This window comes from Ischnura elegans, chromosome 2, assembly GCF_921293095.1.
Source record: "Ischnura elegans chromosome 2, ioIscEleg1.1, whole genome shotgun sequence".
Classification (NCBI taxonomy): Eukaryota; Metazoa; Arthropoda; class Insecta; order Odonata; family Coenagrionidae; genus Ischnura; species Ischnura elegans.
In genome coordinates, this window is record NC_060247.1 from 9,050,272 (window position 1) to 9,176,986 (window position 126,715).

The window sequence follows — 126,715 nt, forward strand, 5'->3', positions numbered from 1 at the left end:
CTTAGACGCCTTGGGTCAGACTTCTTTCCGTGGGTTCAAAGTCTAAGCACTCTTCATTGAAATCCAGTGATGGATAGCATGAACTCAGATGATTAGCCATCAATCACTCGAGCTTTCATGAAAATTCGTGACCAGTAGATGAAAGGTGGCGAGCATGCTAATATCGTGAGGAACATTTCGAATCAATTTCTCAAGCTCGGGGCAATTCACAAAAGTTACTAAAATCTGTCATCACTCACGGTGAAGCAACCACCTTGATCATGACCATTAAAGAATGGGGAGAATATTTCCTAACGTGACGACGCTGTCAAATAATAGAGTGCGTATCGAAGGACTCGAAAACTGGTTGTGTACATCTAATATACTCTCAGGCATCTAATATACTCTCAGGATAGGGAATCATGCCACTGCTTCAATAAAAATCGTTGTCTCACCAATGAGTTCCAATATAGTATAAAAGAAACAAAATATTCAGAAATATAATTCCGAAGCTCATTTTTGACTTCGGAATATCAATGGACAATAAAATTCCTAAATGCACAAATTGACTCATTACCTTGTTCTTATGCAAATAATGTGCCCATATATATCGAATCGATTTAGTTTCACGAGTCGTATTTTTACACTTTCACAGCGCATAGTCACTACGAAAGTTAGTACGCCGAGTACATTCCCATCAATTGAAATCAATCCCTAAGGTTTTGAGATTATTAGGAGGTTGGCAAGTTTACATAATAGAGAATGTTGCGTAAGATCCCTTCTGCTCATGATTCGGAGGGGAGGAGGACGAAACTTAGAAAGAGTGAGTGGTTGGGAAAGATTCGTCGCTCATATTGCTGCGTGAGAAGGAGATAAGAGCGTGGGAGGACGGGGTGAGGAGGGGAAGGAGTAGGGAAGGGGAAGGGAGGGAGCAAACGCTTCAAATTGTCCCCATTTCGCCTCTCCTAAGCCTTCTTCTTCTCCTTCAATCTTGACTGCGATGTTGACTGGATACACGAGGCAACTGCAGACAGCAGGAGTAAAATACCACTCACTCCCGCAAAGATGCAGCCCAAGTGGAAATAGCAGCCTAGCATGAGTGGGATTCGCCCGTTTTACGCCAATTCCCTCAAGACGGGAGCATGCACGGAATGGAGTAGCCGCATCGATCACGCGCGCAGCGAAAAACGCTTGAGCTGCTGCTTGCATGATGTTTCCATCGCTCTCACAATCCTCCTGAAGACGACACCTCCGAGCGAAGCCACCGCGAAGATGGAGGGCGTGCTATTTGAGGGCCCCCATCGAGAGGCGTGACTCTCCAGATATTTACCACCCAGCAGAGAGGACGGAATCGCGTTTGACTTTTTTTTTGGATTTCGCCTCCTTCTGGTTTCAATCGAGTCATGTATTTGGTAGCATGAAACTCCAAATAAATTAGTGAAGAGGAAAAAATATTGAGCATCCTTCCTCAGTAACGCATAGTAAAGCGATAATCACCAAATGAAAGTTTCAAACACGTAGAAACTGTTGTGAAAAACACATGTTTGTGATGAAATTTCATTGAAAAACATATACAATGAACACTATCTACTTTAAATGTGAATACAACCTTATCTAAAACAGCTCCGATTAGAAGATATTCTCCTAAGTTAGCCCATTCTAATTTTTCTCTATCACACGAATGGTAAAAAAAATATATATAATACATGAGGAAAAAAATACTGAATTTCCTAGCCTTAGATACATGCACATTTTGCTGAATCCACTACTGCCGCTGTATGTCATAAATTTGAAGTCGTGTCCCTATCCGGTTGTCATGCCACCCTGTACGGAGATCTTCGATGGAGGCTGTAGTGCGCGTGGTATACCCGTGCAGAAAGCTTATTGCTCCTACATGATGCCATTCGAAAGAAAGGGCCCACGGCGCCTTCTAAAATGGAAGCCTGGCGTTGAATAGCACCTCCCGTACGCAACGTCCAGTGTCGCTTGAATGATAATACGGGATCTGAGAGAGTTATACAATCAAGTTGACTGAGCTTTGACCCCAAATGTGAAAGGTGTCAAAGAATATTGCGTGCGCCTCTTTCTTCGCCGCACAGCCGTGCGTGCCATCAAACGCCACTGAACACGGGGATATCCACGTGGAGAAACACCGCGAGAGTCCGATTCTTGCAGTTTAAAAACCCATTCTCAGTGAGAATTGGCGCAAATAACATTTCCTGCGTGTACTCATCTCCAAAAACAACTTTACTCATCAATGTTATTATATACTTTATTAACGTGTGCGTTGTAAATAAAAACACAGTTCGGCTGTCTCTGTCTTATTGTGTGTAAGAGATTATTTCATAATCGTAGTTTAATGAGTTACTATCATTGCTGTCCTCAGATCTAAGATTTCGGTTGTGATACGCATATGTGAACCATGAATACTAATTTTCTGGCTCCAAAAATCTCTTAAGTACTCCTTGTAAAAACTCGCAGCTGGAATTATATTGGAAGACTTCTTCCGTTAAGCCGCTTATCTTACATTCATTGATGAATTCTACTGCACAGGAATAAATCTTCTAACGATTATTTTCATTTTCTGATATTCCCTTTCGATTTTGATTTTTGTGCACGATCTCTCCAGTGACATTTAATGAGAAATCTACTATGCAGTGTTAAGTAAAAAAAAATTATCATACTATCTCACTAGTTTTTCCTTGCATTTAGTACACATAAATTCTATATAGCGAACAAAACTGATTTCGGATTCAATAAAAGTTTATTGAAGACACTTGAAGACACAAAAGCAATTTCAGCCTTTTGTGTAAACAATCTATCAGAAATCGCTCAAAAAGGAGTAACTCTATATAACTGTAACGCGTCTCATGAAGAACCAGCAGTATATAGTATTAATTTAGTATCAGAACTATTTCCTCAATCTTCCTGAAAGAAGGGAGCGTTTTCTGCTGATCCCAGCCGGGGTTGGAACGGATAGCAGAGATATATAATCTACTGAACAGCCACCTCATATGACCCTTTGAAGTTCTTTTCAAAAATTTTCATCCGATTTAAATAACCTATGGACATGACGGCAATAGAAACTATGAAACTGCATTAATTTGTTATCCATTTAACGGGAGTCATATTTCATTTTTTTCAGTCCATTAATGATACCTACCCTTTTCCATCTTGATTTATATATAATAACTAAAAAGAGATAATACCCTTTTTACTGCCAAGCAACTTACTGTAGATTCGAAATGCGTTATAATAGAGTCTTGGCGACCGCGACCAGAGTATAATCGCCGACCAGATCAATGAAGAACTTAAGCTAGTCCAAAGAATTTATGAATGTCTCCTCTTAATCGCCCTTCCAATTGCGGCAATTCCGAATCCTTGAGCATCGCAAACTCACTCGTACCTGAAAAAACCTTGCGGGCCTGAGTAATTGCGGGGGAAGATGGAGGCAATTCTCCTGCAGACGTCAAGGGGAAGACGGACGTGCCCTGTACTCCTCCAACAAATCACCCAAGCATCAGACAAGGATTAACTAATAAAAAAAGACAACAGACAACACGCGACATTATTGACGGTCGGTAAATCTTCCGGAACATCCATCCCCATGACTACCGGCGGAAGCAGTTGGAGACGAGGTAAACTGCATCAATCAGGAAGCCATAAATGTGGGAAAACTATAATCTGAATATTAATTGCATCATTTGCGATTAGCAGCGCAAGGCTCGGATGAAGTAATGTACTAAAAATGTTAGAGGGAGTAAAATGCATTAAAAATAAAAATTAGAAACATCATACATTTTAGTTAAAAATACTATCAGGATTTATAAATATCTGAGATCTGAGGTTTAACAGGCTAGGATGCTAAGGCAGGCAAGACTAAGGCTAGGATGAATTAATGCCATAAAAACGACAAAAGGGATAAAGGAAATGAAGACTAGGAATTAGAGGATTCGCAACTTTTAGCTAAAAATCATTATCACGATTCATCATAGAATTTCTGAGGAAATTAAACAGCAAGGGTAATCGGGATTGATATTTTTAAGTTATGAAATTTATTCAAAGAATCAAAGTAAATATCACTCACCAAATGAAGTAGATTCCGATAGAACATAGAGGCTGAATAAATAAAAACCATATGCGGATCTAATCACCTGTATCGAAAGACGAAAGAATGACCAAATCATTTTCAGTAATGTGTTAATGGAATCAATGAACGAATGCGCACATTAAATTATGTTATTAATACGTAACTATTTTAGTGCTCTAAGACACAGAGGGATGCAACGGTAGTCCTGAATACCATTTATGTCCTATCGAGTATTTTTTAAAGTTTGAATTTCTAAAAGATCAACTTTATCTATGGAGCTAAGTAGACATACATGGCGGTTAAGAATGCCCATGACTACGTGTCTATGAAGGTTCTGTTTGAGTATAAGGTCTATGCTATGCATGCCTTCTCTGCAAATTTCACTGAACTGTATATTGGTATGGTATTTGAAGGAGGCGACCGACAGCTGAGGTCATTTGCGCCATGAGAGATGGGTATGGAAGGAAGGGTGGAGAGAGACCCAGCGTCGGCATGAGCCTACTTGTAACGAAAGGCGCCAAGGGGACCACGGCTTAACGTCCCATCCGACGGATGGAGTATTGCGCTTGAAATGTCCTTCTCACAACATTCAAGCAGGGATCGGGCAGTCTCTGAAAATTCTCTGCAAACGCTGAGATTTAAACCCGAGCCCACGGGGCGGGAAGCCAACACTGAAGCCACCACACCAACCCGAACCCTTGCTGTATATTAATGGTCACTGAGGCCTAGCCTAGACGATAAGGATACCCGAGATATTTGGTACAAAAAATTGCTTAAAATCTTTCCTTTTCCATAAAGCAATGGTGGAAAGCAACCGAAGTTATTATTAAAATTTATCCAATTGTATTGGGTTCTCCTCAACGATAAAATGTGGTGGACGTTGCAACAGTTAATCAAATATCGAGGAGATACGCGTAAATGACCCTTGGTAAAATTTGCTTAGTACTTGAATAACGATGATTTGTGATATTCAAATTAAACTCTGTGTCGATTTAATAATTAAACTGAACCCACAATAAAAAAGCCCTCTTCCAACGGAAATACTGATCAATCACAATTAAACTTTACCTTCTCAACTTCAGATGCCCCGAAAAAAACTATGTATTACGATTAAATTTCCTCATTTAAGCGTGAATAAGGTAATAGAAATTGAAAGTGGCACTGACGTTCTATTTTGAGATGAAAACAAGAGACAACAAACATTTCGTGAAAAAAATCAACTGCGTGTTTACTATTCCTTTCCAGCAGGTTCAATTTGATTGGCGCTGCGGCGGGCGAAGCAAAAACAGGCACCCACTCACTTATCCGATTAAGGAGGCTCAATTGAGTTCCCCCCATTCTCTCTCTGAGCCCCCACCCCCTCCGTTCTACACCATTCTCTAACCCCTTTCATCCTCGCATCGGCCTTCGAGCGCCTTTGCTATGAAGAGCCGACGTCCACAATGATTGCCGAATGAGGAAATCTTTCCCCAATGTCGAATAGCGATGCAATTCACATCACGTACGAAAACTTGGAAGAAACTGAGAGAAACCCAGATGATGCATTTCCTATCCTTCAAGAACAATCCCACCCCATCCGAACAGCTTCCATGACGTATTTTTCAAGACTCGTTCTGCTCCTATCACGCTGTTAGTTGTTGCGTTTATCCAAACGCAGTGATTCCACATAAATATGAAAATTCACTGCTTAACCTCGAGGACCCAACTCAATACGATTATTCAATTTCCACTTGATGAATAATAATTTATGACTCTACGCTTTTTTACATTATTTTCAATCAAAATGACCAAATATCACCATATGGTATCACCCCAACATATCGCTCAGAAATAGCCAATTTTTGGGAGGTAGCTCGAGATATTAACACTTTGGAGAGTCTAATGAAAATATAGAATGCTGCAGTTCAAATTCGACAGTTGTAATCAGAATGAGAAGAGTGAGACCGAGTAAAAGAATAAAGAGTCCATAGTTTCTGTTGTAAGTGAGTGATAGTAGTAGAGTGATAGTAAGTAGAGTGTTAGAGAGTATCTCTGAAGACTTTCTATGAAGAGCCACAGTCTACGAGCGGGTGGCGGTATTTTCAATTTTTTTACAACTTATGAGTGGCTTAGACATGTGATTTTTATAGAGAATCAACAATTTGACTGATTCCATCTTCTTTGGACAAAGCCGGTATCCTCGGGCAAAGACCGTTGCCAGCCAAATGGAAATTTTATTAGGTTTTCAGAACAACTATAGAAATTTTTATCGCCAGTGGAGGGGTCTTATGTAACAGTAAAATATGGAAGACACTTCGGCGAAAGGAAATGACTTCACATTTTCCTTGGTCAAGTAATTGAAAGAGCAGAAAATGAGATGAACTTCAAACGTCAACTATATGCACTTCAGTATTTCAACTCCCAGTTTCCATGGATACAAGTGATGTTTGAAACATCCCACGCCGCTTGCACGTGCAATTGATCCTGGGATTGAATAAAGAAAACTTTTCCGCTAACTGGCTGCATCAAATGAGTTCAGACAATCTGCTCTAGACGACGGGCGCGATCATTACAAATCAAGACACACTTATCAAGTATTCACCGATAGCATGGACGGAACTAGGAGTTTTTTCAGGAGGGGAAATGTTCAGTTTGCCGCCCCCATCCCCTCCTCCCTTCCTCTTCCCCCCTTCAACTAAAATATAATACATTCGAAAGACATTTTTTTAAGGTGCGGCAGTTAAAATTACACACCGTCTGTTTGCAATTAAGAAGTTTTATTCACATAATTGCTTAACAATTTTTAAATTAATTGTTATTGTTAAATCATTCAATGAGAAAAATTTAATACATTTTTTAAAATAAACTTTTCAAAATTTTCCTCCTCATTGAAACCTACCTCTGCACACGTCAAGGATTTTCGACCAGCCGCGCGAGTGGCGGTGAAATTCAGGTCAACTGAAATAAGAAATATATCTCCGCGTCCGGGAAGAGAACCACGGACCGATGGCTTTCCTGGTCACTGCCCATACAAGTTCCTTAATTCCAGGCGGATACAAATGGGGGGCGCAGGGGCCGCCCCCCCCCCTTGAGGGGCCGTCCGCATTGCCGGACAATGCAGAACCACAATTTTAACGTTTTTATATCGTAAGATGACATTGTCATGAATATGTGTATAGTATCAAGTGTAGTATGTAGCTAAATAAGAAATTTCTTACACTTTGCATGCGACTAGATTATTTTTTTATTACGGTTAAGGTAAAGAATTGTTTATCGCCCCCCTTGAATTTTTTTTCTGTATCCGCTACTGTTTAATTCCCACGACAATTCCATTCCCATAGACCGGAAAGTCAAAGGTCCGAGGTAACATTCCCAGTCCAGCGGATTTCCTCCCATGGCATGGCGTAGTGAATACCCGAAAGCATTACTTTTGTCTCATGAAATGGCGTACCATGCGCGTTCTACGACGGTTTACGGCAGTTGCGCAGCGAGGGGGACGGGAGGTTTTGGGGGACAGTGGCGCCGACTCCATGGGCCCTGAGGGGGCCTGAGCCCCCTCAAAAATTCGTTATAGGTGTGAGGAAAAAATATGTCAGGCTTGTTGATTTTCCCCGGAGTGTCCAGATATCGAGATTCGAGTTATCAGGGTTCTAATGTTGATCATATGACTCTTCTAAAATGCTTAAAAAGCTTAAAACTCACTACTTATAAAATTTCTCGGGGCAAGATCCCGGTTTGGGCCCCCCCAATATTTTTTGTAAGTCGGCGTCCCTGTTGGGGGATAAACTCATAGCTCAGAGAAATTTTAAAATTTAATCCATTTCACTTATTTGGATAATTATTACTTATAGAATAGTGTAAGGATTAATAAAATATCCCTGAGAAAGCCATATAACTCACCATTTTGAACCATGTATCTTAAAAATTTTCTGGAGGGGGGCACCCGCACCTCCTGTACACCATACCCCCAGTATTAGTTGCTCCTAACCCCCCCTCCCAGCCTTAATTCCTAGCTACGTGCTTGGTTTACGGTGCTCCACAATACCCTAGCCCCTCCTACTCCTCTTTATATTTCTCGATGTATATCTACCTCTTGTTAGCCAGAACTGAAGTGAACAAAAAGCATCAAAATTAATTCCCACGGCAATTACATTCTCGTGGACCGGAAAGTCAAAGGTCCGAGATCAGAGTCAATCTTTTTAAGATCAAAACTGGCTCGAACATTTTCCACGACAGGAGCCAGCATTTGAACAATATGCCTAATGTGGACGCGTGTGCTAGATAGGCTGTATCGCCTCCCAGGCCGCAAAAATAGACGCGTCGCGAGAAGTATCAGGGTGAAGGTATGGGGGGAGACACAATCGAGCAAGGGAGGAGATCGGGGGGGGGGGTGATCACATGGGGAGGGGGGGGGGGTCAAGCACCGCCACCCGCTGCCCACGCGACAATGGGAACAAAAAAATCGGGGTGCATATATCGAAGTGAGCGCGGGAAAAGGACGGAAGCGTTTGGAGTGGGCGGAGGAGTGAGGGGCAAGGAGGGGGGGGGGGGAGAATGATAAGAACGAAAGTCGAAGAGAAGTGTAAAACGGCGTCTTATTTATCGGGCAATGAGGTTAAAATGTTTGCCGAGGCATTAAGAGGGACACTGACGCAACTGCGGCAGGTAGGGGGCGCTGGCCGAGTGACGAACGAGCTTTTTCACGGCTGCCGTGATTCACGCCCTCCCATCCGAAATTGAGAGTGAGAGAAAGCTAAGATCGTTATCGGAGTTATATGTACAAGTTCTTATCTTCGTTATCCCTGGGACATACGATATTGGGATTGGACAATTAAATTAACAATCGATTTTCGATTAATCGACTGTCGATTTTGGTTAATTAAATCGATAATCTAGCATTTCAATTATGTAACATTTTATATTTATGTTTTGATTAACGTCATTGATTAGATGTGTAGTTAATTTGAGGTGGTGTTTTATGAATACTGATGGAATGTTGCCAAGGAATTGTTGACAGAAGGGGGGGAATTGTTGAGGGGGAGGCCATTGAAAAAGGAGATGGAAAGAGGAGAAAAGAAAGTTGTAATTTGAAAGGAATTAAGAGGTCTTCGGAAGAAACAAATGTCTGATGTTACCAGTATTTCCCTGAATTAATTTAAAAAAATCTATATTTTTAAATAGTAAATATATTGCCAGCTGAAATACAGATGTGCTGTTATGACAAAATGGGTCAGTGGAGGCACTAAGGATAAAAAATTAATACATATATATGTATTAATACCGAAAATATTTTAATTAATACATATTTAAAGCAGTGCAGACCCTGTATCGCGATTGCACGTGCAGACAGGGAACCGACCACTGCGAAATAAAATTTAACACTCACATGCTTCTTCCTTTTACGGACTTAAACTTATTAGGGGCTCAAAAATTGTGGATTAGAAGAGCGATTCAGAGTGAAATAGTTCGGCGCGGATCAAAGCGAGAATTCCAAATATTGTTATAAGCTAAAAATCAAAAATCTCTTGGCTGGAATAGTATATGATCGATTTTTCTAAACAATAAATGGACTTCGATTAAATCATAAATAGGAGTGAGATAATAGATTGTAGAATAAAAACGAAATCTATTTTACAATCCCTAATCCGATTGGTGCGCTCGTCCGGACATCTCGGCCGCCGCGATATCTCTCATCGGAAGAGAAAATATCCACCTTGCCGTTACTCCGGCGCGGATGAATTGATAAGAAGAATTCGGCCACCATGTGTTTTCCCGGCGAATTAAACTGCTCTCACATGAAAATCATAGCTACTGATGGATGATTGCAAGGGGTCTAATTGATATGAATACGACACAAAAAATTTTACTAAAATAGTATAAAACACTTCATACGCTAAAATTCGCTCAACTAGTTTTCATTATGAACTGCCAAAATCGTGCATTGGCGGTTTATTTGGGTAGATGAAGAAGACGTATTTTGTAAAAATCCTTCCGAGGATGTGATGAAGTAGCAAGAATAATTTTCTTTATCCACCTCTAGTGTCAAGGCATAATCCATGTATAGTTTTGTATGATGCTGAAACTATGGTATAATGCGACTCTTAAACGGAAAATACGTGTGTAGTAGATGTTATGAAGCACGATATCGCCGCATTAGAATCTTCGAAGATATATGAACGCCACATCTATGTGACCTTTCTCGGTCACGCAATGCCATTACGCATAAAAACGATTTCGCCTGAAATAATCAATTACTTACACCAATGAAAGGATGCTGAAATATTTACACGGGAAGTACTCAACGAAACTCGATTTCTTTTGATTAAGAGAAGTGGAGAAGTCTCTAACTCGCACTCTTACCCATGTATGCAATTTCCTTGTGATTTTTCCCTCATTACCAGACAGGTAAGAAACCGATTTGAATGCTGGATTTTTTAAAAAATTTGTGGCGAGAAAAATATCCCCCAACCAATTCTATTTTGTTCATAATTGCTACTAAGAGAATGTGCCAAGTTTCAGCAACAGTTTTGTCTCCATCACTTTGCCTCCTTCACCGCAACAAATAACCATTCATCGTCATAATTCAACAGTCCTAAGATTGGTTTGACGCAGCTCTCCATTCCTCTTTCCTATCCGCTAACCTTTTCATAGCGACGTATACCTCTTTTATATCCTTTACAAACTGTCCTATGCAACTCATTCGGGGCCGTCCCGTACCCTTCCCTTCTTCCCTTCCACTGTCCTTCTAGGATTGTTTTCATCAGGCCGCATTCATGCCTCATAATGTGGCCAACTAAGTTGTCCATAGGGATTTTAGAAGACTTCTATTTTCTCCCACCCTTCTTTGAAAAGCATTGCTATTCGTATTTACTCAAATTATTTCACGTCGCAATACCCCTGACTACTAACTTATCTTTTAGGTTTTTTAAATCACGAAATATCTAAGTGAGAAATAATTATCCCAAGCCTGCCTGCAAGTACATGGCAGCATGCTAATGCCACAAGGGAGAAAGAGCCAATCCTGCTCAGGATTCGAACTTGAATCACCGAAATTACTGCCGAATACTTCCAACTAGGAATCCCCACATAGAGATGCCAAGGATTAGGAGGAGGTATGGTATTCTATTTAGGAGTGGCGTCCGACAAATGAGGTCATTTGTGCCAGGAAAGGAGAGAAACCCGGCGTCGGCATTAGCCTGCTCTTAAACAAAAGGGAACTTCTTAAACGAGGATGAGGGTTACATGTGTTGGCATGAACAACGATTCCCCTGGACCGGGAATCGAACTAAGGACTTTTGGCTTTCCGGGCCACTACGCAGACCACTGCACACTCCAGGTTCATGGGTTTTCATGGCAACCGAGGCTCATGGTACTAGATGTTTGACACGATGATGAGGGGCTTAAAGTGCCATCCGACAGACGGAGTTCTGTGCTCTACGTGCCCTCCACAAAGCACTCAAGCAGGGATCGGGAATCTCTGAAAAGTCTCTGCCACCGTCGGGATTCGAACCCGGATCCACATGGTGGGAAATCAACATTCTTACTTCGACACCAACCCGATGCCCTCTCAGGACGACACCTCACAGGCTAAGCAATTGCTTGCAATGCTTTCCATTGTCAATAAAAGGCAATCATTCTATCTAAGTTTGTTTAAACTACAATACTATCAAGGAAAAAAAAATTATCAATTCCACGTGTACTTCGACTGTTTTCTCCCTCTGCTCCTCACACCCACCCTCCTGCCGCTAATTGCGTCCAATGAAAGGCAGATAAACAAGTTCAGACGTTTCTGCCACTGTCAACTTTCCACGCTTAGATAATCTCGCTGTGGACGGGGCGACACTCCGTGCAAATATTGACATTACGAACTTAATGAATCGTCTGATCAGCGCAACGTGGCGAAAGATAAAATAAAAGTTTCGAGATCCTAGGAAACTTTTATAATGATGAAATTTGGAGAACGATAAGGAGAGGAGATTTTAAGGTAATTTTGATCACGTAATCTATTTGAACAAATACAAGTGTTGCAGTGCATTAGTGGCTAAATCATATTGCCCACTTTCCACGTATCGATCCCGATAAAATGATAATCTCCACGATAATATTTCTCCATCAAGACGGAAAAACGCGAAGGAATACGTGGTTCTTCACTTACTGCTAATTACATTGAGGGGTTTTCAAACGATGAAGATTTTTCGAAAGGTATAATGTCAAAAATCCAACTAAATGACTCTCAAAATTTATATTTCCATAAACTTCATAATGAAGTGGGGAATCACTAAATACTTGCACTAGAACTCGTGTCCAATCTTTTCCCTAATCAATCATGTTCTCTTGACCATACTAGATGTTAAAGACAAATAATGTAGGCGCCATAACAAGGACTTTTTTCAGAAATTCCACGAAATCATCGCAATATTATGGTACATGTTAATTAGTGTAGTGAGGCATGAGCTCGAAAAACGTTTAAAAAAATACAATATTGGTTTTCAGAGGAAGCGACCGAGAGCTAAAGACAATTGAGGCGAATGGGAAAGATAAGGGAATCCCATATCATTGAAGTCACTGCGGCTATTGCTATCACATTCAATGCAGAAAAGAATACGTTCAAGGGTACCAAAACGCGGGTAGATTAATTAACAATAAGAGAATCCTTGGAGGATAAAAGAGAGAACGCGTCAAAGATCAGAGTAAATATTCTGAAAGAGTTTAAAAAAAACTGAAAAGACGGCTAGATGCAGTGTATAGACGCTATCGGAGCACAAAGCACTGTGGAAAGCGAAAGGCCACGAAAAGACAGAATGAAGCGCCTTGAATTCAATCCAGGCTGTATTGACAGACAATGTACCAGTAGAACGAATGCCACCACAAGAACATCAGTTAAGAGTCCCGTCACACGAAAGAAGTTTCTTAGGATTAAAAATTGGACCAGCACTCCACTTGTGTAAAATAATGGCAAGCTAAATAAATCCGCGCACAGCCTCGGAACAAGGACAGATAGAAAACTGACGAAAGCAACATAAATGGCCGATATATATCGGAATTCGGAATGCAAAAGTAATTAGGAATAAAACAGTAGGAGGTCATCAACGAAATGATCAGTAAAAACATTGACATTGCAATATTATAAGAAACGAAAAAGGAAGGTAATGGAACTGAAACCATTGAAGGAATCATACACTGCTACGGTGGAATTCATAAGAGTGAAATGGCTGCAGATGGTGTATCCTTATTGGAACAGAAGTAAATAAAAAATTAAGTTATATCATGAAAATCGATAAACAAATATACATTAACGATGATCATAAATAACAGAGGCCACCTAGTAACCATAATAGGGAATGTGCACCAACATAAGGGAACTTGCGTACGAAAACAGAACTGGCACAAAAAAAGTCCACGAGAAAATGTAGAAATAATTCCAGATAGATATGAGCAAGGTACCTGATAAGTGGGGTGGGTAAACGAAATAATAGCCAAATTGTAGGTTCACATGGGGAAAAAGCAGTGAAAAATTAATAGATATATGTACGGATTATAAGTTGCAAATAGTTAATACATATTTTGCTCACCAGAATATCCATACTTAAATATACGTAGCTCGAAGAAGCAAGAAACAGAAAGACTAAGATCATGGATAACGGCATATTCAGGAAAATTCTAAGTTAAAATTCCATGATGAAAGAGTAGAAGGAGGTACGGTATGTGGCAGCAACCACCACCTAGTACAACCCAAGATATATGTCCCATACATACATGAAACCGATCAAAACGCAAAGACAGACCACAGTGCGAATGTGTTGATTAAGAAAAAATTGAATACAAGTAGCGTGGAAAATTATGGGACAATTATTCTCTATGATATGATATTATATCAATAATTGATGATTGAATACATAAGAAAGACATCGGTTTAGCGAGAATAGTGTTGAAGAAACTGCTGAGGAAGCATTAGGTGTGTGCAAGAATGAATGGAAACCATACTGGTGGAACGAGGTCAAAAATGCGAAGAAAGAAAACCGGCATTTGAAATACCCGCAAAATAAAGACAATGAGAGTAAGAGAGAGTACAGCGCTATTGTCAAACAAATCAAGGATGAGGTCGCATTCAATAAATATGAATCATGAAGCAGGCGATGTCAATATGTAGAACAATACAATGGAGAAAGTAAAGCTCAGTAGCGAATTATGAAATAAGGGGTTTAAGAGAAAATTCCAATAAAAGGGTAAATATAAAAAACATAAAATCTAAAGATGGGGTTTAACATTTAAAAATAGCTTTTGGAAGAAAAAGGACCTCAGTATTTGGAAAAAAACTAGCCTCAAAAATACAAAGGGGAGAAATATGCAGATGGAAGTAAAACAAGTAGTAAATACCATAGGATAAACAAAAAACAGAATATCACCTGGGGCAGGGCATATAAATTTAGTCAAATATGGCGAAATTTCCAGGTTCGACATAAGCGAAAAAAGTATACAATGGATGATTTGTCAAACGTTGATTAGGTCTAAGAAATCGTTTTACCCTCGAAATTAAGAAATTTATGAAAGGATAGGTCATGGTGGGCATTGCAATCTTTCACGAGTTTAACCAAAATGTTTAGTTGCACTTGTGAATGGCTGGTGTCCTAGCAACTCACGCCTAATGGCGCCGAATGCGGGGTGGTATGATAGTGAAGATGCTTTCACATCGATATATTGAAAAAATATCAAGTAGTAATAGATCAATAAATACATATAGAGTGTTTATAAATGAATATCGGGGTTTTAACGCTTTATAATATTTATTACATTATACTTACAGTTATAAATTATATGTCAAATGGAAGAACAACTCAAACAGTTTTGTTTTTTTAGCAACAATGCACATGTGCGTGAAATGTTTCCACTGCGATCCGCTAGAAAGCGGTAGTAGCAAAGATGGCGACTAGTGAACAGAAAGGGTTTTGCATTTTACAGTTTGCAAAGACTGATTCTGTAGTTACTATGCAACGACGTTGCATTGCAACGTGTGTTCCCCAGATCCACACATTATAAGTGTTTACATGACCACTGAGGTGAAAGGTCGATTCATCACTGAAGACAACATGATCCAGAAAAATCATCATCGTCATGAAACAACATTTCCATGGTGTGGTTGGCAGGTAATCTGTGGTCTGTAGGCTTTAGAGCCTGTAATAACTGTAACCGGTAAGGACGTTATGACCACGCTGCGGAGAGATAGGATCAATCGAATCGTCAAATGCTCCCTGAAAGGGGCGACACACTTCACCACAGCACAGTGCGCATTCAAACCTATTTCCATTTCCTCTAATTGCGGGACAATTCCTCCTCTTCCCCGAACCTCTCTTGTTCCCACTTTAAAACGGAGCAATCTTGTCTCTCCGCCCTTCGCAGTGGGCTGAGGACGCGCGTGCTTCCAGATAAGCATTAAAAGACTCCTTGCCTTTTCGGAAGACACCCAAACTCAAGAAAGAACTCTCTCCTTGCGAGCCCACAGAGAGATAGCGACACTCATACGTATGAATGTGTGGGGACGGATAAAGAGGAGGGATGAGGAGGAAGGGAAGGCGAGATGGGAGGAGGAGGGTGGGAAGTCGAGTGTTGTGTAACACAATCAAACGGTATCAAGGTCCTAGCGTGGATGTCGCTCGCACGACTACTAAGGGCTGCATGCAAACACCCACCACCCCCATCCTTTCGCTCGCTCGCTACACGACAAGGAATGGAGGACGAACAAGTCAACCGCACCATTCTCCCTCACATTCGTGTGATCGCTAAATTAAAAAAGCCGACCGACTCATTCTCATAAACTTATAAAGAAGTTTATTTGACTGTTTAATAAGTTTATAAATGTCTTCCTCTTCCTTCGAGGATTAGGCTACTAAGCCTGTTCCGGCTCCACATTACCCTCTTTTCCTTGGTCTTCCTGTACCTCTCTTGCCAAATGGTTGATATTCCATTGCTTATTTTGGAATTCTTTCATTTGGCACTCGAAGTATATGTATGTTCCTTCCATCTATGTTTGTACTTTTGCCTAGTCTTCGTCTATTGAATCCTAACCTATTCCGAGGCTTTCTATGAAGCTAATGAATTAAAGAAGGTTTTACATGGGCAGGTTACCGGCCTGTCGCACAACCCCCAACCTGGAGGACCAGCGGGCTACACTTACAAGTCTAGTCCCCTTTGTTAGTTTGTCCCCTACCCTTTGACCTGTCTGGCTTGGGTGGCCCTACCAGGAGCATGCGCTCCCGCCAGCGTAGCTCTCCGGGACATTGGGGCACTCAAACCTCTCCACTACGATAAGGTGGTAGCCCATGGAGAGGCGTTTATATAAGCCTTTATATATAGACATAAGCCTTATAAATAAATTTTCAATAAGAATTTATTAGGTTTTGTAAACTTTTTGTAAACTTTGTAAAGTTTATAAATTCTTATAATGCTTATAAACTTTTGTAATCCCTCTCAAAAAGTCGCGCGCCAACTTGAAAGTGAAATGGGCATTCACGGTAAAATACTCAAAACGACTGCCTTCACGATTTCCTATCGTTTAGAATTAGTTTCATAAGACCCCTTTATGCTCTAAGTGAGTACGAAAAGTAAACATTGGCGAGAGAGCTCGAATATAAAGAAATATCAACATAAAAAAGTGAGTAAATGTAACAGACGAAATTACATCACCGACAAAGAAGAAACAAGAAAACAAGCAAATAAATCAGACATTTTTATGCTATAGCATGTAGAGCAAGTATAGAATTAGTAAGTATAAGCTATACTTACTCTAAGCTATACTTAAGTAATAGCATAAGCTGTACTTACTCTATAATCTCACTAAAAATTTCAGGGTATTACTACAGTAGATTCCGGAGTACTTTCCGTTTTTTCTTTTGCCCCAAAAACTGAAAAAGATTTGTTGAAGTGGTAGTCAAGTTCGATGGTGTGTGGCGATGAAATATTTCGGTTATTTTTGGGTTGTGGTTTATCTGTTTCCCCCCTTGGGCTGAGGAAATGACAACGTCTTTTTGAATGAATAAAAAGGGAAGCATTTAGTCCTTCCTAGTTTAAACTTGAAGCCAATTTTTATGCATGTGACATGCTAATCGCATATATCAGCCGGATACAATAGCAAAAATGAATAAGAATTGTTTGATGGATTGACGATGATTAGCGGCAATATGGCGCCATACCATTCCCATCGTTACTTCCTTTGACACCAGTATTTCATGAAAATTAGGATTCCTACTTGTTTACGAATGCAAAATTAATAATCACTCATTACGAAATTCCGCCGGTCTGATAAATATTATAACAATGAATTGAAATTTTAGTAAGGTGTTTTCTGACATCCCAAAAATATCAAAATAACAGAGCTAAAGGAGCGAAAGAAACATCGAAATGCTAAGTTCAATTTAAAATGAGCATCACGCAGTCAATAGCTATCAAGGGCCTTCGTTGAACAGGGAATGACAGAATTTATAATCTCAAAGCAGTGAACGTTCACACGTGCAACCAAAATCATTTAAATAACCTCCAGTTCCTCTTCAATCCACGAAATAAATAATTACTTATTTCATCAAGGCAATTTTTTTTCGTTTTTCTTGCATACTCCACTTGAAAATCCCCGCTAGTCAATGATGTCCTGTAAATGATCGATACCTTTTTAATGTACACTCACAATAGCTGAAAAAAGTAAGTGATAGGAAGTTTGATTGAAACCAGGAAAAGGTTCATATATACAAGTCAAGAGATAAAGTGTGTTACTATCGAAAATGCAAACAAAAGATAAACACATATGATTGAAAGCGCTTCCAGTTGACTCAAGATTATCGGGAATCCAACGCAAGAAATGTAAACTTAGAAGGTTCGCGTAAAGATCTTTTCAGGTGACGACATGTTAATTTATGATATCTACGTCGGGATATAATCAAGAGTTCACCACAACCTAATTCGGCCATTGCTACATTTCAGGCACATGAAAGTATTTTAACGAGTCCCCAGCAACTACGCATATCAATGATACCTATACTATATCATTATGCTTTTAAATTTCACACTTTAAATAATGACTTAGTAACGCGGATTTCAAGGAAGTGAAAACATATCAATTCTTATTGGGAGAGACTCTAACTCAGGAATCACTGCCCTGATTCAGTGAGGAGTGCTATATTCTTATATACTTATAAACTGTTTAGAGAAAAAACAAGTGTGGATGAAAAACAGAGATGCACTCTGATATCGTGAATGAAAGACCTAAGTTTAAGACAAATGAAAAATGATACACTCAATTGTGATACTCTAATTACATAAATCATCACAAAATTCCTTATATCCGACTAACAGATTGCTGTTAAATTGTATCAAAAGGCGAAAAGGCTTACAGAATAACATGCCATGCCAAGCATCCGAAGTGATGAGTTCACCCTCGACTTAACGACTAATTAGGGGTACTGATATGAAGGGTCACATGAAGCAATTTCCGTCACACCTTTTCTTCTAATTATTTCTCGATTCTAAAAAGAGTGAGGCAAACTTTTTCACTTTATTTATTTGTAGGATTCCTACATTAGGTTATAATTCTAGAAGCATCAAAAGGTAACATGGTAAAACTTCAGAATGCATTTTTTGCTTGTGCTATGCCAGATATCAGTAGTCCAAAAAAATGACACCTAAGGATCTTTTATTTGTAGCATATCGTCTCAACTCTCCAAAAATTAAGCAGGCAGTCACAATGGCTATACAGCATAAAAGAGATAATCTATCCTAGTATTCAACTAAGTAAGTGTTTCCACGAGGAGTCTCATGTTCATCTATTCAACCGCCAAACTTAAAATTTAAATTTCCCGCAGTGATATTTCATAACATTGTAAAATTCGATTTCTCGCGATAAAATTAAACTTTAGATAAATATGAACGAATCTATCCATAAGCGGGTATCTTCTGCAAACGATAACGAATTCCATGCTAGAGCAATCTGTCCGAGAGATGGATCTTTCCTAAATATCACCCGAGCAATTGTTTCCTAATTGTATCAACTTACCGGATAAGTGAGAAAAACTATTTTTTTTTTCAATCTTTCGAATGCCAGTTCATGAAATTTTGATAAGAAATTTGAAACCTTCTGTGTAATAATTAACCGATCAGGTGATTATAATATTATTCAACATATATTCTTACCCTCAAAATGCTTTTACAATTTTTAATATGAGCAAAATTTTTCGAATATAATAATAAAATGTCTCATTACATTACGAAAATATTATTGTCTCGGCTACGTACTAATAAATAAGTTATTTTTCGTTAGATTTTGATCCGCAATTGATAACCCGCCTTTCTTAATAACTTTATTATGGTGTTAAATTTGTATCGGTATATTCTACGTACATAGGCTTAGAAAATATTAAGGCCTACTTGAATGGGGACATAAATTTACTCCAGTTACAAAGAACAATGAAAACACTGGTAGAAAACATTTGACGCTTTATGGCCGGAGCAATGAAGTCAAGAAACCCGCAGACAACTGCTTCGTTACTCATGATATATCGAGTGGGACAGCGATGATTACTCGCTATAAACCCGGAAGCGTAATTTCCTCGCAATGAGGGATCGCCTTCAATATAATGCGATTGAGGAAAATCTATTTACGCGCACTGAGTGAGTAAGAGAAGCAGTGATGCATACAAATATAGTGCAATCGAAGACAAAAATATTTGAAAACAATGATGACAGTATGATGTGTTTATTTCCATTCGATAGATTAAAAATAATATCTGAATATATACATTACATATGAGCAGTAGTTTGCCAGCCTTCTAAGCACTATAGAAGCATTCATAATTAAAAGTAGCTGACTGGATATCATATGATTATAGACCCACAACGCCATTCTAATCAGAGAAAAGTGATAATTAACAAATCGCGGGGACTGGAGACATCTAATGCCATTCTAATTCAATTTCAATTAATGGATTCTTAGCATCCATAATGCCAGCTGGGTATTTAAGAAATACGTAAAATGAATTGGGTAAAGAAGGATGTGAAAGATCAGAAGTACGGAGGTGTGAAAAGATTAGTTTATTGGGGAATTGAGTGGAGAGGTGCGTCAAATCAATCTTAAGGTTTTTGACTAGTTATGATGAAAGCAATCTTGATCACCTTCCCACGAAACACTCGTGTAATTTTCCAGAAGCACTAAGCAGTGCGATAGACTTGCTGAAATTCCTTTTCGTTGACGAGTGAGTCAGCTACACTTATGTCTTTTCTTCTGAAGGACTTAAAACTGATCGGGAGCTTGCGAAGAGATGCAAACTGGTTGGGTCGAATCCTCGGTCGATTGCTTCCAACAATGTGTTTTCGATGGGCGCTGTCCGATTGGTCGTCCGGGGAAAGCATTTCAGTAGCACATTCACATTACGATTGTTCCAGCAATCGTTGGAACTATCGTGCATTCACACGACGGTGGTTAAAACCTGTGCTGTCCTTTAGTGCTGACATCTAAAGTGAACGAGGAATTTACGTTTAGCAAAGCTGTTGAGGTAGGCAGGGTCAAGATATTACTGTGTTCAACGTGCATTTTCCGAATAATTTTTCATCCGCCCATATTCTTCCTTCCTAGGACAAATCCATGAAAAAAATGAAGCGAAGAGAGCTTCACGAGCCTTTCGTCTTTCTCTTGTCGCTTCCTTTTTCGGTCTCCCAGCCACTAACCATCGTAAAGTGGAACTACGTGAACTATTGTCAGGACATGCATTCACACGGCTAGTTCGGCCAACTATCGTCAGGACGATCGCTCGGACAATCGTAATGTGAATGAGGCATGAAAGACAGAAAAGGAGCGATCGCCGAGTAAAGCGAAGCGGCCGAGTTGTTATAGGCGTGGAATATATCCCGATGCGGACGGCCATGGGTGGGAGGGGAGGCGAGAGAGAGAGAGAGATGGGAGGAGATGAAGAGTGGGAGGGATGATGGAGGGGTGATGGAGAGAGAGAGAGAGAGAGAGAGGAAAGTCCGTGAGAATAAGGGGCCTCCAACACCCCACCCCCATCCAGTGGAGAGACGAGAACTTTGTCCACTCTCCTTCCACGATTCCATCTCCAAGCAGCGATGAATATTACACCGAGTGCCCCTCACAACTCGCTGGAGAAAAGAGAGCTGAGAAAATTCGCGGGAGCAGTTCGCGCCCAAATCTGAATCAAAAGGTCATTTTTTACTCACAAAGTTCGTCAGGATGATAGGTAGGTATCCATAAAACTTTTTCCATCATTTCGAAAACGTATTATCACAAGAATATCTATATGGTTGCTTAAGTATGTTCTATCATATACGTTTAATCGCATGCCAATGGCTGTTTAATCTATGATCCTTAGCAGAATTTAGAGAAAATTCGAAACAATGGTTAATTAGCGAATCTGTGGACTGTAACACCTTTAAATAACCTGACATCTTATAGTAATATTAAATTCTCCTATTTCGGTGTCAATATTCCTTAAAATGTTTATATCATAATTTTGTTATTGAATTTAGTTATGAAATTAAAATGTTGAATATACATGTTATGCCTGCAATATGCCACGATGCATTATAAAGGAACCTTCTCACAAGCCTTGTGTCTTAGAGTTGTATATGCAAAGTTGCATATGCAAATAAGGCCAATTTTTATTTACTAATTCGTGGCCGCCGCATTTACCAATCATGGTCGGATTGCCATTCCTCCAGTATTTTTCGGTGGATCCTGTGTTCGTAAATTTATTTTCCTTAAGTATCAAAGATTTAACCACCTTTCAGGCTATCAATTTAAACGTTGGTAAGTTATCGGTTGGCATAAATTCGTGCAGAATCATATATATGATCCCTTGTCTACCCTGAAATGGCAAAGTATTTTCTAATGATGTTCCGTCGAACAGATAATCTTTCGATTTTATTTGCTAAAAGAAGCTGGGATTCCTCATCCATAATCATACACGTACGTCAAATTCCTGAATGCCAAGCCGAGAAGACAGCACTGATTTCAACCTATTTAAAAAATTAAGAAAGTTATTCAGAAAATGAGATGTTGGGTGTAGTACAGATTCAGAGGCTTCGTCAAGATCTTTACTAGGGGACAGGGAGCCCTTCGCTTAAGTCTTAAGGATGACACCCAACACGCTAAGACTCCACGCTGCTAACATTACCTACTGCGAAAACAGATTCATAAAATATATGGAATGAAATAAGCATCATTCGTGTTAATGCAATAATTAATCCTGCTGTGATAATTATAACTCCCCAGTATGTTTCATCAAACAACTTTCCTTCAATGCTGTGCCAATAAGACATGAAAAATTAGGGACAATACGTTCGGCTCCTGCAAAATGTAAATGCACGCTGCTCAACAGTCATTTCTTTGAATACTTCAATTTTCAATCCCTCAACAACCTTTCTCACGATTTACATTTGAGACAGCAGCTACTTGCGTGTGCGCTTTCCTTTAATATCACACGCCTTCACAATCCTGCACAATCATCTACGGCTCGCAATAAATCGAACTGCTATCGCTAGTATCTGAGTCTAGCCTTCCGGTTGAAACCAAGTGGTGCAAATTTCTGGGACAACAAGATCTCCATGGAGCAGAAGATGGATCGAATCTCCCTCCCCCGTGAATGTGAATATCATTCCACACCCCATCGAGTGAGGCACTGGGCGAACTTTACCTCTAACCGACACAATAGGGTGGTTTCCAATATTTTTTATTGCCTAAATTGAAAGATTATTACTCCTGGAGTACGAATTTCACACTTTTAGATTTTTAAATGACGATATCTATTTTTCGCGATTAAATGAAAAGTGAAAGTTTTCAAGCGCGCGAAAACGCCACTGCTAAGTATGAATACCGGGGAAAGCCCGTGTGACGTCATTCTGGTTCCCTCTGCCGAAAAGTGAGGTGAACTTGGGACGAGGATGTGTGCGCCGCTGAGATGCAGGTTGCTAGCAGGTAGCAGAGAACCCTGCTAGCAGGTAGCGCTTGGCTTAAATAAGGACTATTAATACCTTTTCAAACGATGGAAACTTTCCGACCATAGGCAGTTTTAATAGGTGATTATTAAGACATGTTTCTCTGAGCTATGTGCCTCATGCATGCATTGGTAATATCAGGCGATGTAAAACTCCTATCTACTCGTATAGAAACCATTTCCCTGTGACGTCACGTGTAATGGCTTCGCATGGGCGCCAATCTGGCCTTTTTCAAATGCGGTTAAAATTGATCATTGCCATTCGTCTAAACTGGAATTTCTAAAACCATATAATTTGTATATTATGAATACTTTAATGGTGGGTAGCGAATCGCAATCAATGCCTTTCGTTTTCTTTGATGAAGGTAAATACCCTCTTGACCTTCGAATAGAAAACCCGTGGTTTGTTGCAAGCGACGGCTGCGCTGAGGGATCAATTCTTTCACTCCGGCCTCTAAGATTTCTCCTGCATTCCCCGCGATTTCTGCGGGAATTCATATTTCGGTGTGTATCTCCTTCCACTAAAAGCACGATAAAACTCTGCTCATCTTGTCATATTTCTTTGCGAATCCGCATCAACGCATTATTCGATCGATCCTTACAACTCTCTTGAAAAAACTCATCAGAAAGGTAAGGCGATTGATGAATAAATAAAATTCAAACATGACAATTAAACTTTTTCTCCGCATGGAACCTGGAGTACAATAAGGGAAACAAACTGAATCCTGAGAGGGAGGACATGTGATCCGAATTCTTTCATATCCTTCAGCATTTATACATGAAAGGTTTTATCGATGAAAATTATTCCTAGCATGGAGCGAATCCTTCATCGCCTGATGATGAGCCCTGTAACGGACGCGAAAGCTTGCACGACAAGGCGCAACACGTAGCTGTTTCCGAAAGCCGTTAGAAAAAAATTATTCCTAATTCTTGAAAAATATGATGCAGCACTCAATGGCTCTAATGAGGTAAATCACAAAGTATATCAAAATATCAAACGATCATTGTTTTCTTCATTTTTCAATAACCAAAAAAGAATGAACTAAGTGGCCGGAGTCGATAAAATATTACAAGAAGATTACATCATATTGCATGGATTTCCAATACCAATTATTAAGGGAGGAAAAAACAAAATTACCAGAACAAAGTAACCTGTCACCAACACAACATGCTACTCTTTCCGAGGACATTTTTAAGTAGCTCATGCACCATCAGGGAATTCCAGCGTACATTTCGTTCAAACTTAAAAATGCATTTGCAGCATTCAAAAATAACTGAATTCAGAAAATGAGAAGCATTAAAAGACTGTGTACGTGGTTAAAGGTATATTTAACAGAAATATACACTGTTGATACAGGCGTGTAATAATTTTTTCGAGAAGGAAATCAAAGGAAAAGTATCAGCAGATTTAGTCCCAATGGCGAATGTAGGAAGGGTTAATGAGGGCTTAGCCAAACGAGCCTCATAGAAAAATGCTTCCAATAAAAACCCAGTTTTCGTGATTGACATGCAATAGAGTATTTGCACCCGGGAGATTTGCCATTCACACGCAGTTGATCCGATACAGCGTACCAAAAATAACATTACTTTCGATTAAAAGCATTAATTGTTGCTTAGTTTTTGCAAATATTTGATATGCATTGTTTTCGCATCAACATTGTGCATACTAAAACGCTCAGCTTTTGCTCCTCGGTATGTGACGTCATTTCGTACTATCTCATCAGCGTGCAAGGAGATTCATTTGCGGTGACATTCGTGCGCATATTGAAAAGGTCGGTGGATCAGAGCTGAGTAAAGGAAAATACGTTTAAGCGCATATCATGTGAATCTTGAAAGCATTATTTTTAATCGAGAGCGCTATAAAAGACCGCGCTAGTAAGAATTACGCCTGATTCATACATCACATCACTAGTTGTTTACTTAGGACACCTAAAAACTTAACATCCTCGGGTCGTTGGAATGGAACGTTATGAAGCCTCGCGACGACTCTTTTCTTACTGAGGGAGTCAGTATTCGCGAAACCGAAAGTGAGCGAGGTTTAAATTTCTCGCTGAATTTGAATGGAGGAGAGGGGATGGTTACGCGGACGAGTTTCGGATGAGGTTGTAAGGGAAGGTGGAGAGGTAATCACGTGGGCGAAGAAGGTGGAAGGGGGGGATCAGGCAGAAGGAAGGGGAGGATGGGAAGCGATGAATGAAAAACAAAGGTGCTCGCCCCTCCCTTCCCCTCTGGCGCCATCTTTCTCCCCTCGCGAAATACTCTCCTCCCCCAGCAAACTGTTTACTCACGAAACCTCATCCATTTACTTCCCTCTAGATCTGTTGGTGGCGCTAGCGTACGGCCGGCCGAGCGGGCGGCTCAAATTGAAAAGATGATCGCGCCGATGCGGCATGCTTTACAACCACGTTCCTCACGTGAAACACCAGCGCCAGAACGTAAAATGCGTTGCCAACGCCACCTCTGCGGAGAAAACGCGAACCAGCTGTAGAATTTGAGTAACTTTCCCACCTAAATATTCACTTTCACTTTTCGACGGGTTCAGGAAAAAAAACTTTTCCTTTCGTGATGCACGTCGATTTTGTAATACCGATTTGAGAAACGGTGTACATTTTCACGTCATAAATAGTTGGCGTAACTTCAATCATCCTCCGCAGTGGATACCGAAAATTTTACTTTGAAAGTGGGGCAATAAACTTTCGCGCTCAGAGAAAAGATATCAAGGCGCACCTGAAATTATTTCAATAGCAAAAAGAAACAAAGGACTTGAATCTTTCAAGATCTTTGATCTGCTTATTCTTGAAAAATATTTCCCCGCTAATAAAAATATTTGATTATTTACTAATTACAATTCAATTTGCGCTATATTTTACGGCTTAAATCGAATTTGTTTACCTTTTTTCGCTGAATTTCTCAAAAAAACTTTCATAAAGGGAGAGACCATGGATAATAAGTAATGTTCGGATAATTTCTTATATGAAAAATTAAAGGCTAGGAAGGATCCAGTTATTCTTGTCTCACTATTAAATGATAATATTTATGATTAAATAATTCTTGAAAAGAACCTGCACTCTTTCTATAAGCCTATATATTAATAAAGAATATAAATGATAACTTCAGACTTTCCTTTGTGAAACCTCTCCATATTGGAAATAAAGAAATAAAACTTTGTCCGGTTTTTAATTAATTAAGAGTTTGATTAATAAAGAGTATGAAAATTAATTAAGAGTATGAAAATATGATAGTTAGGGATGGACGATGGATGTATCCGATGAAGGGCAATATCCACGGATATTTGGATCCGATCCGACCATCCCTAATGATAATCTCTTCGCATTTATCCTCAACTAAGTCCTGATATCACATTTTTGCACTGCGGTCTCAACTCGGTTTCTACATTTTACCGGAAAAAAATCAAGTGGGCAAAATACAGTAGTTTCATTTGGAGGGAAATGCATTTTATGAATCCCCCAGGAAAGAGCATTAATTTACAATCACAAATGCATGCGACCAATAAATAGCACGCATATAAAATGTTCACCGCCTTAAAACCGGGGGAACGGTATTTCTTTTCTACCTTATGTTTTTCTTCCTAAGAAAAGGATTAATTCCTGACCATACTATTCTACAGTTTACAATATAACAATGTAACTATAACATTCTTACTTGAATTACTACCAGTCTCATCTTCTCCATTCCTATATTTATATTTTGGGTCATCCACTTCAAATCATGCAGAAATTTTTGAAAATAACTGCCAACAAATCGAATTTTTATGATTTTTTTTACCTCGTACAGTTTGGCTGCATATTGTTGCACCTTTTCTTTGTGGTTTCATTCTTTTTTGATAAGCACGCATTATGACCTTTCAACTGATCAACATATTGTTGACCTGTAGCATTTTCCAGTACCCTACGCCGGCATAGTATTTTTGTATTAGGGCTTTTTTCCCAGTATTTCTACCGTTGATGTTTTTGTTTTGACTTATGGAATGTTGGTAGTATTCTTTTTTTATCATTTTTTTGTAAACTTATAGTTCACGAGAACTCTCATAACAGTACACAATAGGGTAGTTTCCTTCATCAAAGAAAACGAAAGGCATTGACTGCGATTCGTTACCCACCATTAGTGTATTCATAATATACAAATTATTTGGTTTTAGAAATCCCAGTTTAAACGAATGGTAATTGTCAATTTTAACCGCATTTGAAAAAGGCCAGATTGGCGCCCATGCGATGCCACTCCACGTGACGTCACTGGGACCTAGTTTCCATACGAGTAGATAGGAGTTTTACATCGTCTGAGATTACCAATGCATGCATGAGGCACAGAGCTCAGGGAAACATCTCTTAATAATCACCTATTAAAACTGTCTATGGTCGGAAAGTTTCCATCGTTTGATAAGGTATTAATAATCCTCATTTAAGCCTAGCGCAACCTGCTGGCAGGGTACTCTGCTACCTGCTAGCAGCCTGCATCTCAGCGGCGCACACATCCTTCCCCCAAGGTCACCTCACTTTGCGGCAGCGGGAAACACAATGACGTCACACGGGCTTTTCCCGGCATTATACTTAGCCGTCGCGTTTTCGCGCGCTTGAAAATTTTCACTTTTCGTTTAATCGCGAAAAATAGATATCGTCATTTAAAAATCTAAAACCGTGAAATGCGTACTCCAGGAGTAATAATCTTTCGATTTAGGCAATAAAAAATAATAGGAAACCACCCTATTATTCATGAATCTACACCACTTCCTATATCACCAAACTGTTGTCTCTTGAGATCAGGTCGACTCTCCGTACTTCATGAGACAAAACCATATTACCTCATCGAGCCCGATTTACCATACCCGAATTCAACTCCTACGTTATGATGTGTCTCTCTTGAAATACTTATCAAAGAGAGACCCTATGTAACCTTCATACCTCGGTATATACCATGCTCATGAGCTTGTATTTCGATGAACTTAGTGGGGAAAACACAATATTTTCTTAAATAACTCGATTATGTGAAGAAAAAAACTTTGTAATGGGCAGCGTCCGGCACATCACGGCAAAGTGCCAAACCCCCGTTTGATAGGAGACCCATCTGCCACAAGCACGCCTTCCTTAGTACTAGAAATATCTTTCATATCCTTCATTGAGTCAGCATTCCTAATGTTTCATGTTACAACTCAATTTTTTTTACTCCTGATAAACAATTTTCTTCGTTTACCCTGGAACGTATGAAAATAAAAATTGTATTCCAATTTTGAAGTATTTTTATCTTTATTTATTTAAAAAATTCAATGACTTTAGAAATTCATCACTACACTTAAGTTTTATGTCAAATTTTTAATTCCATTTCATGGTAGTACGTTCTATGTAAATTTGTTATGAATAACTTTTTACGTGAACTCGGAATTTCAATTTAAAAGATCGATTTCTGTAATGCAACGAATAATGGAAAAAGTCAGCAAAATTAAGGACGAGTTCAACTTCCCATAAATTTTTCATCTGCTTGCTCGCTGTCATTCAATTTTCAAATCCTTTAATGGCGAATGGCACTAAAACATTAATAACACAAGTTTTTTCTCGCCAGATGCAAAATATTTACCCGGCAAAATTAGGTTATTGCTATGGCTTCTAAAAAAATGATACTACCGTACTAAGTACTGGTAAGTAATTTACCACTCGCCAATATTATTAATCTTTCCATTGAAAAATAATTAATGAGAGGAACGTGCATACCGTATTAAATAACATTTTCAACCGACGTCATGGTTAAATGGTGTCACATATAAGATATCAGAGGTGAAAAATAAATAGTGAATTAATAGTGAGTCGATTAATGCTATCACAAAAGGGTAGATTTGTGGTTGTATCATGTCGCCTTGCTCCTCCGTACTGATGATGTCACGCAGTAAGTTATTTCCAAAAATTTTTTTTCCTTTATTAATGGAAAGTTAAACTCGAAGAGATTGTACACAGGCTGACCTGACGATACTCTTTCTCGTATAAAGTTGGCAAGAGGAAAAAAACTTGATTTGCTGAGAATCCTTTGATTGATTTTTTCACGTGTGCCATGCTTCAAGTAAAATTAACGAAATTTCAAGTGTAGAGTGGAGGCATTCGAAATGTAGTGCAACGTAAAAATGATGAAGATACAATTTTTTGACCTGATAAATAACTAGGAAGTGTTCTGAAGAGTTGGAGAGAAGTCTTCCAGAAACCTAACAGGTCTAAAATTATTTCATCACTTCTCTAAAAGTTGGTAACATCGATTTGTTTAACGCCGACGAGGCGCCAAATAAGGGACAAGTCGTCTCACTACGCATCGTTTTTTACCGTCTACCATCTTCTGATTTATATTATGAAAGATAAACGACCTCCTAGCAGCATGCGCGGGATGAATTTTGCTGTGTTAGAGGCGTGGGAGGGGGAGAAGCGAGCGTGGAGGGGAAGGGATCGGCCTGCGGCTCTGGTATCCGCGACGCTGCGTGGGCGTTGGAATATTTTCTTCGCGGACGCGGATCCAAATTAGGCATTTTGTGGCTAAACGGTGGCAGATACGTCAAAATGCACGAAATATTTGCCCTATAAGGGCAGTAACTTGGCAAAATCTATAGGGAATGACCATAAAATATTATATTTTTCGAATTTTGACCCTCCCCCCCTAAATTGCATTTGAGCGAGGGTCAGGGGTTCACGTACAGGTCTCAAATTTTTCAGGCCTTATTTTTGATCGGTCCCACAACTTTTTTTCATCGGGCCAGATGGATTTGAAAAAAATCGATTTTTGCGATCCGCCCTAGCGTATAAGCCACGGCTTGGCTCCCGGCCCCGGTGCGTTGTATCCTCGAAGGGCTCCCCTGAGCCCACATCCGCTGATGAAAGCACTTTAAGACGCAAAAACAATTCACTCAACAGTCAACTGCCCGAATGGTTATGCGAGGTAGGATTTGAATTTCAACAAATAGCTATGCGCTTAAGAAATCAGTAGTCATGCGACATCCTCCATGCCTCATACCAGTTTCTGCAAAGTTTTTGAGATTCGAAACTGTCCGCACCGCATTGTGTGTGCAATAACCAATCATTTGTCACCAAGATTTTTCATCCTTGGAACCTTTGGTCCATATAGAATCTTACTTAACCAACTACACCAATGGAACCATTGTGCTCTGTGGCAGTTTCAATGTCTATGACCTCGACTTAGTTCACAGATCTCCCAATAAGAATAGGTAAACCTCATTCCAGGCGAGAGGTGGGTGAAAGAATAAGCAGGAAAATATTAGGAAGAATTCACAGTCGGGTACAAGGGCGTACCCAGGATCAAAACTAGGGGGGGGGGGCAGGCCATGGTTGTTCAAGTTGTAGGTAAGATTTAAGCACGGAAAAGGTGAACGAAATCAACATTTTAAGGAAGCTGTAACTGCTCTTTATTAGTTTTTTAAAAAATGATTTGCTTGAAAAAAAATATTATTGCTTCTAGGAGGGGGGCGGCTGTCCCTCCTGCCCCTCGCTCGGTACGCCTATGGTCGGGTCTGTTAAGCTTTGTCTTACTGCGGCGAAAGTAATATTTACCCAGAGAAAGGGGAATTTAGTTTCTTTGACGTCCAAGGTAGGATATCGTTAACCACGAAAATGTTTCAGTAAAAGAAAAGTCTATGAGTTAATTTCAGCTTTCATGATATTTTAGTGGGACCCCCAAAGGCTCCAGGTATACGAGAGCCGAACCAGGGCTAATTTGAACGGTATTACCAGCATTATAGTGCTGATGCTGGGAAGAAATTCCTGAAGAGTGTTCTGTGGAGTGCGCTGACACATGAAGTTAGAATGGACACAAAGGAAGAGAGAAATAACCAAATCCAAAGGGCCATAAATGTGGTTTAGAGCGAGAGTTACAAGAACTAATTGGGCCGACAAAAAACTTATTGAGCAAATACCACATCCCAGTGAGAAATGGATCATCAAATCTACCTCGAATCTACGTCGATTCGACGCCTATAGACCGTTATCTGGTCGACGTCGATTTTATTTGTTCAATCGACGATTTTTCGACGTGTTATTCTGATACGTCAGGGTGTTGATTGGAGGATGGGGGAATGGTGAAGTAGCGTTGAAGTCTTAAAATTAACTGAGAGACGCTATTAAGACATATCTGACAGAAATAAGAAAGCTAAAATTAAATAATTGTTTTTTTAATTTTCGTACATTAGCTTCAATCTCGGAGAACAATTGTTGATTCCTTTTCATCCAGTAGGTACCTAACTTGACAGGAAGCGCGTGGCGTGCAAGCTTGAAGGCAGTTGCTGTAGAAAGAAAGAGTCGAAAAGCCGGTCAAAACATGTCTCGGTCGTTGTTGGTGCTGTGTTCGCAATTTCTGCTGAGCAGATTTCCATGTTCACACATTTGCCTCGGATACACCGGACCATCTACTTGTATCACAGTTCTTAGAATTTCCGGCTTGATGTGTGACATTATGCTAAAGCTTGGCGTTGTTGCGTCTAATTCATTTTTATACCTTTGCACTCGCGCCACGGATGTCAACATGATCCCTCTTTTTTTCTTAAGGGTGTCTGCTTATTATTCAAGATAAATATTCAGGACTTATGGTTACTATTCGCTAACATAAAATTGAAACCGCCTAAATATTTCAGCCTTCATTTGTTTACACATTGCGTGCTCGATTGAAATCCGTCGTTGTGGCCGCAATAGATGGTCATTATTAGTTGAAAAGATTGCTATTTCCGAAATTGTTATTAAACCTTATTTTCTAGTGCATCATAATCAACCAAAATTCGCTGTGTAAAAAATCGCAGGTAAGTAGTCGATATCACGTCGATGCCGTCGACATCGAAAAGGCATCGATCGATGTGTTACCATCGACGTTTTATCGAAGACTACTTCGACGTCGAATCGACGACGATTCGATAACTCATTTCTCACTGGGCATGATGTCAAATGTGGAAAAAAATCAAAATGAGATAGAAAAATGCATCGGTCACTTACTCTGGCAACAAATTTTCATGCAGAATAATACAGAAGAAAAAAATCCCAGGAAAAGACATATGACGATAGAGTAGTTCATACGAAACAGTGTTGGCGAAGGAAATGAGATGATTTTGCTCGGCAATTGCGTGAAGAAGAAAAGTGGTTGAAAATTCAGTCATGGCTGCGGCAGCAAGGTACACCTTTAAAAGAAGAAGGACTTAAACTAACCAGTCTTTGGAACCGACAAAGCTTTGCGAAAGACTAAAATTCATGTCAATTGCTCTGAAGGTCAACTTTTCTCTTTTGCACAGGTAAAAGCATCCATCGTATTTTCAACCGTATTTTGCTGAACATTATGTTTTCTTTTCTTATTACGGAGGCAATTACATTAAATCTGAAAGTATGTGATTCAAGAATTCCCGTTTGAATAACTTTGGAAAATGATAAAGTGACGATAGCTGTGTCCTCGAGGGTAAATGAAAACGGCTAAATAGGTTATTTAAGCGTAACACGCGCATATTTAAAGCAAGTATCTCGGAATGAAAAAGAATCGTTCACTAATTTGATAACTAAATGCATTCGGCAGAAGTGAGCGATTAAGTTTTGTGCCTTTGCCGCACGTTTAACCATACTGCATATACCAAAGCAAGATCATATCAGAAGTTGTTGACATTGCGGGAAACGGGAATTCTTTGAAGATTTTCAGTAAATATCTGGAAGACTCGACTGTTAACATTACTTTATCATGTCAAAATATTAAAGAATAAAAGCAGGAGAATCAATTATAGGTAGCATTGAGACATAAACGTGTTAATGTTAAAAAAGATAAACCTACTGGCCCCGAAAAAAAACAGCAGCGAAATGAATAAGTTGCACCATTCAACAAGTGTCAAATATAACGAGAAGACCACCCGTCCAGCGTACTCATAAGACGCTAATATTTATGGCGAATTACGAAGGGTCTGAACAACGCCACCTGTTGATTACAACCTCTGAGCAATGATTGGCTTCTGTTTTCCTGTAATTATGTCCATTGTCCTTGTCTTAAGTAAAAAGTTAGGCAGTTTTGGTGCCTGGGCGCTTTTGGCTCTCCAACGGTTACAATGCTCTATTCGACCTAGTGTCAACGGTGCAATTCCTCCCCCACCTCAGCCTAACGGTCATATTAACCTTCACCTAACTTGGAATCGTTCTCTTGAGTCATTTCAAGCTACTTCCACACTGGTAGCGTAACAGTGTCTACACCAACGGACCATAGACCGTGCACGGTCTTTAACTTCATCAACATCGGTGTGACGCCAAATGATACATAGCTATGGGACGTGACTTTTCGGTGCATACGGGGCGCGCTGGAGTAATTTGAAAGGAGTGAATAAATGTGTGAATTTGTAGTTAGAGTTAGAAGATAAGAAGAAGGCGGAAAAAAAAGCGAATTAAGCTGTCATGCAGAGCCGGTTTAAGCGGTAAGCAAAGTACGCGGCCACGTAAGGCGCCAAGCAAAAGGGTGTCTTTAAGCTCTAAAGATATCGCATTCGATACATAAGTGTAAGCATGTTGTAAGTTCACGCTGATACTTAATCCAACGAAATGATCGATGGTTTTTTCTCCTCATAGAAAAATCTGCCAAGTTCGTTGGTAAATCAAGTCATGGTTTCGCTAGTAGTGGACCCCGTTGTCCCCATGGCAACGCGGGTAATCCCTATCCTCTACCTTCCCTCCTTTCCGCGGCGGCTCACAGTGGGCTGAAATCGAAAAAAGCTGGACAAATCTCAAAATCGATTTTTTTTTTGGCAGAAATTGAAACTTTGAGGTAAATTTTGTTAACAAATTACTTGGCCTCAAAGTTGAACAAATTTCGCAAAAATTGCCCTCATTTAATTTTTTCGAAAGTTAGCAGGTTAAAACTAATGCCACACCTTCTGTGGAGATTCAAAAGAAAAAAAAATGCAGTATAATTATGTGGTTTGTTATTGTTAATTCTTGGCGACTTTCACGACTAATTTGCATTATTTGAGGCCGATACGATACAAAATGGCGGACCCTGTTTTTCGTCGAAATTTTGTATTCGTGTAGGATTATAAAAAAAAAGGATCACCGAGTTACCTCGAGATAATACCACCACATATACAACAAAACCTATAGAGTATGATACCAAAAGGAGAATTGCGACCACCTGCGACGCCGAAATTAAGATCGATTTTTAGAACGTGCGGCACAGTTCGGAGCTTGCTGCAGGCCACGGGGATTACCGTGCTCGACGGACGTTGGAAAGTGAATCTTTTAGCAAGTGAATTGTGTATAAGATATAATTTATTTAGTGCCACATTTATTTTACATTTCTTAAAACCTAATTTCTTCGCTGTCTTGCGATATTTGTCGTCGATACGATACGAATTGGAGGACTCGGTTTTTCGTCGAAATTTTGTGTTTATGTACGATGATAAAAAAATGATCACCGAGTTACCTCGAGATATTAACGTTAAATTACATCAAACGTTTTAGATTGTCCATCCAAAAAAATTAACTACGACCGTTAGCATCAAGCAAAATAAAAATCGATGTTTTGCCCCGCGCGCAGAGCGCGGCAGCTCCCCGATGGTATGGAATGCCGTAACACGGCGTACTTTACAGTGTGCTCACACGTACAATCACGTACTTTTACAGCCCTCATCGCTTTCATATCTTGGAGAGCATCACTTGCCATCATATGTCAAGCAAAGAGAAACACTTAGCTCTTCAGAGGCCCATAAAACTATGGCAACGAAGAAAGCCTGCCTTGATAGCCATTCCTGCTACAATACAACACACTCATTATTTAAGTCTCGACCCTCATTCCGGAATTATTTGTTTTTTTTTTCAAAATGTATCCAGAGAAAATCCCAAAGACCTCTTAGGTTATTTTTAGTAGGGGGGGCGGAATATTGCTGGATTACGCAAGAAAATTCTCTACAACGCTAGCCCAGCTATCACGTGCTTACGAGTAAAATGCCGTCACGTGATTGTGTTTGAGTGAAATTCACGGGATTGATCTTGGAGTGAGTTAAACATTATTAGCTTAAATTTTTATTTCCATATACTACCGTAAGTACTTTGTGCCCCGGTTTTGGCAAATTTCCATCACAAATACAACAATGTGGTGGATTGTAGGCATTTTCTGATGCAATTTCATTAGTAAGTAGTAATCTCCTTAAGAAGTGATATAGGAAAAAACTTATATTCCTTCAACCTTAGGGATCCTTCTATTTTTTCTCAGTAATGCCACAAAATAACTTCTTAGAGTCCGTTACTTTAGCGCATTTTTCAGCCAACTTCTTCGTTGTAGTTTTTCTGGGCAATGGTCGTGGGGTACATTGGGTCTGCTTTACTGACTACAGAGAACATGAGTACGGAGTGAGAGGAAGATCTGGTGAAGGTGCTGAGCAGGAATCCACGGGAATGATTGTGATTACCTATACGTGCAATGGCGGCGCCAGGGGTGGGCCCGGGCCCACCTAAATTTAAAAAAAATAAATTGTATACAAGAGGGTAGTTTCCTTCAACAAGTAAAACGAAAGGCATCGATTGCTATTCGTTACCCACCTTTACTGTATTCATAATATACAAATTATTTGGTTTTAGAAATCCCGGTTTAGACGAATGGCAATGGTCAATTTTATCCTCATTTGAAAAACGCAAGATTGGCGCCCATGCGATGCCACTCCACGTGACGTCACAGGGACTAGTTTCTATACGAGTAAATAGGATTTTTACATCGTCTGAGATTACCAATGCATGCATGAGTCGCAGAGCTCAGGGAAGCATCTCTTAATAATCACCCATTAAAATTACCTAGGTTCGGAAAGTTTCCTTTGTTTGATAGGGTAATAATAATCCTTATTTAAGCCACTGGGACCTAGTAGATAGGAGTTTTACATCGTCTGAGATTACCAATGCATGAATGAGGGACAGAGCTCCGGGAAACATGTCTTAATAATCACTTATTAAAACTACCCAAGGTCGGAAAGTTTCCTTTGTTTGATAAGGTATTAATAATCCTTATTTAAGCCAAGCGCTACCAGCTGGCATGGTACTCTGCTACCTGCTAGCATCCTGCGTCGTATCAGCGCTCCGAGCCTCGCCCCAAGGTCACCTCACTTGCGGCAGCGGGAGCCAGAACGACGTCACACGGGAGTTTTCCCGGCATTCATACTTACCCATCGCGTTTACGCGCGCTTGAAAATTTTCACTTTTCATTTAATCGTGATAAATACATATCGTCATTTTAAAATCTAAGTGCGTGAAATACGTACTCCAGGAGTAATAATCTTTCGATTTAGGCAATAAAAAAAATAATAGGAAACCACCCTATTACAGGTATATACCTATGGAAACCTATATATATATATATGGAAAATCACTCTCTTAATTCGCTAAACAATTTTGTATTGTCCATATTAACTACGTAAAATAAAACAAACACACTCGAAGTGGATTTTATGGCATATTTATCCATGTTAACTCGAGGTTAGGCCCTTCCATTTTATATTCTGGCCCACCCATGTGACACATACTAAAGCTACTGCTACCTACGTCAGTAACGTATCCAGGAAAAGGAGACCGGGGGTTCCGGACTCCCCCCCAGGGCCGGATTTACCGTAAGGAAAAATAGGCTCGTGCCTAGGGGCGTCGCAGTCAAAGGTGCGCCTTCTGTCACCTCATGCGAGTGGCTATGCCTTATCGTAAAAATAGGGGAAGGGGGGGGGGCTCAAGTGAGGAGGAGGGGCGCTCAATGGAGAGGTGACTATAGCGTAACTTTGGGTAAATCCGGCCCTGGATCCCACCCCCCACCCCTCGAAATATAAGAACAAAATTATTTTCCTTTGTATAAGAAAGCAAAATATTTAAAAACCATGAATTTTTGAAAATATTTCTTTAGAAAAAGAAGTTTTTTCGATTATGAAAAGTGTTAAAATTAGTTAACAACCCCCTTCTTAGTACCCTGTTTTTCAAAAATTTTCCCCCCTGGTTTTTGACCCCTCCCTGAACAAAATTCCTAGCCCACGTGAGTGTTGAAGCACAAATCTAAAGTCACAGTCACCTAGAGAGAAGGCCCGTTCACAGGCGTGTGACGTCACTGAATGTAGTGCTATCGCCAGAGCATGGCAGAACTGAAGTAGTCGTGGTACTGTCTGCGATGCTGGTTTAGCCGCCGCAGTGAAAAGATAATTGGTACCTAATTCACTTAGTCAATAAGAAAATAGTCAGCGGGTTCCGAGAAAATAATGACACGCATAAACAAAAATATTTTTCAGCCTGAAGTTATTCGTTAATATTGCGTCTAATCCACGTACCATATAACTTCGCCGTTCTCCAGAAAACTATTTATAAAAAACTATTTATAACTGATTCATAAATTGTCGTTGTGAACTAGAAGTACTACATTACAAGATTAAAATCTGAAATAACTATCTAGAAAAGGCTCTTTGCATCCAAAGAGAATTTATTCTTCGACACTAAAGCGTTTCGAAGTTCGATAGCATTAAGTAGTGATGCCAAATATTTATTAAACCTGATTGCATTCCATATACTTTCCTTGGATAAATAATTTCTTTCTGGCAGAGTAAAAGGTGTTCACACAAGGTCCCAAATGGATCTATTAATTAAGACTGAATTCTTTATTTTGACACTGAATTAGATATGCCCATGGGCTATGAAAATCTTATCCTAGAGCCTGACGAAATAAGATTTTCAATGATGTTATTTGTGAAATTTAAGATCGTTGACACATCTGCTATTATTATGCTCGAATACATCAAAATGCAAGCCAAAATTTACGTAGTCCAGCCTCGGCTAATAAAACATACCCGTCCCAGGCGCTTAAGTATTTGAAATATTATTTTGGATGAGCAAAAGTTTCAATGTCACTTCAGTAGATGTATCAGTCTAATTAAAAATCTGAAAGTCCTGCCAAATCACCAACTTAAACATTTGTATAAAGAACACGACATATCTTAAATCACACCTCAGATCTTACTTAACATGCATGAAGTAATCAACACAAGGAATTTTGGTGGCAGGAAAGATAAAAACACAGAAATAAAATACAAATATTTTGTATTTTCATTTGTCAATCACAACAATACCTGCAATTTTCTCTTATTACCATGAACTGATTTGGTGAAAAAAATACTGGTATTCTCTTTTGAACAAAAATTATTTAAAAGAGCACTGGCGGAAGCCACAATAACTACCTTCAATAGTTTTTCCGACGAATGCCCATTTTCACATCATCCACTTATAAAAAACAAATCCACCATATGTCACTTCAACCACTATGTCATTCTGTCTTCTAGATGATAGTTTGGTGACTATGAAGAAATGGCACCTTCCTTGAATCTATTTATTATCGACCATAGTCATTTGATTGAGGAACTCCTTGGATCAATATGTGCCAAATAAATTGCTAAATGTGATTTCAAACATACAATTTTTGTGGCTCTCCACAATTAATTAACCAACGTTTATTGCTGAAGCCACCCATCCAGTTCCTTTTCAATCTTATTTCTTGTGCATATCATGAAGATAAGAAGAGGCTTTAATAAGAAGCAATCAGATACTAAGCACATGCAACTACAACAAAAGCAGGGCCAAAGAGGGAAGGTATGGACTTAAACCCCATGGATCATTGGTCAGACACCATCTTAAATGCACCCCATCCAAATTAATCCTTTTCACAATGGAACCCCACTCCTAATGCCCAGCGAAATTCTCTTTCTGACCACAGTCTTAAATAAAAGGTATTTGTCTGGTACAAATAGGCTTAACTGCAAGAAATCTGAGGTTCATTCATTTCATTGGTGAAAGAGATGGAGGTCCCTCTGAGGGACTCTGTCAACTTCCAGTAATTGCCAGAGCCTTAGAGAATTGATGACCAGCTGACTTGGCCACACAATAGCAAATTGTCTGTGCCCAGAACTAGGGTGGGGTAGAGGGGGCACTTGCTCCTGGCAGCAGATTTTATAGGGCAGCAAATTTTTAAAAAATATTTAATTTTTCTTATTAACCCATTCAACAATAATTATTAATTTATAAAGTATTAACAAATAATATTAATAAAATTTCTAATTATCAAACATACAGTATGTTATTTCAACTACCGTACCTCAAAAAAAAATAGCTTAAGGATATACTATTTTATTTTAGTGGTAAAGGGGAAGGGAGGCGGCAAACCGATCTTTGCCCCCCCCCCACCCGTGACAAAGCTTCTAGTTCTGGCCATGCCTAGATAACTTCCAAGGAAACGTTAATAACCAACAAGTGTTACAACAATAAAATATGAAACAAATCCCATCATACTCACCAGGAATGCATTTGGACGTGAAGGCAAGAATCAAATCGATTGCATCCTGATAGCAAAAGCCAACAGTAATAAAAACGAACTTTACTATTTTGGCAATGCAAAGTTCTGCATCTTACGCTTACGGCCTTTTGAGATTAAAATTTAATATTAAAAAAATACATAAATACTGGCAATGAGGGGTGGGTCCAGGATTTTATTCTGGGGGAGCACAAGGGTCTGATAGGCAAACAATCCTCTCATATGTAAGATTTTACGCTTTTCTGGTGAACAGAATGTATAAGTTTTTAAAACTTTAAGAATGCATAAACTTTTAAATACTCATTGCATTTTGTGGGGATCTTGGAAAAGCTTACTTTGGAGAAGACGGATATCATGGTCAGCTTGGATGTTGTTTCTTTGTTCATACAGGTTCCTCTCGCTGATACATTCAAACTACTGGAGGAGAAATTTGACAGTGGGGCAGTAATGCTATTCTATCATACGCTTACATCCACCTATTTTAAATACAACAGGAGCTTCTACGAAATGGAAGATGGAGTTGCAATGGGATCCCCTTTGTCACCAGCCACTGTCATCTTTTATAAGCAGGATTTTGAAGAGAGAGCCCTTTCATCTGCTCCATTACGCCCTGGATGCTTCCTGAGATATGTTGATGATACCTTCATAATATGGCCTCATGGACTAGACGCTCTTCACACTTTTTTGGACCATATGAACGACCAACACCCGAACATCATTTTCACTATGGAGATAGAGTGGAATATGTAATAAGATTGCCTTTCTTGATGTCCTCGTCCATTTGCAGAAAATGACAAACTATGTCATAGTGTCTTTCATAAACCCACACATACAGATCTGCACCACAATGGTCGTAGTCACCACCATCCTTCTCAATGTGGAGTTTTTCTTTCCACTATGATACATTGTGTGAGAGCAATTTCTGATGCAGAGTGTCATCCTGCGGAACTGGACTATCTCAAGAATACCTTCCGCCAAAATGGGTACAGAGAGCGGCAGATCTCTTTGGCCTTCAGAAAATCCTCTGAAACTGCAAAGAGCTCGGTTATGAAGGAGGACCAACCAAAACCAACAGCCAGTGCCTTTTTACCCTATGTTTCTACAATATCAGGCAAAATTTCTAGGATTTTGAGGAGGTGTAACATCAAAACCATCCATCGACCCATGTCAAGTTTAAGAGAGCGCCTCTTTGTGTAAAAGATCAGATTGGCCTTATGACTCCTGGAGTTAATGAAAGCTCTTGAGTGTGGTGATGTTTACGTGAGGGAGACTGGGCAACCAATATCAACTCGTCTCAAAGAGCACCAAAAGTATTTCCAACTTCGTCAACCAGAAAAATAAGCCATAGTCGAGCATAGCCTGGATGAGGACCATAAAATAAGGTGGGATGATACCAGAGTTTTACAGCGATCAATACATTTTGGGACCATTAAACTAAAGAGACCATAGAAATAAGGCTGGAAAATAAAAATGTAAACTGAGACTCTGGATATTCGATCAGCAGCTCTTGGAATAGAACTCTTGAAAAAATTATGATACCCAAAGCTAAGTCTACGCTGGTCCACGGTCCTCCGTGACAACAATCGGGACTCGACCAATCCCGCTCCTCCTAATGCTGAGCTTCAGCGGTCACTTCAAATATTCATTCAGTACAGTGGCGAATTCATATGGGGGGCACCCCCCCCCCCCCCCCCTTGTGGGTCCGCCCGTATTGCCGAACATTGCAAAACCACAATTGTAACTTTTTTATATCATAAGATGACATTGTCTTTTACATGTGTATAACCACTTTAAATAAATTTTTCTTATGCTCTGCCTGTGGCTTGATCATTTTTTATTACGATAAAAGTATAGATGACTCTAGATATATTTTGCACCCCCCGCCCCCTTGAGTTTTTTATGTATCTGCTACTGATTCAGTGGCCATGAGAATGGGTAATGAGTCTGTACCAGAAACGTAGCCACTCTTACAAAATCTTACCCACGTGGAATCCCGAGAAAAGTTTATACAATCTTCTCATACTTGAGATTGAAAGCAAGATACAACAATTACAGAGTGAATTATTCTCCTTATTTAAACATGAAAGTTATTATTATGAAATTAAATGATTGAGGCTCCATAATATGCAAAACAGGACCAACGTAAGGATAACTGTAAAAAAAATTTTGTCTATTTATTTAACGTCTGGGGGGGGGGAGGTTAAGGTGTACTTAAGTGTGCTATAAGCAGTACTCCACCCTATGGTTGCTTGTTGGAATGTTAATGATTAATGTTGGTGAGTGGAGGTGAGGGGGGAGATTTTTTGGGAGAGAAAGCCGTATCTCTTCCTTTGGCCAATTCTGCAGAGATCAAAGAAAGAGGGAGAATAGTTGATATTATTTCCAACACCGTTAGGGAGAGATATCAACCCATGGGTGAATCAGAAGATAAAAATAAATTACTTAAGGGCCTGTCATGATATATGCTCAGAGTGGTCAGGAGAGAGGGTTGCAGCAAAGGAAAATGATTGGAAGGCCTTGAGGAGAATTGAGAGAGGGAGGGATGAGAGTTTAACAAACGCTCAGAGTGACATTGGAAGACAAAGGAAAATTCACAAAAATGGACTCACCCAGCTCGAAAAAGGACATCTGCACAAATGTCGTAGGCATTCAAAACTAACTCTAGATATTGATTCTATCATTGCTCTTTCACAGAATTTTAATATCCTCACAGATCTTGGCCTGTGTTTTGGTGCATTTCAATGCAATATTTAAATTACAAGTATGTATTAAAAAAAATATTTAGCTTGTAAATTCGCTACTCTGTGGTTTTGATGACTATCTACAAGTCATATCCAATTGTTATAAAAAACATTTCTCATTCCAGACACCTTTACCACAGATTTTGTGCAACTGCTTATTTTTTAAAACAGGACTAGACAACCAGATTTCAAAGAAACAAGTCACTGATATCATGCAATCAAGAGAAGATTTAGATTAAATTTAAAAAATTGGTGAGTAAAGTACATATGACTTGGACAGGTGGAACAAAACCCTTAGGACGGGCTCGCAGGGTACACTCCTGGGGCAGGGACTGTAAGCGTTAGCTTTTCTCCTCTACCACCAGAAGGGGAAGGACGGGAAGGATCCAGGAAAGTAGGCGCCGCCGCGATGAGAGCCCGACGACGCCTCCAGGGGAAGGACAGGGAGAGGACGAGGAATCCTGCACCATCACAAGGTGGGCAGGTCCTACCATCAGCGAAACCAAGCATACGCAATTAATATACTAACGATCTTGGAGGAGTATTCTATGAGGAAGAATAATCCAACGATCAAATCGTTAGATATATGACTTGGACAGCACAATACAAAATGAAATTTCCATCATTCAAGTACAAGGCTTGATAATGTATACAAAATAACAAAGAAGAAAAACTAGACCTTTGCCAAAGGTGGCCATAAATGTTTTGGACAAGAGCAGGCCGTCTTAGTACCACGGGGGAGGAGGGAGAGAGGGGTTACCAGTGAAAATCCTGAAACATGTAGCCTTATTGTAAGGAAATGGGGTTGTGAAATCAAAACAAAGATAATTTTGTAATTATTAGGTGAGCAGCGCAGCGGTGGGGACAGGATCCAAAAAAGGGGAAGGGGTGGAGCGCTGCTACCATTGCTGGCATGCCAATAGAGGTGACCAGGCCAAGCTGACGGGCTGCTATTTGATTATTGGGCATTGAAGTCGCAAAGCTACTGTTTATTCGAAACTCTTATTGATATATTTTGTTATGCTACTATAAATTATGATTATAAAAACATAATTCCCATAATTTTAGCACAAAATCAGGACACTGTGGAGAATTTTTGGAATGGTCTTACTTTTCTGTTTGGCCACTTTACCTTGGCCTTACGATTTACCAATGAAGAGAAAAATATTTACCCTGTTTAAAGAATTTTTATTTAATTTTATAATTTTGCTGTAAACATATGTACAGAACCTCAACACTTTTCATAAAACAGAAAAACGAACTATTTGTACAAAATCCTCAAAAACAGAGGAAAGATAGAATATGTATGTAAAGTAAACCCAACACAATTATAATGGTTTAATTACAAGTTCATTCACTTTCAGTACAAAAACATACACCATCCATTTCCTTGAAGCATCATCACAAATGACATTCAAGCCCACATACATATCTTCCAACTCACACCACTTTCATGCAACATTTACACTCTTACCAGCTAATCTCAATAATAGCAGAGATAAATTAAATACAGTGAGTATCTTATGGTCTGACTCAATGGGATCATTCAACTGCTCTCAGATCCTCAATTTGGAATCATAAGTAGCATAAGGACAAAGCACTAAAATGTGCTTATTTGACGTTCAATGAAGAGTATTAGAAAGTATTCTTTTGAAATTGCATCCGCTTAGAATCTCTTGAGTCAACAATTAAAAGATTGCAGAGAGAAGGTGTTCATAACTCTGAACTCAGCATAATAAATATATCATGAAATGAAATTCCGAATTTGAAAGTTTTTGAATGGTACAGTTTAAAATTTCAATTCAGATAGGAACCAATCTTGTCAAAATATGTATTTACAAAGTCAGACTAAGTTTGATTTCCCATCTTAATTTGACCTTCTCCACTCAAAAAAAGATCCTCACGTGTTAAGATCTTCCACAATAAAAATCACTCGTAATATGTCTTATGTCATGCTTTAACAGCATGGTTATTTTGAGGCAAACCATTCTTATCAGCAAAGCCATTCTCTTTGATTATCAACGACCCACTGCAAAGAGGTTTGGGATTATACTTGTAAAGGGTTTTGTAATTGGACGAGTAATCCCGTGGAAGGTCATATTTAATAGCCTTTGCTCCGAGGTACGTGGCACCAGTGGCCAAAGTAGCTGTAGGCCTCAGAAGTCGGAGTCTTGGAGTTGCCTTCACAGCATTCAACTCTTCAAGGAACCCTTCTTTAAGGTAATCCCAACTGTTCCAAACAGATCCCACACAAACAATTGGAATTCCTTCAGGGATGAGCATCAGATTCTGAAAAGAGCACCATTAAGAGGTCATTAAAGAGAGTTAAACAATTGTGTACATCCCCAAACAAGTACTATGTATTCACGACACTACACAAGGTGTCACATGAGGCCATACTCACAGGGTGAACTCTTGGAAGAAGAGCCAGGACGTATTTGGCAAGGGCTTTCCCAGCTTCCGCTAGTATCCACTGGCTCATCCTGTCACCCATTTGTGCATTTTCATAAATTTTGGTGCAAAGAGCAGCAAATTTGGGCTTTTGAAAATCACTGTAGCAGTGTGATAGAAGCTCCAAGCTGTGCAAAGAAAATAAAGACGACATAATATACAATAACGACGACGTAATATATTGACGCAGATATGTAAACATTTCACGATGAGTCAAAATGAAACCACACTTCCGAATGATGATTAATGAAACAGATTTTCATGGAAAAAATACTTCTTTGATGTATTTGATAGTGTTATTAACCTTATAAAGATCATATTGAGAGTCACAAGTATGCAAGTCTCAGTTGAATCATTAAATCCAATCAGACCCCACATCAAATTAATTTTACCGCATCACATTAACATAATGGACATGATTAAAGAGACTTAAATTGATACAGTGTTAAACCTACTATTGTGTGACTGAAAATTCTCCACAAAGTTCAGAAACAAAATATTCCAAAACCGTCCTTTAATCCACAGAATGCATTTTTAAGCTAATCCCGAGAATATGTCAATAAAAAAGCCATTTTTGTGTAACTATTAGATGAGTAGCATTAAATATTTTCAAATATCTAATTGATCTTGGATAGCTGAAATGTCGGATATATATGTTTCTTCCCTCGCGGAAATGACAGGGAAGTGGGAATTTGCTTCATTTCATGATTTACCATGGAGGCGACCTTTTTGTAGGAAATCACTTGTCTGCTAGATTAATTGCTTTGACGAAAAGCATGATGAACTAAAATGATTGAACTGTTTCAGTTTCATTTTGTGGGAAAATGCATTATAAAAATGGAGTGAAATATCGTTCTCATTCTCATTCCTCACAAATAACTTTAACTGCTAATTTTTTACTGCTTACAGCAATTTTTTGTTTATTATTCGGGTAGATACGGTGTTAGTGGCTAATGATAAAAGGGTCTCAGATTCAAATCTTGGATCAAGCCTTTGGACACCTTGAAATAAAAAAAACATTGAAGTAGAAACACAGTGGCCAAGGAGAAAGAACTGCCCCCTACACTGAATACGTGAAATTCAAGCACTGTGCCTTGGTGCTGTGCAGCTGTACCCTCAATTATCAAAAATAGCCACAGGGTTGAAGCATTGACCGATTGCATCCATTAGGATTTTCATGGACGCCGAGGGTTTTGTTTAAGCTCCTGTGAAAACTAGCTCCAAATTCAACTTTGTTTTCATATTCGAAGTCCTTTTGAGATTTACCAACAAATACTCTTATTTCACTCGGCTTTGTCTGTTGATGAAATTACGAGGCATTCAACCAATGAAATCATTGCAAGCGTCGTGAGGTTACTGATACACCAAGACCTCGACACAGGATATTAGTCTTAACCCTTTCCTGCCGGTGCCGGTACTTTTTCCGTGCTACGAGTAGTATGAGAATATTTTAAACCTCTCTGTACGAAACTCGTTTTTGGGTTGGAGTTACCCTAGTATTAGTACCCTCAGATTTGGGACCCAGCCCGTCCCTTACCCCAGCCACTGGACTACACCCTCTAACCCTATCATAGCACAAACCCACTGTCAACTTATTGAGTTAACATTGTTTTTTTCAACCAAACATTGTCATTGATTTCCAATAATTTACTCTTCTAAAAGAATTACTAACATTTTTCTAAGCATTTAGGAATTTTAAACAGATTTCTATCATAAATAATGACAAAGAAAATAAAAGGTAATAAGGCTTTAAGTCCGGAAGTGCATTATTTTTAACGCTAAAATTTTGTTTCAAAATTGCGTACGCACCGAACAAAACGTAGAATTCATTCAAAGTAGAGAAAAATTGTAGGATGCAATAAAATATATCATTGAAAAAACTTGAATATCAATATAACCACTTCGCAACGGATTCCTGCATTGAGGATCATAAATCATGAATGAGAGGGAGGGTAGGGCTTTATTGCATGGCCCTAAGGACTTGCTAAGCTGGGCCCCAGGCTGGGCCTGAATGCATCAGACAGTTGCTACCTCAGCGGTCCCTTCCTTGCCTCATGCCAGCTAGAGCTAACGTCCACTCGTTTGCCTTGAAAAATCTGTGACAGCTATACCCGACATCAGGTGCTATGCATATGAAAATGCCCGTTGGCTCCACCCAACATCCGGTACGAAAAGGTTAACTCATGAATTCCTCTGGTAGCTATCTCATCATGATGTATTAAACTAGGCTCAAGGCTGCCTCAAACATTATTACCTAGTCCAAAAAATGGAATGACTAGCATAATTGTCTTAACTAAAAGTTTTAAATTGCAGAAAAACTACATGCCTCCCAAGAGAGGCATATAGGTAGTTTTCCTGCAATCCATAAATTATGAATGAATGGTCGATGGAAAGACTTGGCAAGATTTAACATCTCATTTTCACTGAAGAAAATTGGGCATAGCATTGATTGAGCAACCCAGTCCCCAGAAAATATTATATTAGCATGCCACAACCTTTTCTCCTGCCCAGCTCCTTTGCCATTTAGGATTGAATGGGTTTTGTTTGACTGATGAGCAGAGAGGAGGGGATGGGAGGTTTGCCATCTTGTCCTTGGGCATCACGTCATAAAAATTGTGAGTCAAAACATCTTCCTCATTGGCTTCAAAACTCCTTTGGACTGGCACGGACGAAGATCATTCCTTGATGCTCAGAGCTTTGCAATGGAGGCTTGGCTCTGTGACATTACCACTTAGCCACTTAGCTTAGAATTCAGGGATTGGAAAATATTCAGTTCCTTGGAGGTAAGACTTTTCTGTCCATGACTGTACAGAAAGATTAAAGCATCAAACAAATAAAATCACATTCTCAAAGATTTCTCTAATCCCTGGAATTTATTTCTACCCTCTCATCAAACTGTCTCTGGGCTGCAGAGAATCACTTTTACGACCAAATAATGAAGCCAATGCATAACTGTTTATAACAGTTTTGCATCGCGAAAGCAACAATGAAATTGGGAAGTCTGGAGCTGCAGAGCAGTCAGCTCTGTAAAAATAGAAGAGATCTAATCCTCTATTCACTCAAGATAAAAATGAAAGAACTTATGAACACACTCTTAAAAACATACGAAGGCCACTGATGTATTTACCGAGGAGAATATTGAGCACACATAGGACATAAGGGTTTCGCCCCAATAAATCATCAAGGACTAATAAATTAAGATAAGGAAGAGTGATAAATGGGATGAGATGAGTTAAAGAACCTTGACACACTCCAATCTATTTATGACCTTAAATAATCCACCGGCATATAAACATCACAAGGCCTTTCTCACTACAAAACATTTGGCAGTTGATTACACCATCCTTGAAGCCTCTTTTGGGGATTCCAATGGCTCAGGAGAATCAAAGCTTAAATTGGTGGTAGATATACAAGACAGTGTAGGGATGAAGGGCGAAAGGTCCTGATCTCAAAACAAAGAGAAAAAGTTTTCTGATGATATTAGTTTCTAAACTCTTTCAGAGTTATATACTTATGGATGAAACACTGGACTGTGTTAAGGCCATAAAGAAGTAAAATTGCATAAAATTAATGAAAATTTTATGCACATCAAAACATACCAATCCATATGATTATACTTGTATAAAGTGCTGAAACTAGGAACATGCTTTGGGGGGATAGAGGGGCAACTCTGAGGCACTCCCAGACAACGATGGTTCCGAGAAAATCTTTAAACTAAGACATGCCTGGAAATACATTTCACATCATTTTGGCATTTAAAATTCAACTATAAGCAGATGCAGTTATTACAAGTCAAAAATAAATTAAATATTTTTTTTTGTTGTCTGAGGCTCTGGGGGGGGGGGGGAATCCTGATCTCTCCCCCTATAGTTATGCCACCTCTTGTAGAGAGTGGAAAACAATCATTACAAGTGGAAACTCTTCAAAATACCCAAATTCCAGGAGCTAACTTGACAACATAACAAGCACATCCCTAAGGTCTTTGGAATACTCAGAAGGATTTACAGAGGCTATAAAATACTCAATGCATATGAATGCACACAATGGAGTGTTAGCACTATTGAATGCAAACACTATGTACGCATAAGATTCGAGAATCTTACCTTTCTTTTATATCAAAGTGTTCTTTAATAGTCCTCCACATTGTGTCAGTAGCAAATGGAGGCTTCTTGTAGTTATCTTGCTCATCAATGCAGATTTTTATCGCTCTGTGAGACACCCACCAACCTGGAAGAATTGGGAACAATTGAATATTCTCTAAGGCCTTCTGACAATAAGATTTATTGCAACCAAATGACCAGTATCACAAAATGCATTCAAAACTTGCAAGAGAGAAGGTTGAATTTGGTTCCAAATGTGGAAAAGAAGTTTCTTCAGAAAATCAAGGACTGCATTAAGGAATGCATATAAAGTTTATACTCCCAGAAAATTATTATTATATGTAATACATACACTAAAAACCATAAAAAATAGTCATTAATGATTATAAGCACAAAAAATATGCTTGAAATATGAAAATTGAAACATTAAGTATGAAAATTATCAACTCGAAGATGAATAAACTCTAGTTTGCACATCAGTACGTTGTACACCTTTAGTTTTTAAAAATATTTTTCACACCTTGCTCAGACATTGAGCTAATATTTTAACTAGTAGAAATAGGCTGATAAGTGTACACTGGCCATGCAATATTATATACTATACTCTTGGTGAAGCTAATATAATTAAAATGGGTTTTATAGCTCATTGGCCCTTTAACAATAACTGTATATTTGACTTGTGCATGCCTAAAATAATAACTGCATTATTATGAAATTATGCTGTTTTACTCATTGATCAGTTAACCATGAACAATACTTTTATATCCTTGTTCCATCTGGGTATTTACACTGAGAATTAGAATTATTTAAGAGATTAGTCTTAGATTACTTGATAGCTTCACCACTAATTGAAAGACAACTCAAATTGGAGTTCCAATCATTGCAGAGAATGAAATGAGCGAAAAAATATAGACTATTAATACAATCAACAAGGCTACAACAGCTAAATGACTGACATAAACTATAAATATTGCAGATATGCAATTAAAAATTGATAAATATGTAATATACATTAAAGCATTAAGAAAGCAATGGCAGGGAGATAGGCATTCCAATGCCTATGTAAACTATTTAATAAATGATGAGATCTCAATTACCACTTCCTTCATCACCCAAGGCATGACCCCAGCCTCCTGAGCGATGATTGGTCCCATCAGGATTGATCAGCAGAGCGTTTGATCCCGTCCCAGATATAATCACCATTCCACCTGCAGAGTAAAAATACCGCCTTCATGTAAATGCGTCCACCAAATGAGTGAAGAAGCTGACAGGGAAGTTTCAGAACTGAATCCACCAAGTGAGCCCGGAATGAATTCTTGTGACTGTGATATTGGTGACAGGTTCCTCAGAGCCAGTGCTCTCGGCATGCACTCGTTATATGTATAGAGTTGGTATGAAACTGCTGACACAAGCTAACTTGACTAGAATCAATGACGCCTAGTCACAGATCCTTCTTTATTTGACACATTAAACCTTTTCAACCACCATCATAGTCAACCAATAACTTTCATTCTTCTCTTCAGACTCCTCTCTAATCCTTTTAACATTTCCTTCCCCAATAAATCAGCTACATGCAAAAGCATGACCTTTTCTTCATGTTTCTGGGAGCCCATTCCCCGCACCCACCATCCCTTTCACCCCCAAGTCGACAGTTGGCTGCCCCTCCCTCCCTGAAAATTTTTTCCATTCTCTTTATCTTACAGACTTTATTTTGATTCACTCTCAATTTTTCAACATTAGTTTCCAGGTTTTAACGAAAAAATACCTCAATTGAACATACCGCACATAATTTACTAGACATCTTTACCACTTATGCTATAGAGAGTGGAGATATTGTACCATGAAATTTTACCCCTGGATAGCTGATGCCAGTAGGAACCAAAATTACTAATCATCTTGAGGTCAAAAACACACTTTTTTTAAACTACAGAAACTTTGAGCAAAGCGCTCTGATTGGCCGCGAGTTTGCCCTGTCACTGGATGCTATGGACAACTCAAGACTTTGAATGCTTTCCTGCCAGAGATTGCAATGCATCCAAGGCATCTGGCAAACTCGTGGTCTATCGGAGCGCTTGGCTCAAAGTTTCTGTAGTCTGTAAATGGGACTTCATTGATCGAAACATCATTGGTAAATTTGGTCCCTCCTGGCCAAACTCCGTGTCCTGGCCATCCACGGCCAAAATTTCGAGTGACAATTTTTCTCCACCCTGTATTCAATTGATGCCCACCCTCCAGAAAACATGTTCTTCTTTTGTTCCCAACATCACCCTTAATGCCAGAATTGATTCAAGTCTAAATTTGGTAGTTGGAAGAAATTACAGGGAGTGTTGGCAATGTGTAATACACATATAGACAACACACAATAAACAATGTAGATACTACGATATTTGCACATGGTAAATATTTTGGTCCTTTGGGTGAGAAATTTTGATTTTTGCTATTAATTTTGAACTTCCAAATCGAGGCCTACTATCTTGAAATGAATGAGAAAAGTCTTTAATATAGGGCAGTAAAATCTTTCTCCTTAAAATTTTGGGTTAAATGCCACCTTCTTCCCTTCTGGATCTAACACCACTAGCATCAGTCCACATTCAGCCACAGCCGAGATTTCAGATTGGTTTCGAAAGTGAGCTCACTCGGCCCACTTTCAGACTTGTCTAGTCAGACTGCTCTCTCTATCAACTCACACCCAGTCAGCCAGTACGATCTCAGCTAGGCTAGAAAGCATAGTGGTAATGACTATAATTGGCCCTTTTATTAATAACCAAACCTCAAAATAATACTCTCCACGCCTTAACATGTTCAATGCAGGCATTAATCATGAGCGACTCATCCAAAGCAGGCATGTTTTCATGTCGAAGGTTTCAATGGACCAATGAGGATCATACGGTGAAGGGAATACTCCTCAGTCAATGGACACACTTAAGTTTAAAAATTTCTCATCTGGCGCATACATGAATTTTTCATTGATATGTACAATTAATGTGAAAAGGAGTTCACAAACTAAAAGAGTAAAGTCATTACCCATTTTTTTAAATGTAAAAGAGATGAAATCTTACAACATACATTGAATCCCTGCTCCCCCTCATACAGCACCAAGGGGTAAAACAAATATTTGTGGATGCATATAAATTACAGACATTGAGATTGTACATGAATTTCCTGGACAAGGTAATTATAGATAACATAACAGGTAATATATTTCAATTTTATCAATCATAAAATAAAAATAAAAAAATGTATACGGAATGCAATGATGAAATGCAATAATGACGAGTCCCCTTGTGATTATTCACGTTGGTTTTAATATCTCTGACATGAACTTTTCTTTGACCTTCAAAATAACTGAAGAACCAAAAAATAAAAACTTCGCATAGCCTTTCACTGCAGTATGGCAATTCCATTACCTTCCTTTCGAAATGAAAAGTTAACTATCGTCATATTATAATACAAATTACCTAGTTAAGAGTCGTATGGATCTTTCATATGGAAATAATGCGCGCACACGTTGTGTCAGCTGTGAAAGAGTGCTGTAAGCATTGTTTGTTGGCAACGCTCTGATTGCACTGGCATGTAATCGACATTCCTCCAGCAGTAACGCGCCTTAAAAAAAAGTAAAGTTCACTTCGCACGAACAAAAACGCCCCGCGGGGCAGGTGAAAGTTCCGCCTCCCCATTGGTCGAGAGATGTCGACGAGGTACCCGTTATCCACTGCGATTGGTCGGCGCTAGTGGGTGGAGTGGTTGTGCCCCCGCGCCAACGTTTTCGCAACCTTGGCGGAGTGAGCGGGGAGTTTAATCAGGTGGTCAAGGCGAAAACCGCTTGCAGCGAGCGGGAAGGATTGAGCTTCGGTGTCAGAGTCTGCGACGGAGCGCCAACCGCAGACACGAGCGAAAGAAGGCAGAGCCCTCTCGCGAGAGAGCAGTGAGATGCATGTCTGCCTCCCACTCAAGCCATATGAAAGGCGAAAGGAACAGCGTATTCTAGATCCCCCTAAAGGCAAGTACAGAGACACTAGGGCGAGTAAAGTAAGCGAAGAGAAATGGCGAGGGGAGCGACTGGCTCCAGCGCTCCTTAATTTTCGCAAACACAAAGTGTCACAATTTAGATTTTATTTGCAGATAATTCATGACGAAGTAAGAACTGAAAATCTTACCAAATCGAGGAAAGAATTGTAAATATCAGCAGTAAAGATCGTGTATGGACGGAAAATGACATGAAATCATGAAAATTCCCATACACGAAAATCAAGGAATCCTACGGGTCACCGAAAAGGGGAAAGGCGCAACACTCGAAGGACGCCCTCGAGAATAAATATGCTCGCTTCGAAGTTCGAAGTGCCTTCACACGCAATTCACTCTCCCAATGTTTACCGATGACATAATACCAAGAAGCGAATTCCGAAATTGGCACGAAGAATAGAGGTTTTACCCTTACATTCTGGTGCCATGATAACTTTTTCTCATATTTCTATGAGAAAAATCAACAGCTTTTGTAAGTTAATGTTATTTGCATCCGAGACGGGTAAATAGACCGACATACCTACCTATACTGACCTATTAAATAGCGTCGTTCAATAAATTTGAATTTCGAGTAAAATCTCAAACGTATTTAATTATTTTTGAAGTGAAAACTTCTTTAGCGGCGTTAAGCACTTTTGTGAGATGGGGAAAAAGCATAGGATTCGCGTGAGCTTTACCGACCCGACACCGCGACCGCTACAGCGAGATATACATTTCAGTCTTAAAATTGGACTCTCAGTATCTTATCCTGGGTAGTATAGTGGTGAGTATCCCCGCCTGTCACGCGGGAGACCGGGGTTTGATTCCTCGATTAGGATTTTTTTCTCAATCTCATACAATTTGAAAATGTTTACAATGGATATTTCAACTACGCAGGCTGACTAGGTATAGTAAAAGTTTTTTTTAGTATGATAAGTACATTTTCCGGACCATATCAGACCTTACAAGAAGGTATATTGCAAATATAATTGCGTCAAATATTACTATTTAATAAGTAAAAGTACATTACTATTTGTAACTACATATTCCGACCCATATCAGAACTTGAAAGAAAAAAGTTATATTTATAATTGTATAAGATATTATCACATCCCAAGTTATTCTTAACAATAATTCCAAAGAATTTTTTAAGTGAAAACTTCTTTAGCGGCGTTGAGCACTTTTGTGGGACGGGGAAAAGCATGCATATGCAGAGCATACGCGCCTTTTTTCTGTTTATAAATTCACAAACGCTGAGCGCTAAATTAAAAATTTAATTTAACTTTTGTTGAAGATATGGCAATACACATTTTTGTATAAATTTTATCTAATTTAGATATATTTTATTTTGGAAATTGAAATTTTTAAACGTTGATTGAATTTTTAAATAATGAATTTGGTTTAGAAATGTCAAATGATCGCAATCTCAGTACAACGAAATATAAAACTACAGTAGATGCGGTCTTTACAAGACATTTAAAAAGATTTGAATCAAAATTGTTCATTTCTTATTTTAGCTACCATAAACCTATTGTAGATCAGTTTTACAAATTGATGATGATGGTGCTGGTCGTCAAGATGGTGAAAGTGTTGTTCAAAACTGTACATGAAAGTAAACTTTCAGAAGTATAAAATGTGTAATGTAAACTAGTTTTTAAAATATTGTAAAATGGTGCAATAAAAGCATATTATATTGTAACATAAATTATAGATGTAAAAATTTTGTACGGTAAAGAAATAAAAGCATATTATATTTTCAAACATAAATGATGTTACTTTCTATTCATATGCATCGTATTTTTAATATTTATTTAATAATAAACAGTTTGCTGAAAAAAATAATTTAAATTTTTGTTGAAAAAAGAGTATTACTGGAAAAATTAGTTCCTTAATAATATTAAATCTTTATAAAAATTAAATAGATAATAATGATTTCAGTTTTCACTTCTGTCGGCCAGTCCCACGACTGCCCCGTTTTTTTTCTCCTTATCTTGACCTCGTTTAATACATGTTAAATATTTCTTGGAGTGTAGGTCAACACTACACTCCAAGAAATATTTTAACGTATAAACGTATTTAATACATTAGTAATAAAATACTACAAGAAGTGGCAATTGAATAAGTGTGTTTTATCTTTTAATTTGAGATTTTAAGCACTATATACAAGGTTTTATAGATTATTTATTCATAGCTTAAGTTCTCCTGCTGGGACCGCTGAGGCAACTACGTATTCACTATACCGCTGTATTGCGTTTACTGAAGTTCAGCGCAATGGACTTTTAAAAATATCTCGTAAATTCGTCAGTGCTAACTTAAGCAGGACTAACTAAAGAAGGCACAAACTCAGACCGAAATGAAAGAGATATCCGTTCGGCAAACGTTCCAGCTCATTGCTTTGCAAAAGTTCCTGAACCTACGCAAGGTTTTTCAAATGACACGAAACTTCAAAAGCAGAATTTCCAGATGTCAACCCTAAAACTTCACGAGCAATCATTTTTAATTTTAATTCCATTAAAGCCTCTGTATAACTAAGTCACGATCATGAAGAACCTATTGGCCCAAAACAAAGGCATTATCACGTTTTATTGGTATGGTTCTTGGTGGAGGGGAATCGAAACCTTATGTCTTTAGCGCCGAATACATACGGGTAGGAAAGGAAGGGTGAGAGAAACCCGGCATCGAGATTGGCCTGCTCTCAATGAAAGTGGCCAGGGGACGACGGCTTGACGTCCCATCCCACGGACAGTGTTTTGTGCTTGAAGTGCCATCCCAGAAGCACTCCGGCAGACATCGGGCAGTCTTTGAAAAATATTCGCGACAGTATTGAATACACTCCGTTACAGTAATAATAAGTGATTTGAATGATGCACTGCATGAGAGGAAAACTCACTCCATGCCAATAGCACTTGAGATGACTCGCAGGCAATAAAGTAGTGGTAGATGCATCACCAACTCAATAGGAAAGTAACACTATAAGATAAGGCTGTGGCGTATCAGTCTCCGAAAAATCTCCGCAACTGCCGGGATTTGAACTCGAGCCCACGGGGTGGGATGCCAACACTTGGGCCGCCACACCGCCAACCCGAACCCCCACATTTTTTTCACGAGTAAATGACGCCATTCAATGCCTCGGTACGATCAAATTTACGAGTGCTGCACATTCATCATTTTAATTCACACGGAATTGGAATGATCCAGCATTACAGCTTCTCACCAAATTTATAAGGCAAAAAGTGATGAAATAAGCTAGCCAGATAGCAATACCATGGAAACTAAAGGCCCCGTAAACAATGAGGATTAACCTGGTTTCTGGAAAGACGGTGATATTTTCAGACACACTAACCAACTAAAGGCCGCCGTTATAGGACGGTCTTCTTTCCCCTTACTTAAAACTGGCATACTTGATCAACAGACGGCATTGCCAGCAACGTATTTACGACATCCTGGCAGAAATTGAACGAGGTGAATGGCACCACTTTCGTTATCGATATCCATTAATCTCCGATAAAAAAATAAACATGACAGATAACGATTCCTGCAAAACCCATGGCTCTTGGAGCATAAAGGAACTGCTGGTCTAAAGGCACAAATTCGCATATTGCAGGCTAAAAGAATACTAAGTCCATGAAAATCGAACGTTTTCCAAAAAAAAATTTCCGTGGTTACTCTTCCGTTCCTGTTCGAGTCCAGTAACTGAACAGACGACGGAGAGTACTCTAAAGATAACGGAAAAGTAATAATAATAAAAATGCTGGTCCATGTTAACAGCAGCACCTCGTAAAATTAAGAAGAATTTAGAACTAAATTAAGAAGTGGCAGAAGCATTGATTGAGGAGGATAGGGTGCTTGAAAGTGAGGAGCCCAAAGTATTTACGCAGAACAGCCTGAAGGTACAATTATTTCTGGTGATGCATTGCGTCATAAGATGTAGCCTGCACTAGTTATAAATGGTTGGAATACTATTTCGGCACGCAGCCAATTGTATTCGTATGACAAATGCGAAGCGACATTAATATATCGCGCGCCCAATTTCACTTTCACTATCACGAGACACACCTCTCCAGGGTGATGAAATACGAGCCGATGCCAACGTATGATAAGATGCACACGCGTATATGCGATAAAAATACATATTTTCTAAAGAATGCGTTCCTGTCGAAAATTGGGAAATTTATTTTTCCAAGAGTCCAACCTCTCAGCGGTTATGAATCCACAATTGCGATGCATGGAGCGATAAATGAAAGGAGCGAGTTGAAATCAACTACGTATACGTGCGTTTGCTAAGGAATATTCTTAGTCAATAACAGTGATTTTTAAAATGCATTGCATGATAGGAAAACTCACCTCATGCCAATAGCACTTGGGATTACTCGTATGAAATAAAGTAGAGGTAGATGCAATGGAAAGTAACACTATAACATAAGGCAGTGGCGTAACTATGGATGGGGGGATGAGTGGATTGATCCAAAAGCCTCTGAGAAATAAAAAATATTTAAAACTATCGTCTAGTTTTGACACATAATAACTGCATCGGTTTAAAGTTCAATTTTTAGTACCAAAATGATGCAAAATATAATTCCAGGGATGTCATTTTTTTCAGAAATTTAACCAGATTTTGCATTGGGGGGTCGCCAACCCAGGCCATCCCATCCCTCCCTCCCCAAGGTGTATTCCCAGTTACGCCACTGAGATAATGTATACCTACACGTGTGATAGATACGGAACTATTCCTCGATAGAAGCAGTACTAACATTCACCAATTCATTCGGAACTCTTTAGGTCGAAAGTAAGAGAGATCGATCCAGGTCCAAACCCTTAAAAAAATTTAACAACCAAATTCGTTCCCAAGTTTATAAATATGAATAAACAACCTTAAAATAATTAAACTTAACAGGCTTAACTCTCTGAAACCATACGTTAATGAAAATCAATCAACTTACAACGAATGCGGTTTCATCGACTTTGAATGGTACGAAAGCCGATTACCAAGGTCTCGAAGGGGCATTATAAACGCAGCTCGAAACCTGGGTCGGTATCATAAAAACGTGTAATTCCACGAAGTGAATTTATTTTCATTTTATGCACATTATTTCATCATTATGCAAAGACTGATGAAGATAAAATGGATCGAACGTTTAAGTAACGAGGAAATACCAATAAAACTGGGAGAAGTATTCTAAAAACCTTAAGCAGAAGACTGTACACAATAAGACATAATTTAGTTGGCCACATTAGACATTAGAGACACGATGATCCGATGAAAACAATCGCAGATGGACAGTGGAAGGGAAGAAGGGCCCCGAATAAGTTACATAGGACAGGCAATAAAGGATGTAAAAGATAAGAAATACGTCGCTATGAAAAGGCTATCAGATGGGAGAGAGGAATGGAGAGCTGCGTCAAACCAATCTTAGGATTGTTAACTGATGATGATGATGTACATTAACAAATTAAATTTAAATAAAAATTTCAGCGCCTCGCACTGAAATCTGTTGCGCTACACATCTCGTTTTATCTTGTCTCGTATCAATAAGATACGGCATAAGAATGGCATTGTGGCGACCGATGCATCGGAAGGGCGTGAGGTGTTGACGGAAGGCTGTGAGGGCGGGCGGAGGCAGGGACCTCCAACGCGGAAGTCGGTGGTCGCAGGTGGCGAGATGACGTCCTGTTCCCTTAGCCACACCCTCGCGGTCAACGACAAAAAGTCACTCCGGCCCACTCCTTACCATCACTTCCTCATGCGCAATACGGAAAAGCGAGAAAACCTGCCCTCATCAAGGAAATTTGTTCATCAAGAGACGAAAGAAATGTCACTCCCATCAAAGCAACCAAATATCCTTTTTCAATCGCTGCAAACTACATCGCTGCAAACTACAAACGCTGCAAACAGAATTTATATATTTTACGCTCTTGTGCCTTTGCTTGCCAACGCAAAGGCACAAGAGCGTAAAATTTTGTTCATAACGAAGGGCAAGGCACTTTGTGACAAAAAATGACAAAGTTCGTTACATGAAGGCACGATGAAATAACATTTTATGATTTAATCGCAAATAAATTCCGTAACAAAAGTCAAATAAGCGTGGTTACATGAAAATGGTGCTAAGGTCAGCTTATAATGCTTGAGAAAGCGTTAGTTTCAAATAAAAAGTACAGAATAGTCAACATTCTCGGAAAAAATGTTATATTACTTTCCATCAATGCATTTCATACATGAAAATTATATTTTCTTCGTCGAAAGGCGCGAAATATAGTTATTTGTTTCCATCGGAAGAGTGACATGGAATTTCCTAAACAAGTTTCGGCAACAGATAGTGTGGGAATGAAGATAAGAGCCTTGAACTTGGATGGGAAGGAGATAGGCTTGGATGGAGAGAGGCAACTTCCTCATTTCTTGGAGGAAAACTTGAAAAAAAGGTGCCCAGACTTCCCCGCGCGTCGCCGATGGCGAAAGATCAAGGAGATTGCTGCCGTGGACCCGCCCCACGTGACGCATTCACAAGACGCAATCCGACCATAATCCACTCCCGACTGCTCTGACGTTTCTGCGGCTTGCATTGCTTTTAGCGAGTTTTCTCAGAAACAACTCGAGACAAAGACCACTGGAAAAGTACAACGACACTCGCGACTCGACTACGGTGACGACTCCATCAACGATTTCAAGAATTCAATTAAATGAATAAAATTGAAGAACTAAAGATCTAACCTATTTCGCATTTGTGTACCGAGTAACTGTGCCATCACGCAAAACGATGAAATAAGAAGAGTAACACTTATGGACTTAAACTGGCCCCCAATCAAAACCACCTCAAGGTGTGCCCCTGGGTAACATGTAAGTGTATTTTGTAATTAGTACCGATGAATCAAACAAAAGCCAAATTTATCAATGAGTTTGACCACGTACGGAATATGGTGTTTTAATTTACATGGAAAGGAATTCTAAATTCAATGCATTATTATTATAATGAAGATGGTTACACTAGACACTTTCGAAGATTTTGATAGGAAAAATGGAATTGTTTCAAAATAATGCATTGGTTACATTGAAAAAATACTAATTATATCCATCTAATTTTTTAACATTTCATGAAGAATATTATAATTTTTGGCAAGGGAACGAAAAATATTTCTAGCAAATCGTTTCAGTCGAAGTATGCCCTATTTAACGAAGAAAACTTTTTTTAATTCTTTTTTTTATTTTAATTTCCCACAACTTAAAATTACATGCGTAATTCCAAAGTTCCTCCACGCACTTTCCATGATTACTATCCTGTACATCCCAAGTAGTCTTCACGTTTCCTCTCTAAATGAAAGTCTCCCATCGGCTTTACCCGGTATGGTATATAATACGCGGGATCATGTAGTTTTGAGTGGCGGAGGAGGGAATTTGAAACCGCCCAAACCCAAAAATATCAATGGATAAAAAAGTAATCGAGTAATCCGAATGCTAAACCTCTATTAATATCATTTTGTAGTATTAATGTAGATAAAATGAATCGAAAGTGTAAGTAACGAGGAAGTACTAAGAAGAGGGGGAGAAAAGAGAAGTCTTTTAATAGCAACCTTAAGCAGAAGACGGGACAACTTAGTTGGCCACATTATGGGACAAGATGGCCTGATGAAAACAATCGTAGAAGGACAGGTGGAAGGGAAGAAAGGCAAGGGATGGCCCCGAATGAGTTACATAGGACAGTTTATAAAGGATGTAAAAGAGAAGAAATACGTCGCTATGAAGAGATTAGCGGATAGGAGAGAGAAATGGAGAGCTGCGTCAAACCAATCTTAGGATTGTTGACTAATGATGATGATTATTAATGTTTCTTCAAGGTATAATACGAAATTTATGACCGCACATTTTCACGGAACATAATTGTAAGGGATAATTTTAAACTTCATCGAGGACAGAACACTCCCAAACTACTTCCTCAAAAACTCAGTACAGCTTTCATGAAAGCTCTTACAATTAATTACAATTTTTCATTATTGCAGTCCGTTATTTGCACACGGATTTCGTTAACATGCCACTCCGCATTTCATCTTAAATCCTGTTTTGCTTTCCGATCCTTTTGAAACGAACCAATGTGACTGTTTGAAAAAATGCCCATTAAAAGATAACCTTAAATTCTACTACGCATCATTGGGAGAGGAAAACTTTATCTGCCGAAAGGAAATGACCACGAAGAGAGAAGAAATACTTAATAACTTATGACCTAATCTATTTAAATCAGAATAATGATTCACAACATATTAATTCCGAAAGAACATAATAAATTACAACGACAAATGTTCCTATGTTTTTTTAATTCTTCGGACCGCAATTTGAATTTCCCTTACGAAATAGAAGAAAATAACTCTCTCAACTTCCTAGATCTTAAAGTCACTAAGGTCAACAATCACCTCGAGTTTTCAGTCTTTCGGAAAAACTCCTATACGGACCAATTTATCCACTCCAGTTCAAGACATTGTTTTTCTCAGAAGTTATCAGCCTTTCACAGCATGTTACATAGGTTGCTGCATATTCCGATGTCCTCTGCCAATTTCAATGAGTAAATAAACACAATTAAACTAATTACTAAAAATAACGGATACAACGAACAGTTAATTGATAGCTTATATCAGAAACAATTAAAAAAACAAGCAGTGGGAGACATTTATGGATCCCGAACGCGACAAGAATCCACGACCAAGTGGAGTAGAATCCTTTTTTTAAAGGACATCGGGCCGAAGATTTACAAAAAGGTGCCTAAGGATAAAATTAAAGTTGCGTTTTACAATAAATCCAACCTCAGGAACATTCTTTCCTTCACAAAAGATCCCATCCCAAGAGAAGAAAGGAGTGGGGTGTATAGACTAAAATGTGAATGCAACGCGGTGTATGTTGGGCAACCGGGGCGACAATTTCAAGAACGGGCGAAAGAACATCAAGCCTGCCAGAGAAATAAAAAGACTACTTCACAATTTGCTATACATTTGTTAGATAACAATCATCAAAGTGATTTTGTTTTTGATTTGCTTCATTTTGAACCTAAAGGACCTAGATTAGACGCTTTGGAACAGATGGAAATTTTGCAGCACGTACGTTCCAATGAAAACTTTGTAAACGAATTTTTGTATGACTCACACTCCCCTCTTTTAAGCCTCCCACTCCTAAATTCCTGGGCTAATGACATGACGAACTCTTCCGCCTCTCTCTCACCTGAACCATCCCCCCTCCACCTGCCATGCCCTCCCTAAGGGAGCCTCCTCCCCCTAACTTCTTTCATACCATAAGACCAAGTTTTTTCCCCCTCCCTCTTCTCTGTTGACCAATCCGTTCAACCTAATTACCTTCCTCCCTACCCCTCCTAGCCTGGTATAAAAGGATGTGATGGACTTCTGTAGAGTTCACCTGATGATGACGTCTAACGTTGAAACCTGATCGTGAATAAATATTAATGTGAAAGCACAAAGCTCTTCTTTTCAATTTAATTTAATAATGAATTCCGAAAAAAAACATTGGGTTAATGTGAAGACCCATTCAATAAAGAGCGAAAGAGGCCTTTCATATCAAATCGCGTAGCTTGATTTCCCAAATATAAGAACAAAAACTATCATGACAAGCCCTGAAAGATCAGGAAATTTTGTTCGGAGTATTGCAAAAGACGACCTACAACAAGTAAATTAGCAAAGATAAAGATTAGATTATAAGTGCGGTAGCAAACAAACAATGAACGACGTGTTTTTCAAAGGAAATGGAATGTCACAGATAGCACAAAGAATTCAAGCGTCACACACTAGATTCCCTGACCGACCCAATCAAGGCACGCTAGATCTGATAAATGGAACATATAATAAACAGCCATGATTTAAGCTTAAAACCAATTAATATAGCATACCTACAAGCAAGAAGTAGATACACGATGAAAAACGCATGAGGATAAAAGAAATACGTCAGTTGATAATCTGCAATCCAAGATCTTATACAGGGTTCCATAGATAGGTACATAAATAGGTACTATCATCGGCGATTGCAACAGGATTTTTCTGAGAAGCAGTGAACTCACCGGCGTCGCTGATGGCAGCAATGGATCCGACGGTGTCACTGGTCACCACGACTTCGAGAGCCGCATCCGGGTATTTCTTCATGATCCCATCCCGCAGCTCATTGTTCTGCTCCTCAGACTCACACCCACTGAGGCTCAAACCCTGCAAGGCGGAGGAAGACATTCATTGACGAGCGAAGACCCTCACGAAGACAGCGGTCGCACACAACGGAGATTGAATCAGGTGACACGGATATGAGCGCCACCATAGATTAAACAGATTCATACAACAGAGGGCAGGTGTCAATAATCATTGGAAAAGGGTTAAAAAAAAACAAGAAGCCTTAATTTCACTTTTCGGCCAGCTTGAAATAATAATAAATCATTTCTGAGGAAAGAGGTCTTAAGAAAGAGTTTATACGTTAAAAACTACAATTGGGGCACTTGAGTCAAGTAATAATGTTATCCAAAAGAATAAATAAAAAATTTCAATGCAATAAATATTTTTCGCTGCAGTCGGTTAGCTAGTTCAGAAAGAGGGTTTAATGTCTCTGCGCTAAACAATTTGCTAGCCACGGGTTACCCTGGCACATTCAAGGTTACAGGAATCGCTGAGCAAAACTAAGACGAATCTCAAAACAAATACATTATTTTGAGGCATGCCAGCATAAAGACACCCTTCCGACAACTCCAAACACAAAATTATTTTCACGAGATAACAAATTTTACTGGATTCTTAATTGCTGTCATTTTCTCTAACTCTACTTAGAATGTAATTATATGAACAACAAGAAATATACGCTCAACAAAAATATAGGGAATAAAATAAAAAAAGAAAGTCTGAAATTTGCATGACATCGAAAAAATCACAACATTAAGCTACATCATTTACCATAGTTGGATCAAACTATTTCCCACTTCTAGATATTATAATACAATTAGGAATGATAGAACGCATCTCTGTATTGCAACAATAGTATTGTTACGATGTGAAACACCTAGATTGCAGAGCAGAAGTTTGTCAACATATTTCTAGGGAGGCGGATAAGGAGTAGATAAGCGGAAAAGTAAACAAGTGAGGAAGAGATGAATTATTTTCCCACGGTTGCTTGCACAACGATCGGACGAAGAGATAATGCTTTCTCACAGCTATTCTATGTTGTCCCGCCAGTCAACATTGGAGTACACAGGTAAAAAGTACAAAATAGATTAACTACGGACCGATCCAAAACTTCAAGGAACTTTACAACATAAAATCACAGAGACGACATAAACCTACATTTTAAGAAAGCGGAATTTGGGATTTGTTAATTTGGCGTTTCTACCGTTAGTGGCTAACGTCGACAGACATTTCGGTAAAAATTTTCAAGTCATCCATTATAGTATGGAAGGAAGGAAATCCTTCTTCCGCGGCAGGATTAAAATTTTTCAAATAATCCATTACCTCATAAGTTGAACCGATACAGGCGAGACATGGCGGAAGTACGACATATTGAAAAGAAAGATAGTTGCACCTTTCCACAATCGTATCTAACAATCTTTCTACTACCTGTCTTTTCACTATGATCCATTACCGTATTAAAGGCAAGTAGTGAAAACTTCTAGATCAGGATTAACGGGCCGACGACACGCAGCAACGTTCAACTGCTCGAAAACTTGAAAAAGATTGTTTTGACTACGGCCAAGCTGATCTTCGCAAATCGATTTTTTCATTTTTATCATTTTGTTTATATTTTCCTTCCTTCTTTCCAGATTTGATTGACATCATACAACAATTGAAATCACTATAACTAAAAGAAGTTAAAAGACATCCGAAAGTAACATAGAAGAGTAACAATGAGCATTTGGAGAATTTGGATGATAGTTTCATACGTCTGTAAGCATTGAGTTATCGGCTGCCCCGATCCTGGACTTCAAATTACTAATAACAAGAGACGGGTGAGCTTGAGTGCATATTCTCTCGAAGGTAAGTCCACCAAACACGCACGCACGAGAGCAGCGGGTTTCTCGGGCGCGCCGAAAACTTGAGGTTCGAATCGTCCTCGGGAAGCAGCGATGGGGATGAAGAGTGAGGGATGAATGGGGGGGGGGTGAGGAAGGGGGCGTTGTCTGCGAGGCGCGCGAGGTTTGTTTGTTTACTCACGAGGACGGTCAACGGCTTGTCTTCCGGGAGCTTGGCTTCCTTCTTCGCCTCCAACACCATTGCGTGGATTCTCCTCTGACACTCCTCCATGCCCAGCGCCTACGGCAGCAGAGAGGAAAAAAAAACACGAGAGATTAATAGGAGACATAGTCATCAGGGTCAAAGCAGAAATCTTTGGTTAAGCATACATAACATGACATTACTTTTACAGCCAAATTATGACTCTGTTAAGAAATGCCAGTATAAGAAGTTTTCCCGTGCATTAAGTAAAGGTAATATCTGCCGAGAAGGTGAAGAGAACGGGGAGAAGGATCGACGAAATGCTAAATGAAATGCTGGTGAGGTGAGAAAACTTCCGTATGATATAAGGAGAAGGCAGAAGGTTGAGTGGGTTATACATCACCAAAAATTTAACGGAAGTGCCGCAAATCTAATTAGCATGGTTGTAATACGCGAAAGGTAACATATTAATATTCTAATAGGTACTTATGAATGTTAGACAGAGATACATTTAGTTAATAATGTGTAATGTATGGCCATGCCTGTCACGAAGGGAATTAGGCTTAAATTTTACCGAATTCTCCGATGCATATTAATTGCTAGCATTGCTTTAGCAGACAACTATTTATAGACATTGGGGAGGCATCAGAAGATAAAACTATACAAACGAAATAATCTCGTTTACACAATAAGGCGCTCGCCAGCCCAAAAGGACTTGTCCTCGGGATAGCAAGAACATGAGGATGAGGACAAACAGCTCCTCAAACACCTTCATCCCCAGAAAGATATTCAGACAGAGTAATGCACACTTCACTTCATTGGTAACGGGTAATTCATTTTTCCACATTGAATACATGACTATTGGCTATGTATTCCACCTAATTTCCTCAGAATTGAGCTATCATAAAAGGAATAAAAACGTAACTAAATAATAGGTGGTCCTTTACGAGATTGACTGACACACATTTTAATTTTAGATCAAGCGTTGACGTTACACGCGAAATGTGCCTAGTGGCAATAGAATTTCCCAATACAATGGTAAAGCTATCCCTCAGAACATGAAGTCATATATAAAAAATACCGCAATGCATAACTCTGGTAATAAACTGTAAAATCGTTTCTAATACCGTAAAGAGAAAAATTTCTGATGTTAGATGATGCCATCTCATTCTTTTTGCGGCGAAGAGACACGGAAATGCCAAACATGATAACGTCAAACGTGACAGCAATATTGACAGCAGAGGGTATTGCATACTCTCCTATAATCTTATTATGATGGACGAGAATGGGAGGCGGGAGATAAGAAGAGGTGGTGATTTTAGGACGTGTCCTACCACTGGGTGGTGTCCTACCAGGGAACATACAGTCCTGTATTATATCCCACGGCCCATTCATTTCCTAGAAAGAATGATGCGAGACAATTTGGAAGACAAGGAGCTCGACAGAGGACAAATAATCCTTGAAGGTAATAAAAAATATTCCCAATTAAAATCGGGAGGATCATCATGCAAGTAAATAACCAGCCAATAAGAAAGACACGCAATCTTATTGACACTCGTTTTACTCAATTCAGTATTTAAAAATCGAAGAGAGGCCTACCAATTTTCCAGTTAAAAAAACCTTTTCACTACGACCAAATTTGCAGTCAAACCACATATTTCCATGAGCTTCATATTGGTTTGAATAAAAAAATCACCTGAAGATAATGTTGAATCACTAAATTCTCGACGGAAATTAATTAATTAAATTATCGCGAATCAGCCATAAAAAGAAATAAAATGAGAAATCTATGGAATTTAATTACTATCCGACGCGCATCATAAATCATGAGGAAATTTTATAGCGGCTTCAGTTAAATATATGTAAATACTGCCATATTATTTTCATATGGATTTGGTACTTTTTCATCACCGGCAAGTTGCAATTTTTAATCTTCATTTAATACATACTTATAATCAGCGCATATATTTCTCCAAACTTCTTCGGAGCAATAGAAAGTTCAGCATTGGATGGAACAAAGGACAGAGGTGAGAACATCACTAAATCACCAGACAAGAATCTTGAATACCCGTCAGGAGAAAGGCCCCGTCCCCGTTAGAGAGACCTTTGATCCGGGTACCTCCAACTGAATGAAAATCCAAGCCTAAACTTTTTACCAACGTATTTCTACTTTACTGACGCCCATAATCGTATGATTGAATAAAGACTGATTGTGAGAGTGAGAGGAGGCCCAAGGTCGTCTCCTGCCAACGTCTCCACCTCTGAAGGGGCGCCGTGTAAATCTGCAGCCCTATCGTCGCGTTCCACGAACAGGTCTTTCGCGATCATCCCCGAAAAAGAGGAGGCTCTCCACTCGTCTCCTCCTCCACTCCACGCTATTCACTATCGCTCTAAGTTCGCCGCATCACACATGGAGGATAGAAGTGTATTACCTACTAACAATTAACATATTATGATAAAAACAGACAGCATCAATTGATTATAATCCTTTGAAATGCGCATAACTGATCGCAAGGAAATTTTTGAGGGAATCAAGTTGAAAAATAAAAAAACTACCATATCATGTAATATTTATCAGTAGATTCTTCGTTTGGTCCTCCATTAAAACATTAGGCATCCCAAAGTAACGAGCACACAAGTAAAGCGCGCGGTGGGTTTTCAATGACTTTTAGTTTCCTCAGAGTAACGTTAAGGCATTCAATTTTTCCTCTCAATATGGGAGTTGCTTGTCTTCAACCATTGGGAAAAGATAATCCGACCGCTTAGCGCACCACATTTAACCCTGTTAAGAAAGGATAACAGGGTCTACCGCAAGCCTCCCCACAAAATATATGACCCTGATACGACTGCTGCGAAATTCCTAGCAACCTTCTCACCACAAAAAGCCATATATAAGAATATACGTCCGCCTACGTCCAATCACGATCGCTTTTCGGATTTTCGATCAGTCGCCTATTTTTCGAGCTCTCCGCGACGACAAACAGTGATTCAGCCTGAAGGTTGGTTTGGATATGTGAGGGTAGAGCTCAACCCTGACCTAGCCTCAGGAGTGCGATCATCACTTATTCAGTGTAAGGGGGCTACATCCTTTCCATGGGCGCCCTCGCACTTAAAAGATTTCGATTCGGAGGTGTCCGAAGGCTTCACCCAGGATTTGAACCCGCGACCGTTCGACCAGCAGTCCAGCGCTCTACCCACTAGACTACCGCGACCCTCTAAAAAAGCTGTTAGCATGATTTTTCAGTTTCCTACACTCATGGCCTGCAATTTATGGCCAGGTCAGTGGTATTGGGTATGTAAGGGTGAGTAATATGGATGTATTACATGGCTATAATTATTCAAAGCAATTACAGGCATTTCGGTAGGGATTCATCACTCTCATTATTTAAAAACAAAACACTAGAAGGAAAGTGTTCTTTCTAAATGCGTCATTTCGTTTCGCCAGCCCAAGCACGCCATAGGGATAGGAATATACGTCCAATCACGATCGCTTTTCAGATTTTCGATCCGTCCACCTCCAAGTTTATTCGTAGGCCGCCTCGCAGCAGACGGGGCAAAGGGCGGGAGCATTCTTGGGTGGGGCAGGTGGAGCCGGAACTGGACCCTGCTCAAAGGCAGGCAGGCGTGCGTCCGAGGGAAGATTGTCGCGCCGAAGGACAGGAAAGAGGGCAAAAGCATTTGGGGCCGCCGTCGGGTGATTGTCGCGTCCTTGAGGAATATTCCTTCGAGAGAGGGATTGGGGGGGAGGGGGTGGAGGGGAAAGGGCGTGCCTCACGCATCACCACTGCAATGAAGCCAGACCGAAACTTGAGATCTTAACCATAACTGAGCAATGGTCTCATTCACCATTCCTTCTGTAATTGCCGATTGCGGTAGTGTTCGAAAAATGAAGAGATCGGTACTTTTCGATCAGTCGGCTATTTCTCGAGATCTCTTCGGCAACAAATCGACGGCCTTAAACCTTCCGTAGATGAGTTGGTGACGTCAAGAGCTCGTGCCGAGCAGGTCACCGCTTATCAGCTACTCTATTCTTCCACGCGTCGACCTTGTTCATGGTCCTCGCCATTATGATCTTGTGAGATAATCCCTTTCTCAATCAATGGCCCTTCCTGAACGGGTATATGGACCAGAACTCGAATGATCTCTCGCACCCAAGAAAAACGGCGGCAAATTTAATTTTTTTCATTTTATTTCCAATTTTTTATTTAAATTAAAATTATATCTTAACAGGAAAGATTTTTTTAATCGTCGTAACTAATCTTTCCCTTCATCTACCGAACTCTTTTCGTGAATTGAGATTTGGGGTCTGTGTGAACGACTCAATTCCACCCCGATCACCTACTGTTAAGAAAAATAAATAAAAATGGCGGGTCTAAATGATGATCATTAAAATAAAAACTATAGGTTGCAGTAGAATTTTCTTCATGGCATTCATTTGGTTGCATTTACAGGGACAAATGATCGATGCTAAATAATGCGATCTTTCATAAAGTCTCAATTTTTCAACATTCGGACCTATCGAAAGATTTTTTTCTTCGCGAAATCCCATTAAATTAATTGAAGACACAAACAGCAATTGGTTGCGCCATTGCAACTTATCGCTTTCCTGACCAATTGACCATGGGCTTCAAGTATTCAGTTACGCCACTGCTGCCTAGACGACAGATTCCTCAGAGCATGAGTCAACATGGATAAAGCTCGATACACTCCACCGAAAAGAAACCGAGTTGATGCTAAAAGCACCCAGTGAAACTGTATTCGTCCTTCTCTTTGAGGAAGGGTTAAACCGCAGGTCAAGTCCACCGCTTTTATCACAAAGCGGATTAACTGACGCCCAATGTTGATACGCCGAGGTGAATAAAGGGAGGACACAGTACACTACTTTCTCTGGGTATTCGATTACAAATAAAGTAAGCCAAAGGAACTTACAATATCATAACCAAACTAGGGGAAATGTCCACAGATCGATGAGTCAATCTGATTAAAACGATAAAGTACTGGACAACGAGAAATCAGTGGCATAAAAAATGAGACATTGAAAAAATATCTCCAAGAGTGAGGGGTGACGCTATTCAGTCCTCATAATTAACGCACAAAAATGCATTGGCATTAGAGTACACAATAAAACAAAAAGCAATGCGCACTGAAAAAAATCAAAAGGGCGAGCATTTTCATGAGCAGAAGATGAAACATTTTATGAGATAACAACTGAAATTTGATAAAAAAATCAATCCTAAATATATATTTAATCTCATTAATTAATGATCAGAGGTGACGCTGTTACGTTTCAACGACTTCTAAGGTTGGAATGACGAGATAAATAATTATCACCGCTAATTAACCTATGCCTCAAGACGTCGAAGGTTCAGATTAAAGTTACTTCACGATATAACGTCACGTTGAAAGGGCAATTTAGCCAGAAGTTAGAGATTGTAATACTTCCACCCTTTTCCCCACGACATAATGAATAACGGTATGCATTGGCATGCAACGGTATGTCGTTCTTCATCAGAATCTACGGCCGTTTGCAATAAAAATAATTATTTCAATATTTATTTCCTTTTCAGAATTAGGAAATGTTTCCAGTAACTTTCCGTCATTCCTCTAAATAATAGCACCAATTTCACGGCGCGAAATATGTCCTCCTTAATTTTTTTGTCCAACTTTTACTTCGAGCCCGAAGGGGTACCCACACCATCGGGCTCCGCTGCTTTCATTTATCGTCTAGTTCTAGGCTAACAGGCCTATCATAAATTTCCACCACTAATTTCTTTTACCTATCCGGAAACATCGGTTACTGTTCTCCTTTTCCTGTCCTTAATTTTTTTATAGACTAACCGAACGTGTTTTCGGATAAATTTTAACCTTAGCATTTAGCCTGCTTACGCCCTTACAGCAGGCGCGACAAGGTGTTCCTTGTCTTCGTCTCATCTATTTACTTTAATTTGCCGTATTTATTTCCAATAAGAGTAGACCGCATCACATTGCCATTGAGCGGTTGGGTACAGACTATTTCCACCTCTTATTAATATTTCTGAACCCGCTAATTCGTAATAATGACATAATATTCGTTTCAATGAACAAATGTTAGCACCTGTATTGGAGCTTCCACGTCGAAAAAGAACTTAATTTCGTTGCCGAAATTTGATCGCTTTTTCAGCTCCGTTGTCTCACGTCCTAAGCATGCTCCACCACTTCGTTTGAATCGCCCTTTCTCTCACTACCGCATTCCAATCCCTCACAACAACGAGGTTTTTCTTACCTGGAGTTTCCCGAGGCAGCTTTCCTCAGAGTAACGTGAAGCCATTCACTTTTTCCTCTCAATGTGGGAGTGGGAACCTCAACCATTAGGAAAACATAATCCAACGGCTTTGCCCACCACATTATACCCTGTTATTCATTTAAAAGAAAGGGTAACAGGGTCTACCACAAGCCTCCCCGCAAAGTCTGACCCTGATACGACTGATGCGAAATTCCTAGCTATCTCCTCACAACAAAAACCCCTGAGCAGAATAAGACATAGGTTTGGGGAAGAGGTAGCCACGAAGTCCTTATCTCAGTCTCCAACCCCTCACTTTCTTCCCTATCACGAAAAAGACACATCGATTATTTGTGAACTGAATGGCGTCATGAATAAAAAATTCTATTTACTTCATTAAACATTGAGAAATAGCACAAAAAATACGCAGCCATTCACACAATTTTCCCTGTAAAGACAGGGCATTTGACCATAAAATTTTCTGCAAAAAGTTTCGCACGAGTCCTACACAATTCACATAAGCACTAAATAAAGCAATCACTATTCATCGTCCATCAGTTCCATTACAAACTCGAAAACCCAAACCTTTTTGAAGAGAATGTGAACCCAAAATATGAATAACGAGAAATACTCAAATCCAGCGTTGTGCGAAATGGGACGAGAGGGACCGCAGCCACCCTTCAATCCACCCCCCATCCCCGCACCAACTCAACACACGTATTATAGCATTCCATTTCTCCAAGTTCAATTTTACGTTTTTCAAAACGATTGCTCTAAACTTCAGAAATCCCATTTCAAATGTTTCTTTCCTTCTCTTCCTCGTCATATTAGTAGAATATCAATTGTTCGTTCATAACACTCAGCCTTTTGACGTCATATTCTCCATTAAAAATAAATCATGACCCTCCGATCCTAATTTGAGCACATGCAAGCGTATAAGCCTTTACACCGCGTCAAGACTGAATCCGAAAAACCAAAATTGAAGAAAGATTTTAGGATCGATGTAAAAACCAAATTTTTCCTATGCCCTTTCATTTCAAAATTCGAGAAATAAAATTGAAAAAAAACACGACAATACAAAAGTTACGGTAGTACCAAAAATAGGACAAACAATAAAATTATTGAGAAATAATTAGGATTGTTGACCAGTGATGATGATGATGATGAATAAGGTTATAAAACTTTTCCCATTAATAGGGTAGTTTCCATTACTGTATTCATAATATACAAATTATTTGGTTTTAGAAATACGGTTTAGACGAATGGCAATGGTCAATTTTATCCTCATTTGAAAAAGGCCAGATTGGCGCCCATGCGATGCCACTCCCCGTGACGTCACAGGGACCTAATTTCTACACGAGAGGATAGGAGTTTTACATCATCTGAGGTTACCAATGCATGCATGAGGAACAGAGCTCAGGGAAACATGTCTTAATAATCACTTATTAAAACTGGCTAAGGTCGGAAAGTTTTCTTCGTTTGATAAGGTAATAATAATCCTTATTTAAGCCAAGCGCTACCAGCTAGCATGGTACCTAGCTACCTGCTAGCATCCTGCGTCGTATCAGCGCTGCGAGCCTCGCCCCAAGGTCACCTCACTTGCGGTAGCGGGAAGCAGAACGACGTCACGCGGAGTTTTTCCCGGCATTTATACTTAACCGTCGCGTTTTCGCGCGCTTGAAAATTTCCACTTTTCATTTAATCGCGAAAAATAGATATCGTCATATAAAAATCTAAAAGCGTGAAATACGTACTCCAGGAGTAATAATCTTTCGATTTAGGCAATAAAAAAATAATAGGAAACCATCCTATTCCAAGCGGACTGTACCATTCTATGCTTCAATCGACTATTCCTATTGAGAAGCAAATGATGGTATGATTCTGGAGCTTCTATCATGAATTCAGACCTAGCTTGCCGCATCTTTTATATAGGCATAAAAACCATCCCCGTTCTTATATTTTATCGCAATCTACATCACCCGAGGTGTCTAGAATGTCGACATAATTGACATCACGTCAGCACGTCCCAGATTTCATGTCCTTCGACCTCTGACCAACACGCCGCCACCCATCATCAATATAGTTAATTAATTAGCGAGAAGTCATCTGAGCAATTCGAAAAGCGGCACCAATGAAATCTGAGAGTCTTGTGGTGAGCAATGTAACGAGCTTACCTTTTCCCGAGTAAATCAATAATATTTATTCGCGGGCCGATTTAGGTAGAGTTTTATCACGCCATAAATGCAGGAAACTTCTCGTTTTGAATCATGCACGTGATGAGAAATTGCACACGCTCGATTGAGAGGGATGGATGAGCAACAGGTGGTTCTTCTTCATTCAGCTGCTAAGCCAATCGTCTCATCACTTTAATAGCGGAAGAGGAAGGAGGATCTCAGCAAATAACCTTATCTTTCGAGCAGTTATCGTGGTAAATATTACTTGCAGTTTGGGCAACGCGGGAGGCTTTCCTTTGCTTATTCAGCCGCGACCCGCGCAACGCCGATAAGGAAAAGCACATCCGCATTTGATACGCGTAAGCCCTCAAATGCTTCAAACCCACAGCAAGAAGTTATCGTCTGGGGATGCTTCATTTTTATAGGCTGTAAAGGAATACGAATTTTCAAAAAATACACTAACGCGTAATGAGTCAGGAGAATGACGTTTCAACACAATTTCTTGTCATGTTACGAGTTATTTTCAAGAGCCTTTTCGAAGAAAATATTTTGCTGCCATTCAAGGATGGCAAACTGGGATGCTAACGACTGGCTATAGTCCATTTCAAACGAATTAAAAACAATATAAATCTTCATTACAACAGATTTGATTCGTAGCGTCAGAGGATCTTGGTGATAAGACTTGATTGTTATATCGTAAACCAAGCAATCGCCCACAAAATTACGTGAATTATTACATGCGCTCAATTACGAGAATTTCGTAATTTTAAACGTTCAGAATCAAAAACAACAATACATATCAAGTGTAGCTTCAAATTTTCTATTTTTCAAACACAATACACCTATTTGCCGGCTCACTAAGTTCGCTCCGGTAATAGCGCTAGCATAAATTATTTTCATGTAAGTAATAGAGTACATAGGCTTCATTTGAAAACATCAACAGAAAGATGACGAAGTTAATTCATTTTCAAAAGAAAAGACAAACTCATCTCTCTTCTCCGATCGATTCTTTTTTTCCACCGATATCCATCGATATCGATACTAAGAAGATAAAATGTTGAGATAATGTGTTTCCGCGATAGAATCCACTTCTCATCATTTGGATGAAATCATTTTTATAAATAACAATGGGGAACTGGGAGCGGACTGCGTTGTCTTTTTTGTCTCCATAACCAAAGGAGTCAAACTCTCAATTTATTTCTGATTATTGATTTTCTAAATATTTTTATCTGTTACAGAGATAAGCTGCAACTTATCAGTTCCCGCTATCGCATTTTGATACGAAAAGAAAATCTAAAAAAAAACCTAAAAAAAAATAGGAATACATCTAAAATGTCCGCAAGACCTAGGGAAGGCAAAAAAGCGTAACTGCAATGCCTCTTAACTCCCTGCCAGCCAGCTGAATATTTCAAGCCCCTTTTCGCTATTCGCGAGAGTCCCAGTTGATTTTAAAGGCAAGTAATGGATTGATGGCGTTGAAATAAAATTGTATGGCCTGAAATATTTTAAAGTAAGCGTAAACAAAATGAGGAAAAACGAAAAATTGAGAACATGTAAAAGCGAATAATCAATATAAAACAATGACACCTGTGTTTGAACAGTAAAAAAAATAAAAATAATTTACACTGACTGATTTGAAGTAAGCCTCTTTGTATAACACGCATCTGGCAGCGTCGAGTAAAGGATCGCCTGGCCCGCTGGAGCGCCCCAGTAGCTTTGGGCGGGGATTTCCGCCACATTATGCTTCCCCAGCATGACCCGCGCCACATCTCCGACGGTTAGACTGAGGAAATCGTCATTTTCATCTGCACACTCGTAGGTTTTGGAGCGCACTTCTTTGCATTCCCACCATTTTTCCTCCCATTTCCTTTCCTCCAATCCATAAAAATTCATTCTGCTTCATTTTCGCTCGTTTGTGATGCAATTCTTGACTTCCAGTTATTATAGAAAACTAAATCCTCAACTCGGACATCCGCGAAGCTCGAATAAACAAAGGCACATATTTCATGAACGCGTCAGGAAATAGGATCGATCAACAATGAAGGAAGGGTTGCCTGCTTGCAGGCGTTAGCGACTTCCAGCGCGATATCCCGTGCAAACCGGGCGTTTCCGGACACGAGTTCCAATCCTCTTATCTCATGACGGTTCCCTAACCACCCTCAGCTCTTGCACACAGCTAAGACGATACGCAGTACAGAGCTCAATGAAAGCTAGTAATACCCAAATGCGCAAAAAACTTCAGGGTGGAGAGAGAGAGAGAGAGAGCGGTGCGGCGAAGGTGGAAATTTTGAGAGAATGGAAAATGTGATTAGCTCGAGAAACTGTTCCCCACGTTTTCCAAATTCCTCCGTTCAATGCAGTTTCGCGGCTGGGAAACCACAGCCTTGCAGCTCAAAAATGTGTGGCTTTCACACTGATTTGTTCACCGAATATTCCCTCATCAACGACGTATACTTTTAAAGCTTACGGATTCCGAGGCGTTCTTACTCAATCAGGCAGACAACTGAATTCTTTGCGCGCGCCATACTCTAACAATAAGATACTCAATACATAATACCTGTAATTAATTGAGGTTTTCACAAAATAGTTATTATTTTCAGTAACTTCTATGATTTCTAAAAGGTTCCATACCATCATGGAGCCCATGGTTAAAAATGGCCTTCTACCCACAGGCCCCGAGCACTCAACCTAAAAACAAGACGTCCTCTGGGACAGGATGGAGAGAGTACATAGATAAGTGCCCCTCCTCCATCAATCGGTGATCGTCTCGGCCGTAGACGTGCATGGGATTTCCAGACAGGTGTTTCCTGCACACACCCCAGGTGGATGCGATCCGCTCGACCAATCAGCAAGCAGCGGCCTTAATCTCAGCGGCGGGTGTGCGGGGCTCAACGTCATCACAGGGAGAGAGAGAGAGAGGAGGAAAAGCGCGCATGCGCCAAATGTTGGAGAGTACTTTCCTGCAACGACGCCTCCCGTCACTCCCAGCAACGAAGCGTCCTAGACACAGCGTCACGGGCGGCGGTTGCACAAGAGCACAGGGAGATGAGGGCAACATCCAGCAAAACAATAATATGCCCTCCACGATAATTTATGGAAGGAAGAGAAGTGAAGTGAGGGTATTGTGTAATGCGTCCGTGGATTATGCAGGTGAGGATGATGGTTAGTCGTCTGAGGTGATAACGAGCGCCAGGGTAATGTTTGCCCCGCCGACAAATGAGACGTAAGTTCATGACAGATTGCACCACTTGATGAAGCACTTTATTTATGCCCTGAGGCTCGCTATCGCGCGCGCCCTCACAGACAGGCGGGCAATGCTTTATTCCTTCCCGTATTTCGAGCAGGGAGAGGGTCATGAACCGGGGAAAACCGACAGAAGGAAAGATAAAAGCAAGCATTTCCCTCAAGGAAAAGGGAGCACATTGATTGCTGGATTCCAAGTAATCGCAGCAATAAAAGGTGATTGGGTCATAAATATTGGCTGAATTGAAATTTGAAGAGAGTTTTATCATTCTTCCGCAAACTTGAAAATGACAAATACAGGTTAAAAAATCGTTAGTGAGTCTTTCGAAATTTTCAGATCAGAAAGATGAAATGCCATTATGATATTGGAATACAAGCAACCAATATACTAAAATATCTAAGATATAACTAAATATTTTGAAAAAGCAAGTTACAATCACGAGAACTCAGATGATGAAATGATATGAAGAGATACGCTGATACGAGTCCAAACCCTTGACCTACTATAACCTAAATTTACTAACAAATAAGTACACAGACTAAATATCACAGAACTCTACTTCTCCTCTTTGCCTCCATTCGATTAAAGCTTTTAAGTTTAATTTTCACTCGAAACGTGAATGACTAAATAACATCTTTTTCACAATAGGGAAAGATTATTTCTTATTCTTTCATTTACACGCAAGAGAGAATTAATACATATCACCGAACCACAGAATGGAAAAAATAACGCGATAGACCATTACTATACATGAACTATATATGGAAGCACAAAAGATAGCATTGCCGCCAGTACATGGCTCAGTTAAGACAAAAATGTTCTATTGAAAGATGTTTCATTTCATCAGTGAACAAGAGGAAACCAGTTTTCAGGTAAATTCGATGAGGATACACAAGTGCGAGGGCGGTTTCTTTTTCACCCTCTGATAGCTCATCAAAATCACCATACAAGCAACAGGCAAGTACTACACGGGTAGGGCAATTGCGCGTCCTCTGGATCACACCCTCAATTCATTTCTGATCGTAAGTCGTTAGTTTAAGGTCAGTGGCAATCTCATTGACTGCGCCTCCTCCATTGATTCTCCCGCCATGCGTGCACTGCGGAGAGACAGCCAGAAAACTCGCCGAATGGCTTCAGCATTGACTTTTCTTGACCTTTATACCGACAAAAGAGAATTTTTTAAACGCACTATGGCCTGAGTGTGAAACAGTGTAAAATATTACTTCCACTCCCATTCAAAACAAAAGAAGAGACAGGCTGACTTGTGGAATTTTTCTGATCCATGACAACGCCCGTCATCTCAGCGCTGATGCAGCCCAACTGCTCCTTGAGCAATTGCAATGGGACATTATCGATAACCCGCCGTGCAATGTCAACGTAGTGCCGTGGGACTTCCACCTTTACGCTGAAATGAAGAAGTGGCTTGGAGGGAAGCGTTTTCAAATGGGCGATGAGCTTCAGGGCAGAGGAAAAATCAATTCAAAGTCATTGGTGGCAACATCCTATGACGAAGGTATAGTAAAACTTGTCCGAAGGCACGACCAATTCCTCAATCGCCGAGGATATTATGTCGAAAGGATACCACAATTGTGCTCAAAATTTAGCAATGAAACAGTTTTCAATCAATCACTTCGTCTTCTGTTAATGACCCATCGGAGGTTGAAGAAAAACGGCCTTCGTACACCCTTTAAACTACTTGCATTTAAAACCTGAGGAATACTTTCGAATTAAATAAGTATTATAAAAATAAAATATTTAGTTTTTAAAGTAAAAGAAGACAAAAGAAGTACTTTGTGTTTTCCTTTCGTCAAAGCGACGGTGAACGCTGTTCTAGCTCCATCGATCTTTACCTAATCTCCGCAGGGGGCACGAAGTAATATTGAGTGCGAAGTAATCCGTCATGCTGCATGGAGGCAATTGCATAAAAAGAAATTTATAAAACTGGATCTATTCTCTCAGTGATTCGACCCCCAAGGTTGGTGTGGGTCGATAAGGGTAGAGCACAACCCTAACTATTGCGAAACATTCATACATCCAGGGAAGGAGGGCCAGATACTTTCCCTGAGCTAACTCCCATTTAGAGGATTTTTCTTGAGGTTTTCCGTAGGCTTCGACCGGGATTCGATCCCTGAACCCTTCATCAAAATCACAATCACTACCCAATCGATCACCACGCCACCAACACTCCACTATTATCAACTAAAATTGGGTAATCCCAACACAGTCAAGCTAAGTTACTAACTATCAGTAAAATTTAAATTATGAGTCTAAGTGTTTAGACTTATTTCACCGACTCCACGCAAGTTACATAGTGGAAAAAAATACCATTTAAGTGGCCCAAAAATAATTCACGCGTGATGAGCGATAAATCTGTCACGTAAGTTCTTCAAGATATCAAAACTGCCACCGCTCACATCAATGCAAAACCAAGGGAGATGAAAGGTATTCCGTGAGGAGGAATCTAAATCGAAATCAATCTAAGATAACGATAATTTATTATGAGAGGGAAAGAAATCACATCATCTTAAAAATGTCAAACTTATCGGAAAAGCCAGTAGGACTGCAAGTTTTTTTTACCGAACTTATTTACGTTAAAAGAAATAATAAACTTGATAAGTAAGTATTTATATTATTTTCTTGATTGAAATATTTATATATGGCAATACCACTTTTTTCTTTTCCACCTAATTAAAATATTCCTAAGAAATTCTAAATTCTTAATTTCAAAACAAAAGCCAATGGATACCAAGCACAGCATATCGATAACCATTCTGTTACTACTGGAATCAACAGTTCTTCTTCGCTAGTTTCCCTTAACAAAGTGAGAACAAATAGCAATGCAGTATGTGTGAACATTCAGAGCGTAACAATCGTACATGGTAATTGGACTTGCTCTGCATATCAAAGATCAAGATTCTTAATAATGGCATGGTTTGTTCTAAATTACAACGGAAAATGATTTTTAAAATGCAAACTTCCAATTTTTTAAACAATGAAATACTTACTTTCGAGCTACCATAGATAAAAAAAGGCGGCTCAAAAGAATAAATGACAAATTATTATCATAAGACCTTATCACTTAAGACTTATAAAATAATATTGGCTAAATATTTGCATCTCTGGATACATAACGAGAGTAACGACGTCCGAAACTACCCTTGAACTTTTCCACGACACGAGATAAGAGACTATTATCGTCAATACTGCGGGACAAACCATAAAAAAATTGTAAATCAGCTCGTTCGCATACCGTAGCAGTCTGAAGGTCAGCTGAAGGTCGTGAAATGTCGTCGACCAATAAGGTGGGGAGGGGGCATCTCCAAGCGGGCAACGAACCGAGAAGAAGAGGTGCTTCGTTAGTCTGGCAAGTGGTTCTATGAGACAACCATGCGCTTGGCACAATCGGCATATGTGGGCGAGGAACAGAGCCCAATACTTCTTCAGGGCAAGAGACATCCCATCGTCATTGCCGAAGAGCAATCTTAAAGCGCGACGTGAGTCTAAAATGTTTCAGCTTTCTAAAATATCCTTTCCAGTATTAAAAATTGTTTCAACATTTACTTCAGGACTTAAAAAGACACAAGCCGAGAGAGATCATGAATTTGATACCTTTGATCGGTAAAAAATACAATACTTATGGAAGAATATTGGCAACAAAACCCTAAATTCGATTACCGCATGGCACCGCAGATACATAATTCTTCAAAACAGCTCATTTATGAGGAATTACGAATCTCTCCCAATCGCAGAGTGGTTTTTCACATCATTTTCGTGCTATTGAGGACACCAACTGCACGGTTTCCGATGTGACCTGACAGCTCATTTCCTATCAGCGCCGGAGGTTCAGTTAGCTCAAATCACTGCCGTGTTCAATGGAGGAATATTATCATCAAGAAAAGTTTTTAGATAATGATTTTGAGTTCTAACGTATTAAGTAAGTTATGGCAAGCAAAACTGTACCCAAAACCCGGATCCCGTAGAGAGGTCTAATGTGTATGACAACAATGGTCGAAAACCATTTACTTATTACGAAAAAAAATATTTATATCCCATGCATCAGTCATCACGACTTGGACCACTATATTTTCCTTCCAATTTTTCCCACAGCATACCATTCGGTGATCTTCAAGATGACCCATCCCTCCCGCTGGAACGGTCTTTTCTGGTGACGGATCAAACTCGCGAAACTTACGCTAAAATATGAAATTTTATGAGCACACGAAGCCAGTCTATGGACTTCTAGTTCACTAATCGAGCGGTATTATAACGACCCATAGAGGCGGCCCTAAAAGACCGTCTCGCTCAAGCTTGATTTATGCAGCCATTTCACTCGCTTTTTGATCGTTTTCCAGTTACATCCGCCGAGGGGCGTTGTCAACATATGACTGTATCTCACTTTTGAAAATTTTGCTTCTCAATTTTTTTCTCATATGAATCTTCTTATAATTGAGATACTGGAAAATGCTTTGATCACCGTCTACTTCACTTGCCCTGAAAATTTGACGATCATTGAGCATTCGTATTAATTAAGCGAGTGATTCGTCATCAACGAAGACAGCTTCACAAGGGGCTGGGATGGTCCGAAGGGAGGGTCTCACTCACAATCAGTGGTGGACACGTGGGGTGGCGAGGTGGACATCATGGGTGGGCGGGGATGAGGGGCGTGGCGCCCCCAAGTTAGCGTCCAGCGGCGCAGCGTGGCAACGGGAATTTGGCCTTGATTTTCACGTTCCTCCCCGCCAAGGACGGGGGGCGGCAATCAAGTGGCGTGGAGGAAAAGGGAGACCAACGGTATTACACGCAGCCACACTTTCGATTGAACGCCTCAAATGTTTCCTTTCATCCAGAGCAAAGGAACCGCTCCGGAGAATCGCGATTCTCTCAAGTCCATGGCGATCAGAAGAAACAGTGACAATGACTTACTGCTTGGAGGGAGATAAAACGGTCGAGAATAAACATTAAAAGGAAAGGTGCACCAAACACGAGTGGATAGAATTGATAGTTTGAGGCGTGACTTGGAGAAACTGCTTGATTATTTGCACCTGACGATGACGCACAGAGTCGAAACTGATCGTTATTAAAATTATTTATGTGAAATTTACAAGGTTTATTCATTCAACACGAGTGGATAGCATGCGTGGACTGATGAAGCATGATCAAAAACATAATTAAGAGAAAATGTGCTCATTATTCCAGAACTAATTATTAAATCACTAATTGGGACTATACTGCTAATAGGTTTGCGATTCACGACATGGTAATAAGAAATTAATTACGATCATGAGGTTATTGACTTTATCAGTTTCATTAAATTTCTTTCTCTCCATAGACATTTAGCGCAATTCCTCAAGAGAGAAATCAAGAAATACAGATTACGTGGATACGAAAATAAATGTGATTCGATGCATATGCATTTACTCCGTTCACGTTCCATCTTGCATGATTTAGATCATGTTAAGTGATGAGAAAGTAACAGCATAGTACGAAGGCAGCGTATAGATATGGGATAGAGACGAAGAAATCCCCGTTTTGTACTATTTTCTATCCCTCATAAACGTCATCAATTTAAGAACGGACAAAAGAGAGGCTGAGTTCTCCCACTACCAAGAAGATCGTAACCCAAAAAGACAAATGCAGCGACAAAAATAAACGAGACTTGGAACTATTGGCGTTTATCATTACTATTACAGCGTAGATAACTATTAGTTTTGATTTTTTTCACCTTATTAGCAAGATCCACATACTTCTGTTCAAACCGCGATCGTTTATAATTAGAGCTATCAATATTTAATAAGTAGTAATCAAGTCCTGTATGTTTCTGACGCTGGACTCGGCATAATCTATCAATTGAACCCAGTCTATGGACTCCTAGTTCACTAATCGAGCGGTATTATAACGACCAATAGAGGCGGCCCTAAAAGACCGTCTCGCTCAAGCTTGATTTATGCAGCCATTTCACTCGCTTTTTGATCGTTTTCCAGTTACATCCGCCGAGGGGCGATGTGCGGAGAGCGATCCTCCTATTCCCGACGCTTGAAATTGAGTACTTTACCTCACGAGGAATATAAATGAAAAGTAATAAAATCGATAGACATAATCATCACGAAAGAAAATTTGTTGAAGAGCCCTAATTATAGTTTATTTCCATGACTAATTTGGATCGCTTTGCGAGCGTCAGCGTCCCGAGTGGCGACTTGAGCGAACCCACTCCAATGCACGGTGGGGGACAGCACATTTAGCGGCCGAATGGAGGAGACTCTATGGTAATATTCGTGTGGTGATCCGAGAGTACATTAATGGGGTCCAAAGGTCGCATTTCGGGGGCCCCTTCTGGGGGTGGACTGTGTCTCGGGGGGTGTAGGCACCTCCCATCGCCCGACCACTGCCTCTGCGACGCACGGAGATTTCCACGCCTGGAGAGCAACTCTCCGCCCCACACCACCGGTGACCTCAATCGGGCAAATCCACTCGACTCGATCGCTCTCGCAGCCAACTCACCTCCCGTCCACGGCCGCAGGAAAACGATCGGCAGAAAAAAATACGTAATAATACCCTCTTTCTCTCGACACAACACAAGCTCAACTCGCAAAGTTTAGAACGCTCTCCAAACAATACGCACCGCCGTAAGGCACGAAAGAAAACAGTCTTGTTGAGGCAGCCCATTCACGATGCGGTATAGAATTCATAGGCTGTATAATTGCAAATAATTTTATTGGCCAACAATAAATTCACAAATGAACCCGTATAGAGTTGAAGCACTATCTTTAGAATTAGAGGTATTAGTTTAAGGGACAGTTTGCTAAGATACCTTTCGTATTTACCATGTAAATAAAAATATTTCTTCACTAAAGTTAGGTACAAGTAATCGCTAGCTTACTAGGCAATACATATGGGACATTTCAGAGTTTGCAGAAAAGAACTAAAGAGAATTACACAATTTTAATTGATTGGCATATTTCGGCACTTCACCCTCCGCAACGGGGAAAAAACATTTTCCGTAGTTAAACTTCTCCGAGTACGCATAATTTGTCTTCTCTTTCGGAGGTAAACAACTTCGAGAAGCGTGTCGGGGCAGCCGTTCTGGGAACACTGATGTAATCATTCGTGAATTTGGCATTTAGACGCCGAGGGCGGGGGAAAGGGTTGAACACACGCGAGTTCCTCCCATACGAAGTTCAACGGATTCCGCCCGCGATGAATGGGCGATATGCCACCTCCATCTTTCCCTCCAAATATAAAATTGACTCTCAGCATATATATATATATATATATATATATATAAAATTGGTCCACAGCACCGAGCACCGAAGAGATCCACAAATACAAATATCCAATTTTAAGAGGGCAGACAAAAGACAGTGGCCAAAAACAGCAGTGACACCGAGTGGAGTCTAACTACGTATATAAACCATTTTTTAAGAATTAGAGGCAGATGAAAGTTATAATTTAGCACTAAAATTAATTATATAAAAATTTTAAATGATTAAAATGCATTCTTGAAATTAAGATTAGTTAAGGTATAAAAGTTTGATCATTACTAATTAACGTTCGCACATAATAAAATTATACAAAGACTGATACAACAAATCTCTCATTTTGACGGGCCAAAAATATGTGAGCAACAATATGTGAGGCCATAAACACTAATAAATGCCTTAAGAAATTCATTTGAGTTAATGACAAAATGATAAAAACAGCTCCAGCGAAAACATATAACGCAAAATCACACCTCATGAGAAAATTCTATCATCTAACGGAATAATTCTCGACTCGTCGAAAAAGATATGTGGCAAGAAATGAAATAAGCAAGGATGAGTATACGAGTGCTGGATTGATTAGTGAAGCCAGAGACCCGAATTGTAAGCGCTCTAAAATAAGAACAGGTGTTGATGCAAATCAACACTTAAAATACACCTTCCTATTACAGTGCGACTACTGCTACATCGTAGGGGCGATTAGTTCTTAAATAGCACTGAACGTGGGAATAATTTCTTCCAATCGATTAGCACAATTGCATTCCTTAACGAGAAATACAATTGTTGACCTAGATACCCATATCCCTCTGCTTTGATTTAACCTCTCTTTAACGACCCCATGGAATTGCCGCGCGAGACAATTATTCCAAACGTTACAAAATATATTTTTAAATCAATTACTATAAACATTTTACGCGAACGGAATAATGTTACACTGTTCTTGAATAAAGAGTCTCTTCCTTGGAACGGGCGTTGATGGTATGGTATTTGGAGGAGGCGACCGACAGCTGAGGTCATTTGCGCCATGAGGGAATGGTGGAGAGAAACCCGGCGTCGGCATGAGCCCACTTTTAACGAAAGGCGCCAAAGGGACCACGGCTTTACGTCCCATCCGACGGACGGATTGCTGCGCTTGAAGAGCCCTCCACAAGGCACTGAAGCAGGGATCGGATAGCCTCAGAGAAATCTCCGCCACCGCCGGGATTTGAACCGGGACCATGTGGGTGGGAAGCCAGAACTCAAGCCACCACACCAACCTGATCCCCCCGGCATTAACTATTGATTTTTACGTTAAAGTAATATTGACCACATACTAGCTGATAAGCACCAAGTTTTAGCCCAAAATACTAACACTGACGGAAAGGGTAAATGAAGGGAAACGTGTAAGTTAAGCTCGGGAACAAGATGAACGACAAACAACCTACCACGTGGTAAAATGAAAAAAATCGGAAAGGGAGGAGATATTCCTCGCGCAGTGCTCGCAGATTACAAGAGAGCTTAAGAGACCGACTATAGACTAACACATGCACCCGACGATGGCGAAAAATTTCTGGAAGGGGGGGAGGGGCGGCATCAAACCTTTCGAAGGGAAGGGGAGGAATGAGGTTGCGAAGGAGTGAGGAGGAAGCGATCGGTGGAGATGGAGGAAAATACAGGCAGCCAATGAAACAAGGAACATAACTAATGGGCTTCTGGCCTTGAAATGAAATCTTGGGAAGGAAGTTGCAATCTCACGTCTTTTGCCCAAGAAATTTTCCACTCACACCACTCAGAAACGCGACTGGATGAAAAATAATGCGAAAGGAGACCTGTCTTTTGGCAAAAGGTTGGCATTGGGGTCAGAGGAGATGGAAGACTCTCAACGCGAATACGCCAAGGCATGCTTGCCGAATCGTTATGATTACTATGATCAAACTAGATATCGATATGTGGTGGCGAATGTAGCATATCCAGCAGCATAAAAAAATAAATTCCCAACTACCTCGAACTTCTCCGATCGAATATCCGTATGATGTAAAACACAAATTACGAATTGACTACGATTATGCGTATGTCCGAAAATTACTAAAATTCCACGAAGAAACTCAACGTCTTTTGTCTCAAAAAGATTTCAAAGGGCATTCTCCATGTATTCCCTTTACGAGGACCCTAAATAGGATAGTCATAATTGTATATCATTTCGAGATCTGAAGACTCACGCTAAACAACATTAATCTCGGGAGTCGGTCGTTGAAGTCGCCAAACACACTTCAGAACTACGCCAAGAACTTTGCTTCGAAGAATACCTCAATTACTGTCTAACAAACAGTCTGGCAAACATAATGGCAAATCGTACGAATTTCTCACTCAATATGTGTATTCATGTCAGGAATTTAATTTCACAGGGAAAATTAGAAGATAAATTACTCGCCGTGGGTTTGACGCTACCATGTAACACCTAGGCCTTCATATCGACTGTGGAAACGGAGGTATATAAAGGGTACCTTCGGGCACTGCTTAGTACCACGCCAGATATTCAGGTCTCTGAAAATAAGATGATCATTCTAGGAGACTGGTTTCTTATACTTTGGATTCTTATATTACGGTTTCTTATATATCTAGAAAAAAACCAAAAGAATTATTCATCGAATAACAGGGACCACCACTCATCGACACCAGTCATTCAGACTTAAAGAGTTTCAGCGGATTAGGAAGAGACGAACGAGAACATTTCCAGCTTTGTAGAAGCTTGCGGATATGAAGCAAATTTTTCCGGCTTTTTTTACTCTACCAAATGAAGATACAGCAAGGAATAAAAATGAAGACGATGAATTTTGTGGTGAGGATAGGGAAATAGATTTTATACCGATAACCTACAGAACTAATCTCCAAAGAATGCATCCAGGACCCGGCACGATGGACCACGGCTTAAGAAAGGAGAAAACAATATTTATGCATAAAATTTTTTACTGCTTGCATGCAAATAGGAAAAATAGCCCTTTCACAGGACGAAGGTGAAAATTCATCCGTCGAAGATTCGTCACACCCCATAAGTGACAAGGAGGGTCTTCATAACTCTAGCCCAGTTGGCCGCTATGACAATGCGAACGGTCGTTACTCCTCTCAAATATCTGTGCAAATGATGGAGTAAGAACCGGAAAGACACGTAAAAAGTATAAACACGCATTAAGAAGGTGCATAACTTTGGCTCAACCAACTTTGCGAAACGAATGACTATTTCCAAATTTCCATTATCAACTTGAAATTCTCAGGGCATCTCTAAGAGTAGTCCCTCCTCACATTACCAATTTCAAATCTCAAATTTGAAAGCTTTTCCCAAAGATCTTCACAAATGCATTTCTTTTAAATATTTGAGGCAAAGAAAAAGGCTTAAAAATGTCTACACTTACAATCTGAGAATTCTCAGACGATGACGCAGGTTCAACATGCGTCACTACTCATCGCAAAAAAAGAAATCAACTCCGCGTCCACTCAAATCGCTACGACAGTTAACAAAAGCAACCAACGAGTCAGTTACCTCCACTGCATTACGTGTTCGACACCCACTGATTCTGAAGGAAATGTCGCACACGAATCCGTGATGGCGGGTAAGAAGTGGCTGCCGCTATTTATCTCGCCGCTCGTTCCACGAAGCGATGGAGGATATCAAGACAAGCACGTGAAACGTATGCGAGCGTGAGGACAGAGCACAAGCGAATCGCTACCTGCAGAAAGGCATCATGTCCAACTTAGACTATTTTTCCTTTTTTCTTCTTTGAGTTTTTGCTAGGTGCAAGACTCAACGTTTCCTACTAAAAGGAAACATTTTATGGTAACATTTGCTCGGTGTTAATAGCATGACATGTTTCCTTTTAGTAGGAAACTTTTAGCCTTACACCTAGCAACACCTTAAATGAGACTCATGTGGGCGAGAGCAAGAAGCACGAGCTTTCACCCGCCAACGGAAAATTTCTTGGAAATCGATGGAAGCAAAATCCACTTATCGAGAGGTGAAAACACGCAACGCAAGTAAAAACAGCTGAGCGGGGATTTTCACATATTATCTCCCTCCCGCATCCACAGCACAATGAAAAGTACCATTGAAAGAACCCTCCCGTATATTCAAGCAATCAACACGCACTTAAATCAATGCATTCGTGCTCAACGGAAACTAAGAAAACTAATTTGACTTTAAACACATTTTCAATATTAAGTGCCACAAAATTAACGCTTTCTAAGAAGCATTTCGTTTATTTTAAAAAGCATAACTATGGTACAAACTATCATTTAAGTCAAATGTTTGTTACTAAATAAATATTTTTGAGCTTCTTGAGCCAAACGCAGATCTTCATTGCATTGATAATTTCGGCTCAAATTTCTGCCTTGCTTTTCCTAGCATAGAAGTAGGAAATAGAGAAGCCCATGATTCATTTTTAGGAAATCTTTTACACAGATACACCAATTATTGTCATAACAGCCGCAATATTTCGTTATTCATCACGAATTGTTCAACACAGACGAAAGCAATGTAGAATGAGCAGAAGTACTTATAGAGATTTAAGGATGTCAAATGCAATTTCAAAAAATAAAATTAATGAAACCATAACCTTTTGAAATACAGCGAACCTCAAAAGAAGAAGGGCAATGGCACCTAACAAAATAATTAAATGGTGGAGAGGAAAATTATTGATTTCCACCGATTCTATCCTAAAATCATTTAAATACCCTCGAAGCATTGAAAGCTGAAGTTCAATTTAGGAAAGTTACACAGATGGGCTGAGATAAACTAAAATAAAAGAGAGATTTGCGCGCTTAAACATTCTACTTCATTAGTGGTCACCACGGAACTACCCATCAACATTTTATTAACTTATTCATTAACTATGATATAATACCGCTGAAACGCCATAATATTATCACTAATAGGGAATCATTCGGAGCAAAAAGGATTTAGGTGAAAGGATAGTATGCGGGAACAGAATGACTCAAAGGGATTTCGTTTCAATTACAGATTATACCTCTTCTGAGTGTTTAAGACGAATTGTCACCTTAATATAAATTAATCGAGTCATAAATTATCTATTAAGGACTGAAATTTCATCGAAATCGATGACCTGGGACATTAACGTAGTACTCACGTGAGTGAATTGTCCAGGGGAAATGCTTCTGGACTGGAAATATTTCTGCCACCTCAAAGATGACATAAAAGTAACAATCCTCTAATTCCATACATTTATCAACCTCCACTTGGTAAGGTGTCTTATTTACTCTAGCAAATCACAACTTCTTGTGAGCATAAAATGGTGTGAAAGATGAATTGCAGCTAATCATGCATATTTCTACCACTTCACGGACTGCGCAAAGGAAAACTGTGGTCGAGTTGTGAAATGCAGAGGGCATATCCTTGAAGAGGAAGAAGTATAAAAAGATAGGCAAGACAGGAAAAAGTAACCAACCAGGCAACAGAGGCGCGGGAGAAGCGGATTAGCGAGCCAAAGTCACGACAAGGACATTCTCCCAGAATGCATAATCCTATATCCATTCCTCCGTTTCAAGATAAATTGATGGATGCATTTTTCCGGATCGCATCGATTGCCAAATAACATAAGCATGCAAAAAAATGAATAGCAGTGAGCAATAACCGCTCCCCTATCACATCCACTCCACGGGGAAAATAGCCAAGGGTTTATTATCATGGATTAGCGAAGTATTAATGGATCATCACCCCCTCATTCAGCAACTTACGCAAGACGTTTAAGAAGCTAATGAGTTTCCATATCTGAGGAAAGAAATGACAGGTAGTCTTGGGCAAAACAGGCAATCAAAACGATAAGGCAAATACGCATTATTCTGGCTGAATAAGTATAAACATTAGGGGTGTTGGTAACAAAACTTTTTATGAGCTACGGGAGCTCAGAACTCCTAAAAACCCTTATAAAATAATAATCTTTTCAATGATGCACGGATATAGGCTAGGCTGCGCGTATCAGATTAATAAAGTTTTGAGTAATGTTCATTGAGGACCATGGGAATATGAAAAATTTACTTCGGTGTCATAAGCATTTAGATACTAAGACAAAATAATACATTTTCACATAGAAGCATCTATCACTTCAAGAACCGTCTACTTTCAATACCTCTATATCATTGCTACACCATCCTACAATAAGAGACATCATCATGCCGTTTTAAAGCGATTTAAATATAAAAAAAACGAGATTTATAAAAAAATATGTTCTTATTTAATCCGTTTGAAGAGTTAAATACTAAGGTTGTTGGATGAGACCGCTGAATTAGACGATGAATGATTTGTCTCCGATATTGATTTCAAAATTTTAAAATAAAATCATAGTAACGACTAAAATGTACTATTAAATGAATTTCAAATGCTCGGACATGTACTACAATGGGCTATTACTTGAGAAAATAATATTTTAATCAGAGTTTCTTTATATTTCCATCATTGTCATATCTATGCATTTTCTTACTTCGTCCCACCATTCACAAAACTAGGGGGTGAATTTGACATTGCGACACCGTCTAAGGTTAAAGCAGCATAAAAAACAAACTTGGCAACATTACAACAAACCATTTTCACGCAACCGACATAGTTTCTTATTTGTTATGTAATGACCACGTGTTAATAAACACTAATCAAATTTAAGATAAAATTAAGCAAGTGCAACAAATCTCATCATTAGGATACACATGTAATATTCACGTAAGCGTAAATCATGAAACAGCAGGAATCGTCAACTCGAAAAGTATTACTCGCCGTGAACGACCATAACAATCGCTATATTGAAGAAAAATGGCAGATAATTAATCAATGCAAAACAGTCGCCATGACGCTGGAAGCAAATTCGGTGGCAGAAAGAGATTTCAACGAGTGACCAACGAGATAGAAAATTTAGGATGGTTAACGGGCAATATCTTTTAAATGAGATAAATAGGACAATAGCCCTATTACGCAAGAGGCAGCACACATCAACGGTGAATGCCGTTCCTCTGCTCTATCTTCTAATTCTGTTCATCACCAATGAAGTTGTCAGATGGCAACCACTTAAACAGGAACATGAAATCGTTTATACGTCCACTAAGGCCAGGCAATGAAGTCGACGATAGAAAATACGAAATAAAAGTGCAATGCATATTCCTTTTAGTGGCCGGATAGTGACTTAAATGCACACCTGGGAAGGCACAGAATTTTCACTACCCAAAAAACATTAAAGCATGTAAAAATCAAATCTTGCAAAGATCGAATAGATAAAACATTGCTTTGCCACGCATGTATTCAAGAAAACAAAAGGTAGAATTCACGTAACGATAGGAAATTATTAAGTAATTAAAAGAAGCATACCTAGAATATGATGCTTTACACCTTCTCTAGTGATAGCACCAATCTGAAGAGTAACGTACATAGCACAAATGAATGAAATGAAACACTGGTGCAAGCAAAAATATTTCCAATGGCAATCCCAATAGTGGAGAAGCTAAAAAATATATCTTTTTTTCCTTTGGAGCCCTACTCATTGGAGGCCAGGGCAAACATTAAACTAGGAAATCAAAATCTTAAAGAGGTGAAAGAATTCTGTAACCTAGGAAGCCGAATTACCAACGACGGACGAAACAAGAAGGAAATAGTAGAAAAGTACAGACGAAGAGGGCTTTCTACAAAAAGAAGAATCTTTTAACAGCTGAGAACACGAGCATAGATGTAAAGAAACAATTCGTCAGATGCAACATATTGAGCATTCTTCTTTATGGAAGCGAGGCTTGGACGCTGACAGCAGCAGAGAAGAGTGGAAGCATTCAAAATTTGGTGCCACCGGAGAATGAAGAAGACAAAATGGATCGACCGAGTAAGTAATGACGTAGTGCTAAGAAGAGAGGGAGAAAAGAGAGGCCCCCTAAAGATCTTAAGCAGAAGACGGGACAACTTAGTTGGCCACATTTTGAGGCACGATGGCCTGATGAAGACAATCTTAGCAGGACAAGTGGAAGGGAAAAAGGGCAAGGGACGGCCCCGAATGAGTTACATAGGATACTTTATCAAGGGTTTAAAAGAGAAGAAATACGTTGCTATGAAAAGCCAGCGGATAGGAGAGAGGAATAGAGAGTTGCGTCAAAATAAGTCTAAGAATTCTTGACTAATGATGAGTTCATCATTCCTATGACAGACGATACGGCATCACGAAGATGCCTATCGATAGAGAAGAGGGCAGGTACACTACAATCTTATCTCAGATTATTTCGGGCGGAATGGCTATCAATTCTGCTCTATAAATTTTCAATGGAATTTTTATATCAGACACACCCACGTTCCCAATGAATGTTCCAGCTTATACATGTATATTGCGCAACCCATTACATGGTCTTTACCCATCTATTTGTTTAGGATTTTTCTGCAATAAAGTGATTCTTCCAAATATGATGACGAAAATACAAGAAAGTTCTGATGCACGCAGTGGATTTGTGGGCGGTCATGAGGTAAGAAAACGAACGCACAACGATAAATGAAGGCGCAACATTGGTAGAGTTGCGATGAAAAGAGTGGCTATTGCGTACTGTTCAGCGTACTTAAAAACAATTAAAGGGTGATGATTGGATTCTGAGAAACCAGAATACGGGGAAAACAAGACAATTTTCTTATCATATGATTCCCTTTATGAGTACAAGCACCAATAGAATCTAAAGACACCTCCCTCCGAAGCAGCCAACGACAGCTCGCCAAGATCGCCTCCGCAAATGACGGAAACTTAGGGGCGTTCCACTCAGAAGATATTTGAAGAGATTTCATAAAACTGTCAACGGATTATCTGCGGAGCGATTCTAGAATGAGGAAAAAACTTCTATTCCTTAGCTTAAGAGCGATAACGGAGCAGACTACGATAAGTCGCCACAAACATTACTTCGTGGGCGAGCAATGAACTAAAGCAACGCGTCATACCCGTTATCTCGCCGTGTTTGTGAGTTTTTCAGTCTCGCATCGATACCTTCCCATCAGTTTCATCGTGGCATTGGCCAATGTCAAGGTTATCTTTTATATTCATAAAAAATTCAAAAATCGATTCTTCTGCGTGTGATAGCGGGACTGCTGAGTGAATTTTAAGATTAGCAAGGAGCACTATTCCGGATTCTCTTGGTGTCACTCCAGGTACTTGACAGTTGAATGAGCTGTAAAATTTTAAAAATGGATTTGTATTGAATGAGTAAATGAAAAATGTACGAATACTAGTACACGTTTTACTAAGTTATGAAACTCAACAGACTTAGGAATATAAAAAAACTCCAGGTGAATAGATTTCTGGGTTGTCCCCAGGCTAATATAAAGCTTAATTTTCTACTACCCCGATTCCAGATGCATAAGTGGATACCGATATTTACAACGTCCCGCACCAATATCCAACGAAGTATATATATTTACAGCATTCTGTATGGTATCAAGATGAAATGCACCTACGGTTGGCTGAAAATTTTTCATTATGATCGCGTTTTAAAGTTTTCTATCAAGCACACATGGGTACATAAAATTCGGGATTGCATAGTTTAGAATAAACAACACAAACATGAGTTAATCACTACAACTAATTCTGATAGCGGCTGACCATGATTTCATTCATGTGAAGCAGCAGAGAGAAGTGGAAATAAATATAAAATAAGTGATTCTTCATTGCTGCAAAAAAACTTACGTGTGAAATCCCGACAAGAGGATTAACAGATAATTCGATCATTCGCTCGACTTCTAGGATTAAGCTTCAAATAAATTACCATGCATTACAAGCATTTCGGAAGTTCCCGTAAATAACTTGCCACAGCAGGGTAATTTCGTAGAAAATGTTTTCTCTCCAAGAATGGGATTGCGAATTGCTGGTGGAAACCGACAAATATGGTAAGCCAAAGCATGGCCCTCACCTAAAAGTTATTTCTCTTATTTAAAGTTAACCTCCACATTAAATAAATTCATACTCATTCCCCATGTATCACTGCATACCTATTAAAAAGACACAAAAAACGGCAGGATTTGAAACCACGTGCTGTGAATGGAAAATAGACTATGAACCGATTGCAAGGGTTGATTCATGATATCTTTATCCCGGAAAAAAACATTACACTCCTCAATCACTTGGTTCATCCTCATAGAAGAGCTATAAGCCATGGTAATACCAAGGAAAGGACAATCCCATCCTTAGGCAATAAGCATTGGTGTGCAACATTATTTATTGCTTCATATCAATCAATTTAATCTCTCACGCACTGGAGATAACTAATAAATGGAACGAGTATTTATTGAAAACATATAATGCTCTAAATCATATATCTTTCCGCTCTAATTGTAAGCAATAGGATTCCCCCTTGTGCGGGGCAACTCAAGATGAATTCTTTTTTAAGTTGATATAACCTGATGCAAACAGATGCTCTAACGTAAAAATTGTATCCCTTTTACTTGAGAAATGAAATTAATCATTGTCACAATGGCTGTAAGAAGATTAGAAAACTATTAACGACTTTATTTCATAGCCATTAAGGTTAAGTCCGAGATAATACACGCGTATAATTTTGTAATCACATTTGATTGGCTACAACATGAAAAAAGTACTTGGCGACACATAAATCAAACTGACATTAACACGTTTTTTCCACATATAATATAAAAAAGCTATCTTTAAGTAATATTTAGACAAATTTATGGCGTTTAAATGATTTTCCACAATAGAAAAGCTAAAGGATTTTGCGCTGCGTATAAATTTTATTTAATTTACGAAGCGTCGTCCTCGTATGGGGAAGGCATTAATCTGATAAAAGGTAAAAAAAACATACAATTATCAGGAGAACATTTAAAAAAAAGCATTAACTGAAGAAAGCAGACTAAAATTCGTAACGAAGGAAGGATAGTGTTATTATGGGATAATTAACTAAGTAGTTTAAAAAAACTCTTCTACTTTTAGAGGGATAAACGCACCTAATAAGTAGAGGATATGGGAACATAATTCATGGAGACAAAAATCCATCAAAAGGAAGGAATGGTGTCACGCAAACTCTATGGTATATAATATATTTTCCTGTTCGTAATATTCCCATGAATACCAAAATATCCGCCAACATTCAGCAACTTGGAGCGCAGATTGAATCCTAAAGAAAAACGGACAATTCGGCTTTCGGCTATTAACTTCTAAAAAAAAGCACGATTCAGGGCTACATTTGCGATTCAGAAACTAGCAAAAAAGGCAATAAATGAAACTGAAAGATACCAAAGATCAAAGCGTTTACCTCCAATTTAAAATTGACTCCACCTCAGTTTATCGGGTACCGATTGAGTAACGTCAGCCTAATTGTTTGCAAGAGAACAATCCTGGAGGAGGATTCTCGAGTACTACCAAACTAAACTTCAAACACAGACTGATAGCTAAATATCGCTAATTAGTGTCGTAATATTTAGACGAAACTTTAAATGAAAATAAGGTAAGAATATATATATATATATATACACAGCTGACAGATGCAGTTGGCAACTAATCGTTTTTAAAAAAATTCATAAAAATAGAAAAACATTTTCATCGATTTTACAAAATTAACGAGTATCTTAACTATTTACGCCTGATAACACAAAAAGCGCAAAACTCACCCAATGATTGGTTCCTGGCCCCTTGCAGTGGACTAATTTCTCTCCGTTGCCATTGTAGAGGATAATGGCTGAGTGTGTAGACCCCCTGGAACAAGAAAGACACAATGAATAAATCATATTGATGGCGATCCCAATTTTAAAAAAGGCAGAAGACTAACCTAATACGCTTACTACATGAAATACCTACGACTAAATCGGGAAGTGCTTTACTAGAGGTGCAGGATAACCAGTGTATGGAATCGTTAGAAACTTTGGTTTACAAATACCTTTATTTTTAACGTTAAAGAATACAATAGCTATACTAGTGGCAAAAACAATAAGGTTTTGATGGTGGAGTCGATAAAACCATGTGGCAATAAAACTTACAGAGACATTATGGGAAGCTGCAGGGAATTCAGTGCATACAAAATACCTTACATGTACGATACCTTTTAAGCATGTGCAACAGATACGAATAGTAAATACAGCAAAAATATTCATGGTTACTATTTTAAAACAAAAAGATACGCCAAAGAATTGATCAAAATTAAGCGGGAAAGGTGTCATGATAAATACAAAATAAGTCCACGAAAAGAGACTCAAAGAAGTCTAGCAAAAAATGGATTAAGTTAAAACATTTCACTCTGAAAATTTCATGCATATATCGCAGTTCAATATAAGCGAAAACCTTTGACTAATATCTAGCATGAAATACGGACATCAGTCAACCTTAAATACATTATTTCATGGGGAACATTCGGGCAAGGTGACGATACGATTTCAGAACCACCCATAGAGAGAAGTACCATAAATCGACCACACTATGCACGCATAACGGTCATAAACTTCAGGAGGCTAAGGAATGCTACCAAACAAGGCGTGGAAATCTAAAAGCATGTGGAACAAATACAAACTATGTAGAATGAAAATAAATTCTCTATCTCACTGACTAAAATGGAAGTGCATTTAAACTTTTAAAACAATCAACCGGTAGCAACTACGTAGTAACAAATCGTGCGCATTGTAAAATTTTGAAATACGTTAATGATTCACTTCGTACGATGTGTTCTTTGCCCGTTGAGGAAAAAGAGAGCATTGAAACAAAAGGGGCTCTAATTACTAAGGGCAGAAAACAGTTTTTACAATGGGAATTTAGCCAATGAGTGATAACTGTTTCGCCGCTCGACTTCCTGAGGAGCTTTCGGGATCACGGAACGAGAATGACGACACATTCATAATCACTCTTACGCCGAAATACAATGAAACAATTCCATAAGGCAAACATCGACAAATATTCTCGTGAGGAACGCATTTAGCGATACGGCGCTGAATTCTCGGCACGCTTCTCAAGAGTAGCTCGACCACAATTTGCACCCCATTCAATCGCAATTACTGACCTCGCACCTAATTCTCCACTCTGCCACTGGACATGAAGAATTGGCGATGACTAAGAATTGTGTAATTCCCGAAAAGCAAACGACCATTAAGCTCTCCTTCGATTGGATTCGAATTGAGGAAGACAAATTTAAAAAATGAATAAGCATGAACCACAGGAAAGTCATCAACGATCAGGCAAGACGAGCAAAGGAGTTGTGCAAACGTGAATGCAGAAATTACGCGAATCGGAGATTATGCATAAACTTTGAAGCATAAAAATGTAGTAAGGTTAATCCTCTTTCGATATGAGAAAGAAGAGAGGGGATATAAATCGAAAACGAAATAGAGGTCGGATGGCTCAAAGTACACTTATTAACTCGAATAAAAACTGTACCTGAAGCTTAGTATAAGTTCATTGTAATAGATAACTGTCTGATACGTACTCTGTGTAACGTTTGATTAGTGATTAGTAGTGTCTAAATATTGAAGGATAAATAAATCATATCTTCATTCCGTTAAAACGCGGGCCCACAATTATAATTTCGGGTCTGATTCCTCCAGCCACACCCCTATTGAGGCGGCTTCCCAGGTAGTGCCTATGTGGATGTCAAAGAACTTCTACCATATAAAATGGCTTTAGGTACGTGCAAGTCATGAGCGGGCAGAAATCGCAATACATGTAACTATTAGAACATATTTTGACACTATAGGTCAAATTGCAACTCATAAAATAAACTGATTACCGAACAAAAGATATCATTGACCACACGCTTACATTACTTTGTCAATCTATGATCACAATGCTGAGATAAACCTAAAAAGCAACGATGGCATGATTTTATTCATATAAATTTATCTGTCATATATTGAAATGCTTATAAGTTCACGGGAAAGTTTGCACATGTATTCAAATAACCGAGGCCTGAGAGCAACAGTCAGTTTCCCGGATGCGCATAGGGCAAAGAACCCGTAAAATTTCACTGTGAGATAATTTTAGAGATTTACGATGAGGATTCATAACTAACGGGTGGATTACAAACGGACAATGATTAGAGGCAAAGGTCACATTGAAATCCAATAAAAATAGCCCTTGACAGAGGTCATTCCCCTTCTAAGTGTATGTGAAATAAGAAAAAAAAATATTTGTGAAATTGTAATGCATTTTATTTCCCGTTTATCGATCGGCCACATCTTAAGTGGTAGTAAAGTATTTGCGTCATCAGGATGAGGGCATCACTTTTCTGATAATATTCCGAAAGTCGCAATTAGTAACGGCTGACGCAGCAGTGAGAGGGACGGGAGACTGGATATACTCGATAATGGGAAGTGCGCCGCACAAGAGAATTTTAGGTCACTCATCTTCCGCGAAACAAACGCCAATGTAAGGAGAATCTTTACGCAATGTGTCGCACTACGAAACTAATCGTCATTTGAACTAAAAGGCTGAACAAAAGATATGTCAATAAGAAGTATTTCGAAAACTTTTATCAATGACAATTCGCATATTTCCCAGCGATTTGCACAATCGCGGAAGGATAGGATTAAAGAACTCCACACATTAATATAACAAGCAGTTATACATTTAAAATACATAATTTTCGGGAGGTTACCAATAAAATTTCACTTTCTTATCAATACGGTGAATTGGGATCTTAAAAAATGATATATTCAAAATCCACTTGAAATAAATTTCATTAAATTTTTGCGCGCAGCTGTCATAAGCCCACAACAATCGAATATGATACAATACTTTTATAAAGTGGGTCTTACCTATACTTCAATAGAGAACAGGTTACACTGATTGCATTAAATTTCAAAACACAACTACGGTGGTACACTCTGCAAAAGCAAACATAGCCCTCTCTAGTAAGAAAAATTTATTGTAAGACCAGAGATATTTCAGTCTATATTGCAAATATTTTGTCACACTAACGAATCGCGAACCAAAGAATATAGTAACAACTATCATACAAAATATTCCATCTGAATATTACTAAAATTCAATGCATGGAAATTTCACATGCCCTAACATTTTTATTTTTCATTAAGGATATTTGCCAATCACTAGTTCTTTATTAATTAAAATATGTGCTCCATATTGATTTACACAGTTTATTTACTGCAATTCGGGCAATTACGTCATCAAGTTTACTTGAAAAATAGAAAATCACACACATGTCTACAAAAAACGTCCTCCTCGCTCGTATATGTTGCTCGCTCATATCTGTAATCAGGACGGTCTGTCGCGGTTCCGGCTATCGCGAAGCATTAAAAGACGTCACTATTAAGCAATTCACCAACTAACACTACCGATTTAGTCAAGTTCCCTTAATCGTCAAACCATAGGCATCCATATATCTCGCACTGTTCCGAGCTCAAATGAATTACCCTGGAAATAAACAATTTTAAAGGTCCCTTGCAACGATAGTGTGCTTTTCGAAATTTTATACTATTGTGTAACTGGTCACAGTCACAAAATAGTATAAAATACATAAGTGCGAGTGCAAATGGAGTTTAAAACGGCGCCGTGCAATGATGATTATGATCTGATTTTCCCTTTAAGTAAAACTAAACGCTATTAATGACGTACAACGCTGGATGGATGATTGCATGTGTGATACCATGATATCCGAAACATTAATTATCAATTATCTCTGGAATACCACTTCTCAGCGGAAAAACAATCGCATTACTCGGTGGGAGATAGGAAAGCGACTTCGATCTACACTGTGGCTAGAGCACTAGCAGCCCTGATAGGGAAAGGGGAATGAGGACAGCCACAGGAAGACCGTCCTCGACCGAATTAAAGACATTGTGAGTGACCTCAGCGGCCAACACGAACGACAGTGATCTTGCAAACAGAGCGACTGCCTCCCTAGCATTCCATAGAGCGCAGGTCACGAACGCCTATCCACAACGGGCGAAGTTCAACTTCCGGCCAATTTAGGACAGCCGTATCTCTGGAGACGTTGCTACATGATGCAGATAAGGCAAGAGGAGAGACGGGGAGGAGGGAGACTGCGGTAGTCGCATCACACTGCATGAACCTCAGTTGCATATTCGATCATCGATCATTCCCATTTCAAGGAAGACAAAGTCAAATGAGATCAACAAAATCAGAGAAAACACCTCTTTACCCTGGATATTACTAAACGTCTTTCTGAAATTTTCTTTCACAACGAATCGATTGGTAACATTTAGTACCTAATCCTTAACTAAAAAAACGGAATTCCAAAGTGAACAAGCACTTTTTAAAGGTTCCCATTGATGTACACATCAAGAACAAGAAGTAGGCCGATAATGCTCACTTGAATGGAAGCGCAGTTTGAATGAATTGATTCTAGTCGCTGGTGTCGAGGAATTCTTCGAGTGTGTTCAACAAGTACGCAACTCTCACGGCCATATTACAGAGATCCTAAGTATTCACACTCTTAGCGTGCCTTCTCCAACACGTTCACCGACGAATTCTATAAAAATCCGTAGTTAAATAAAGCTAAAAATGTAAAAGAAATATTAGGCTTGACAGAAAAAATGTAACAACATTAACAAATGTGCACAGGAATCATTTCAGAGATCAAATAATTTATATCCTATTCAAGCCGCAACACCCAGCCGCCTTGCAAGGAATCATAGCTAAAAATGAAAACACAACTATGCTGCGCGGCACGACATGGCAGGAAACGATGGTCAATTTTATTACCGGAGAAAAGATTGGTTAGTATGCGAGAGAATTCACGAATATTACATCAGCTGATTCTACAGTTGGTCTCTAAATGTGATGTCACCCATCGCGCATTTTATGGGTTTACAAAAGTCGCCACTCGCGTCGCTGACGGGCAGAGCGATCCGGATTTTACGGAGAAATAAACTATAATTATGGCTGTCAACCGAAATTTTATATTCGAGATGACGTGATCCATGGAATTCTTAACTTTTCAATTCTGTTCCTCGCGCTTGAAAATAATTGTAATGTAAATATTGGAAACAAATGGATCGCTTTGCAATCACCATAACATAGTTTGTTGAGGGCATTTATTAAAATCAATCATAAAATGGAAGGACACCATAGGAAACAATGAAAAGCATGCTTCAAAGGAACAAATTGGCGCCTCCCCTGCGTAATCCCCCACGAAAGCATCCACGGGGAACGAGAAAAGAAGAAGACACTATGTAGGCGGGAAAAGAAATGGATGGATCGAAGACCCGCTTGAAAAATACTCAGCACCGATGATTTCCATTTTCTCCGGCCCAAGAGAGGCCTCGTAACGACCCAAATTTCACTCTGCGGGGCCTGGGTCCCCGCCTCAACCCCCCCGGGCGGATTTCTCCTGCGGGTTTTCGTCGAGTTCATTCGTCTCTGCAGAATGCCGAATGCGATGAAACGCAGCAGAGAGCGTGAGGCATAACATGCATTCTCAATTCAAAAGACGCACAATAAAACTACCAAAAATCTTCACAACAGTGAATTTCTTATGTTGTTAACTGATTCATTCGTAGGATATACCTTATTTTGTTTGATTCTTTGACTTAAATATCTTAATATATATTATTGTCACGTATCTGCCCTTTTCATTTTATAAAGCTTTCTGTCGGATTTCCATGGCTCCTAGCAGGCAGTGGAAAGTGGCTTAGCAGTGGAAAAAATAAATATAACAAAGTTTTGGGAGTTGGGAAGCAAGTGTGCCATGCTTCAGTGTAGCCGGATAAACATTAAAATTTAAAAAAATTAAATTCAATAGAATACATAATTTGATTAATGAAGCCAGAAGCAATTAATTGGAAAAAAAGTGAATTTACTGATAGGATAAATGGTGTAATATAGTTTAACTACTGGTAATTTTAAGGTCCTTAGACGTCAGGAAAATATAAAAACAAGTATTTCAAAATGGACTGAGTTTTCAAGCATAATTGGCTGGGCAGAAGGAGATTGAAAGTAAAAATACCCATACCCTAAATACACAACGCAATAGGAGACCAAATTCGAAAAGTACACCATTGAAAACACCCACTTCATAACGCTACATGAGAATGGAAAATAAAGGCAAGGCACTATTAAGGAAGGAAAAGTAAACTATACTACAAAGAAGATTAAAAGGATGAATACATTGAATGGAATGGGTTTACAAATAAGGGATGAGGCAGAAGGATTCAATCGATGAATCCCGGCATTCAAATACGAGAAAATAATGTCGAAGCAATGTGAAAGCCCAGTGTGAACAATTCTTACGATCCCAAATAGTCTCATGGTTTAATTACTTTCGGGTGTAACAACATCACAACAACACTAGAAACCCGCAGGCATTGTAGCAGTGCGTCAAGCGAGGAGAACTCGCGGGAACTGCTCCACATCTTGAGCTGTGCGAGGGAGACGTGTGATTAGGACGTGAAGCGAGTGTCGATGCGGGAAGAGGGCGTGACGCGGGTGCATGATGCCGCTCCCCCACCCCCACCCACTCTGAGAGGCGACATGCGTCGATGCGAGTACAGTTACGAGAGCGAACGCACTTGTGGGAATCTCACTGATGGGTGAGACATGATCGCATCGGCCATACCGAGTATTCAAAATTAGTAAAACGCTATAAAAAATTCGACGCGGATATGAAGTCAAAATGGGTATTGAAACAGATGCTTCCCGTAAAGTAGGCATGTCTCAACTTGGCGATGTATCACATTAATGACGATGCAAGTTCAGGGCATTAACAGATATGTAGCAAATCGAAAAAAAAAACACAAATATATTATTTCAGGAACTCTCTATTAATCGGATCCATCCATTTTGCTAATGCTCAATAACTTTAAAACCCTATAATTCCATGCTCTGTTACCAAAAATGAATGAATATTTTAGTGATTTTATTATAGCGTCTTCACTTACCCATCACACATACTTTGTAAAACAATTCATTGACTACAACACGAGGTATATATCCATTCATATATATTTATCCCACTAACGGAGATTTTTGTGAATACTTGCACTTTATTTCACTCGAAGGAAGTTATGAATTCATTACTGCAGTTAAAATAAAACAATTTGCCAAAAATTGTCATTAAATAAATATTTACCCAAACCAAATTCCGTGTTATCAGTCCTAGCGCCAGGAATCACAAAAAATTCTGTAATTCTTAATATGGTTCACAGAGACTATGGACGATAGAACCCTGATAATCAAATAAGCCTTACCCATAATACCTCCGAAAACCGCAAGTTAAAAAAATTAATTACACCGGCAGATAATCCGGGCAAAATATTTTCTCTAACCTACGTCGTCGGTGAGGAGAATGTCTCCATCCGATAGAGGGAATGTTAAATTGAGCTATCTTCTCCTCATTTCGACAAAACTACATCTTTCCCGAAACGGATATTCCCTGCAGTACAATAAATTTTTAAAAGTACCTACTCCAACCCATGATTCCCAACGGCCCAAATGACCTCTGTCGTGGTTCACTCACTCCAAATAAGCCGATTGCAAACTTGAAAGATTAAGGGAAAAAACTCTCCACAGCCTCCATCGCGATCTTGCGAAACGAACAGCAGTGAACACGACCCCATAATAGCGGATCACTCGTCCCACAAAAACATCCCTGAGATCCATGTGCGCCATTGCTCGACCACGCCACGTTGTTGCCCAGTAATAACGAGAGCTTCACTACGAACGCTCATAAACACTAATCTAGAAACGACTCTCAATTTCCACCGAGGCCGCAAGTTGGGATGGTGTCGCGTCGGACGCCATTAACGGAATCTTAATCACCCCCACTCCCGCAGGCAAGGCGTTGAAAACTTCTGCGACACAGAGCCACAAAAACAGTGGAACTTACTTAGATTGAATAGCATGCTTTGGGGAGTTTCTTAAGAACTATTGAAAGGTACACAATCCCAAAAAAAATTAAAAAATAAAAATTTAGAGTATCCCACTCCTATGGCATTAGCAAGCAGCATTGAGCACTTCCCTAATGAAAATGAGGCTAATAATAATTCAGGCCGAACGTCCTATTCCTGACAAGCATTAGTCTCTTTGTAATAAACAGGCACTGCCACTAATAAATCCTTGCAACGATGGGAGTATGCCCTCTCAAGTGAAAATTAAACCTCAGAAATGCCAAACAGCAGATATGGTTCAGCGCCTTCACATGAATGCATGCGGGTATCATCCAGGATTTATAGAGACCGAAAGAAAAAAGTGAAACTGAAAAGGCTTTACCACTTGGCATTCCGTTGTCTAATTTCATAATTTTATTAATGAAAAATGCTAATCGGAGAGGAAAATAAAAATATCGTAGGAAAAATGATACAACGTGAAAAATGAGTAGCTAGCTAAAGGAATAATTTTTCAGCCAATCATCCCTTACCACGCTGTGACTTAATTTAAGCCATTTTGACACGAAGGAATTCTATAATTACAGCCATTTCTCCAAATTTCTTTGTAAAAGTCATATGTTTTCGTAAATGGCTAACTCAAAAGCGAAATCACCCCCAAACAACGCAACGGTCTTAAACAATGCAGCTAGGACGAATACAAGTCAGGATCGAGTGAGTTATCTGCATAAAAAACTGACTCGGAGACCTCGATAGGATACCTAGTTCCATCGAATGATTTCTCTGGTGATCCAATATATTCGTAATGGAAACAATGCGGTCCAAAATTAAAGGGCAACCCCACTACACACTGTCAAGTAGCAAATGCACAACCACTTACGGTGCATGAACGTAAGGTCATACGAAGGACGGACCTCTATCCGCATGGTCAAATACAAAATATAATCAGTACCTAAATTATCATCCTACATAGACTTCATTGAGGCAGGTGGTTCCAAAATCAACCCCGACTACTGACGTCATGTAGTTTATCTCAGGAGCCCATTCACGATAACGTTCCCAGCAAGTTGCTTCGGATGCACCGCACGAACCATGACACGAATGACGCTAGTGGTCCACACCAAACGCCTCATGAAAAATGTTGATACTGGGAAATATATTTTGCTTTAGTAATTCATCAACTGTTTACATTAACGAAGCGTTATTTATCCATTAATGCAGGAAATAAATAACAATCGGTAATAAAATGGAGATAGAATTGGAGGACTGTGGTGAGAAGCCAACAGAAATAACGAACCAGCCGCTTGCGATATAGTTCGAGTTCTATGAATTGAGAGAGAGAGAGAGAGAAGAATAATTGAGCCATATTTAAAAAAATATGCCACTGAAGCAGCGTTTTACTCAACTTCACCGTGAACAATAAGACGATTCGATATAAAACTTCGATAGGATAAGTACGTTCCTTCATTTGTTGAATGACGTCTGTTTATCGTGATGAACGACATACAATGATCGCGTGTTCGCTAAGAATAACGAGAGCATACTCTGGAACTCTTATGCGAAGGAACATCATTCACAGTAGCGAGACCTTGGCTCAATACTCTATCTCCCCTTGTGTCCATAAATAACACCGAATTGGAAAAAGTGGAAGATATTTGCGCCAAGGAGATTAATGAAGAAGTAGGTTATTTCAAGAGAAAGAAAAGAAATATCCACGAGAAAAAAATGGAACCGTAGCGGGGATTTAATCTAAAACTTTCTCCGTCGTCGGCCTTGAAGATTTAAATGGCAACACGAAACATAAACAGCTCCAGACCGGCAGAAGTGAGAAGGGGGTCGAACAAAATAACTTATCGAAAGATGATTATTCCTGAATGGATAATTGTCAAAAATGCCGATCTGAATGCCGAATGAGACTTTCTCTTGAGTACGCCCCTCGTCCAATGTCAACGTCTCTCCACGCCAAATGCTGCTGCTATTGAGCTCTTCTTTGGGGGCTGTGCACATTACTCGTAGTCAGCGCCATCATCACAAAAGCGCAGACCACTTCCGAAGTCTCAGATGCAGTCTCGCAGGAAGATACCAGAACATATAAGGTTTCATGGTGGCAAAATCATGCAAAGAGAAAATTTCGGTCGGCACAGGAGAGGAGCGACGAAGCTTTTTCTACATGTTGCAATGCAAAACTACGGTAACAGAAGGTCAGGGCCATACCTAGCACATAATAAGTCAAATCGAGATCAAGGGGTTAAAAAAAACACCGTAAAATATCCGTATAAAAACATATTGAAAGATACTATTGACCAGTATTATGATAAAACAGCAATGCGTACATTTGGATCCCAATGAATTTATAGTAGATCCCAAAGAATCCCAAGGATTAAGGATACACAATGAAAGACGTTCTCCGCTTATAAAGTAAGACTTCACGGGATAGATTTAAATGTTTTGCATATAAATTTATGAAAACTACGACAGCGTCAGGAATGAGTCCATAGCTCCACAACAACGGATGAATATTAAGATGAAATGAACTCCTCAAAATCGTAATCATAAAACTTCTCCACTTTTTTAACATGAAACCCTCATTCATGTACATGTTGACATACAAATATTAACTGAAATTATGATGCAAGATGTCATTAACATAGGCATCCGCTAATAAAATTAATGAAAGTGTTAATAGAGAAACAAATGCAAAAATGAGACAGTGAAAATATTCAACGTATCGATTCAGATAAATATTTAATTAAGGAAAACAAGCACTTCAGCATATGACAATAGAGGATTCCCCAAGTAATGGCATCTGGATGTTGAAAATAATACTTGCAATTGTCCACGATCATAAAATGTAATACGACACCTAGATTTCAATGTTACTACATCATCTTCAAGGTACTAATAATGTGTAGTGCATTCAATTTATACAATTTTTAACTGAAGTGGGGGAAGTAAAGGGAGAGAGAAGGGTGAGGAGATGGGAAATCCTGAAGAAGAAAGTGAACGCAATAGATTGATGATGATGTAGTAACACTGAAACTTTGGTCGTAATAAATTTTATAACCGTGATAAATTGCAAGTATTTATTTCAATATGGAAAATCTCTACTCCACCAAGCTTGAATCTTCCGATTTTTTAGGGATCTGGATGTGCTGTCACCAATCAGATAAATATACGATTTACAATATACGATAGAAACAGAAACTCAGTCAGCACGGAGCAGAGACATTCAACCAATCACTTTCACGCATGCAATCGTTCGTGACCTCGCACCTCTGCCATCGAGATGATCGGACCGCACTCGGAGAGGTTTATGGCGCGTCACACATCGACCGAGGAGGCTGATCGAGAGAGGGCGCCCTCTTCGCCTCCCCCATCCCAGTAGTCCAGTTGAGCGGAATTCGCCCTGGGGGCCAAAAGGCAACCGACCAACTGCGCTCCAAGGTCGATGCGAGAGAATTTGATTGACCCACAGAGAAATAGAACGACAGACATATCGATTCCCCGACAAGAGGGCTCCACACCCTCTCCCAGAATCCAGATTTTCAGCAGCCATCTCGTAAATTTCGTGATAAAGATGCTAAGTTACGGAAAATATCAGTTAAATTACATGGCAGATGAAGGCATTGATTAAGGACGCTGAATCAACAGCTCCTGAAAAATTTCCCTTGTTGAAACTTCAATGCTGTAATGACTAATTACAAAAACCTCAAACTTCAGAATTTCATTGAACCTTTACCACCAAAGTTTACTCATTTCCTATATATTCCTTCTATTGAACCAAGAATAAGCGTCCACTATAGCATCGTTGAAAAAAGAACAATTTGTAATAATACATCATCGGGTCATCGAAGTCCTGCCCAGCCCCCTCGAGCTCTAGCAGTCCTCACTTTCAGATCGGTCACCAATGATACCTCATTTCCAACACAACTTTCCTATGAATTCCGACTGAAGTTCGCAAATGGCTGCAGGAGCTGTATCATACCTTCAACTTTAAATATATTATATGTCGGGTTAGAAATCATGTAAGTTAAAACAAATACTAGAAAAATTGCAGGAAACAAATTCAGAAAATTATCAAACCTTTGTTTCTCGGAAAAAAAAGACATTCACATCAGAAATTAAAGGCAGCACACATTATTTCAACTCCGCTGCAGTTATGTTAATTCTAAAAGTCTTTATAGGGATATGATCATTCATCGCAAAAATTCCGCAGGCACAATAAAGGGTTTCAAATACTTGAGTTATGAAATTTTTCCAGCATAATTCGAATTCTCGTTCTAGTATCAAGAACTGCGCTTAAAACTAGAAACACTTATTTTCCTTTCTTTTCACAAGGGAAGTCATGATGAAATTCGCCAAATCGAACTGCTCACTGGAGGACAGATATCAAGAGTTCAAAAATAAGAGAGGATGTAGATCATACTTCTTAGAAACGGTAAGTGAAGATATTAAACGCTAAGATAAGTATTATCTTTCAAGTAAACATAAAACAAGTTAAAATTTTAATAAACCCCAGACCATTTTCGTAATGGAACATCTATTTAATTGAATGTACTGAGGATACCCTAATCGAAGAAAACGATGGTACGAATAATTTAATTCTGTGGATTTTACAAATATTGTAACTGGTTTTAATTTCATCATAAGGATACATTTCCACAAATTTATGCCACAGAATGTAGGCTTTGTACGGTTTCCTTCGCCAACGCTGATTTATAAAAGGCTTAAAAAGAAGCCACCAAGAAGAGTAGCAAAGATGGTGATCAAGATCTGTAAACTTCGCACGTAGCATGCCGGGCAATCGCAGGTGGGCGAAGTTCCACAGGACATCTTGGAGGCATTCCGAACACCTGGGCCCACGCCTCTCTATCGTTTGCCTGGCCCTCCCGCTTGCGGCTTCATTTCCATATGGAGACCCATCACATAATATTCATTACACGTATTACACTGTCAAGCGTCCCAATGCATACCCACGAGCAACGCAAAGAGTGTATACAGTACATATATTAAAGAGTAGATTGACCAACAAATTTTGGGCGGCATATCAATGAGAATTTTGCAAGGTCATCGGCAGCAGTATAAATAACTAACTCTCAATCAAAATTAACAACAATCTCATAAACCATTAACAGCAGAGAAAATAAGTATGCTCATTTTTTGCAAACGCCTTATCAGTCAATTAGAAACCATTCAATTCAATCAAACTATTCAATGAAACATAAGAGTAACTGAAGCCTCTTCTAAAACATATATTTAATATTTCATACACCTATGCTAGTAATGTTGCATATGAGTTCGGAATGACTTCAAGATGTCCTGTGGAACATAGCCCTCCTGCGATTGCCCAGTATGCTAAGTGCGAAGTCTACAGATCGTGGTCACCATTTTTGACACTCGCCTGGGTGGTTTTTCTTGTACACCTTTCTTAATCAGCGTTAAGGAGGAAAATAAAACCAAATAAAATATTTAAAAAAAACAAACATAGAAATACTCGAAAACATGAGTGTTCTCATAAATTTATTACATAAATTCATTGATTGTCCCAGGGTTTCTAACGCATAAATAAAACTGGAGAAAACAAAACAAGATGTATTCTGATTAAGATGTATCTGAAGAGCTTGGGGGTCAAAATGTGTTCGAGACGGCCGGAAGTTGCGTAACACAACCTTCGCGGTTGGCCGCGTGAAACGCAGTTGTGCTCCCAGAGCACCTATTCCCCTATTACCTCCCTCCACTCCCCTCCCGTCATACAAAACCCAAACACGTCTTTTTAACCCTTCACCCTCCTCACAACCCCAAACATCCTTCGAGACGGAACCTCTCCCAACACCAGAGATGGTCACTAACTGAGTCACCGGCAACGATTAATTCTGGGTTTTTTTTTACTATAATCGTTTTCAAATGCAACAACTACTTGTAATTAACTCTACGCTTTCGGAAGCAACAGTAAGCCACAATAATTACATCCGTCTGGATCGCCTGGATTACTGGTTGCATACAGCTAACACGCCGTAATAATGAGTAACATTATTTCCAATTCATTTAATGATGCTAAACCACGGAAATTGCAGTCACGATAAATTAGGACTACAAACAATATGTTGAAACGCACGATTATAAACACCATAAAGTTGATATAATCGCAGAAACCTGGACATCTTCAAATGTTTTACGCAAGCAACTTGTGAAAACATTATTTTATACTTTAAGATTTTAAATTAGATCTTGTAATTGAATATAACTTTTAAAAAAGTGACGGAAACAATTACTAGTAGTTACTTTTTTGGCACTAAAACTATTTTAATGACTAAGATTTGCGCACACATCAGACGTCAGATTACCAGAGAGAAATAAAGGTCTAAAAGAAAAGGTCTATTATTTCGCATTTAAATCCGCAAAATAATTCCCAGCGAATTGTACACTTTAACAAAAATTTATTATGACTGAAATCCTCCACGACGTTTAACAAAAGGACTAGAAAGACGATTTAAAAAGCGAAACACGCGATGACCTTGAATTAAAGCCACACATGAATGAGCATCACAGAGCCGTCCAACCACGTAATTTGCATTCTCACATTAAAGAAACCCGTATAGTGAATCGCTCAATAACACCAATGATGAGATTTTAATGGCTCCTGATAGAATTAACAGGCGTACGTACTCTCATAAACGCATTATAGCGATGAACATATGGCCACAACGATTGCAATAACACCGTTAACGCTCAACTTTGAAACCTTTGGGTAATTACCATACAACTATCGAAATAACGCCATCCTGATGAATGATAGCAGATGAAAATTAACACGAGTCTGTCCGTCTGACCCAATTCGTAATTTTTCTCATCGGCAACACCAAGTCGACGCTTGAATAGAAGTGTAATAACAGAATTAATAGTAATTAACTAAGGTAACACAATAGGTACAGCGGCTTTCAGAAGCACTGAAAAGAAAAGAAGCGTCGAAGGAATGAAGGGTATAACCAGTGAGGAGAAAAACACTCGCACAGAATATCAAAAAACGAGAGGATGAATAACGAAGATGCTTTGCAATTGAATGGCCGCCACTTACATTTTCTTTGAGAAAATTAAAAATAAAGGTCGATATATCTAACTGTGCAAAAACAGTTACAACCAAATGCCCACCATAGTATTTACAAACATTAAATACCCACCCAGGATATTTAATGTTTGTAAATGCTATAAACCACTTCCCCCAATATAACTATAAATTTATTACATGAATGTCAAAGTTTGCCTATCTTGGTAAACATATTACGTGTAAATGGTGAGACCAGTCAGAAAAATAAGTATTTGTACAAATTCTGCATAAAGCTTGGGTAGAGCCTCAAAAATTTGCTTTACAACAAGAAGCCTGAGGACAGTTGCATAAAAGCCGAAATAATCCGATTGTGGTCATAGACCACTCCACACTCTGAAGGTTTTATTTGGAGAGAGGTACACTGGATAGGACCTTACATCAGCAGCGTAGCCAGGATTTTTAAATGGGGGGAGAGTTTACCGGAGATTTCGAGGCCCTTCCGGGGTGTATGGAAAACACCACAATGCAAACGGGGTCCGGGAATATTTTGGGATTTTTGATGTAGAAAACGTTGTTTAATTTTTAGGACCCAAAAACACTAATTTTGTACAAATATTCATTTAAAAAAAGGATATAAATTGGATGAAGAAAAAGCTCCCCTTTTTTGGCGCCTCTTTTAAAAGCTCAAAGGGGGTAGGGGTAGTAACCCAAAAACCCCCCGTGGCTTACGCCACTGCCAACTTCTTGGGTAGTTTAAACCACTACGCCCACTGCTAGACAAAGGTGGACTTCGCTTCCAGCCAGTAACGCACATTATTGTTGTAGTACCTCCACCCCGCGCGGGCAAAGATCGAAAGAATTTGACCCGAATAAACTGCTCTACGCACATGTAGTGAAAGGGAAACCTCAATGCTCCACTGCATTCTTCGTTTCCTTTCAACGCCGGAGCGTCTTCTTCGAAATTGGCAGGACAACAATTCCAGATAACAGATGAAGACCTCACGCGATACAGATCCGACCAGTAGACACTTCGCAGGGCAAAGGCAATTAGAGCATAAAACTTCTTTGAGCAGAGGTCGCAGGGTACAGCGTTTAATCACAAGTCCCAAGAATCCACAGTGTTGATGTACCAAAACCCAAAGTCAAAGAACCTTCTCCGCACACGGAATCAAGATCCTTACTAAAACAGGACCAACGCGTAAGAGCAGAGTGAAGACGTATGAGGAACATATCCTGATCACAATGCAATCAGTTTGAAACGAGAAATAAATAGATCACTTAAAAACCATTTGAAAACCCATTTTTTGACAGATGCGAGAGATCATTTTCATTAAATCGCACATTTCACTCTCATTAGTTCCTAACAATTAAGCACGGATAGAGTGACCTCATTAAAATCTTGGAAATGGAATATCGAGAACAAGCCTGATTTTTTAAAAATAAATCCGTAAATGGTAATTACCAAGAATTTATAGGAGGCCGCAAGTTCCGCCAAGCACATCCAAACCCAGATTATAACAACAAAAGGTAAGCTACTATATGATTATAATCATAATAAGATGTTTAATTCATAAATGAACATTCATAAAATTTAGCGCGAATCTCTCACTAAACGCTATTTCAAACGCCTAATGTATTTGTTCACTTTCAGCATTTAAAAGAACGACTGACTTGCATGAGACTATGTCCCCCGCACAGGCCGAAAGAACAAGGCTTGGCAGATGATACTATCGATTTCCACTTTTTAAGCTTAAACACACTGCTGTTTCTCTAGTAGCAGCCAAGGATAACCACCACGAAAACTGCATGCTATCTGCGAAGAATTTGCAATTTTGGATTTGGTGGGTATAGTTCGCCGTGAGGCTAAGGTTTTCGCTTCCCAGCCTGCGTTCGAATCCCGGCGGTAGCATAGCTTCTGCAGAAGAAACCCGGCCCCTGATTGGGGGCGGCAGGGAATTCTTTCTAGGCACTATCGAAAACAGGGTTGCAAGGCGGAAAAGATACTACTTGGTTTGGTTATACACAGTTATAAATTGCACAAGCCAACTGTATAATGAAAATTGGATTACGCAACCCGCTCACATAGTATCACGTATTGCTCTAGTTATTCATACATACATTCGCAATGGAGTTTCACTTGGAGCATAGTACAAACGCAATATCTGTGCCATAACGTATCTGTACTCGGCACTACAAATGAAATTTTCCGATAAAAAACAAGTGGAATAAAATTATTGGCCACCTTCATTGGCTCAGTAGCTATTAGATGCCCATCCCTAGATTGGTCTAAGTGGTGGAAAATATCCCAAGAAGTGGTAGTTAGAGCGAAAATTCCGCAAGTTCCTGAGTTTTCCTGAAAAGTTTTCACACAACTCCGATCGATAACGAAGATTAAATAACCAGGGCAGGAGGAAACCGATGCAATGAGCAAAAAATTTACCTACGACAGAATTTAACCACTGGACGGACGGATAGCCTCCATGAATTTTGCGATCTTATCATAAACCATTGCCCGCATAAAAATATCATCTATCAATAGCAGGCATTAGCAGAACCCCTAGTATCATTGAAATCAATAGGATTACTGAATTCAGGCCACGCATCCGAAGCAAGCACTTTATCCACCTAAGCAACAATACCGTAATTACGTAGAAACCAAAGGAAAATAAATGGTCTTCATTGCTATAACACAATGAACAGTAATTTTAGGCGAGACAAAAAAGGGAACTATTGAGATTTGAAAGGGTACATCTAAGCATCTGTCACATCAACAAGAGTAACTTGTCGAGTAAAAAAACTCACCCTTCGATTCCTCCCAGGACTAAAGCTGACATTTTGCCGTTTGTTTTCTTGACGCCCGGTAGCGGATGAACCTCTATAGTTCCTGGCGACGTTGAGGAAAGATTAATCCAAAGTTATATGATACTACGACGTCCCTCTAGCCCTGCTCGGCCGCGAATGTGAAATAAACATCGGCGAATGAAATTAAAACCGAGGGTTTCCCTTCCCACCGCGCTTGGGCGCTTGCGCCGTTCGATGCTAGCGATCTCTAAAGACTTGTTTGGGAACTACTATGCCATGAATTGAACAGTTGAAGGTAAATCAAATTTTGTTTTGGTGTTTTGAGTGGTGCAGTGTGGGAGGTGATCGCAACAATCTTCCTACATTGTGAGTTAATACATGTCCTTGTGCGTTATTTTAGGTATGGATCATATGCTTGTGATGTATCACATACCGACTCCCTTTAAATGACAGTTGATGAATGCAATATTAATACTGTTTTCGAAGTGCCTGGTTAACCGCCGACTCTTTTCCAGGGATGGTCTTAATGTGGTGAAATGAGGCTGTTTGTATGCCGATGAATGTATTGAAACACTCAGCAAAATGTTTCGCATGCGTGGTAAAACTCAACTCATTATGTTGGTTATGAGTGTGATGACTGTAATCTTCATCTTGTACCGAATGACCGCGGGTGATAACCAGATGCATGCCGTAGAAAAAAACAGTAAATTTCCGTGGTCTCCGCAAAAAGAGTTGATATTTGGCAGTCGGATAGAAATGGAAGATATCAATGAATTGTCTGACCTGACTCAAAGCCCTCGTCACATCTTAAAACAGAAGGCTGTTGAAAGTCAGTTGATGTCTGACATCAGGAAAGTTAATACTCCTCAGTTTAAACATCAGTTTAGTAGTGGACGCAGTGTTCTCGGTGGAAATGGTCATGAGGGTAATTCTGATAACGCCGTCAATGCCGAGGAATTGGCCGAGCGTTCGGGGGTACATAATTTGGGCCCTCATCGAATAGTTCATCTCGATCTCAAAGGTGCACCGCCTCTGGTATCGTACTTCGAAGGGCTATTTCCATTGCTTCAGTCTCTAGGAACAACAGGATTGCTCATAGAGTACGAAGATATGTTTCCATTCTGGGGGCCTTTAGCTGGACTAGCGGCTCGAAATGCTTACAGTAAGGCGAACGTCACTAGAATATTATCGTTAGCACGTGATAACCGGCTCGATGTAATACCCCTAATCCAGACATTTGGGCATCTGGAGTTCGTTCTTAAGCTAAGGACCCATAAACATCTGAGAGAAGTTCCGCGGTACCCTCAGGCTATTTGTCCAACTCATGAGGAATCTTTTCCCCTGCTGAAGACCATGATAGATCAGGTAATGGAACTGCATCCAGAAGCTCGTAATATCCATCTTGGTGCCGATGAAGTTTATCAGTTAGGTGAATGTGACAGGTGTCGAGCGGCGATGCAGGCGGACAATATCACTCCTAAGCGCCTTTTTCTCAATCATGTATCGAAAGTCGCTGAATACACCAAAGACAAGTATAAAGTTAACGTATTAATATGGGACGATGGGCTGAGATCAAACTCCATCGAGGAGCTGACGGCTTCCGGACTTGGTGGCAAAGGTGTTCAACCAGTCATCTGGAAGTACACTCCAGATGTGGCTGCTAGTCTTCCAGCTGATGTTTGGGAGAGGCTTAGTTCTTCTGGATTTTCTACTGTCTGGGTGGCCACTGCATTCAAGGGAGCTACTGGTCCAGATAAGTACGTGACTGATATATCCCACCATTTAGAAAATCATCGGTCGTGGGCAGCAGTTGTTGCCAGTGCCAAAGCAGGCTCGTCAGGTTTGGCCCTGGGTGGGCCAAAACCCTTCCCACATATTGCAGGAACAATTTTGACAGGTTGGCAAAGGTATGACCACTTTGCTGTCCTGTGTGAGCTGCTACCAGTTGGCTTACCCTCTTTAGCGGTGTCGCTTACCTTTCTGAAGACAGGGGAGAACAATGTGGCAATGCTTCGACGTCAAGCGTCAGATGCATTGAGATGTGAAATGCCCCTTGCGATGACGCCGTCGGAAATCCTTGAATTAGGTTCACTGAGCTCTGCCCCTCGTTGTGTGTTCCCCGGTGCGGGGGTCCTCCATGTTGCTGAGCGTCTGCACGCGCTGAAGGCTGATGTAGAGCGTGTAGCCGCGATGCCGGAAGCGAAGGGATGGGCAACTAAGTACAATGTAGACCACAAGTTCTCTAGCCCTTTCCACATCGAGCAGTTTAGCCGGGAGGTTGATGGTCTTAGAGGTCATATGGCTGTACTCGAGAGAGAAGCCAGGCTGGCATTGTCCGAAGTGTACGACTCGTCGACCGTGGAAGAGTGGGTGTCATCCGTGATGGGCCCACTTTTCAACCGGGTGCGCGAGATGTGGGATGGTAAGGAAGCTCTCTTGGCGGTGGAGGAATGGCCACTTCGGCCTCTTGATGGGACCATCGAAAAAGATCTCTGAACGACAGAACTTTTGTGACTGAGCAGTATTTGTGCATCATGCTTTTTCTGGGTGTGGATGCTACATGTCAATAATTTGTGATTGATTCCTTAGATAATCACTCAATCGCTGTGTAAGAAACACCAGACTGAAGTTTAAAACAGGGCACTGAGGTGCCTATATGTATCCCAGGAAATTTCATAATAGATTTTGTATGTCATTCAGGAATGCTCAAATTTAGTAAGCTCTCTAGTATTAGAGGGACATTCTTAGACCCTGTTTCATAACTGTTCTTGCCTGAAACTGTAGTATCATCTTACTGAAGTAGGTGCCAAAACTCCTTAATCCAACACCAATCACTGTGTTTTTATGTACTTATTATGCGACTAATCGTTTGCCTGTGCAAATTTTTCAAATATTACTCAAATGCACTGTATTCAATGACATGGAAAATCATAGTAGGCATCTCATTTTTTAAATTTTTGATTGGTTAAATGGAAAGTTTATATTTTGATAATATTTATGTGAACTGCACATATAATCGTTGTAAGGGTCTTACCCGTATTCTGTAGTTATTCTTGTCACTGTAGGTTTTGCTGTGGTGTTTTAGTACCATGAAAGTATGAGTTTTATTTGTGTGTATACCATTTATTGTTGTGGCTTTAACGGTGGCATGCTGAAGAAACGTGGCCTTCAAGTTGGGGTGACAAGAAGCATACATTACGGCCCATTGCACGTTAGCCAGACTAATCCCCTGAATGTGTGAGGATGTTCGTCAGAGGTGCTCTTCAGCCTAGTGTGAAATCCACTCCTTATGCAAGTATCCGTGCTATCAGGCAGACAATCATGTGCCACTGTCTATGTGATAAGGTAAAACTAGATTATTTTATTGCTGTCTTTTGTGATTGAGTGATTTTACTCATTAATGATATCTGAGTTATATTCTGAGGTAACATAAAATTTCTACAAGTGGTGTAATAATGTGAGTGTGACAATGTGTTGAAATGGCTCGCTAACTGTATATGCCATTAGATTTAATTCATTAAGAGATGATGTATATTCTAGGAAGTTGAAGTCAGCTCAGCATATGGCATAGCTCCATGAGTTGGTTCTAATTTTTGTGATATATTTTGTGATTTCGTTGACAATCCAGTCGTAATTTAATTGAAATATTAAATTTTATTTATTGGGTGTGAGTATATTTTGACATTTGGGATCCATTGAGGTGTGGAAGCTGAGTGACATGTGCTGGATTGCTTTTTAATATTTAGTGCTTCTTCTATTCACACTTTTTATTGGAATTCGGTTAAATAGGGAGCGGAAAGCCAACACTTAAAATTCATTGCTTGTCACAGACTGGAAAGTCAAGAAAATTCTGACTACTCAGAAATTTTTTTAATTGTCTTTGGAAAAGCAGAATTGTCAGATTTTTCTGAATAGTGGTTATTTTTCTAATTTTCTATTTATTTCTATTTTCTATAAAATTAATTTTCCCAACAATCTTTTCTTTTTACTGCATTCTTTAATGTGCAATTTGCCAGTTTCAAACTGATGAACAGTGTTGTGGGGTATCAGGTCAACTGCCAATAAAGATGCTCTCCATTCCAATGTAGAGGCTAATTAGATCTGAGCCATGTTTCTACATGGCATAATGAAATTTCATGCTCCAAACGTCATCATAATAAATATAAATGGTCCTCTTGGCCTCTATATATGCATTGACATATTCGTTTCTTGAAGTGAATGTCCATAAATAAAATGCTTCAGTTCGCCAACATTTTGAACATGTACCTAATTTACTTCCTCAGGGCTTCAATGCATTATGTGGCATTGAAGAAAATGTCAACAGTCAGTATAAGCAGTATTACAAAAAGAGAATTAAATTTATGTGATGAACGGAATTAAAAAAACATTTTGCTCAGTACAAAAATGCACATACCTTAGCTGCTATATGTTGGAGTTATTTGTGTATTTAATACATATGTTGCATTTTTACAATTTAAACCATGCAATGCAATGTAGAAGCCAAAATTATTCTACCACATTTCAATTAAGATTCCTATGTGTATTTTTGTATTTAATGCTCAAAATGTTTCTTAATGCTGTTCATCATGTGTATGTAATTCTCTCTTTGGTCATACTGTCTGTTCACATCTTCTTCAATATCATATAAAGCATGGAAGCTGTGAGGAAGAGCATGACATGCTCAAAACGTTGGCCAACTGAAGTATTTTTTTTTATAGACCTTCAACTCAAGAAATATATCTGCCATAGCATTTACACTAATATTGATCCAATTTGCCTGTGAGGGAACTAGGCACCTAAGTACCCCATCTAAATAGAAAAACAATTACTGTGTGTATCGACTGATAATAACAAGGAAGGGCAGTGATTGAGATTTGTTCTGTGGCAGTAAGGTCCTAAAAGGGATGCAATTGATTACACCTAATTTTTTTTAGGAATAAAAATAATTTTTCACACAGAGTCAATAAAATCCTTGAAAATTCTCGACTTTTCAAAATTTAGATTCACTATCGAGCTTGTCTTTCAGAATTTGGTTCTATTGTAAAAAACTAAATTACTTATTGCTTTTGGTGCCAGTGAAAATAGACCGGTGCCTACCTAATTGGAATAAGCATCTAATTTTCATTTTAAACTCTCTGTTTTTTTAGCATTGGCATGACTTTAATGCTGTGAAATTGTTGTCTGAGTAAATTATCAGGAGCAGTGATGGCTAATGGGTATGCTCTCTAGGTTTCAGGAAGGACATAAGCCTTTTAGTTTCTATTGGTTCTTGGAGATGTACCATTGAATGGTGCTCACTTATATCCATTTTGGGAATAGTGTGCGTGGTAGTATGGATTTAGTTGGGATTGGAATAAAAAATGTAGATATGTTCTCACTACAAAGGCATAAGGTGATAGACATCTACATATGTCTCTTTCTAGGTAGACTATTTGGACTGCAGATTTTACATAATTTTTCTGTTGGTAGTGCATGAAAGGTAATTGGTTGAAAATTTTTAATGAAATGAGAATGTGAACATTATTCATGAGATCTTAATGGAAATTAATTTCTCTTTTTTACCACTGAATACCTTTAATTTACACTTTTGGGTTCAGAGTTCTGTTATATATATACTTCATGTATGTACCTGCATAGTTTATTAGGTCTTTATTTAATGCTGCTAGAGGAATTTATGACTTCTCTGTTGTTTCTATGATTATGTTAAATTTGTTTTTAAGCTGTTTTGTAATCAACAAGATTGACTTTTGGCAGTTTCCATCCATGTAAGCTGTCAGTGCATCTCGTTTTACTCTCAAAGTTCAAATCAAGCTTTGAATATTATTTGTTCTGCTGAAATTAAGTGTGCGAGGGGCCTGTGTATCTTTCTGGATTTGTCTAGGCTATGCTGATTCACCATAGAAAAGATTGTGGGTCATTAGCATGCCAATTTATAATATAATAACATCTGAAATTAGAAGCTTTTCCTTCACAAGGAAGTCCTCATCTGCTCAGAAATGCTGTGCATGCATGAAAATAATGTATTCATTTTCTGAGAAATTCATTATTTAGAAAAAAAATATTCAGGTGGTGGGAAGTCACTGCCTGGCTCAGTGATGTCTTCACCATAATCACACATTATTTCGTATTCGTGAATGGGTGAGAATTGGATGGGGTTATTTTTTTGGAAATTGAAGGTGGGCACGGCAGATCTAGTCCATGCCACAGTACTGATAATGAATCTGCTGTAAATAAGATCATGAATCTCACAAAATATGCTTATTTGACGATTAATCAAAATTTTGCCCTTATTAATTCTTGGAACTCTATCTTTAATCTTTGGCAACCATTTCCGCCCTGTAGACCATAGTGTGGATGCCAGCTCATGCCACGAAAGTTATTCCGGGAAGACATCAAATTTATACTGTTGGTGCCTATGTAGAATGGGAATATTATTTGGTGATTTCGGTAATTACGTCTTAATCGTGGGATATCCCATACCACTTCCAATCTCTTAATAGGATTTTATCAGACACCAGTCAGTACTCAAAATCTGATGGTGTGATAGTAGAAAATATGGAAATGGAGTATGTGGTAAAATGATGAATTAATGAATTTTTCGCACAGGGCCATTTATACATTCGTAGGTGAATCAAATATTTGATTGGATCAGTATTTTCAATCTCAATTATTAATCGTGGTTCATTGGAAGGGCATCCTCACCATTTCTATGGTTGACGTTTGTGGGATTACATCGTTCAAGTAATTAATTTAAGGGGAAGAACTAAAAGGTCAGTTATTTCAGTGCAAGAGGAATTTTAACTAATTTTATCTAACTTTCCATGCCTTGTGAAGAGGAAAAGAAGCCATTTATCAAGGCTGATGGCATTCCTTTATTTCATGAGAAAAAATGAAAAACATGAAAAGTTATGGCAGGCCACAGGTACAACAGTATGAGTGTTATCTCTACTTCAGGTACCATGCAATGGTAATATTTTACTCGGCACAAGGGGCTAATTACGTGGCACCTAACGCTAAAATTTCAAAGTTTCAATCATTGTCAAGATTCATTTTTGCTGTATCCCGTGTATGGCGGCAAACCCATTCCCTCCCCCCCACAGAATTCCACTGGTGGTATGCAGCAGATTGTAAGAGAAATAGCATTATTGAGATGTTTTAATGTACAGTGAACGATACTAGCTCTCATCCATCTCATCACAAAAGCCTGGTATTGGAACTATTTTAATGGCTGAAGAATTTGTCCTAATTTTTTAGTTTATTTCACTGGCCTCTCTCTCACGATAAAACATTTTCCTTAATGGAATAATCGTAATTACTTTTGTGAATCATTTCTAAAGTTTTTGTATTTGTTTTTTTAGCATTTGTATTGAGTTTAGTTATTCTTAAGGCAGTCATCAAACTGTGCCGTAAGATTGATTGACTAGCTGATATTTCAGTGTGATTATGTAACAATCAGAGAATGACATGACTAAGTGTTATGAGCTCATGTGTATCATATTTCTTTTCATACTCATTATTTCTTGCCATTACTGTAATTGTGAATATCTTAAAAGTTGTGCCCAGGCCTCGTGTATCATTGGAAGATCTTGAGCAGACTATTCCCTTAAATTGTGTATCTTACTTTCCAGTTCTCTCTTATTCTTTTGATTCGGTAGTGAGTGATTTCATGCTTAAATTTATTGGTCGTTCCAAATAAAATCATTGACATGGTAATGTTGGATTCCTCTCACATAATTTTTGCGAAGACCTTCTTTTTGTTCAGCCACTCAGCCCATTATCATTGAAATGCTCAATTTCCTCTGGGTGGTAACATTTGTTTGCTCTTCCCATGCATGGCTTTTTGCCTCGTGGGAGTTTATTTGTAGTTATTTAAAATGTTATTTGTAATAGTCTGTTTTCATAAATAATAACCCAAAAAAATCAACTGTTTTTATTTTACCCAATAAGCCTTAACATTCATAGGCATCAGTTCCATTTCCTGTGCAGTGTAGGAACAACTATGATTCCTCTACCCATAGAATGATAATTACTGCTGTTTGGATAGAATGGGGGTGACCTATGATGTGAAAAACCAGGAATACTTAGGGAATTTTGGTCTTCCAGAAAAACTCGTGGAATTCTTTGAGTGCCTTGGAAAAATCAGCTCCTATTGAAGTGTTTGATGATAAGTAACCAATTGCATAAACTTCTAATTCAAGCACCCAAAACAAACAACAAAAACTCGTTTATTTTCCTTGAATTATTCTAATAATTTATTTTCATTAATGGAAGCTCCTCCTTGAATAAATTTCCATTTCAAGCATTTTTGTTTACTTTGTATTCTTCAAGTTTTCAATTAATTACAGCTCATTAGTGGAAACTAGTTAGCCGAACTGTATGTATAGTGGATCACAGGTCTAGATCACTACAGTATCTGTCAGGGATATTTCACAGGGATAAATTCACTGACATGTTGTCAACATTTAAGGTAGAGATCAATTGGAGGAGCTGTTTTACTTGTGCTATTTTTTGCTCAAGTTTTAATTAGCGAGATGAATTATTGTAGAATATGTAGACTTGTTTTTGAATCTCACCTAATTGGGGTGACTTGCATACACGTATATTTATTTATTTATATACTTTTTCATTCATTCACACGATGCCTTCAATGCAAACATACGTATAAATTAACAGGTAAGGAAAGGAAGGGATATGAGCGTATAATAAAAAAAGGACGAGGACAATGGTGCTGTGGTAAGTAGATGGAAAAGGGCCAGAAATCGGAGGGTGTAAATGCAGCCTGACTGGAACTCGAACTGAGAACCTCCCAGTTGCTGGCCGGGTGCTCTACCAGTTGTGTTACCAAGGCGCTTAGATTTACCATGACTTCAGCGGGGGTTTATACATAGAAAAACTATCTACCACAGCACCGTTGTCCTCGTCCTTTTTCTATTATATTTTCCTATCCCTTTCTTTCCTTACCTGTGAATTTATATACATATATGTATATTTTTTTTCATCATCTTAATATGTTAGACACACACAAAAATTATTTGAAAACCATTCCTGCGGTCAGTAATTTCCCCCGCATTGCCCCAAAAATGCTATTGTTTGGGACTGGATAACATCTTGGAAAACAAGGCAATTCCTGTTGATATCTCAGGGAATTTTTTAATTGCTACTCAGTAGACACCCTAAAAATGCAAGAAGACAGTAGATTTTGAAGCAAGAGTTTACATCATTGATGGTTTGCTAATATGTATCACAATTAATTACAGTTGTTTGGAAATTATTTCTGTATAACTTCCCTACCTATTTAAGAATGAGAGCTAATATCCCCATTAATGAATCTGTAATGATCTATGAATAAACAAAGCCAGGATGTGTGGTTGTTCCACTTAATAGCATGGAATACCTTTCTCCAAGTGAACCTGTCACGAAAAAAGGCTAAATGTGCACTTTCATAAATTCACTTTTTTATTTCACCTAACTTTCCAACAATGTGTTTTTTTTCAACACTGTATTACTTCTCCAGCTGTAGACCTAGGCTAAAGTTGGTAGTGCATATTGATAATGTGAAACCAAGTACATAATTTTTATTCTGTGGTGTATTTCTCAGTAGATACATATATAATTTTATTAACAATTTCTCTATTACTTTCACGCGGACTTCTATGATTTTCTATTAACTTCACACAATGCATTCAAACTAGCACCTTCTATCCATTTTTTATTGAAGCCAATTCTCAAAATACATGCCTTTTTCTACTATATGAAGCCAATCTGATTTTTTCTTGTAATTCTTCCAATCCTCACGAGAAGTGTTCCGTTGTATGTGAACTATTAAATTCTGCATTGAACAAGTGACTTTGTGCACAGTCACATGGGTGCAAAGTTAAATACACCAAGCATTAAGTTTGCTATGAAAAAAACTTGACTTAGCCCAGATTCAAACCCAGATCTCCTGGGACTTGTGACGTGAACACCTTATTGGTAAAACCCATCCCGAAGTTTGCTCTGAGGAAATCTTGGCGGTATAACTGGCAAACAAACTTGACTGGCAATTGGGAAATCCTTGTTGGAACCCAAGACTAGTCAAATATTTATTGATGATAAACTTCATCCTTGGTGTGCTTGTGTTCCTGATCTAGTTCTTGTATGATACAACCCTCATTTTTTGCGTCTAAATTTTTGAATGAGTGAGTACAAAAGATGGGTGATCAAGTGGAATTTTATTGATAGGTTCAAATGTAGCCTATTCCAAATAGGTTACAGTCAAAAGGCCTGCTCCTAAAATCCCTGGCGACAAAAGGCCTGAGACAACGCCCGGGACAAAATCCCAGCGCCAACAAAATGCCCGGGACAAAATCCCCACGGCGACAAAATGCCCGAGACTAAATCCCCGTGGTGATTTTGTCGCCGGGCGTTATGTCCTCTGGAGGTTTTGTCGCAGGCCTTATGTCCTCAGGGGGTTTTGTCATCGGGCCTTATGTCGGCGGGGGTTCTGCAATGGGCCTTATATCGGTAACCCATTTCAAATCTGAATTAGAATTCCAGCTGGAGAAAAAATGGATTTTTGTGGAAAAATTACTTTTTCCAGATACCGTTTAAGCGCGTGTAAGAGGCGCACCTTAGTTCCCAGACATTGCAGCCGAAAATGGGGGTACGCCTCTTACACAAACTACTTATCTTCCCCCCCTCCCCTTCACCGGTCGCAAGTCCAAGGGGAACTGAGTGGCCTTGGTTTTCAGCGTGAGTCAGTCATCTGAAACCCTGGGTCAAAATCAAGCGGCAGGTAGGGGAGTTTCTCCCTTTGTGACGTATTTTTAAAATGCTCCTGTTTGAATTTCTTGCAAGCATTGCGCCGTCACGTCGGTACCCCAGAAGTGAACATTGAAAAGATCGCGCGGGGTGATTCGCTCCGGAGCGCGCGCTAAATTCACTGCCACGAGTGGGCATCCCGCGGCATTTATACTGCATACAGTAATCGCTTATCAAACGTATAGAAACGCGTAGTTTTGAAGGACATACCTGGTTAATAGTCAACATCTGTCTTGCCGAGCAATTTCCATTACGCTGAGCACCTGATATTTCAAAATTCATCTTCAGACGCTAATATTAGGATTTTTGCAACTGAAAATTATATTGGTGTCAAAACCTGCGGTTAAAAAATTCGAACGAGTGTGTTCATTGTTGGACTAAATGGTGAATAGAAGAAATCGGAAATGCTTATAAGTGAAGAGCGCTGAAGGAGAGGTCGAGGGGAAGGAGCGCGCTTCCTCCCCTCCGTATTTCAAGCTACGAGGCTATGAGCGAAGGAGCAAGGGAAGAACACGTCTGATCTTGCATGTGACGTCGTTGCCTTTAAAGCGAAGGGGCGAAGGCGCAGCAATGTGATATACGCAGTTTGCGTTGCCCAGTTTCCAGTCCGTCTCGTCTTGTTTGAATGCGCGTATGCTACGCTTGTTTCTTCCGAAATTGTGCTGTTTGGACTATGTTGAATATTAATAGCCTTGTTTTAGCTATAACTCTTTGTGTCAATCAATTAGAGCTCAAAAAACTTAAATGCTGTCAGTTATATACATCGCGTTAGGTCTAATTCTTTTTAGAACCTCGTGCGTGTCATACAATTGCTGAAAGATTTCGAGATATCTTCGAGCTCAGAAGGTGACTCACCTAGCATTTGACCTCCAGAAACTCGGAGAATTGAACCTGGTAGACCGAAAAAGGTCAGTTGGTGAGATGGGGTAGGGATGAAACACGTTTCCATTGTTCCCCTGTAACTTGATATTTTCCTGTGGAGTCTCGGAAAGGAAAAAAACGGCAGAGGCATTGGCTGATGGACGGCCGAATGTAGTTCCGTTAGGCCCCTTGCAAACACACCGATTTTGGACGGCCGGTAAAATATCGGCCGACATTTTACCGGCGAAGCGATGCTTGTACACACGCCGGATTTTTACCGGTCAAACGATAAGTTGCTGTTTTTGAGCTGGCGCCGGCGATCCACAGTGACAATGGCCGGCAGCTAACCGGCATTTTGCCGGTGCCGGCGCGTGGTCGGTACGTGTGCAAGCTCCAATGCTCTCCCATTATTCACTATGGAATGTGAAAGGCCGATATTTTACCGGCCGTCCAAAATCGGTGTGTGTGCAAGGGAAATTAAATCTACGACGTGGTTATTATCCTACGGCGCTGAGATTGCCCCGATTGTTGTCCAATCTCTTGGGAAGGTTCATGCTATGTGCCTGTCGTGTTTTGCCTAAAAATTTTCCACGGCTGCAATTCTATTGCAGTACTCCTGCGAGAGCTTTTAAACAAAATTGTTCGTGAGTAGGACAAGCAACGTAGAGCGATGGCGTATGCGAAGAGAGGATCGGAACTCTTTCTACTCCCTCTTATGCCGCTAGTACCGCCGCAGTTATCAAAAGTTCCTCTTTCAAATAGTACTGAAAGAGGAAATTTCGATAACTGTCGAAGTTCCGGGCATACGCCTGCAACACCGCACGATAGGATAAAAAATGCCGCAAAATTTTTTCTTTATAATTTCGATGCTTAAAATAGGGGTGCGCCTCTTACACACGCTTATACGGTGTTCCAAGTAAATTGATTACTCTTCTGCTCCCAGTTGTAGGAGAGGGTGAAAATGGTGCTTGTGCATGGAAAGGATCATCCATGGGCCATTACTTAAAGGATTTTCCTTATATAACCTTTACTATCAGCAAAATATTCAGTCTATGCTAGTTTTACCTGAGGTATGGTGGAAGAGCTGTTTTTTTTAATTTTTTAGTTATTGAGAGAATTTCAATGGTAACAGTTCCAAAAATGAATCCTTAACCAAGGAATAAATGTACAGGCCTCATCAGCCACACTGGAATAGTCCCATAAGCACTCTCTAACATCCTCGTCTTTCACTAGAGAGGTGTGTTCCCCCAAAAATCCTCACAGTTGAAAATACACTAAAAATTTCGATAATGGCAATGAAGCCAAAATGACATTTTAATGAGATAGGATCCAGAAAGAATCAACAGAATCAAGAAGATTAAATGAGTGATCATCTACAACTCATTGGTAAAAAATTGTACACACGATTTTCTGGTGACAAAGCAGTTGTAGCTGAGACAGGGATTTCAAGAAGTCTGGTATATGTAAGGTGAAAGTAAAAAAGGCCAGGCATAAACTGAAAGATCATCTAAAAGAAAACTAAGGAAATAATATGCAGGAGAAAAGGCCAACATCATATGCAATAGGAAACCAAAGTAAAGAAACAACTCATCAGAACATACCCGTGAAGAATGATTTCTTTGGGAGCAAGGAATGGATAAACAGCACCAAAGAAATGAAGGGTGGAATCCATAGAAAT

General features: G+C 39.3%; 2 protein-coding genes across 3 annotated transcripts; one reads left to right on the forward strand and one right to left on the reverse strand.

Annotated features, from left to right (window-relative positions):
- Positions 1 to 43,265: 43,265 nt before the first annotated feature.
- LOC124153363 (N-acetyl-D-glucosamine kinase) lies at positions 43,266 to 113,574 on the reverse strand. Its single transcript, XM_046526476.1, has 8 exons — positions 113,377 to 113,574; positions 95,355 to 95,439; positions 64,817 to 64,915; positions 62,695 to 62,836; positions 49,747 to 49,857; positions 48,653 to 48,776; positions 44,503 to 44,677; positions 43,266 to 44,387 (listed from the first exon to the last, which is right to left on the reverse strand). The coding sequence occupies exons 1-8, from the start codon at positions 113,406 to 113,408 to the stop codon at positions 44,049 to 44,051; spliced, it is 1,107 nt and encodes a 368-aa protein (XP_046382432.1). The 5' UTR covers positions 113,409 to 113,574; the 3' UTR covers positions 43,266 to 44,048.
- Positions 113,575 to 113,643: 69 nt separating this feature from the next.
- Positions 113,644 to 121,300, forward strand: LOC124153362 (hexosaminidase D-like). Of its 2 annotated transcripts, none has more exons than XM_046526474.1 (2): positions 113,644 to 113,742; positions 113,892 to 121,300. In XM_046526474.1, exon 2 carries the CDS (start codon positions 113,959 to 113,961, stop codon positions 115,870 to 115,872), a length of 1,914 nt encoding a protein of 637 aa, XP_046382430.1. In that variant the 5' UTR covers positions 113,644 to 113,742; positions 113,892 to 113,958; the 3' UTR covers positions 115,873 to 121,300. The 2 variants fall into 2 exon arrangements, with proteins under 2 accessions (XP_046382430.1, XP_046382431.1); XM_046526475.1 differs by having other exon boundaries at positions 113,666 to 113,776.
- The last annotated feature ends 5,415 nt before the right edge of the window (positions 121,301 to 126,715 follow it).

Coding starts and splice junctions, on each gene's coding strand:
- LOC124153363 (XM_046526476.1), bottom strand. CDS start 113,408: ATGTCAGCTTTAGTCCTGGGAGGAATCGAAGG. Junction 62,837..64,816: donor ACAAGCCGTTGACCGTCCTC/GTGAGTAAACAA, acceptor TCCGCCTTGCAG/GGTTTGAGCCTCAGTGGGTG. Junction 48,777..49,746: donor CTTGGGTGATGAAGGAAGTG/GTAATTGAGATC, acceptor CAATTCTTCCAG/GTTGGTGGGTGTCTCACAGA.
- LOC124153362 (XM_046526474.1), top strand. CDS start 113,959: ATGTTTCGCATGCGTGGTAAAACTCAACTCATTATGTTGGTTATGAGT.